At 34.1% G+C, this 144,179-nt stretch overlaps 7 protein-coding genes and 1 pseudogene across 7 annotated transcripts; 3 read left to right on the top strand and 5 right to left on the bottom strand.

Annotated features, from left to right (window-relative positions):
• LOC131851360 (uncharacterized) overlaps positions 1 to 523 on the top strand; it is an 805-nt pseudogene extending 282 nt beyond the window's left edge.
• A 9,571-nt stretch (positions 524 to 10,094) lies between these two features.
• Positions 10,095 to 25,204, bottom strand: LOC131851306 (serine protease 30-like). Its single transcript, XM_059201792.1, has 6 exons — positions 24,926 to 25,204; positions 16,288 to 16,395; positions 15,220 to 15,340; positions 13,673 to 13,828; positions 12,755 to 12,883; positions 10,095 to 10,303 (listed from the first exon to the last, which is right to left on the bottom strand). The coding sequence occupies exons 1-6, from the start codon at positions 25,202 to 25,204 to the stop codon at positions 10,095 to 10,097; spliced, it is 1,002 nt and encodes a 333-aa protein (XP_059057775.1).
• A 20,225-nt stretch (positions 25,205 to 45,429) lies between these two features.
• Positions 45,430 to 63,086, bottom strand: LOC131851290 (D-altritol 5-dehydrogenase-like). Its single transcript, XM_059201773.1, has 10 exons — positions 63,044 to 63,086; positions 53,948 to 54,097; positions 53,117 to 53,241; positions 52,246 to 52,409; positions 51,292 to 51,393; positions 50,375 to 50,470; positions 48,119 to 48,196; positions 47,193 to 47,286; positions 46,489 to 46,596; positions 45,430 to 45,622 (listed from the first exon to the last, which is right to left on the bottom strand). The coding sequence occupies exons 2-10, from the start codon at positions 54,089 to 54,091 to the stop codon at positions 45,505 to 45,507; spliced, it is 1,029 nt and encodes a 342-aa protein (XP_059057756.1). The 5' UTR covers positions 54,092 to 54,097; positions 63,044 to 63,086; the 3' UTR covers positions 45,430 to 45,504.
• A 4,500-nt stretch (positions 63,087 to 67,586) lies between these two features.
• On the top strand, positions 67,587 to 81,292 carry LOC131851359 (lachesin). The gene is made up of 10 exons (XM_059201850.1): positions 67,587 to 67,779; positions 69,866 to 69,984; positions 72,130 to 72,249; positions 72,615 to 72,771; positions 74,097 to 74,196; positions 74,645 to 74,801; positions 75,626 to 75,732; positions 76,469 to 76,608; positions 78,455 to 78,581; positions 79,770 to 81,292. The coding sequence occupies exons 1-10, from the start codon at positions 67,587 to 67,589 to the stop codon at positions 79,789 to 79,791; spliced, it is 1,242 nt and encodes a 413-aa protein (XP_059057833.1). The 3' UTR covers positions 79,792 to 81,292.
• A 4,761-nt stretch (positions 81,293 to 86,053) lies between these two features.
• On the bottom strand, positions 86,054 to 89,022 carry LOC131851280 (vacuolar protein sorting-associated protein 37A-like). The gene is made up of 3 exons (XM_059201763.1): positions 88,311 to 89,022; positions 86,918 to 87,224; positions 86,054 to 86,207 (listed from the first exon to the last, which is right to left on the bottom strand). The coding sequence occupies exons 1-3, from the start codon at positions 88,782 to 88,784 to the stop codon at positions 86,083 to 86,085; spliced, it is 906 nt and encodes a 301-aa protein (XP_059057746.1). The 5' UTR covers positions 88,785 to 89,022; the 3' UTR covers positions 86,054 to 86,082.
• Positions 89,023 to 89,999: 977 nt separating this feature from the next.
• Positions 90,000 to 101,348, bottom strand: LOC131851298 (D-altritol 5-dehydrogenase-like). The gene is made up of 9 exons (XM_059201783.1): positions 101,200 to 101,348; positions 100,026 to 100,150; positions 99,202 to 99,368; positions 96,281 to 96,382; positions 91,995 to 92,090; positions 91,398 to 91,475; positions 91,142 to 91,235; positions 90,440 to 90,547; positions 90,000 to 90,114 (listed from the first exon to the last, which is right to left on the bottom strand). Exons 1-9 carry the CDS (start codon positions 101,341 to 101,343, stop codon positions 90,000 to 90,002), a joined length of 1,029 nt encoding a protein of 342 aa, XP_059057766.1. The 5' UTR covers positions 101,344 to 101,348.
• A 19,758-nt stretch (positions 101,349 to 121,106) lies between these two features.
• On the top strand, positions 121,107 to 137,105 carry LOC131851242 (fatty acyl-CoA reductase wat-like). Its single transcript, XM_059201706.1, has 12 exons — positions 121,107 to 121,320; positions 123,045 to 123,175; positions 126,211 to 126,333; positions 128,271 to 128,396; positions 129,632 to 129,777; positions 130,285 to 130,394; positions 131,009 to 131,086; positions 131,975 to 132,098; positions 134,425 to 134,550; positions 135,358 to 135,477; positions 136,005 to 136,134; positions 136,974 to 137,105. The coding sequence occupies exons 1-12, from the start codon at positions 121,107 to 121,109 to the stop codon at positions 137,103 to 137,105; spliced, it is 1,560 nt and encodes a 519-aa protein (XP_059057689.1).
• A 600-nt stretch (positions 137,106 to 137,705) lies between these two features.
• LOC131851243 (uncharacterized) lies at positions 137,706 to 138,119 on the bottom strand (the record flags this gene model as incomplete). Its single annotated transcript, XM_059201707.1, has 1 exon — positions 137,706 to 138,119. A coding segment is annotated over exon 1 (414 nt), but the record flags the coding sequence as incomplete, so codon positions are not given.
• Between the last annotated feature and the right edge of the window lie 6,060 nt (positions 138,120 to 144,179).

Below are 144,179 nucleotides of genomic sequence, written 5' to 3'. Positions count from 1 at the left end.
TATTCGTTAATGGAATTAAATCGGACATAGGAACTATGTTAAGGACAAAAATCTTTTACAATCTCTCAGAAGCAGGTCGTTTCGCATTACAAGAAGATAAGATATTCGAGCCATGTACAATGCTATGTCAGGGTACCAGCCGTCGGTCAAACTGTCAACGGTCTTAGACCACAAGTTAAATCTACAATTAATAACCGATCTATGACGCGACTCCCTAATATATCCCCACGGTATGTGTCACAAACATCATCACATCAAACCGTCACTTGCAATTACTGTAAGAAACCAGGTCACCTTTTAGCCGATTGTAGGAAACGAGAATATAATAATATCATTAGAAACTTAAACATACCACCCCAAAAACTCCGTACATTACCTCCCGCTAAGGTAAATAATTTAAACCACTTAGCAGCTAGCGAAGCGAGCAGTTAGATGGAAAACGCTTTGATCCCTTTGTCGCCTCTCCAGACACAGACATTGAACCAGGAATTAACACCTGGAAGACATACAAATGAACTCTTAAAAAAATCATCTAATCTCAAGAAAGTTCAACGCTTACAAGCCGAATTCAGTCCATCGGAGACCGGCTAGTACTATCTCCATAGTTCAAAATAAACAGGTACTGAATGGATCTCGCTATCAAAAACAGTTTCGCAACGTTCGCAAAGTGTACTAGACACTGCTGCTGCAATGCTCAAACTAGTGAACTTTCTAAAAATCCGAATTCTAAATCTTCTATATCAGCTCAAACTCTCAAATCCAGATAATTTTCCAAGACTAAAAATCTGAAATCTTCCAGTATCGAAAATCCTAACTCCACAGCATCTTCTGAATCCAGTCTCCAATCAAAATCAAAATCAAAATCAAAAATCAAATACTCGAAAGAAAAATCTCGCGTCAAATCATTTTCAATCTCCGCATGATGTGCCACCGAAAAACCTATTATATAGCACCTTTCTTATTAAAGAAACATCCGTTACGCTCTTAATAGATACTGGAGCAGGATTCTCAGTTATCAGAGATGACAAAATAGGTTCAATTCCTTTAGATAAATCTAACATCGAATCAATTGTAGGTATTTCTAGCACTCAAACTTCGACCACTACTTCAGGTACTGCCAATATATCTCTAGATGGTTTACCTGAATTTAAATTCTATATTGCTAACCTTAATATAAAAGCAGACGGTATTCTAGGAAACGACTTTATGATCAAATTTAATTGTAATATCTTCGTTCAATCAAAAACAACGAGAATAGGTAATAAATCGTGCAAACTTCATTATTATTGATGAACGTACCGAAAATAGAATTATGAGAGATAAACAAATAATTAATAGCCGAACGGAAACCGTAATTATGTGTAATGCATTAAATCCGGTACGGCGATAGTTGAAAAACAAACTATAAATAATGGTGTTATTATTCCCCACGATATAGTCAACGTTCAAAACAATACGTTTTCAATTACTTGTATAAATACTAATAATTCCGTTAAAGTCATTAGAATGCCAAACACCGAAGTCAAACCCATTAACATCGATGAGCTAACGGAAGATAACGGTAGTCAAAAAATTAATAGTTTTAACACGATATCACAAATCAACAGATAAAAGAAAGTACTGTCTCTGGTTAGACGAAACCATTTAAACAAAAAAGAGTCAACATCATTAGATAAAACCATTTCCGAATACAGTGATATATTTTTCGTAGAAGGCGACCCATTGTCGTTTAGTAATCATAAAAAACATCAAATCCCTACTACCACTAATGTACCCATTCATACCAAAACATATCGCTTTCCTCAAATTCATGAAAACGATGTAAAGAAACAAATACAAAACATGCTAGACCAAGATATTATTAGACCTAGCAATTCCTCTTGGAGTAGCCCTATTTGGGCAATACCTAAGAAACTAGATGCTTTCGGAAAGCAAAAATGGTATTTAGTCATAGACTATCCCAAATTAAATGAAGTCACAGTAGGTGATAGTTATCTTCTTCCTAACATTACTGACAAACTAGACAAATTAGAACACTCCCAATACTTCACCACGTAAGACCTTGCATCAGGAATCCACCAAAACCGGTAACATTCAATACCCCTTACGGTCATTATGAATATAAGCGAATGCCTTTCAGGTTGAAAAACGCACCAGCCACGTTCCAACGCGTAATGGACTCTGTCTTATGCGGATTGCATGCGCAAGAAAAAAGATGTTTCGTACTCGATCGAGGTACGATGATATCGTGATCTTTACCTCTAGTCTCCAAGAACATGAATAAAAACTTCAAGAAGTATTCTCTCGACTCCGAAAATACCATCAAAAAGTACAACCTGACAAATGTGAATTCCTTAGATGCGAAGTTGCCTATCTAGGCCATATCATATCCAACGAAGGTATTTGCAAAACCACATCCAGATAAAGTACGGGCTGTTCAAGATATACCTATTCCTAAGTTCTGCAAAGATATTAAAGCATTTCTAGGCCATACGGGATATTACCGTCGATTCATATCTAATTTCAGCAATCTAATAAAGCCTTTGACAAGCCTATTAAAAAAGGAAGTCCCTTTCGTGTGGGGTACAACCTAACAAATTGCATTTGATGAATGTAAACGTCTCTTTATTAATCCTCCTATATTACAATATACCGATTTTGCTAAGGAATTTATTCTGACCACAGATGCTTCGATAAACGCAATAGGTACCGTTCTATTTCAAGGAGAGATAGGTAAAGACTTACCTATTGTATACGCCTCGCGTACTCTCAATAAAGCCGAAAGTAACTATTCAACAATCGAACGCGAGTTACTAGCCATTGTCTGGGCCGTTAAACATTTTAGACCTTATCTATTTGGCCGAAAGTTTAAAATCGTCACAGACCATAAGCCTCTACATGGCTTTTTTGTATTAAAGACCCGGGCAGTCGTTCAGTTCGCTGGCATCTCAAACTTGAGGAATATGAGTACGAAGTTATATATAAAATAAGTAAAAATAATACCAACGTTGACACACTCTCACGGCCCCCTATTCTTAATGCCCACGTTATTGATCTCACTGAAAATGAACCTCTCAACACATGCGAAAACGCTTCTGATGATTATTTACAAATTAATTATGAACACTTCTTACAAAATTCTTTGTATAGCTTCGATACTCCAAACCTTCATATTTTACCTCTTAAACGACCATCACAAAAACATTCTTATACCCACTTCATGTGAATTATCATACAAAAATGACCTTTTCAATGAAGCTATCTCTATGTTTTCCCAAGTAGATCCATATTTAAATAAAGCTAAAGATCTTTATGACGTTGATTTATTAGTCTCATACAGCCAAATATAATGTTTTGGTTCTACACAATTTGATGCATGGGATTCCGAAAGCTATTTCAAAATCCTCCTTAACTGCTTACACAATCACGACTTAAAAATACTTCACATTCCTGAGCTAAAAACGATCCTGCTTGTAAACTTAAAGGTAATGAACAACAATTAACTCCATATCAGCTTATCTCGCCGACGTGTACGAGTGTAAGATCACTATATGTGACAATAAAGTTAAATATCCTAAATCAGAAGATATTCCCGAAATACCTAAAACTTTTCACCACGATCCCTTAGTGGGTCACCGAGGCATAGTAGAAACTACGCGGAAAATTAGATCGGAATATTTCTGGAAAGGAATGTCTGAAACTATTAAAAACTATGTAGAAAATTGACAAATTTGCCAACGAAATAAAATCCAACGAAAAACCTACAAAGCCCCTATGATCATCACTTTCTCTTCCAACGAACCATTCGAACGCGTAACGATTGACTCCAAAGGAAGTCCAAGTACCAATGAATCAAATAAATACATACGCACGCTACAAGACAATCTGACTAGATTTGTTCAAGCTTACTCCATAATCGACAAGCAAGCAACGACAATAGCTAAAACCTTATTAATCTTCTGTCAACACTACGGCATACCGAAAAGATTTCATTCCGACCAAGGCACCGAGTATGTTAACAGTGTTATTAAACAATTAATGAAACGGATCCAGTCACACTGTCAGTACTGCATACCCTCCGCAGACGAATGGTGCTCTCGAACATTTCCACGCTACTCTGCATGACCATATATGAATGTACCACAAACGAAATCAAGCAAACTGGGATCAAATCATACCCTTTAATGTTATGTGCCATAATGCATCGGTTAATCAATCAACCAATCTCACACCTCACCAACTACTATTCGGTTACAAACCTCGATCATTATATTCATTCAAAGAAAATAACAACTACACATATACATAACTATTTGCTCGATCTTAACTAACGACTTAAGGTGTCGCGAGTCATTGCCCGTCGTAACGTACAAAATATGAAAGAACACTAAAGAACGTTATGATGACATAAGAAATATAGCCAAGTTCGATGTAGGCGACAAAGTTATGTTGAAAGTACCAAATCCAAACAATTGACGAAACGACCTTAAATGGGAAGGACCCTTTGCAGTTATACGAGTTGGTTTTAACCATAACTATTTAATTAAGAAATCGAATCGCAACCAATTAGTGCACGCAAATAGGCTTAGACCATGTCATGTGCATGAAACATTAGTTTAAGGCCAGAACATTTACAATCATTTTAGCTTTACTTTTTATAAAAAAATGTATTTTACAGGGTCAGTTCTACAATGGCTCATCCTACTAATCCTTATAATCTTTATAACCTTATGCAAACCCCATATATTAGTTTTATTATTTGTTCAATTTTGAAATTACTTTTCTTTATTTTCATGTACCAACTTTACTTTTAGGTATATTAGAAATAAATGCAAATTCAGTTAGGCAACCGCAGGAATCGTTGCCAATTTAACCAAGCGTCTAGCAACTCACTCAGGATTGTTTTATAAAGAAGAAGGCTCCATTTTTATATCCGATGACTCGTGGAAACTCATAATATATCACGACCTGAAACCCCTATTTATAGCTCACGAATCATTACTACGCTTAGCAAATAGATTGGAATAATTGTATTCAAAGTATCCATCCTTTCCCAATGTTCTCTCTACCAAAGCATATTTAAAAGTTAGCCCCGATAAAATTGATGATAAACTTTCTTAATTAAATACATATCTAGGTAAGAACTCAGAGAACTACTGGACGGGTTCAGCTCATTATTAAAATATCTTATCGGTACACCTGATGTCAGAGATATTATTTAGGGTATACATTAGAAGGATCGTGTCCTGATCTGAAGTAGCAAATTAAAATGCATAATTGCAAGATCGAACAAATCTATATTACTGATTATTTTCTCTGGTGTCGAATGAGCCATCAGCCTTCTTTTCGATTTTGATTTCTAGTGACATTAGAAGGAATTTAGAGAGGGGTAAAATATATATATATATATGAAAATATTAAGGCAGATTTGGTTTTAGAGGATTTATAGAGCAAACAAGTTCAAACCACTCACCATAACAATATGATAATAAGACTTGCATGTTCGGCGAAGCATGTTAAAAGCCTGTGGCTACCGCGCGTTGTATTGCTGGGCGATGCTCTCCCGATGATCAACTGCAGGTTATATTTCGTCTTACACAGTATCCTACCAACTGCGCCAAATTGTTACGTTGCGAATGAATAAACTTGCTTTTTAAAAACTAATTTTTATATTATCTACACAGCAACGGTACAAGTATGTGATTACGATGAATTCGGAATTATGACTGCGCCGGAGGAAGGGAGGATGCCTTTAAATAACCAGGGGTTGTTATTTGCTATTCTCACAACATTAGGTTTACAAACAAACAACAAAATAGATAACATTATAAACTAAAAGACTTATTAACTAATGATGTTTTATAACATTAAACATTACTTAAGACTAATCAACTAATTGTGTCGTAACATAACACACAGCTTGGGAGCAGATGGCGCTGTGCGAGTTGTCGTGAGATATTATTAATACTCAAAGAATTTATAAGCAAAAGTATGCTATTTATAAATAACAAACTGAGGTAGAAAAGATATCATACATATATTACTTAATCCAGTTTATAAGATTGAAGTTATGATAATCTGTTGTAATTTTATACGAATATACATTACTCATAACTGGAACTAGATAATAAACATAAATGGATGTAATAAATAGAATTAACATAAACACAACATATTACAAACACTTTATTGCACCAATATACAAAACTGATTAAGTATAATAATACAACAATAATAGAAATACAAAAGGCGGTGTTATATGCAATCTCTTATAGAAACTATAATTAAACATGCCGTGCAGAGTCCAAACACTGTACGGCCACTCACAATCTCGGGGTACAAAAGTGTATGATTATATAAATAAAAAACAATATGATACAAACATGCTCATTTCTGATGTACAGTGTCGAAGGAAAGTTATTTTAATTAGGTACATTTAAATATACTAACAATATACTACTATATTACGTAACATAATTGCTAAGTATTCTCATTTGATGTTGATTAAAATCTACTAGATTAGTCATAAAATATATACTACAAGTCAGTGATAGTTTTCATTGAACTGTATGTAAGAATTTTTATAGATAGATAGGCAGAATCTTTATTCATATAAACTGAGACCATACTTCAAATATGTATAAGAAAATTAAAATAATTGGCACACAAATAATACTTAACATAATATAATATAATTTATTTTGACACAATTAAAATATCTTAGATATATTTTGTATTACAAATGTGGAAAAGTGAAAATAATTTTTAAAAGTTTGTGTGAAACGAAAACTCCGTGGTTTCATAAGAACTTTTAAATTATTTGTGAAAAGTTCAGAATTTATTTTCAGATACTACTTTTGTTAAGTAGTTCAAGTGGTGTTGGTTTCATGTATAATACCTGACTTTTCTATAACCTTTGCGCCTAATCTTTGTACCAAAATTATAATTAAAATATTACAATATAATTTATTTGTTTCAATCTGACATAAACTATTATTTGACAACAAATTATAATTAAAATAATATATAATAATTTTAAAATAAATTACAATAATTTTATAGAAATGTTAACGGTGAAATATAAACATGTATAAAATATGGCAGATATAAACTAACTTCGTATTTTAAACAATGAAATAGTATGTCGAATATTACTAAATCAATTTTTTTTGTAATTAAAATGGCAAACGTAAGAACGCTCCATTCAATGGTAAACTGCATCCATCACATATGCAAGGATGATGGGTTGTGGAATAGCACTATAAAGATCATGTCATATGTCGCCTGAGGTATACATGTGTTGCCATTCTGAAAGATTAAGATGTCATGCCTCTTATCCTGTAATTTCACTAACTTATATGCATCCTACAACCGAAATAATTTACAAAACAAGCTGTTTGGCGGTTGTATTAGATGATATTGAGGTACGAACGCAAACGACTTTTTACAAAATTAATGTACATTAAAATTAACTTAAAAATTTACAATCTTATCAACAATTTAGCGATTTATCCAAATACAATCTCAAATATATAAGTTTATATCATATATATGATATAATGTATGTAGTTTGTTTTACGGCAGTCTATATCAAAATAACCGACGATCCACCTAATACTATATATATGTAAGTGGTGCAGACTTCACGTCATCAGAAATATATGTTTTTTTATACTACGATGGTGGCAAGCATATTTCTCATTTGATGGTGAACGGTTACCGTAGCCTATGGACGCCTGAAACATCAGGTGTCACATGCTTATTGTCCGTCCCTTAAAACCAATATATTTCATGCTTCAGTAGTCTGTAATTTCACTGTAAGCTCTGAAACACATCTTATAAAGCAAGCTGCCTGCCTGTGAGACTGATGTGATCAGTCGCAGACGACTTTTACAAAAAGTCTACTTATGTTTACTTGGATATATATCATCTGGTTGTAATATCAATTTATATTTTCAGTAAATACGTTAGTACCATAAAGTTAAGCTATATTTATATATTATCTAAGTATAGTATATATAATTAATCTTTGGCATTAAAACTTAATATAATCTATTTACTAGCGGTCTCTCCCGAAATCGTTCGGGTGAACAGTATAATAATTACAGTATTTTATTATTTATTCTACCTATTTATTACGTAATAATTAACTAATTATTAATAATTAATTATAATTAAATGTTCATTTATATACATATATTATAAAAATGTAATCGGTCTATGGGAGATATATAAAAAAAATATTATTAGAGGACTTTGTCGACGTAATAGAATCCAAAACAATCAATGATATAATTTTTATCTGTTTGTTTTAAATAATTAAAGCTGCATCAAGAATTCGTATAATATGTTAGGAATTGTATTGTCATCTATGCTCGTAGTTAGTAACAGTATAGTCATCTATGCTCGTAATTAGTGAGAGTATAGTCATCTATGCTCGTAGTTAGTAACAATATAGTCATCTATGCTCGTAATTAGTGAGAGTATAGTAATCTATGCTAGTATAGTAAAATATGCTCGTAGTTAGTAACAATATAGCTATCTATTCTCGTAGTCAGTAATTACTAATTAGTATAATTATCGCCTGCAATAGTGCCTACCTGTCTATAGGTGTCGCAGAGAACACACTGGTCATGTGTGTTATCGAGCGATAGTTTTAGTTGCCCCCTGAACTAAGATAAAAACATTATAAATATTATGTACATCACGTATCAACGAGTTAGTGCTATTGTACCTAATTAATTGCGAACTAACGATTTTATTATTAAATGGACAAAAAAGTTGAGGAAACTATAACAAAAAAATAATTACATATTAAATGTTTACGGTTTCCGTAGTCTAGAGGCTAAAGCCTTACTTAGACGCATATAGCCTTACTTCCGATGACCACGGAGGAAATTCTTCCCAATATATCTTCCCCGTACCATTAGTTTTTGGTTTAGTATACCATTCTTCGCAGGATACAAATATTTGTATTATTTGATTATGTGTTTTGGTCTGGGTATTTTCTATATATTTTATTTATTTATTTACGAAAATATTAGTATAATATTATTACGAAAAGTATTCAAGTATATTTATCAGTCGTCTAGTACCCATAACACAATAACAACAGGCAAGTTCCTTAATCGTTCTTCTTTTGATGAGACAGTTTTTCAAATATGTAAGTGGTAGTTTAAAAAAATAAGTGATGACTATTCAAAAGTGCTTTAATGAAAGGTTTTTTGAATAAATGATTTTATATTCTGTCCTGCATGGAACTAGATGGCGTTGTGTAAATTGTCAAGGGCTATAATTATTATTATATTTTAATACAGTATATACTATTGCAGGCAAAAGAGAGCTGTGTAAAATACCCACCAAAGGAGATTAATTAACTCAGTAATTATTTTCAATACTCTACGTATAATTTCTTTTTGTTTGATTTATCATCAATTACAATTCTTTGAATTTCTCAGCCCGTACTATGTTATAACATGCGTATATTATACATATAAACCTTCCTGAATCATCCTATCTATTGCTGAAAACCGCATTAATATATGTTGCATAATTTAAAAGATATAAGTGAACAGACAACGGCCGGGACTTTTTTAATACTATGTAGAGAATACATATTTGTCGAGATACGTGAAATATAAAAATTTTAAAAATGTTACTCGTTACTTTATTTTTTATGGGACAACCAGCGCTATTCTATATATATGTTGAAACAAACTTTATAAGACACGGACAGGCCTTCACAATACAAAAATATTATTTAGAAAAGAAAGATAAATTTTAACATAAAAGGTATCTTGCTTGTTACTAACGAAGCTTGATGGCTCTATAAAATATATCTTATATCCTCTACCATGTATATATATTTATATATATAATAGAGGTAAGAGATTATTAGTTACGGAGGTTACTGCGTTATGGTCAACAATATACCATGTTTGGTCGATCACACGGTTCTCCCCAGAAACCTGTAATTCCTGGTGACTTCACCACTATGTGCTAACTGACCTGACCTCATGCTTCACTGTTGCTCCGCCATACCGTCAGCACACGGGTGCACTATTCCATTATCATCCATTAAAACTGTCCAATATTTAAGCGATCTTATGTCCCAGGGATGCTGCAGTGTATCTGATCCAGTCGACGTAAGATGCGACCCTGGTGTAGACTCCAGGTCGTGACCTCCTGGCGCAACCAGAGCCCCAGGATACGACCCCGTGGAGCTGCCATTTGTTCGAAGACATACACGCTAGAGGACCTCCAGAGTCACCGCGGCATGCGTCAACGCCCCCCGCCAGGATCCCTGGATGAACATTGTGGTAATTACTTCAGGTATTAGATGTTATTTTTAAACTTATATATCTAATATACATAACTAACGTACCGCGCAACTTCGTATGCATCATAATTATTTGACATTTATTTTATTTATTTAACTTCAATGCACATAATATACAAAATATAGTACAGTACATTTGGCGGACTTAACACCATGCGGCATTTTCCATCAGACAACCATAGGTTACGTGCCGCAACACCGACCACGGCAATGTTACCTATCCCGCCTACACTACGCTACCAAGGAACAGGATTGTTGACTACATCCGGACTAAAAGCAACCTGACATTGAGGGTGACGCAGTTGGAATCGAGCCACAACGCGAGCTTCAAAGCGTTCGTGGCCCTGGTCCCCACCAACATGCTGCCCACCTTCATGAAGGAGGACTACTGGCCGAAGGGGGTGGTCTACCGTGGCAGATTACCGTCGTCAGTGCCGTGACCATAGAGACAATTTTATTTACATATTTTATTATTATTTCTTATGTATGTTAGTCTATAAGGTATTTATAATATGGGCCATGTAGCCTGAATTAAATAAATAAATAAAAATAAAATAAATAGGTGATGCAGAGAATAAATGTTGGCGGTGCAAATACAATAAATGATAAATAAAATGCAACAAAATATAAACAGAACGATAAATACAATATAAGGAATAATATATATCTAAGGAATACAATCATAAATTACATAAATATATACAAATATTATATTATACATATATACCAATAAATATATACACACGCATCATCATTGCCTTGCCTTTATCCCATTATTTGGGGTCGGCGCAGTATGTCATTCTCTTCCACTGCTCTCTATCGGTCGTCATATCTAAACATACTCTTCTTTTATTCATATCATCTTTCACACAATCCATCCATCTTTTCTTAGGACGTCCCCTCCCTTTACATCCATCCACATTCATATTATACACTTTCCATAAGACATGGTCCTCATTCCCCCGCATAACATGCCCATACCAGCTCAATCTGTTACCTCGCAACTTTTCTATAACCGGCGCAACTTTCAAACTTCCTCGTATATACACATTCCTTATTATATCATTCCTGGTAACCCCACACATCCATCTTAACATTCGCATTTCCGCCACATGCACACGCTTTTCGTCCATCCCCTTTACGGCCCAACATTCAGATCCATATAAAATGACAGGTCTTATGATAGATATATAAAATAAATATATACTAGATACTCAATAGTCTGACAGTCACAGAACTAAAGAGAGTAGAATAAAAAAAATGAAAGAAAGAGAAATGGAAGAGAGCAGTAACAAGTTACAAATTGAGATAAAGTTCCCGTAGTTTACATTTAAAAGAAATTTTATTCGTAGCGGTTTTATCATTATATTTCGCCCAATTTACATAATATTTTAAATTATAGACAATGTATTATTGTGATATATAAGCTTCATCGTTGTAAACTTTTAATCAAAATGCGGTCAGTAGTTTTTGCTTGAAAGAGTTGTTACTCTTTCAGATCCATTCTTCCTTTTTTTGCGTTTATAACTTTTGTTTCTACAATTTTATTAAGATTTATGTTGTTATGAATATTTTTATGGTAAATAAAGATATTTATCTCTCTTGACGTTACGAAGGTTGCACTAGTCGCGGTCTCGAACAGGGATGTCAGGGAGCTCCGTAACCGTATCCGAAACGGATATCCGATATAAAAAGTATTCGTAATCGTAACCGAATACAAAATAAAAGTTTACAAGATAATATCGGATAGCCTAATTGAGATATGTTATGTAACTATTTTATTAGCTATTTGTATTTTACTTTTGAAATTCTTTAAAAAATTAATATCCGTAACAGAAAGTAACGGATAATCCGAAATAATTTCATATCCGCATCCGTATCCGGTATAATAATCATTTCTATATCCGAAACCTATCCGTATCCGAATGTCGTATTATCATCCCCAGTCTCGATAGAAATAATGTATAAGTCCATTTTATTACTTAATAGATTTATATTATTTTCTCTAAATTCGCTACCATAAGCTGTCGCAGTTTAGTCTCTGAACATTCAACACTAGGCTTCCAGGCTATATCAGAAATCTCTTCAATGCCTGAGATGACGCTTCGTTCAGAGGCGACACATGTGTCGCTATATGGGTGTAGACTCAACAATGGTCGGAATTTGTCACCAATAGAAAAGTAAACAAATCGTAACGCTTCCAGTAGCTATTATAATGCCCCTGGAAACCATCGTGTCTAATTCCTGATGAATTGCCACAATGCGCCAACTGACTCGACTCGACCGAGCATGGTCTCATCTTATCACCACTGATGGTTCACCAGCGTATACCGGCACACAGGCGGGTGCACCATTCTATCATAATTTATACAAAATAATTGTACAAGTATCTGCTCCAGACAATTCTGTACTCACCGGCACATAACATTGAGTCTAATATTGCTTGTTGTCGGCCACCTAGTACCTGGTTGGCCCTGCAAGTTGCCAGATCTAATACTGGCACGGAGGCCGCTCTGAGGACAGGAGCGAAGCTCTCTGTACTTTCTGGAAGAAATAGTTAATTGTTATGTAGGACGATTGTTTGCCATCAGGCGGGACGCATGGTCTATTTATATAAAAAGTACTCACTTTGGTACCTACAAAGGGTTAAGTATTATCATATTCTCTAGAAATTAAACAATAATTCACTTGCTAGCAATATTGCAATGTTATATATTGCTATGTTAATTTGAAAGGCGTTTAACGGTACAATATTGCTACATTACTTTTAAAGGCGTTAAGGGATCAATGGTCTATCAGTTTAGCGCACCGCTTTACTTGTGATGACCACGGATTAGATTCTACGCACGATCCCATTATTTCTATTGATGAGTAGATATATATATATTTACAAAAAAGAAAACAATATTTTCTATTTATAAAAAATGTATTTAAGCATTTCTCTCAGTGTTTAGTACCCCCATGTAGCATAACAAATTCTCTGCTTAGTTTAGGACTAAATAACTCTGTGTGAATTATCCAGTTATTCTCACCTTGTCATTTAACATGATAGAATGATGCGAGAATTTCCACCGTAACACCGTAGTATTACGGTGTAAATCCCCGTAAAGATGACTTTATATAAAATCTTCTTCTTAAGAAAATAAGAAGAAATAGAAATAGAAATAATCTTTATTCTAATAGACATTACAAGCACTTTTGAATAGTCATATTTTGATTTTACCACTCATTCGTAAGGCAGATTCATTACAAGAAGAATGAAATGAAGAATGAAGTAAAGAGTATTCTTCAGAGGGAGACTTTGTACACTTCTTTACCATCTTTGCACCTTACCTGTCTGGTATCCCCAGCCGCTGACAGCACACCATTGTCCGGTGGTCTCGTCCCCGCTGTCCGGCAGACATATCGGCCGGACGTGGCTATTGAACTGCATCCCTGATCCGGACCGCGAGACTAGTACCACCGCTATATCGTTGCTATGGGGACCATCTGTGATCAATAAAAAACTATATATTAACATATTGTGAGCGGGGCAGGTACTAGAACTCTTTCCGCGCATTGCCGTTTAGAAGCTGGGAAGGTATTTTATAATAAAATAATTTTAAGTGACACAAGGAAAAAATAATGTTTTGATATATTTGATATATAGGACTACTTGTAAAAGAACGTAAAGTGAGATAGAAAAAATTATCCTGAGCTAGCCGCTCATAATGTGTTAATATGGTAAGTAAAAACTTTGTACCCCTTTTTATGAAAATTAGTCGCACAAAGGAGCATAAAATTTCGGACACTTATCTTACTAATATTATAAACGCGATAGTTTGAGTATGGATGTATATTTGTTAATCTTGCATGCAAAAACTACTGAACGGATTTTGATAAAACGTCACAGTAATATAGCTTATATATCAGAATAAATTATAGGCTATATTTTAGAAAGATATTATGTAAATTGGGCGAAATATAACAATAAATGTCAGTAAGTGTGATGCAGAGAAAGTTGCAGCTAGTAGTTTACATAGATAAGTCAAAAAGCTAGTATGTTATACATAAATTTATTTATTTAAAAAATGTTACACGTAAAAATGGCTCTTCTTATACAAACATAATACTGAAGGTACGCATAATTTTTAAACAGTACCAAAAAAATAAAACTATTTCTCGTGCTAGTAAAAACTGTATGTTTTTTTATAATTATGCATAATAAATGTATTTTATTATGCATAATTAAATTATAAAAAAACACAGTTTTTGATTTAATACATTTATTATGCATAATTATACAAAAAAAATAAAACTACTTCTCGTGCTAGTAAAGACTGTATGTTTTTTTTTATAATTATGCATTCATTCATTCATAATTTAAGAGCTGTGCTCTTGTCGGTGGAGCTCCCGCCACCTTTCACGATCTTCTATCAGTCCCTTTAGCTGTTGCTACGACACGACTCCAACTTTTTCTTTTAACTTGCTTGATATAGCTGTGTCTTGGTCTTCCCCTTCCTCTCTTTCCATCTATTTTTCCTTCTATAATGTTGTTAATTAGTTCGTCGTGTCGTATCAAGTGCCCCAACATTTCTCCCCGTCTATTATGCATAATTATAAAAAAAATGAAATCAATAAAAAAAAACATTACACATAGTACCAGGATTGACACGCATTGTTGCTGGCAGCTTGTCTACCATTCTTTTTATAAATTTATATTTTTGATATCTGTTTTTTTATATGTCACTTTAGACTGTTGTTACTCTTAGTCACAGCTAAGAGTAACAACAGTCTAAAGCTCACAGCTCTTTTGGGAAATATACCCATTTATTACAATTATTAAAGGTTTTCATTAATAGTCGTGTGTTCCCGCTCCAGTCACACGTATATATACTTACCTTTCCGGAATTCCGGATGTAGCACCACCTTCTCAGCCAGGAACCTGTTCTCGTGTTTGTCCTGGAACTTCAGCCTGTGTTCTCCCACCACCAGCCTGATGTGATCCAGTTGTAGGGGCTGCTGTAATTGATAATAGAAATAAGAAAAACCCTGAGGGTATGGGGTTTGTAGTCAACTGAACTTTTGACCCCATTGTAGCAAGGTACCATGTCAGGTTAATCTTCACGCGATTCTCTCTGGAAACCATCGTGATAAATACCTAGTGAATTTGTCATGATGGGTTAACTGACCTGACCTCATGCTCATCTTATCATGCTTCACTGGTGCCCCGCCAGCGCAGGCGGGTGCACTAAATCATTATCATCCATAAAAACCTTGGGCAACTAATACAGCATAAAGTAGAAAACTACTGATTGTTGACTCGTAGAAAACATTGCATGATCTTAAGTCTGCCAAATGTATGATTTCATTTTGTACAGAGTGCATTAAAGTTATATAAATAAAAATAAATAGATAAAAAGTGAATAATAAAAAGTAAAACAAATGTGTTTAACAATTTCTGTCATAACATGTATATTAATAGTCAAACCTAAGAATAGTTTATGTTATGAGTACTAGACAACTGTAAGATATATTTAAATATATACGTAAATATATAGAAACCCCCGATTCCGATAAAAACCATCATACTTATTAATAGCAATGTTTGAACGGTGCGAGGAATAGAAATAATTTATAATACGAGTAAAGTATTTTCTGAGTCTGTTCATTTTGACTTTATCAATCACATATCTAATTAAAAAATATTTTGCATGCGTTTAATTCATAAAAATAATATACATGTATTTAAAAAATATTTGTAAAATTAACATGTATTGTAAGTAGCTAAAGTTTAAATTAATTTAGCAGTATGTATACATATACAAAACAAAAATTTTGTTTTTGTTTTAATATAGTGAATGCGATTGTACGGGGCTCCTTAAAGCGCAAGGCTCTGAGCATTTGTTACTCTTTATACTAGAGTAATCCATTACTGATGATTGGTGTTTAAAGAACTAAATACCAACTTTATCAAAACAATGTGCAGCTGATAGCACTAGACGCTCCCCGATGACAGCGCCCCCGCAGTGGTGCTCGAACTCCAACTTATCGTGGTCCAACATTTGAATCTCGACCTGGAAATATAAAAACATTTTCTGTTATGTTTAATAAACTAAGAAAAATTGGATTAAAGAAAGAATTAAATAATTTATTCAAATCATAAATAAAATTATATATTACTAGCTACCCGGCTTCGCACGGGTGTACATGTATTATATATATAAACCTTCCTCTGGAATCACTCATCCATTGTGTAGTTTTAAAGATTTAAGCATACATACGGACGGACAGACAGCGACAGCGACTTTGTTTTATACAATGTAATGATACTTTTTTATACGTTATTACATGTTAAACAAAGATGTAGTTGACATTAGTTTATAAAAACTGTGTTGCAGCTATTTGCGTCCATCTCCAGAGTATACAATTAAAATAAAGATAAATGAAAATTAATACTATAGAAACATTATTTCAAATTATCAAAATAAGTAATCATGTCAGCCCTATGCAATCCTGCGCTGGACATAAGCCTCTCCCAAGGCACGCCACTGGACATTATCTTCAGCACTTCTCTTCCAGTTACTACCCGCAACCCTACGTATGTCGTTGCTCCACCTAGCTGAGGGGCGTCTTACACTACGTTTACGAAATAACTAGTATTAAAAAACTCTTTAATGTTGATTTTTAGAAAAAAATATTTATTTATTCAAGAGTCTTTACTGTGAACATAGAAATCAATTTTCTTTTTTCTTTATATTTTTTCCTAGAAATGCCTATATGTTATATAAGTTCACTCAGTCACTAATATGACCTATATAAAGTTGTAAGCGGAAGATACTTAGAATTATTATCTGTAGCCTAGATATTATTATAAATTGGTTACTTAATTGGTTACAGAAAAATCATGCAAAGAAATCTTGCGAAAACACCTAAGAATAAGTTTAAAAAAAACTCTTTCACTTCATCTAACCAAACATGATGATCACTAATAATTCCACATTAATAAGTATTTCCAACTAACCAAATAACCCTAGACTATTAACACAGCACAGATGGCTCTACGGTAAGTAGAGCTTGTGTTATGGGTACTAGACAATTGATATAAATACTTAGATTTTTTTTATTGTATATACATTCATAATACATATAGAAAACACTCACACCGATACCAACAATCATACTCATGAATACAAATGTATGCACCGCGCGAGGAATAAAACTCGCGATCATCGGAAGTAAAACGGTGTGCAAAACCACTAGACCACTGAGCACTGACCATCAAACTGCATTATAACTGCGTAACCATAATTAAATAAAAAAAAAATCAGTAATCGAACTAGTGACTTACAAAGAGACAAACTAATTGGTAACAGGATTATGTCAGTCGAAACAAATAACTCTACAACGTACAATTGGTACAATGTAGTACTCAAAACGGTGTCAGTGCACTCAAAACTCCATTATTCATTTCAAGTTACCTAATAATACGCCATTTTGAAAACAAAAAGTGCGCGCCAAAACACAAAAGCCCGCCAACAGCGGCTGTCAACTTGACAGCTGGCCATGTTCAACGTTCGGAAATTAAAGCTCATTGTAAGTACACTTTCACTTGGACTCCTGCGAAATCAATTTTCTTTTGTTTCTATTTTTTATGCAATGTAACCTCGATGTAATAAGCCTACTTCTGGGGATCGGCATACGATCAATAAGAGTAATAAATAATTATTAATTTTGTTTTTTTTTAAATCTATATTTATTTTATTATGACATCGATAAATTTTAAAATAGTGGTTTATGATAATTAATTTTACTATATTTTACTATGTAAATAACCTAAGAATATTAAAAATAAAATGTATTTGTTAGGTTAGGTTCGCTATTCGGAAGTTATTGAGTGACGTTTTAATGTATGTAAGTTCATTGTACAAATAATTATTATTAAATCCATCAAAATTTACAAAAGCCGCATGCAAAACTGCTATACCACCGATATATCATAGGTACCAATAAGTACTACATAATTATATTAATACAATCTATTTTAATTCCTAAAAGCGTGTCTAATTTTATTCATTGTCGTTTTCATCCATTACCATAAAAATAGTTGTTTAAAAACCAAATACATTTCGCCTACGTATTAAACGCACATTAATACGAAATCTTGCGCATTAAAGACAGTAATAATGTAATTTACGAACTTCGTTTGATCGGATATGGTAGAAAATTACGATTACCAATGAAATTGGTCAATTTTAATCACGGCTTTATAGATCAACTCCATGATTGTAGGCAACTAATTTAAAATGCTTAGAAGACTTGAACTATTTTGAGACAGTAGTTTTTAGCGCGAATTCATCCGCGTTACCTATGTGTATAGATTTAATAATAATTGGTTTAATCAGAAGCAGTAAAAATGAATAAAATTACTTTTTTCTTACGACGTGTAAAAATTAAAACTGGAATTTATAAACACTTACGCTTTTGTATCACACTTCCGTTGTTATTTTTAAATAATCTAATAAATACCTATTACCTAAGCTGTTGTGTGAATTCCCACGGAATTGAACCGACTTCACTACATAGAATACCTAATTACACTGAATTGCAAAAGTGCTTTCATTTTCAATAATGTTATACTACTCCATGTGATTAATTTATGGATATTTTACGTTTTTTAAACTATCTAAACTATGGTTTAGTTAAGATAGTTTAAGAAACGTAAACTTCGTACCGTGTTACAGTACTCATGTTTCCAGTATATTACAAATGCCATTACATCTGTAAGGAAAATTAAAATGACTAAAAATGAAACATGAGAAGAATTTTAATAATATGAAGAAAGAATGTTTGTGACATTGCTTATGATTCTTGATAAGCAATGACACGACATTGCCTTGCCTTTATCCCATTATTTGGGGTCGGCGCAGTATGTCATTCTCTTCCACTGCTCTCTATCGGTCGTCATATCTGAACATACTCTTCTTTTATTCATATCATCTTACACACAATCCATCCATCTTTTCTTAGGGCGTTCCCTCCCTTTACATCCATCCAACGCAAAGCAAGGACACGACACGACATATAAACATTGCGAAGGAAATTCTTGAAAACCATAAAAATCCGCTGCCAGGTTAGAATATGTGAACTGAGGAACAGAGTGCCGTAAACAGACACTTTAAATTTTACTAATCATCGCCCGAAAAGATGTAGCCGCAAATGGTGATTGGTAGAGTGGATAGGAAAAGTCCGATTATAGGGCCTAGCCCCAAAAGATGAACTGACCAAATTCGCTCATCTATTTTACTATTCATCGCCCGAAAAGAAGGTTTGACCTGGAGCAGTCAATGGTGATTCGCAGGGTGGATGGGAAACGTCGGATGATAGAACGTAGCCCCACAAGATGATCTGACTAAATTCACTCATCTATTTTACTATTCGTCGCCCGAAACGAAGGTTTTGACCTGGAGCAGTCAATGGAGATTCGCAGGGTGGATGGGAAACGTCGGATGATAGAACGTAGCCCCACAAGATGATCTGACTAAATTCACTCATCTATTTTACTATTCGTCGCCCGAAACGAAGGTTTTGACCTGGAGCAGTCAATGGAGATTCGCAGGGTGGATGGGAAACGTCGGATGATAGAACGTAGCCCCACAAGATGATCTGACTAAATTCACTCATCTATTTTACTATTCGTCGCCCGAAACGAAGGTTTTGACTTGGAGCAGTCAATGGAGATTCGCAGGGTGGATGGGAAACGTCGGATGACAGAACGTAGCCCCACAAGATGATCTGACTAAATTCACTCATCTATTTTACTATTCATCGCCCGAAAAGAAGGTTTTAGACCTGGAGCAGTCAATGATGATTCGCAGGGTGGATGGGAAACGTCCTAGAGGGCGTCACAAGACAGCCTTAACAAAATTGCTCATCTCTGGACACCAAGTTCCTCGATGCCTTCCATTATGCAAAAGACCGACACAGATGGAGGGGTGTAAACAGAGATAAATTAATTCTGTGGGGCTGTCACGACCCTTAGGAATGAGGAACATGACTCAAGGAATTTATTTTTAATTATCAATATTTTTTCAATCAGTTTCCTGTATCCTTAATAATAATAATATCTCACAATAATTCACACAGCGCTATTTTGTCCCAAGGCAAGCAGAGTTTGTGATATGAGTAGGTATTATACAATTGATAGATTTTTTCTGTAACTACGTACATAATACACTTGTAAAATATATGTACAGGCACAAACACTCATATTTATCAATACAAATGTCTGTACAATGCGAGAAAATGAACTCGCGACCAACGCAAGTAGTGAACTATACCGGTAGACCACTGAGGCTGGATGTCATGGTAAACGCAACAGTTGACATGTTCACTTTTCGTTAGATATACATATTTGCTCCTTAAATAAATATAGAGCGCTATATAAATAAATAAATAACCTAGACAAATTAACACAGCGTCATTTAGTCCCATGGTAAGCAGAGCTTGTGTTATGTGTACTAGACAACTGATATAAATACTTATATATTTTTTTTGTAAATACATACATAATATATATATAGAAAACACCCAGACCGATACAAACAATCGTACTCATGAATTCAAACTATTTTTTTTACCGTGCGAGGAATCGAACTTGTAACTATCGGAAGTAAAGCGGTGTACTAAACCGCTAGACCACCGAGGCATATTATAAATAACTTTAAGCTACTTTTATAAATAATTGAACTGCTCAAAGAAAGCGAATGCCAATATTTATCTAAACTATAAATTTATTGACATAATAACAATAAATCGATTATAATCTATGCATATAAATAAAATTGGAGTTGAATTGTCTGTTTGTAATATTAAAATAACCGTTTTTTACTATGTGCTTATGAATATAAATACGGTACATACACCGAAGTAACATTTTTTACAAATTTTGTCTGTCTGTCTGTCTGTATATTTGTTCCGGCTAATCTCTGAAATGGTTGGACCGATTTTGACGGGACTTTTTTTGGCAGGTAGCTGATGTAATAAGGAGTAACTTAGACTACTTTAATTTATGAAAAATAATGTTTTTTCCATGTGGAAGAAGTCGCGATAACAGCTAGTGCGAAATATAATCATCGTCCATTGATTAATCGATTAATTGTGTCGTGAATCGGTTACAATCGAATTCAATATGTCGTCGTGACTAATGAATCATTACGTTCTCTAATTCAGTGGAGACCTTTTAGAGATAACATTGTTTGAATTGCATTAGCTAGGTATATATGTACATAATTTTAAATATAATAATAGTAAACAAGCCACAATTCTGAATATCTGTCACATTACTAGAAAATTTCTGACTTCCTTAGTAATAACTTCTTCATATAGCGCAATCTCTCCCACAGTAATGACTTCTTCATATAAAAGGGAAAACAAAAGAAAAATAATAATAATACTAAATTAGATAAATTCTGACTTCTCATCTTCACATAGTGCACCCACTTGGCTAGGGCCCGTGTGGGTGAGTATTACCTTCTTTTAAACTAGATAAAAGTGAAAACAAAAGAAAAATAATAATAATACTAAATTAGATAAATTCTGACTTCCTTAGTAATAACATCTTCACATAGTGCAACCTCTCCCACACTTGGCTAGGGCCCGTGTGGGTGAGTATTACCTTCTTTTAAACTAGATAAAAGAGAAAACAAAAGAAAAATAATAATAATACTAAATTAGATAAATTCTGACTTCCTTAGTAATAACATCTTCACATAGTGCAACCTCTCCCATACTTGGCTAGGGCCCGTGTGGGTAAGTTTTACCTTCTTTTAAACTAGATAAAAGGGAAAACAAAAGAAAAATAATAATAATACTAAATTAGATAAATTCTGACTTCCTTAGTAATAACATCTTCACATAGTGCAACCTCTCCCACACTTGGCTAGGGCCCGTGTGGGTGAGTATTAAACTAGATAAAAGAGAAAACAAAAGAAAAATTAATAATACTTTAGATAAACTAGATAAAAAATACTTGAGAAAACAAAAGAAAACAAAATAATAATAATACTAAATTAGATAAATTCTGACTTCCTTAGTAATAACATCTTCACATAGTGCAACCTCTCCCACACTTGGCTAGGGCCCGTGTGGGTGAGTTTTACCTTCTTTTAAACTAGATAAAAGAAGAGAAAACAAAAGAAAAATAATAATAATACTAAATTAGATAAATTCTGACTTCCTTAGTAACAACATCTTCATATAGAAAAAAGAGAAAACAAAAGAAAAATAATAATAATAATACTAAATTCGATAAATTCTGACTTCCTTAGTAATAACATCTTCACATAGCGCAACCTCTCCCACACTTGGCTAGGGCCCGTGTGGGTGAGTATTACCTTCTTTTAAACTAGATAAAAGAAGAGAAAACAAAAGAAAAATAATAATAATACTAAATTAGATAAATTCTGACTTCCTTAGTAATAACATCTTCACATAGCGCAACCTCTCCCACACTTGGCTAGGGCCCGTGTGGGTGAGTATAATAATAATACTAAATTAGATAAATTCTGACTTCCTTAGTAATAACATCTTCACATAGTGCAACCTCTCCCATACTTGGCTATTACCTTCTTTTAAACTAGATAAAAAAACAAAAGAAAAAAATAATAATACTAAATTAGATAAATTCTGACTTCCTAGTAATAACATCTTCACATAAAGGGCCCGTATGGGTGAGTATTACCTTCTTTTAAACTAGATAAAAGAAGAGAAAACAAAAGAAAAATAATAATAATACTAAATTAGATAAATTCTGACTTCCTCAGTAATAACTTCTTCATATAGCGCGACCTCTCCCACACTTGGCTAGGGCCCGTGTGATAACATACTCACTGTATGGTATCTGTGTTAAAAGAAGGTAATACACCTTCTTTTGAACTAGATGAAAGAAGAGAAAAGAAAAGAAACATAATAATAATAATAATAATACATTTATTAAGCCACAGTCATATACAGGTCTTAAATCATTTTTATAAACAAATTGTGATTGTATGAGCCTGGGAACGAGGCACGAAGACTGTATCTCAGTAGACCAGAACTCATCCCTCGGTTGTGCGATTGTACATAAGTTTAAGAAAGTATAGTAAATATATATATGTATGTGTGTGTGTGTGTGTGTGTGTGTGTGTGTGTGTGTGTGTGTGTGTGTCTGTGTGTGGGTTCTTTACCTACTACATATACTAGGTGCCTACTATTTATTATTTTTAAATATAGATAAATTTATTTGATTCTTATTTAGTAACATATTACAAAATGATAATGTATATATTTAAAAATACTATATATTTTAAACGGCCTTGGTGGTCTAGCGGTTTAGCACACCGCTTTACTTCCCATTGTCGCGGGTTCGATTCTTCGCAAACATTTGTATTCATGAGTATGATTGTGTGTATCGGTCTGTGTGTATTCTATGTATGTATGTTATATAAGTGTTTACAAAAAAATCTAAGTATTTGTATCAGTTGTTTAGTACCCATAACACAAGCTCTTAAATTGGGACTAGATGAATCACGCTGTATGGATTGTTTAAGGTTAATATGTATATATTTTATACCTAGAGCGAAGTGGCAGTTTTCCATTATTAGGTAATTACGGAATCTAAGTCGGTGCAATAAAATTACGACGTAGATATTCTTCAGACCTCGCGTCTTCCCTCACCGAAGATCGATAGCAATACTTTTAATCGAAGTATTGCCGTAAAAAATTACGTCCCACTCTACTTGGCTTACTCTATTATTACAGTACATATACATACATGCATTTTTAGTTATTCTAAAACTTCGATATAATTTCAATGTTTGTATATTTTTTAATTTAAAAAAAAAGGATATTTTAATTATGGCTGTATATTTTTGGTGCAAGTTACAAAGACATTGTAATGACTTTCTTTACCAAGAAAGAACAACAACATCGATTGTTGGAAAATTATAAATTTTAAAAATAATAACGGATTATGTAAATTTTATAACGTCTTTGTAAATTGCACCAAAAATAAAACAATAGTTAGGGAAGAATATCATTTTTTTAAACGCTAATATTTTATATTTAATTGATGTAATTAATAAGTTTTGAGAATTAGAAACTGATTTCGATAATTGTTGTTGATATATTTAACGACATTTGCACTGTACTTAAAACCTAAACATTTATGTTAGAATAGAAAATTATTTATTCGAATAAACTTAAATTTAGGCACTTTTAAATAGTAATACTTACTTTTTAATTTACCTTTCATTCAGAAACCTGCCTACAAGAAGATAAGAGGAAGAAACTTGGGTGATGCTCTTTTCAATAACTATTGTAACTTTACATGTTTCAGTTAAAATATTTGAATAGAAAGTACCAAATACATAAATAATTATTTTTTATTAATATTCATTTTATTGTATTTTTGGCAAACCTGAAAACTATGTAGAATAAAAGATTGTTAGGTTTCCGCTGTGTGAGTTATTTTGGATTAAATCTATTAAGATTTAAGTGTTATGTTTTATACGTGTGAAATTATAGTGAACATTTGTTTGTTTTTTAAATAATTAATTTAAAAATTACCTGCCAAGGAAAAGCTCCATACGGCGTTTCAGTCCCGCCAACAATCTTCCCTGTTCTTCTCGGATTGAAATCAACAGTTCTAGTACCACATTGCACCCTCTCCGATTTCCCCGGCTTCGACACCAAGTTCTGATTGAAATAGTTCGTTGAAAAACTATGAAAGGCTTTGGAAGGCCTCGTTCTGTTCCTGTAGTACTCCATGTGATTGATACGATTGAAGAATACGTTTCCTTTTACTATTGTCATGATTGTTAATAAACAAATAATAAAACCGTACATCATGGCACTTAGCACTTTAAAAAAAATCACGGATAATGTTTTCTTTTTTTATTTACTCACACTTATTGTAGTGTCTATGGTGTTATGTTTTTTAATTTATCATGCCATACGACGACAACGCGGCGCGACCACCAAAATCGGAATGAAGTTTTTAAGTGATGGACGGATTTTTTTTTAAATCGCCGAGGCAGAGGCGACACAATGCCACATGTTGTGCACGATAATCTGTGTCACGAGATTTGTCTGAAGATGCATCTTGACAATAAACGATTGTGAACATAATGATGCTTTCTAAATGGCAATAGGGAAATAGGGTAAGTTTTGTTGGTACGTATGTGTTACGGTCAAGGTGAAAAATGTGTGTTTTTATGCATTGGTGCATTGTAAACAATGTTTATTTATACTAGTGATAAAAGCTTTTATGGGAAGTGAAAGGACTTCTTTGTATTGGGTTTAAAATAGATTCCTTTTACTATATATCTAGTTTAAGTTTGTTTTTCTATCTGTAAGTTCCAAAATAGTACTTGATATCCTCTATATGAGATACAGACCATACGTATAATTATATATACTTTATTTTCATTTTTTTAATTTATTGTTTCTCCGTCTATATAAATAAGATTATTATTATTACCTATATATTACCACCTTATGTCATTCCAGAATAATATAACAACTGCCTAGGTGAACAAATAACAACAATCATGAGTGTTAGCGTTGGAATACTTAACTGCTTAACAGACCCCTTTCAATATATGAAAAATGGAAACATAAATCCTGAGACACATTCTCATAACAAATCTCATGTGTTGTATTTAACAATATATCGTACAATGTCGTCCCCAGCTTATTACCATAATGTATATGTTCTATATTATTATTTTTATTCATTGTCACAACCGTTTGTATTTATTACTCGTAGTACCTAACCATGATTCTCGGAATTCACACGAGGTTATTTATTAAATTCACATTATGTACTAATTAAAAAATATATATTCACAACTGTATTCTTAGAGACGGTAGATAGAGATATTCTCGACTACGTCACATTGAAAGCAGTACTAGACCTGCCTACAATACGCTGAGTTTGGAATTCCTTCTAAACTGGGTTTACTATATAGTTGTTAGAATCATAACAGATATACTCGATAAAAAGAACTATGCTGCAATATTCGAAGATAATGTGGCAGCAGAGACTCGAGACGTATTAATAATTCGTTTGTTATAATGTCTCCATCATTGGAGTATTAGAGAAAGTTTCCGTGTTTGTCAGATTTTTTGACATGTTTAAGTTCTGAGCTCTGAAACCTATACCACTCGAGCGTACAGGAGTATTAAACAGTATAATACACAGGATACTGGACCAAATTCTTCAGAAAACAAAGTTTAAATCTGAAAATACACACTTTATACTTTTCATACTAGGTAATTGTAACCACGCAATTTTAAAACGAACGTATCAAAAATGATTACCAATTAAATTACCCTTTACGATGCTCTCAATTCTTCCTCAAGACTTCCACTTGCCATTTTCTATTCAATATGGAGAATACAAAATGGCAAATGAAGAATGTAAGTGAGTTATATTGCAATACAGCAATACTTCAATTCTACCAAAAATCTATCTTTCACTACTTGTACATTAATTGACGTATCGAGCAAGCTTATAAATTCATTAAAATGATTTAAATGAAAATCATAACCAAAAACTCTGGATGTGTGAAGAAGAGGCCTTTGCCCAGCAAAGTGACATTTATGCTTTAAAAAAATAATCAAAAAGGTTTTCTTTGTCTTGATGTGTTCTTAATTTAAAAGTAGACTAGGGTTTACGATCTTCGTCTGTTTCATCTTTGAAAAGAAGATGGACGAATCATCATTGTCTTGCCTTTATTCCATTATTTGGGGTCGGCGCGGTATGTCATTTTCTTCCACTGCTCTCTATCGGTCGTCATATCTGAACATACTCTTCTTTTATTCATATCATTTTTCACACTATCCATCCATCTTTTCTTAGGGCGTATATGAATGTGGATGGATGTAAAGGGAGGGGCCCTTTACATCCATCCACATTGATATTACACACTTTCCATAAGACATGATCCTCGTTCCTCCGCATAACATGCCTATACCAGCTCAATCTGTTACCTTTATCTAGGGCCCTTTCCTTCCATCCACGTATGAGGGAAGAAAATTGATGTGATTTTTTTGTGATGATAATTTATATGCATATTCTGTTAAATGAGAGTGACAGTGCTTATCCAAAACTGTGCAATTTATTGCGTAACGCCGGCACGAACTGGATTGAACCGGTTAATTGCCGCCTTAAACATTGTTCTACTTTACAGTTATTTATGAAAATTTACATATTATCTTATTGTGTGACTTTGACCTATTATTGCTGTAGAGGACGAACACTTACAGGTGTCTGTTATATCGTAGCGTCAGTATATTAGTTATTATCATTAGAATTTATTTGAAATACGCAGAAAATCTTTATTAATTATTATATTATTCGCAGGCTATCAATTAATCACTTTGAACTTGAGGGACATATTGTAATATTGATTGACAAGGGATGCTGAAGGTCTTAAAATTCAAAATCTTATTCCCGTCCATAATTAGATATTTCCAATTACAAATCTAAGGTATCAGCGGAAAAAAGATCGCTAGTAATGTAGATTAATAACCCCAATTGATAATATCAGGTTATCCTCCACGCGGTTTCCTCTGGAAACCATCGTGTTAAATTTCTAGTGAACTTGCCACTGACCAGACCTCAAACTCATTTTATCATCCTTCACTCTTGTCCGCAGCACAGGTAAGTCCATCATTCCTTTATCATGCCTTAAAAAATCTAAGATATCTAAGAAAGAGAGCAATATAACTAAATTATTTTAATATACCTATAAAATACGTTAAATTTTAAATCTGTTCTATACCACAGACATTAATATGCAAAACAAAAATTAAAGTAGGTATATATTTTCATTATCTTATATCTATCTAATCCATCGGTTATTCTATGGTAGACATTATTTCGCTAAAATATGTATATAAACATGATATTACAATACGAAGATGTTGACCTCACATAATGCTTGATTTTGGTTATAAAGTGTTTACATTTGCATATACAATATCATTATCCATCATTAGAATTTATTGTTACCTCACCACATTCTTGCTTTTTTTTTATTACTGTATATGGCAAAGGAAAAATTATGGGCTGTTCAGAAAAGTGACAACGACTGAGTAAATAAATACTACGTTTGTGAGTTGGCGCTAGCTCTTGTGAGAACGTAACATATATGTAAGTAATGAATCTATGTATATACTCGTACATGTTAAATCCAAATTTATTAAAATTAATACCAATGTTAAAAATATTTTGTTCGTAAGTGGTCTTGATTAAAATAACTTTTCGAAATTAATCTGTGCAACCAAATATATTTTAATTATGCATTATTAAAACGAACATTTTCACACAGAAGTTATTTTGGTCCGATCAAATTATCTTATCTGTGGTCTGAGTGAAGCGAGCCTGACATGGCAAAAAACGCGCGCAAAAGTTCGCGCCTTTTTTATATTCAACTTGCACTTGGCAAAGACCCTTATTTATTACGTAATGCAGTCTGTGAATTATTTTATTACGAAGACGAGATTATGAAATGAATGTTCATGATGTAATGGTACATTTTTTGAATTAAGCATTTGTTGTCATTATACGCCCAAACCGTTTTTAATGGAAGTTTAATAACGAAAATAATTTTATAAGTTCAGGGTTGATATTTTCCGTATTTGATAGCAATCTATAAAATAATAATAATAATAATGAATAAACAAATAACCCCTAGACAAATCACATAACGACATTTAGTCTCAGAGTAAGCAGAGCTTGTGTTATGGATATTACGGAACGGTTCTTCGCACATTGCAAGCATTTGGGTGTTTTCTGTGTATATTATGTATATATTTATAAATATATATATATATATCTAAGTATTTATATCTGTTGTACAGTAACCATAACAAGCTTTGCTTACCTTGGGACTAGATGGCGTTGTGTGAATTGTCCGGGAAGTCATTTATTTAATTCTGTTCGTAAAAAGAAAATTTGTTTTATGTTTTAATAAAATACACATTTTTTAGTGTAAATTCAATTTATAATCAAGTTAAAGACATTGCCTTCCTTGTTGGCACGTATCGTAATCGCTGAAATGTGGGCAACCGAGAATGGAATTTAGTACCTAAAAATATTTACCATGTTTGGAGATTCAACCGGTCGCTCGTGGTCAATACACCCTCTTCAGTGTAAAGTAAAAAATATATTTATATGTATATTTCCGTATTTTCTTTTTGTAAAAAAATCTACTTAAGCGTGAACTAGATTACAATGTTACAGGTTCTATATATTATTATTTCGACTACTATACTAACTTCTCAGTTAATTATTACTATTTGCACTATTTAAGAATTTTATTAATGACTAGCTGTTCACGCGACTTCGTCCGCGTGAAATTTAACTTTATTTTTCTAAAATAAAAGTAGTCTAAGTTACTCCTTATTACATCAGCTACCTGCCAAAAAAGCCCCGTCAAAATCGGTCCATCTATTTCAGAGATTAGCCGGAACAAACAGACAGACAGGCAAAAATTGTAAAAAATGTTATTTTGGTTTATGTACCGTATTTATATTCATATGCATGCACGTAAGATCTAGTGGGGGAACCTGGTGACCTGTGAAAGGTTCTTCGGATACCTAGTACAGGTACCAGTTCTCCACAAATTACACTAGTTTAGTATAGAATAGAATAGAAAATCATTTATTCAAATAAACTTAATTTAAGCACTAGAATAGTATTAACAAAATATTTTTTTAATTTACCGCTCATTTGGAAAGCTGTCTCATCAGAAGAAAAACGAGCAAGAAACATTTTAGAAGTCGAAACGTGTGAATACAAACTACCAACCAGCACTTATTGTGTCAAATATAAAAACACAATAAGATTAAATCAGTCGTAGTGATAAGAGCAGACCAGTCCCCACAAGGAGCACTCGTTCACGAGTATGACGGGTGAGCCAGCCATCACTATAGTAGTATTAATTTTTACATGTCCCAATGGCTCTGTTTCACTTTATATTATATCTACGTTTTTATGGAGTAAATAAATATATTATTATTTTAATATAAAATTCATTCAATTTGACAAAGTTTGCAGAGTCTGATAATACCATCATTACATAGTATAAAACAAAGTCGCTGTCGCTGTCTGTCCGTCCCTATGTATGCTTAAATCTTTAAAACTACGCAACGGATTTTGAAGAAGTTCTTTTTAATAGATAGAGTGATTCAAGAGGAAGGTTTATATATGTATATATATAATACATGTACACCCGAGCGAAGCCGGGGCGAGTAGCTAGTTACCTATATAATGTAGAGTAGGTACAGGTGAAGAATCGGATATCTCGTAACATATCGATTCCAAGAAACCGCAATTTAAAATTTTCAATTTGTTTATTTTGTCGTTTAGATAAATACAAAATAATTTATACAGGTTTACTTATCAATAACATTTTCCTCATTTTAGTCCCTTTCAGACCCTTGATACACGGAACCCTAGGTTTAGAGGTGCGCCTAAAAACACTCAGAGAACTGGTTTAATCTGGAATATGTGATCTTATTTACATTTTTAGCATTTGTTGCGTATAGTTTTGTTGACCTCAGAATAAAATATTAATATCATAAAATATCCGAGTTTAATTTGTTTATCAAATTATATATATAACTAACTGTACACGCGACTTCGTCCGCGTGGACTTAACTTTATTTTCTAAAATAAAATATTTTTTCTAAAGTAAAGGTAGCCTAAGTTACTCCTTATTACATCAACTACTTGCCAATAAAAGTCCCGTCAAAATCGGTCCAGCCATTTCAGAGATTAGCCGGAACAAACAAACAGACAGACAGACAGACAGAGAAACAAAAATTGTAAAAATATTTCATTTTGGCGTATGCATTGCATATTGCATATGCATTTCAACATTACAAACCGACATTCCAATTTTATTTATATGTATAGATGTATAGATAAAAGTATTTTAATATTACGGTTTATGTTATTTTAAAGGGAAACAATAAAATCACTTACTATCTAATAACGTTTCTTATGATGTTCTTTAGGGTAAACAAACCCGTTGGACTAAAACGGTGCAGTGTCTGGATACCATCAAATCGAATCAAAATATCTTTAATCATATACTCTTATGATATGTGAAATCTGCCGTCAGTTCGGAATGCTTTCGAGATGAGAAGAACTGACAAGATTGTAAATTCTTTAACTGGTGCTTTTACCACGATGGGGAAACTGACCTGACTTCAGTCCAATCAAATTCAAATTAAAAAACGGACTTTGATGAAACTTTATAGTAATATAGCTTACTAGATACCCACTCCGGCTTCGCACGGGTGTACACTGTACATGTATTATACATACAAGCTGTACACACGACTTCGTCCGCGTAGAATTTGACTTTATTTTTCTAAAATGATAGTAGCCTAAGTTACTCCTTATTACATCAGAATTTCAAAATCTGTCCAGCCATTTCAGAGCTCAGCCGGAACAAATAAACAGACAGACAGATAGACAAAAATTGTATAAAAAATTAATTTGGTGTATGTACCGTATGTATGTAGTAAAATACGAGTATTTATATGTATAGAAAAACCTTCCTCTTGAATTACTCTATCTATTAAACCACTTCAAAATCCGTTGCGTAGTTTTAAAGATTTTTATGATGATTTTATACTATGTAATAATCAGGGATGTTAGGGAGCTCTGTAACCGTAACCGAAACTATCGGATATCCGATATAAAAAATATCCGTAACCGTATCCGAATCCGAAATAAAAGTTACGGATAATATCGGATAGGGACGGAGCCTAATTGGGACACGTTATGTAATCATTTTATTAGTTATATGTATTTTACTTTTGAAATTCCTTAAAAAATTAATATCCGTAACCGAAATTATCCGAAACTAACGGATAATCCGAAATAATTTTATATCCGAAACCTATCCGTATCCGAAATTTTATATCCATAACATCCCTGGTAATGATGATGCACCAGAATAACACATAGCCAATAATATAAAAAGATATTATGCAAATATCTTTTTATATTATAGGCTAGTAATGATTTACAAATTAATTGAAGGTGTCGCTGGTCAGAAGGTAGCGCAAAACCTTACTTTCTACGGTCGCGGTTTCGATTCCTCGCACGGTGCAAACATCTGTATTCATGACTATAATTGTTTGTATCGGTCTGGGTATTTTATGTATTTCTGGCTGCTCGGAATAGGGTCAGAAGTAACTGATATTGTGGTGCTCCCAGAGATGAGAACAGTATTCCATATGCGGCAGAATCTACGCTTCAAGCAGCGTGTGTGAACGCTAAGTTTTTCCTTAATAATGTAAACAAATAGTAAATTTTAATAAGCTTATCTTTGTGTGAATGAGGCCATACGAGTAATATTTTATATATTTGTATATGTATGTATATGTTACGGCGTCTAACGTACTAATGCGGGTTACGTTATCATTATTTATGTGTCTAGCTCTTATCAGTTTTTGGGAATGAATTCCCCCACTCTTGGACCATTTGTTTTATAGATGACAATGGAATGCACCCGCCCGCGCTAACGATTTACGCTGGCACCAGTGGAGGATGATAGGATGAACTTGAAGTCAGCTCATTGTGACAAATTCACAGGGAATTTATTTTCAGGGGGAACCGCGTGGAGGTCAACCTGAGATGGTACATTGCTGGCAATAAGATCATCAATCTATATTCCTAACACTCCCCTTTCCCCTTTCTTAGACCATTTACAATAATACAAGATAGTAGATTACACTTCAGATTTCATTCCTAATAATTACCTACCTAAGAAAAGGGATTATTAGTAATGGGCATAGATATCCCATTGCTGTTAATATATCTGTTAGCTTGATCTCCACGTCCTAATGAATTTCATAACTAACCTGACCTCATACTCACCTTCCTCTAGTGCCCCACTATAGCATATCGTTCGTACTTCCGGGACAAAATTTTAACATCACCCATACAAACTGTCCTATCTCTTTCATGCCTGAGATTTAGTGAAATTACTCATCCTCGAACCTTGAGAAGCATAGACTAGAAATGTTTCTTAATTTTTTTCTCGCTGATACTTTATTAGAAGTCGATTGCATCAGAAAGTAGCTAATTGTTCACAGATAAATAAATATTAGCAATTTTCTGATGCAACTGACCTCGTATAGAGAAAATGTGTGGTACATATTAATAACTGCACATGTACTGTTAGCATATAAAGCCTTTTTGACTGAATTTCATATTATAATTAGTAATATGAAGTATGAGATTTGTGATTTCGGATTTTCTGATCTATACATACACATAAATAAAATTAGAGTGTCTGTTTGTAATGTAGAAATAACCGTTTTTTACTACATGCATATATATACGGTATATATATAATATAAATACGGTATAGATACCAAAATAACATTTTTTATAATTTTTGTCTGTCTGTCTGTTTGTTCCGCTAATAATAATATCTAATATGGAAATAATCTGTAATATCTGAAATGGCTGGACCGATTTTGACGGGACTTTTATTGGCAGGTAGCTGATGTAATAAGGAGTTACTTAGGATACTTTTAATAAAACACTGGTATACATATACTGACCATTATACCGTTGATATATGTATTAACATCATGAACATGTTCATTGGCGTTTTAGTATCTCTTTATCCGAATAATATATCCTTTAATATTCTCAAACAGATAAAATTGCCATAAAAAGTTTAAATGCTTCTTAAATATCAAGTGAACTCTTAATCGGATATAAACGAAATTCAATACATAAAGAATAATGAAAACCATAATGTTTTATGGATGTTTTACCTTATAATAATTACTCAGGTCAATTCATATAGCGCCATCTAGTCCTAAGCTAAGTAGAGCTTGTGTTATGGGTACTAGACAACTGATAGAAATATTTAAATAATGACATAATTTACATAGAAAATATCCAGACACATACAAATAATCATACTCATGACTACAAATGTTTGCACCGTGCGAGGAATCGAACACGCGACCACTTCAATGGTTCGAATAAAGCGATTGCAAAACCACTGGACGACAAAGACCGTCAAATTATATTTTTGTCGAAGTAATGAGGAAACTCAATAAGGAGTATGAATTTCAAACCTTTAAAATATACCTTCACAACTAGTTCATCCCAGAAGGGGTAGACAGAGGCACTATTAACTGTTACACTCCAAACATGACCATGAACGTAACAGTTTAGAATCGAAGCCTGGCCGACATAATAAGCTTTGAAAATTTCCATTGTTTTCGATGTTTTCCTCGCCGGAGAGTCGGTCTTAAATTTGGTTTTCAATTGGTTTTTGATGTTAGCGATATCATACATTTACATCTACATCAAACAAATTGAGGACAAAATGGGAGTCGTGTCGTATCAAGAATTAAAGAGCATGATGGAAGATCGCGGAAAGTGGCAAGAGCTCCACCGACAAGAGCGTAGCTCTTAAATTATGAATGAATGAATGAGTTCGATTTTAGAACAGTCAATTTGAAAGACGCTTTCCTAAAAATATATGAATACATTTATAATGCAATAATGCATATAAATGCAATTTAAATCTGCCTTTTGTATTCTATACAGACCTAACTCCATTCAAGGCTGCATGTGTTTAATATCTTTGCCATCCCTTGACATAGAAATCTATAAAAGAAAAATGTCAATGTTAACCATCCATATTTGTTTATATATTTTTTTTAATAATGCATATAATAAAATTATGATAATATAACTATCTACAACAATAAGAAGCCAATACGTAAAAAATCTTGTTTTTTTAAATTTCGATTTGAGTTGTTTTAATTGTGATGTTTCTTCGTTATATATCTTAGAACTCTACATAATTCTAATTTCAATACCTTTCTAAAATTTCTTTAGATTTTTTTAATAATGGATGATAGTGTAATAGTTTTCCTGCCTGCGGTAACGGTATATGCTGAGCACGGGGAGTATGATAAGATGAGTATGAGGTCAGGTCAGTTAGGCCAATAAGGCAAATTCAGCAGGAATTTAACAGGGTTTCCAGGGAAACTGCGTGGAGGCCTATTATTAAAAATACCCTCACCCTACATTTCAATATACGTTTGGGTGAAATAAGAACAGCTTCTTTAAAGTATTTTTATTAAATCCGTTATGGTCTGACTTAAGTTCTTGGTCATTCTTGAATTCTATTCCACTATCACCTATTAAAATATATATCGATATCACCTCAATCAAAATAAAACGATTGGGAACTAAATAAAAATAAAACATCTTAAGATCCGGTGATTTTTACTAATTATACGTATAAGTTATTTGGATGCAGGTGAGATAGCGGGCCGCAACCAGTATACGATATCAGAGCGACTTTTGTTATGCATAAAATATGATTCAGATTCCGTTTAAATTTGTGCAATAATACATTGTGACATATTATTATGGAAGTTGAATTTCTTTCAATGACATGAAGAGGAAAACATATAGGTGGTTTTGTGGCGATGGTGTCGCAAACATTTTTCAACTTTATTTTATGAAAATATTGGTTATGTCTGCGGGTTCACTTGCGTGAAATTTATAGCCTGTGTGTTACTATGATGTATAAGCTATATTACTGTCAAGTTTCATTAAAATCTGTTCAGTAGTTTTTGAAAGAGTAACAAACATCCATCCATTCATTTATCAATTTGTACTCCCAAACTTTCGCGATTATAATATTAGTAAATAGAACTGACGACTCTCCTGTTGGAAAGTAAGCCTTACTTTTTATACATATAGGTACAGCATGACTACTAGTGTCAATTAACTGTCAAATCGCAACTCTATGTACACCTCATTATTATCATTTCTACATAGTTTTAGTCAAATTTCTTTCCAACTCTTTTAAAATCATAATATTATTTATAAAACATTATAATCTATAACATTGACGACTTCGGTGGTCTAGCGGTGTAGCACACCGCTTTACGACGGATGGTCGCGGGTTCGATTCCTCGCACGGCACAAACATTTGTATTCATGAGTATGATTGTTTGTATCGCTCTGGATGTTTTCTATGTATAATATGTATGTATTAAAAAAAATCGATGTATATGTATCAGTTATTTAGTACCCATAACACAAGCTTTAGGTAGCGTAGCTTAATTTGGGTCTGGATGGCGCTGTGTGAATTGTCCTGAGATTATTAATATATTTATTTGTCAGAATATGGTATGCACAATTGTGGTAATTATATATATAATATATGTTTCATCATATTCTGCTGTTTCCAGCGTATAAATATTAATTCTGTAATCCATGCATTATAAATAGAAACGTTGATGTACTAAATTAATAATAATAATTTCTGAATATCAATTTACTATCATTTAGTTAATTTTAAACTTTCGTGTTTAATATACATTATTTAAATTATTAACCGGGTCTTAACACGAATAATTTTATGGCAAATAAAGGTTTACCTCTCTCGACGTTTCGACTAGGTTGCACTAGCCGTGGTCACGAGCTGACTGGAGTAACAGCGATGTCAATGTAGAGGTAAATACCTTTATTTGCCATAAAATTATTCGTGTTAAGACCCGGTTAATAATTTAAATACTATTATTTAATTTAATTAAAATTATTAAACACAACTTAACGACTTCAGTTTTGACGACACACGTTAATAGGTTTCGTTTTGGACAGTTCGGCTTAGGAGGAGCTTCCTCCCGCGTATGGAGTTTCTTAAAATAACGAATTTGATATGATTTTTTTTACACCTTTGTTACCTGGTACCTGCCAAAGGAACCACGATCCAGGTTTCATGTTTGGGGATAGTTCTTACCTGTGTTGGGGACACACATACAAGAACTTTCACCTTTACTAAAATGACGTATGTCTGGCCGTCGTGGGCTCTTGCTCTATTACATTGTGGAATGCCGAGGTTCTCTCGAGAGATTGCAGCATGGAATTTTTCATGAAGAGTATATTAAGGTTTTTTCTTTATTTTATTAGGTATGATATTGGAATGGTGTATCAGTGGTGGATGATAAGATGAGCATGAGGTCAGGTCAGTTGGCCCATCGTGACAAATTCACCAAGAATTTATCACGATGGTTTCCAGGGGGAACCGCGTGGAGGTCAACCTGACATGGTACATTACTAGCAATATGATCAGTTCAGATTACTAACAATCCCCTGTCTCAGGTATTATTTGATAACCATTTACCATTAGATGTATGGTTGTTTGACACCATAAAAGTAGTATAAAAAAGGTTTAAACGCGAACCCATATGTTGCGTACCCCTGGCCCATTGTATGCAATCAAGGAGATGTATCTGAGGTACAGTTAAAGCGGCACCCGCGGAATGTCACACAATACGTGATTCATCAATTGAACCGACGAAAGTGGGACACAATGCACGTCCCATAGAGATGCAGTTAAAGGACATCATTTGTCTAGACTGAATATATTAATTTAATACAGATTATATATACAATAGACCGTAAGATCGCATCTCATTAACGCCACAATCAATCACTTACCAACTAACTTTCCGGTGATGGGTAACACCGTTAACAAAAAAAAGAACCGTAGTGGTAACGTGAGTGTCTCATGAGGTGTCCGCAGTGCTGTTTACATATTTACATAGGCGATGGTGATGCCACTTGCTTGTGATTCTAATTAGGTACATGAGAGCGTCGTCTATTGTATCGTCGAACATACACATATACTATAGAGGCGGAAGGAGAAATAACCCTATTGCTAGCAATGTATCATCTCAGGTTGACCTCCACGTGGTTCTCCCTGAAAACCAGAGAAATTCATAGTGAATTTACCACGAGAGGGTAACCGACTGGCATAATGCTCATCTTATCATCCTCAAAAAGTGTATTCAAGTATTTCTAACAGTTGTCATATGAGTACCACTCATAATACAAGCTCTGCTAAAGTTGGGGCTGGAGGGTGCTGTGTGAATTGTCCAGGGTCACCTATACATCTATACATATAAATAAAATTGGTGTGTCTGTTTGTGATATTGAAATAACCGTTTTACACCAAATAACCGTTTACTACATGCATGTGAATCTAAATACGGTACATACACATTTTTTACAATTTTTGTCTGTCTGTCTGTTTGTTCCGGCTAATTTCTAAAATGGTTGGACCGATTTTGATGGGACTTTTATTGGCAGGTAGCTGATGTAATAAGGAGTAACTTAGGCTACTTGTATTTTAAAAATAAAGTTAAATTCCACGCGGACGAAGTCGCTGGTGCAGCTAGTGCTAAATAAATAACAGCGGAACCCTAAACCTATTTTCCTCTAAGAAAGTCATCATTGTATTAAATCGATAGGTCCGTACAGTCGTCCCACACAGAGCAGTTCACGGAAATCGAACCTAATGAACCTGTACTAAGAACGGCCTACTCGCTAACAACAATGGGCATTATCTCCGTACAGATGGCATTGAGTCCTACTGACCCAAAATTTCGATTAACATGTTTTCGAGTCGATGCTTTATTTTGTAGACTCGGAGACATGATTCACCGGACATTTTATCGTGGGCTATGAAATTATTAATCAAGAAAAGTTATTTATATTATATTACACCCCTCCGATCGATCCCCCGTCCAATTCAAACGAGGATCGATATTACGACGAACCCCCAGTGGTGCCCTCAGACTAAAGTCGTATCCGTCAGGCAGGAGTTGGCCTTCAGCCGCTCCATAAGTCCTTCCGCGGGTTTGGAATGCCATCTGCACTCGCCCCCTAACATCCGGTGAAACTGTAAAGGCCAGCTGCGGCCAACAGCATTAGAGTAGTCCGAAAAATTATAATATAGCCTTATTAAGATCAACTTGTACATTATTTTAAAAGAAACATAAAAATTTAAAAACTAAAAAGAGTTATTCTAGTATTAGGATCTTTTAATGCAGATCTGTTTGCCTAAGGGGCTGTTCAAGTATTACGTAAGCAGATTTATCTGTTTCAGCAAAAGTAAGCAAAGCTCTTAATCTTACGTAAACATCTCTCAATTAATGTATTGTTTTTTTTAGCAAAGACAATGTGAGGGTTGCCATAAAAAAGTAAATTATTGACGTAATCATCATACAGGCAAAGAAAAGACCCCCCGCCCCCCTTATTACGTAATACTTGAACGGCCCCTAATCAAGAAAAGTACCTAATAATTATTTTGTTGATTTATTACCAGCGGCCTGACCCGGATATTTTTCGCACGGATATTTTTAATTTCTGATCTTCTAGCAAACCTCTCTCGGTAAGCGGTTTGTAAGTTTCTTTAACAATTCCATCAACTGTTTTTAAGTCCTGAAACGATGTTGGATCAAGACCAACAACGTTTAGTACCAGTATGTTACTCAGGGTGAATGTAACTTTCTAATGGTGAAAGAATTTTTAGAATCGGCGAAATAGTTTTTGTGTTTTTTTTTTTATTTTACATGTTTCTTGTTATATAAAATTGTCGTATGCCAATTAATAATCTTCGCCAATAGTGTTACCAGATTAAATTTTTCATTAGCCAATTTTAATATATTGAAGTAATCACATGACAGTGTTTCAGTTGTAGTTATACAGTACAAGTAAATAGACCAACATACCCACAAGTAGCGATGTATCCACAGAATACACAAATAAAGTACGGCTATGTACCGTTAAAGAATTGGTTACATATGAGTTTCCTAACTGAGGCAGTGCTGGAACAAAACAGGTCAATATCATGTGGTAATTGGTTAAAGGATTTACATGCTCGTTAAACGAAAGTGTTCTCTCTGTATCTGGTTTACTCATTACAAACATGCATACACCCAAAAATACATATCTTTCCTCTTTATAATATTAGTATAGACTGTCTGTCTGTTCGTTTGTTTCAGCTAATCTCTAAAATGGCATAATAAATAATTAGGTCGTAGGGTCTAATGTTCTAATGTTTGACGACCTCGGTGGTCTAGCGGTCTAGCACACCGCTTTACGACCGATGGTCGCGGGTACGATTCCTTGCACGGCACAAGCATTTCTATTCATGAGTATGATTATTTGTATCGGTCTGGGTGTTTTCTATGTATATTATGTATGTATTTACAAAAAAAATCTATGTATATGTATCAGTTGTGTAGTACCCATAATACAAACTTTAGTTTGTTTAACTTGGGTCTAGATGGCGCTGTGTGAATTGTTTTGAGATGAAGATTATTATTATTATTATTCCTAACTTTAAAAAAAAATCTCATTTCCCATCTTAAGGAGAGGAGATGGCAACTTATTATTATTAATGTAGCCAACATTGAAATATAAGTTATTTTGTATTTCTGACTAACTCTCCGGTGCTTTACATTGTAACACCGATATCTAACCAAAAATTAATACGAGAGACGACGGTAGGCTCGCTCCTGATGTTTTATTTCTAAATCTATACATTAAAATTGGAATGTCTGTTTGTAATATTGTAATAACCGGTTTTTACTACATGCATATGAATATAAATACGATACATGTTTCAGTCTATCATGAATATAAAAATAAATATAAAACGTGGTACATAAATACGATACAAACACTAAAATATAATTATTTACAAATTTTGTCTGTCTGTTTATGTTGGCTGTACCGATTTTGACGGGACATTTATTGGCAGGTAGCTGATGTAATAAGGAGTAACTTAGGCTACTTTTATTTTAGAAAAATAAAATAAAATTCCACGCGAACAGCTAGTTTAGATATTTATTTCGGCGGCCTCGTTGGTGTACCGATTTAGCACATATTAGTTCCGATGGTCGCGGGTTCAATCCTCGCAGGATGCAAACATTAGTTCCTGAGTATTATTGTTTGGAATAAAAACATATACATAGAAAACACCCAGACACTCTGGGTGTTTTCTATGTATTTTTTTTATTAATAAATGTTAATAATGCACCAGTTTGCGCTAACGGTTTACGCTGGAGGGATATCAGTGGAGGATGATAAAAAGAGCATTAAGTCAGGTCATTTTGCACATCTTCGCAAGTCGCATACTGTTGGCCGCAGCTGACCTTTACAGCTTCCCTGGAGCAGAGAGGCAAGGGGCGAGTGCACATGAACACTCCTGTACCCTCCAAACCAGTAGAAGGGCTTATAGAGCGTGTGAAGGCCAACTCTCGCCCGACGGATAAGACTCTAGTCTAAGGACACTGCTAGGAGTTCGAAATCTAAACCTAAGGGATTCGAAATTTCGATCCCCGTTTGAATTGGATGAGGGATCGATCGATGGAAAAAAAATAAAATGCACTACAATGTTTTAAACTAGAAAGGGTTGGCAGAAACTTATTGCAATAATTTAGATCACATCTCTAAGTCTATTATCGATGATTGATGATCTATTAACAACGACTAATCAATCGGATAAACCAGGGGTGAGCAACCTTTTTAATCAACGGGCCAATTAAATTAAATTTTTTTAGGCGGGCCGCACATAAAGTCATACCTATATATAAATTACAAAACTTTTTTATAATAAACATTAGAATAAAAATATATAATATTTTAGATAATTTACTTATCTAAAATATTATATATTTTCCTATATTAGTTTTAATGTAAACGTTCGTATTGCATGTTTGAACAAATTGCAGACAAGTAAGTAACTCGTCATAAAAGATCGTTTCGGATTAGTATGGCCTACTACTTTATTATAATTAATTTTATAACAATATTATGATGGCAGAAAGTAGAAAAAATAAATTCAATAACAGAAATGCTTAGAGGGGTGCATAAATATGTTTAACGGGCCGCAATCGGTCCGCAGGCCGCGTGTTGATCATGTTTAACGAGCCGTAAGCAGACCGCGGGCCGCGTGTTGCTCATCCCTGGGATAAACGATTATCCACTTATTTTATGCAATAATAACATCACAGCAAATAATTGTTATACTGATCGATTAGGCTTGTAACACTGTGTAACGGTTATATAAAACGGTAACTTTTAATCTGTTACCGATACTGAGGCATTGTTATTCAGTGATTTATGCTGTAGTTATTTTCGCATGAAAAATGTTTAGTACTCATGCAAGTTTAATGTCTTATATATAAAATTCTCGTGTCACAATGTTAGTAGTCATACTTCTCCGAAACAGCTTAGCTGATTTTGACTTTATATGTATACACGGTAGGTCTGAGAATAGGTTGTTGTCTACTTTTATACGCCTAAGTGTTAAGGGTGGTCCAAGGTGACAATATTTTAATTTTATGATGAGGCATTAAAATATACTTTTGTGGCATTAACGTTAATAATCTAATAATAATAATAATCTCAGGATAATTCACACAGCGCCATCTAGACCCATGTTAAGCTAGCTAAAGCTTGTGTTATGTGTACTAGATAACTGATACATATTCATAGATTTTTTTTATAAATAAATACATATTATACATAGGTAAGTTAACTTGACATTAAGTTGTATTTGAATTAAGAATATTTCTATTTACAATGTCTTTCTATTGCTTAATATACGCTAGTACGTAATTAAAAACAGAAAGGGAAAATGATTCAAATATTTTTTAATATATAGAGCCTCTTCTGAACAGATTATGATGATTCATTTATTTATCAATTCAGTATTCATTCTATCTCTATTCAGAGACATACATGCATGCATTCATTTCTTTGACGGCCTCGGTGGTCTAGCGGTTTAGCACACCGATTTACTTTCGATGGTCGCGGGTTCGATTCCTCGCAATAAGCAAACATTTGTATTCATGAGTATAATTATTTGTATCGGTCTGGGTGTTTTCTATGTCTATTATGTATGTATTTACAAAAAATCTAAGTATTTACATTAGTTGTATAATCCCTATAACATAAGCTCTGCTTACCATGGGACTAGATGGCGCTGTGTCAATTGTCCAGGATTATTTATTTATTTAAATGTAGTTCGGGATGCCACCGTAATATGTAATAAAAAAAAACCATCATGGCGGCTGAAATAGGTGAGAGTATAGTACCGCAGAAGACTTGCAAAGTGTAAGATCCTATGCAGAAACCAGTGCAGCACTGGGGCGTTTATTTATAAGCATTAAATGAAATGTCACTGTGTCAGATGGTAATCAGTCAGTGTTGTAACGCATGGTGGGCGGTACACTGTTCGACGTACATAACCGGGCCACCGGCTAACTGCGCTGGGTAAAGGTTACAGTAACTAGTTTTGGTAAGTGATCATAGCTAAATATACCTACTTCATAACAATAATTATAATTTGTGTAGGGACGTGAAGAATTTATCGATTATGAATAAAATCGATATTTTTTCCTATATGATTGTTTTTTACATTTTTGACCCCTTTGTTGCTGTCGCGGATAGCTAACAGCTAAGTATACCTACTTATTAAGAATAATTATAATATGTAAGAATAATTGTAATATGTGTAGGGACGTGAAGAACATATCGATTATGTAAAAATCGATATTTTTAATAAGCGATAGTTTTTTTTTTACTTTTTTGTCTAATTGCTGATTTTGGGTGTCGTTATTATCACTCAAAATACAAAATTAAAAATTTGGGGAAGAGCTTCGTCAGTAATATGAATTGTTGATCCCATTCCTAGCAATGTACCATGGCAGGTTGACTTCCCCTGGAAACCATGATAAATTCCTGGTGAATTTGTCACGATGGGCTAACTGACTTAACTTCATGCTCATGTTATCATCCTCACTGGTGCCCTGCCAGCCTATACCGCTAGGGCAGGCGGATGCACCATTCCATTCTCATAGTAATTGTTTATTAAAAATAATGCATTAAAAGGAGCATGGCCGCGCAATAAAATTACGTAGATCATCATCATCATCATCATCGAAGCCCGTTAGACGTCCACTGCTGGACATAGGCCTCCCCCAACGATGTCCACGACGGTCGGTCCTGCGCTGCTCGCTACGATGGAGATATTTCTTAGTATTCTATCTTTATTCAGAGACTTTGCGTCTCTACTACAGAACAAAATACTTCTGTGTTCTTTAGTCTCGCCTCACCCAAGCGCGATAGCAATATTTGCGATCGAAATTTTGCCGTAAATATTTAGGCTTCGCTCTACACGGCTTACTGTATTATTACAGTAAATGTACTATATATTTTCCGTTATTGTGAAATGCAATTATAATTTCTGTCTTGTACTTTTTTTGTAATTTTCATACTGTTTCAGATTGTTCATACGCCTTCAGTGGAAATGAATTTGAAAGGCTGCAGTGACTGTTTACCATCAGATGGGCCGTATGCTTGTTTACCACTATAGTATAAAAAATAAAATATATTATTAAACGATGTTATTGGAATGTTTTGGCGACCACTTTCCTGAAATTTCGCGATATCACGTATGTAACTTACCTACCTTAAACTGATATATTTTCTATAACTAATAACAACAAACAAACACTGATAATAATTTGACAAATAGAGATAACAAATCTTGAGACGTTTAGAGTGGTTAAGCTTTAGTTATGCTACAATCTAATCTTATTAATATTAAAAACTCGAAAGTTTGTGAGTATGTTTGTTACTCTTTCACGCAAAAACTAGGTACTGATTGGATTTTGATGAAACTTTGCAGTAATATAGCTTATACATGAGAGTAACATATAGGCTATAAATTTCATGAGGATAAAACCGCGTGCACAGCTAGTATATGTATAAAATAGCGTTTGTAACAAAACTTCTCCGAAATGGCTTCACCGATTGTTATGAAATTTTGTGTGTCCATGAGTATGATTGTTAGTATTGGACTGGGTGTTTTCTATATATATATATTTGTATTTACCTCTCTCGACGTTTCGACTAGGTTGCACTAGCCGTGGTCGCAAGCTGACTGGTGTAACAGCGATGTTAATGTATAATGTTATAGATAGGTGACAGCAGTTTTTTCATCTACCGTCACTAGCTTGTTTAACGAAAGTTCGCACTCACAGTATACGTATCGTTGTTGATGCTACTGAACTTTGCCTGAATTTATTTATGACTGTATTCCAAGCAGAATGAAAAAAAAAACCTTTATTTTCCATAAATTTATTCGTGCTAAGACCCGGTTAATAATATAAATAATGTATATTAAACACGACAGTTTAGAAATAAATATTTTTTCCAAAAAAACTATTATAGTTTGTTTTTAGAACTTCTTTGTCTGTTTTAGTTTTTTTTATGAATTTATTTTGAATACAGCCTTTGATATATTTCCAGCTTTCAGATCTTTGAGAGCGTCCTGATATTGCGATAGGCTGTATGTTTTAACTCCCAGCTTATGGTAGTCAATATACCTGAAATTATACAATTCAAAACTGTATATATATATATAACTGTATATGGGGGGGTAGAGGAGGGGGGTAGATGATGATTACGTCATCGGTAGTTATTTACTTTTTTACACGAATGGCAACCCTCACATTGTCTTTGCTAAAAAACAATACATTAATTGAAAAATGTCTACGTAAGCATGGGGGGAGGGGGGAGGATTTAAGTTATATATCCTTACTTATATTATAAATGTTTTTTTTTTATAACACAGGGGACAAACGAGCATGCGGCTCACCTGATGGTAAGTGATTACCGCCGCCCATGAGCACCCGCAACACCAGGGGAATTGCAAGTACGTTGTGGGCCTTTTAAAAAGGAATAAGCTCTTTTCTTGAAGGTTTCAATATCGTATCGGTTCGGAAATACCATTGCTGGAAGGTGATTCCACAATGTGGTTGTGGGAGGCAAAAAGTTTCTAGAAAACCGCACTGTGGAAGACCGCCATTCATCCAGATGATCAGGATGATATTTCAGTTTCTGGCGGGTGGTACGGTGGTGAAACTTTTGTACACATGTTCTTGGAGCTATTAGAATGAACATAGGATATTTGTTATTTTAAAAAATACAAATATTTTTATAAAAACAAAAATATAAAAAAGCCACTAATGAAGTTATAAAACATATATTTGCCTATTGTTATTTTCTTTTGTCACTCACAGACACGATGATTCGATCGAGCGAATCCGCTGGTAAAATACTAGTACTTTTATATATATTAATATTTATAAACTTATTTCCAATTCCAAATTTCCTCCTTCTTTCGTGGAGTGGAGGTATTCGGCATTCTAAATGTGGCTCTAAATATAAATAATATAAAGTTTCTTATTACCTGTCACCCATCGCACTGAGCCATTTGATCGCCTTCGGGAAACTGAACGGGTTAACCTTTACACCGATGATGGTCAGCTCCTTATTGTATATCTGGAATGGATTCACCCTGGGAACAAATCAAGTAATAGTTTTTATAACATAACCTTCATATATATATATTAAGAATGGGCCTCGTCATTATTATTACATAGTATATAATAAAGTCGCTATCGTTGTCTGTCCCTATGTATGCTTAAATCTGTAAAACTACGCAACGGATTTTAATGCGGTTTTTTTTAATAGATAGAATGATTCAAGAGGAAGGTTTACATGTATAATACATGTACGGCTGTACGGGCGAAGCCGAAGCGAGTAGCTAGTAAATTTATATTTTTACTAGCTGTGCCAACGGTAACCGCGATAAATTTCAGAAAAAAAATTAGCATATGTCATATTTCGATGCATAAGTTATATTACTGTAAAGTTTCATCAAAATTTATTCATTTTTTGTCATTATTTGTCAAAAACTATTTAGAAGTAATTATATGTACAGAATAGCTAGAAATCAATAATAATTATTATTATTAAAAGCATTCTGTTTCCATTCTATTATTATATTTAATTCCATTTAATTACATTCTTGTCCCCTCTGTTTTATTCTATTCTACTCTCTATACCAACTTGTTTCATTATCTTCTATTCTTAAATAATGACGGCACTTACTGAGCTTTGGCGTTGGGTGAGCAGCATCCGAACAGTACATATTTACCTCCTGGATTAAGATAATTGAAAGTACTCTCCATTACTTTAGCCACGCCTGTTGATAACAAAATTACTGAAGGTATAATAATTAATATACAGAATGTTTCAAAATTTGATGATAAACCTGAAGCAGGAGTTACAAGTCATCAGAACTATCAGAAAAATATTTAAAAAATCTTGACTGTGGTTTTAAATGTGCCTACAGGCACAGATAAACTAATATTACATACAGGCATTTAAAAAAAAACTAAAAAAACAACAGGCGGCGATGATCATTTCAACATTGTTGCTACAGTTTTATTCGTTCTTTTTAAACTTAATTTAGCGTTCATAATGTTTTTATCAATGTATACTTTTGTTACATCTCTAACTGATACATTTTTTTATACCACGTAGGTGGCAAACAAGCATACGGCCCATCTACGGTAAACGGTTACCGTAGCCTATGGACGCCTGAAACACCAAGGGTGTCACGTGCGCGTTGCCGACCCTTAAACCTTAATATACCCTTCTTGAAAAACCCCATGCTGTAGTCTCTCGAGACAACCTCGGCAGTAGTTCATTCCACAATCTAAGTGTACGCGGGAGGAAGCTCCTCTGAAAGCGCATTGTCCGAGACCACTTAGGCTCCGGCGTGTGGGGATGAATTCCCTATCGATGGCTAGCGGTGTGATGGTAAAAGGTAGCCGTAGACATCAAGTCAAACAATTCTACAGAACACAGTCTGTTGTGTATTCGGTAGAACACACAAAGCGATGCGAAGTTTCGCATATTTTTGGAATATGTTCCTGAGAAATGCTTCTATCAATTGTTTGCTTACGCTCGTTTTTTTGTTATTATTTACCAATATTTTGTCAATTATTCAAGTATTTACTAATATAGTTTACCTGTACAATCAATAATAACATCATACTGTATTGTTTCTGCAGATAAAACATCAGGCGAAATAAGGCGATATCCGGTGTCTGAAAAAAATGTTTATGAAATAGTATTCCTACTAAATTGGTAGTATTATCTGACGACCTCGGTAGTCTGACGGTTTAGCACACTGCCTTACCTACAATGGTTGCGGGTTCGATCCTGGCACGGTACAAACATTTATAATCATGATTATTATTATTTGTAATCATCTGGATATTCTATATATTTATAATTCTGGGTGTTTTGAGTGTACATTATGTATATATTTTCAAAAAAGTATATCTATTGTTGTCTAATAGTCATAATACAAGTTCTGCTTAGCTTGGGACTAGATGTCGATGGGCGAATAGACCACTGTTATTATTATATATTAAATATATATATATATATATATTATAATTGGGATAATTAATGAGAATTGATGAATATATATGTTTCTTATTATTTTATTACTCTTTCATACAACATTTACTGAATGGATTTGATTGATAGTTGGTACATACAGATATGTTTAGATTAACGTCGTATGTGTGTTAGTATATATAGAACATAAATATATATATAAATGTATATTATGTATATATATTTATTAAAACTTTCACACACAAATAAACGTGCACACGCTTAACAGATCCCAATCAACCATAGATAAAACAGATATTTGGACAGTATATTTTAAAAAATTATTGTAAAAAACTATCAATCAGATTAAAAATACATAAATATTATACGTGACCATAATCACATATATATTTAATATACTATATACATAACATGTATACATGTAAGATACTTGAATCTGTCGGACATGTAACTTTATCTTTTTGTAATATTGATTTATTGATGTTTGTAATCTCCAATACTATTGATCGGATTTTTAAAATTCCTATAGTATTGAATAGGTTATTATCGAGGAACACTATGTCACATCACGCTACCACTAATAGAAGAGTAGCTGCATTGAAATATATAGCAAGAACGGTAAAAATGTTACATATACTTTAAAAAGTTATGGTAACTATTTAATAAGCTATTTATTATTATATACGACCTGATTTTAAAAATAAGGTTATTTTTAAAATCATAAAAATACACGGATTTATACGGACCTCCATAGCAAACCCATTCTCACTATCAACCAACGTAAAACATGTTTTGAAATAGAAATAGAAATAATCTTTATTCAAATAAACTCATTACAAGCACTTTTGAATAGTCATATTTTGATTCTAGGGAATGCAGATTCATAAACTTGTGTGTTGCTCTTTTTAAAGATGTTTTTTTTTATATAAATAATTACAGTATAACAAGTAAGAGGCATGCGATAATCAACATAGAAATCGCTACACACTCATTATTAGTGTAATTAGATAATATTGTCAGTGCTATGGATTTAAAGTTCTTCTATAAAAACATTATTATCGTTAACGTTATGTTTTTGTATGTTTGTATTGTGACATAGGGATGGAGGATAAACACAAAAACATTGGATCAACTTCAGAAATTCTTTACTTATAAATAGGTATACCTATTATATTGTCAACGTATAACATGGCCTTTATACCATGCGACGACAAGCCCAGAACACACTTAGTAATAAACAGATTTCACAGCCTCGGTGGTCTAGTGGTTTAGTGGTATAGCATGTCGCTTTACTATCCGATGGTAGCGAGTTTGATTCCTCATGAGTATGATTGTTTATATCGGTCTGGGTGTATTCTATGTATATTATGTATGTATTTACAAAAGAAAAAATTAAGCGTTAATATCATTTGTCCCATAATACAAACTCTGTTTACCGTGGGACTAGATGGCGTTGTGTTAATTGTTCAGGGTTATTTATTTATTTATTAATAAAAAAAAGTTGTACTAGTCTCATAACCTTTTTTTATGGTGTAGAATCTTCAAAAGACCTAATAGTGCTTCCCCCGTTAGAGAGGTGACGAGAGGGTCTTTTGAAGATGACGAGGAGGTGTGTGGGATTCTTACCCACTAAAAAAACCACACTGTTCTTCGTCATGAGGTCTCGTTAGCGGTGGTCTTGTCCCTAATATTTTACTACCCCAAAATAGGCAGTCAAAAGCCGAAAGTATTTCATCAGGCTGTACGGTATTAAAAAAAAATACAAACTCTTAAAACAAAAGTAATAGCTACTACTACTTTTGTACCAGGGTGGATCATTAGAGAAAAATAAATTTAATAACGAAACATAATGTACTGACCTAGTCTCTCTACAATTTTCAGTCTGTTTTGATTCATCTCAGACACGGTCACATCTCTGTGTCCGTGATGGTGCAGAGTTGTCACCCATAGATTTCCTGAAACAAATATATATTTATAGAATTACAAGGTTGCTTTAATTATTTTACTTGTAAATCGGTTGCATTATCTGTTGGAAACATCAACAAAAATAGTTATTAAAATCTCCTTAATTATTTATTTCATAATATTTAAATAAATAACGCTGTGTTCTCTAGATTACGATTGTTATTTGTTTTTCTGTTCTTCAGTATTTTGTTACGCAGCTGATTATATCGACATTTTAATAAACATATATAATTACGATTTAATTACAAATTTAGTGTTTTATAATTAATTACAACGATTACATCCACGCACCTCGTTGAGATTCACACAAATACATTAGAATGAAAGTGGACATCGGTCGTGGGTTAGATTCCTGGCACAGTACAGTCATTGGTATATATTAGTACGACTGATTGTATCAGTCTCGGTGTGTCCTATGAAAGGTTTACAAAAAAAGCATTTAAAATATTTTTATCTGTTATCTAGTACCCATAACACAAGGTCTGCTTAGCTTGGGACTAGATGGTTCTGTTTGTCCTGAGTTATTATTGTTATTAACGTATATGATACACTCGTTTGTGTGTTTGTTTGACATATATAGTAAGTATATGCATCCGAGGCACCAGTAAAGGAAGATGGGATGAGGGTGAAATCTGGTCAGTAGCTTGGCAAATTTATCAGCACATAACTAATGTCTCTAGAATTACCTACTCTCAGATACACTGAAATAATATATAGTTGGCAATAAAATAAACATTACATTATATGATCTATGCTATTACTAACAATCTCTTCCCCCCGAATCAAATGGATAGAGGCTGCATATACTCACCAATAATACCAGCACCAACAATTAGTATCTTCTGTCCAACAGACAAAGGCGCAGCGCGGTCGAAGCCGTGGGACACGCAAGAATACGGCTCGCACAGACCAGCTGCAAGCAGATAGAATAATGCCACGAACTGGCCTAATATTTATGAACAGTGGCGGAGCCCTCGGTAGAGACTGTTCCCCCTTTCTTTTTTCTTAGGGAAAATCCTCATTCAGACTCGCCGGCCCCGGGGGAAGTAGATGGGCACTGCCTGACTCTTACAGGCTAAAACCCCCAAGGTGTTCCTTCTCTTGACCTTCTGTCAGAGTTACGGGAATGCGTAAGCAATCTTCCGTAATCCTGACGGCAGAGACTGTTCCCCCTAGCAAAAGGAGGTGACGTTTTCTCATTGATTTTATTGCAATTATCAATTATTAAAATATAAACTAAAAAATAATTTTCAATACCAACACAATAATTTAAAATGGGCACGTGTTACATTTGAATAAATCTGGCATTGCGTCGGCGTCCATCCAGTCGCCGTTTGGTCTTCGAACAGTCAATACTAGGCTTCACAAGCTATATCCGAACGCTATGTAATGCCTGATAATGCCTCCTTCACAGTTTGTATGGGTATCGTATCGCGTATCGTAATATAGGTGAAGCCTTAGTAACGGTCTGAATTTTATCACAAATAGAAAAGGTAGTAATGCTTCCAGTAGTGATAGTCAAGTTTTCGCACTGAATATTTGTGGTCTCGCACATGCTAATGGTGGAATGACAGAATTAATCAAAGTAAATTTAAATCCGTTAAGTGATGTGTATAATCCAGCGTAGCAGGGGGAGGCCCTACTACTCGCGCATTGAATTCTCATCGGCATCACGGTAGAGTCAGTCAGGAATATATGATTTAAAAAACTTTTTTGAATTCGGGGCGATGCAAAATTATGGGGTCTTAGTCGTCCAAATTCTTACCTTGTTCTAATGTGATATCCGCCGGTAATGCAAAGACCTGATCTTGTGGAGCTCGGACATATTGCGCCCAACCTCCGTCTTGCCAAATTCCAATAGTATACTTACTGCTACCAGTACAAAACTGATAGTTACGGTCCCGACAGTAATCACAGAGACTACACGCTCTGCAGACAATGAAATATCATATGAGGTATAGATAGGTTAGTTATAGTTTATTATATTTTAGTGACAGTATAAGTTAAGGCGCAGCCATAGCTAGTTAAATATAAATATAAAGTAAGCCGTTGATAATTTAGAAACTCAGATGTAATGTTTTCAAACATGTGTAATAAAATTCCCATCTAATCTTAAGTGTTAATCATTGCACATGAATAATACCTATCACAAACATCACGTCATTATTTGTGAAGCCCGTATTACCACATATGTCTTGCCACTGCAAAAGACTAAATATCATAGCCCAGTACCTTATTATTTCACAAAACCCATTTACTAAAATACATATCATTCTGATCATCTGGATGAATGGCGGTCCTCCACCGTATTTTTTCCGAAACTTTTTGGAACGCACAACCACATTGTGGAATCAACAGCCTATTCCTTCTTAAAAGCTGGCTACGCACTCACTCTTGGTGTTGCGGGTGCTCTTAGACAGCGATAATCACTTACCATCAGTGGAGCCTCGTTTGTGCAAGAGCAAGCTCGTTTGTCCCTTATTTCAAAACAAATCTTTGCCAAAAGACAGCTTACATTACAAACATCGGGAGGCAGAAATACGCGAGTTAGAAGTACCCCGCAGACGACTTTGTGCAAATTTCCCTAAAATTTCGTATTTGGACACCAAATAACAGACAGCAAATATTGAAAATACCTGTTAGGGTCAACCACAACCTTCTGTCCTTTCTTGAAGATAGATGCCTTGCCTGCCTCATAGATTTCACCGCTGAACTCATGGCCCAGTGGCAGTGAATTCTCTTCGGAAACTGGGAACTTGCCCTAAAGATATGAATTTGCATTTTCAATTAACTTTAAAAGTTAGGTAGAGGTATTGAAGTAAATGATGTCACCAACTGAATCAATCGAGTTAATTTTGATGTCTATTTTTCCGCAACGGTGGTATTAGTTTTGTATTAATTTGTCCAACTAAGTTTTATAAATTATTATTATTGTAGTCATTTAATTTAAACACAAGTTCTACACAAATGTAACCCGTAGTTCACGGCCGCTCTTCTATCCCTGCCCAAAGCGGCAGTCATGATAATGATAGAGTATGGGGTGCTAAGAATCCCCAGGCCGCCAAGGTCCACTGACTAGATTGAGCTGTATGAATTGTCCAGGATTATCATTATTATGAATACATACATATAATAATACTAGTAACCCTGGACAATTCACAGCAGCACCATCTAGTTCCAATCTAAAGATAAGCTCTGCTTGCTTATCTTATGGGTACTAGACAACAGATATAAATGCTTAGATACCTACATTTTTGCCGTAAATACATACATAATATACATAGAAAACACCTAGACCGAAAACAGTCATCAATCATACTCAGGAATACAAATGATTGCACCTTGCATGGAATCGAACACGAGACCATCGGAAAACCACTAGACCACCGGAGCATGTATGCGCACCGGATGTAGTTATACATGAATAAAGATGCATATTTTGATTTAAAAATTAAATTATATCTCACCTGAATGATATGAAGATCTGTACCACAGACTCCTGAGTACGCCACCTTGACAATAACATCTGTGTCATTGATTAACGTAGGTACAGGGTAGTCGGACACATAACTGATAGTTTGAGATACACCATCGTATACTAATGCCTCCATTTTGATCTGCAAGATAAATATGTCGCTTCAGAGAGAACATCTTGATCCGTTAATGTAAATAACAATGAAGATAAAATAATAGAGGCTAGAAATATAAATTAGCCTTTTTTTCAGTTATCAATAATCAATTATAACAAATAATATATATATATATATATATATATATATATATATATATATATATATATATATATATATAATATATCCCCTTGGGCACTTTGTGGCTCAGACGTGCCGTATAGGTAGTTTTTTGTTGATCCTTTTTCACTTGTTGATCCGGAGGCCTTTTGTTGATCTAATGCCAGCTGACGATATATAAATGTTGATCCTTTTTGAGCCACAACTGTCACGACGAGTAATAATAATAATTAAGCGATTTATACACGATTTTATACAAATCCACCTTTTTGGCATTCGACCACTTCTTGATCCAATTCAAACGGGCCAATCAGGGTGCAGCATTTGCCAAGGGCTTCCTCATTGGCACGTTTGGACTACTAGCTTATGGCTACAGTAACTTAATAATGTCTAGCTAGTATTTCAAGAATAATAGTCTATCTAATCTAAATATTTATAGAAATCAGTCTAGAGGAACGTGACTCCAGATCAAACCTCAATACTTGTTATTTTTTGGACGGGAATTTTTCCTTTAGTAACAACGTTACTGAGCGAATGAAGAGAAGACGTAACGGCGGATCCAGGGGGGAGCGTCATGGAGGTCTTGGGAGTCATGGGGGCGTCATGACTCTCCCCCCCCTTACCCCAGGACTTAGGTAGACCACTAATTGAACTAAAAAAATAATGAAACAGCAAATTTTTTTGCACGATCGGAGTGTTGGTGCAGTAGTATTAATTATAATTAAACATTGTTACTTAAAATATAACAGTTAAAGTACTATAACACTAAAAGCAAAATAGGTATTTTCAAAATACTTTTTCAAAATAAATTACCCTTTGAGTTTTTGTCCAAACCTCAGATATTTTATTTATTTTAGGTATATCAATCATTACATAGTATAGTATAGTATAAAACAAAGTCGCTGTCGCATCTAACAAGTACATAAATAAAGAAAGAAGACTTTTTGGCTCTGAATATATTTCAAAAATCAATTACTTGTGTTAATCAATTTATATACTCTTTCTTATTTCATAGTACTTGTTTTGATCCGAGTATATACAGATACCGTAACGGTCTATTAATTATGAATTTATTATACCTAACCTAGATATTCTATTTTGACGAAACTCCGTGTAGTAGTAGTATCCGATAAGGGTATGCGAACCCTAAGTATTATTTCAAAATGACCAGTAACTTTGAATTTTGAATTTTGATTTTAATAAGCCTTTGAATCAACTTATCAAACGGACGCTCAAGGTTCGATTCCCGCCACCGATTTTTTTTGTTATTTTTTTTTTGTCTTTATTCTAATTTTAAATTAACTATTTTAATAATTAAATGAATTTAATCGAACAAAACGTTGTTAAGTATTCAATTAATTTTAATTTACATTACCTATTGTACTTTCTAAATTGTAAAGCAGCTAACAATTATAGTAAGATCTTATAAATAACTAACACAACAAGTAAAATATTTTAAATGTATTTTCTTTATTATTACAAATATTTTTTATGCATAATATAATAGTTAATATCACTTACAATTAATTTAATACTTAACAACGATTTTATCGATTAAATTCATTTAAATATAACCCATAAATGTATAAATATTATATATAAATAAATACATAATGATCTGATAATCAAATTATAAGTACAGTCTCAAATTGAAAGTAAGAAAAACAGAAAATATAGAGAGAACTATAGGGATATAACAGAAAGATGTGAAAAATGGAGAAGGACAGTAAAAAAGTTACAAATTTAAATAATGTTGCCGCAATTTCTGTTTAAATGAATTTATTACATTATTATATATATTAGGCATACGACTAGCCTTATGACTGTTACTTTTTTTTTAATCTATACATCTATACATGTAAATAAAATTGGAGTGTCTGTTTGCAATATTGAAATAACCGTTTTTACTACTTGCATATGAATATAAATACGGTACATACACCAAAATAACATATTTTACAAGTTTTGTCTGTCTGTCTGTCTGTTTGTTCCGGCTAATCTCTGAAATAGCTGGACCGATTTTGACGGGACTTTTTTTGGCAAGTAGCTGATGTAATAAGGAGTAACTTACGCTACTGTTATTTTCGAAAAATAAAATAAAATTTCACGCGGACGAAGTCGCTGGGGCCAGCTAGTCTATAGATATACCGAGATTTAATATTTAAGTTGCTATTATGTTGTTGACAAAATTTTACTGTAATGTTACTATTACGTTATCCTACACAATTTGTATTATTTTGGATGAAAAAATAAATAAATAAATAATAATCTATACATATAAATAAAATTGGAGTGTCTGTTTGTAATATTGAAATAACCGTTTTTTACTACATGCATATGAATATATATAAGGTACATATACCAAAATAACAATTTTTATAATTTTTGTCTGTCTGTCTGTCGGTCTGTTTGTTCCGGCTAATCTCTGAAATGGCTGGACCGATTTTGACGGTACTTTTTTTTGGCAGGTAGCTGATTTATAAGGAGTAACTTAGGTTACTTTTATTTTAGAAAAATAAAGTTTAATTCCACGCGGACGAAGTCGCGGGAACAGCTTGTTTTTAATAAAAACGGTTTATTTCATAGAAAAAACATCTTTTTTGTGGTACTTGAGAATGTTGAAGCCTGTTGTTTGTATTATTGAAATAACCGTTTTTTACTACTTGCATATGAATATAAATACGGTACATACACCAAAATAACATATTTTACAATTTTTGTCCGTCTGTCTGTTTGTTCCAGCTAATCTCTGAAATGGCTGGACCGATTTTGACGGGACTTTTTTTGGCAGGTAGCCGATGTAATAAGGAGTAACTTAGGCTACTTTTATTTTAGAAAAATAAAGTTAAAAACCACGTGGACGAAGTCGCGGGAACAGCTACTGTATAATATATTAGAGATACCAACGTGTTTTTTTTTATTGATGACTAGCTGTACACGGGATTTCGTCCGTGTGGAATTTCACTTTATTTTTATAAAATATAAGAAGTTAAATTCCACGCGGACGAAGTCGCGTGTACAGCTAGTTGTCGGTAGTCTAGCGATTTAGCTAGCACACCGCTTTGATTCCTGCTTGGTGGTCGAGGGTTCGATTCCTCGCACGCTGCAAACATTTGTATTCATGAGTATGATTGTTTGTAACGGTCTGGGTGTTTTCTATGTATAGATAATATATATGTATTTACGACAAAAAATCTTTGTATTTATATCAGTTGTCTAGTACCCATAACATAATCTTCAGCTAGCTTAACTTGGGTCTAGATGAAGCTGTGTGAATTGTCCTGAGATTACTATTATTACTATAATAAATCTTTTCAAATCAGCCGATGTTTATTTTTGCCATAATACGTGCTGTTACCATGTGATAATATTACGTACTTACTGTTTGAAAATGTGATAATATTACGTACTTATTACTGTTTTAAATGTGATGCGTTCATTATTTGTATTTCCTTTGAATTAAAGACAAATGTATATATATATATATATATACATTTATATAAACTTGCACACTTAGTTGATCCAGCCACGATCCGTAGATATTGCTGATTCCACTGTCTCTCTCTTTCTACCACTATAACGGTAGCGTGGCGGAACGGCAACATGTTGCCGTTCCGCGTTCTACCACTATCTTTGTATTCTAGTATGCGATGTTGCCGTTCCGGCCGAGACCATGCGTTGTTGCCAAATGTATTCATCGATAGTAGTAGATACTCGATATATATTTTTTCAACAATTTCTTGCAATAGTGAATCCGTATCGGCAAAATTTTTTAAATGCACAAAGATTTTTTGGCTCTGAATATATTTAAAAATCATTTACTTGTGTGTTGATGAATTTATATACTAGTAAATGAAGTACCTAATACTTGTTTTGATTTGAATAGGTAGCGATATTATGAATTTATTATACGTAATCTAAAGATTTTGACGAAATAAAAGTAATTAGTTATCTGTTAACCTTGACTTCATGCTGGCACCAGTATTATCAGATGATGAACATACTCTTCGAAAACTTACAGCAGAAATATCGTGTTTGGACTCATTAGATAGGTCTCGATGAATAGAGTTTAAAAAACTTAAAATAAATGGTAAATTAGAAATAATGTATAAATACCACTTACGTAAAATTCAACCACTTTAAACTTAATAATAATAATAATTAGGAAAAGAGAAAAGCTATACATGCACTGAAAGTAATTGATGCCTTCCACACAATATTTTCAGTATTAAACAACTCTGTTTGTTCAGTAAAAGTGTAAATACACTGGTAACCTTTAATCATATTTTATATGCAAACATTACATATAAAATATGATTAAAGGTAATAAAACTTTAGGGTTTGTAACCCTAAAGTTTTATTTCAGAATAGCCAGCAGTTTTCAAGAAATAAGTCTTTGAAATTGTACGTGTAACTTATATATATACTAGTTTTTTCACCATAACAAACAACACCAATATGGCCTAGTTAGTAGTTTACCTGTGTACCAATTAATAATAATAGTAATCTCAGGACAATTCACACAGCTTCATCTAGACCCAAGTTAAGCTAGCTGAAGATTATGTTATGGGTACCAGACAACTGATATAAATACAAAGATTTTTTCGTAAATACATATATATTATCTATACATAGAAAACACCCAGACCGTTACAAACAATCCTACTCATGAATACAAATGTTTGCAGCGTGCGAGGAATCGAACCCTCGACCACCAAGCAGGAATCAAAGCAGTGTGCTAAATCGCTAGACTACCGACAACTAGCTGTACACGCGACTTCGTCCGCGTGGAAATTAACTTCTTATATTTTAGAAAAATAAAGTGAAATTCCACACGGACGAAATCCCGTGTACAGCTAGTCATCAATAAAAAAACACGTTGGTATCTCTAATATATTATACAGTAGCTGTTCCCGCGACTTCGTCCACGTGGTTTTTAACTTTATTTTTCTAAAATAAAAGTAGCCTAAGTTACTCCTTATTACATCAGCTACCTGCCAAAAAAAGTCCCGTCAAAATCGGTCCAGCCATTACAGAGATTAGCTGGAACAAACAGACAGACGGACAAAAATTGTAAAATATGTTATTTTGGTGTATGTACCGTATTTATATTCATATGCAAGTAGTAAAAAACGGTTATTTCAATATTACAAACAACAGGCTTCAACATTCTCAAGTACCACAAAAAAGATGTTTTTTCTATCAAATAAACCGTTTTTATTAAAAACAAGCTGTTCCCGCGACTTCGTCCGCGTGGAATTTAACTTTATTTTTCTAAAATAAAAGTAACCTAAGTTACTCCTTATAAATCAGCTACCTGCCAAAAAAAGTACCGTCAAAATCGGTCCAGCCATTTCAGAGATTAGCCGGAACAAACAGACCGACAGACAGACAGACAAAAATTATAAAAATTGTTATTTTGGTATATGTACCTTATATATATTCATATGCATGTAGTAAAAAACGGTTATTTCAGTATTACAAACAGACACTCCAATTTTATTTATATGTATAGATGTATAGATTATTATTTATTTATTTATTCATCCAAAATAATACAAATTGTGTAGGATAACGTAATAGTAACATTACAGTAAAATTTTGTCAACAACATAATAGCAACTTAAATATTAAATCTCGGTATATCTATAGACTAGCTGGCCCCAGCGACTTCGTCCGCGTGAAATTTTATTTTATTTTTCTAAAATAACAGTAGCGTAAGTTACTCCTTATTACATCAGCTACTTGCCAAAAAGTCCCGTCAAAATCGGTCCAGCTATTTCAGAGATTAGCCGGAACAAACAGACAGACAGACAAAACTTGTAAAATATGTTATTTTGGTGTATGTACCGTATTTATATTCATATGCAGGTAGTAAAAAACGGTTATTTCAATATTACAAACAGACACTCCAATTTTATTTACATGTATAGATGTATAGATTAAAAAAAAAGTAACAGCATAAGGCTAGTCGTATGCCTAATATATATAATAATGTAATAAATTCATTTAAACAGAAATTGCGGGAACATTATTTAAATTTGTAACTTTTTTACTGTCCTCCTTTTTTCACATCTTTCTGTTATATCCCTATAGTTCTCTCTATATTTTCTGTTTTTCTTACTTTCAATTTGAGACTGTACTTATAATTTGATTATCGGATCATTATGTATTTATTTATACATTTATGGGTTATATATTTATGTATGTATATTGTTATTTTTTTATAGAAATGTATATTTTGCTTATCTTTATTATCTTTATAAATCTTTTTTTGACATTTCTTATTTATATTAGTGCACCGCCAATAATCTTTCGCTGCACCACTCATGGTTGCCTGGTAAATAACGCGGCAAGATATTAAGTCCGCCACATGTACAATTTTTTTTGTGCATTAAAGTTAAATAAATAAAAAAAATATAATACTGTTTAATGAAAATGCGTATTGTCTAGTGCTTTGAGATGTATCAAAATAAGGTCAACAAAAAAGTCCGTGATGGTATATGTCTATCTCTCAAGGATAACCAACAATAACCATTTTTTATCTTTTACATTTTACGGGAATTTTTTTATCGTATGTTTCCCTTAAAATCATGTAAACTATGCTATTATGTCATAATCTAAAGAAATAATAATATTTTATAGTGAAATATCCACTATAAAATACCAAAAAGTAGCAATGTAATTTGTTACGCGCGAATCAGGTGTTATAAGGTCAAAGGTCGGTGCACCCCGCGTATTTGATAAATCTAAAGCTTCTCTGGATGTCTTTAAGAGAAAATGGCAGTATGTACGTGTATATGTCACACAAGTCCTTAAGTGATAAGTTTTTCAAATGTACAATATAGAATAAATATTTTTAAGTACAGTACTTACGTACATTAATATAATACCTACTTTTTACTTGTATCTATTGTTATCAAAATTAAATTATAAGTTCTTAACTTGACCACGACTATGTGACCCTCTCTTGGCGCCAAAACGAGTGAAAAAATGAACAGCATACGACGACGACGCAGTACCTATAGAGTGGAGCAACTGCTTATTCAGTTTTATTCAACTATTTAGTCCCTCCACCGTTACAATGAATGGAGGCGGATATTACAATGTACGTAGCATTGCGAATATAAAATATCTAGATTAGGTATAATAAATTCATAATTCATAGGCCGTTACGGTATCAGAGCCAAAAAAGTCTTCTTTCTTTGTTTATGTACTGTTAGATGCGACAGCGACTTTGTTTTTATATTACTATGTAATGATTGATATACCTAAAATAAATAAAATATCTGAGGTTTGGACAAAAATTCAAAAGGTACTTTATTTTGAAAAAGTATTTTGAAAATACCTATTTTGCATTTAGTATTTGAAATACAAAAACAAAACTATTATTGTTTTTAGAGTGACATTTCTATGAATTCACTGTCGATAGCGAGCGGTGGGATGGAAAAAGATAACCGTTTATAAATATATAATAAATAGCCCTGGACAATTAACACAGACTGATACTGAACTGATATAGATATTTTTATTTTGTAAATACATATATAATATACATATAAAACACCCAGACCGATGAAAACAATCGATGACCGATGAGTACAATTGTTTGCACCGTGCGAGAAATCGAACCCGCGACCATCGGATGTAAAGCGGTGTGACCACCGAGGCAGTCGAAATATATAAATAATCTTATGAATTTAATTTATTCTAATTTGTTTGTGTGCGCGGGGTGCGGTGTACGGTGCTCCCCCTTGCCTCCAACGTTGCTGGAGCTTGCATGTATGGAGCATTGCGAATATAAAATATCTAGATTAGTAAATTCATAATTGATAGACCGTTACGGTATCTATATATATTCGGATTAAAATAAGTATCGCAGTAAGGACCAGTATATAAAGTGATCAACATAATTAATTGATTTTTGAAATATATATACAGAGCCAAAAAGTCTTTGTGTATTCAAAAAATATCTAATTTGTTTGTGTGCGCGGGGTGCGGTGTACGGTGCAGGGGGGACCCTGCCTCCACCGTTGCTGGAGCTTGCATGTATGGAGCATTGCGAATATAAAATATCTACATTAGTAAATTAATAAATTCATAATTGATAGACCGTTACGGTATCTATATATATTCGGATGTAAATAAGTATCGCAGTAAGGACGAGTATATAAAGTGATCAACATAATTAATTGATTTTTGGAATATATTCAGAGCCAAAAAGTCTTTGTGTATACCAAAAATTTAGCCGTTCGGAGCCATTCAGTCACGAATTATTAGTAAAAAAAGTGTCGAGTATATCGTACTATCGACGAATATATATGGCCACATCGCAAAACAGAATGCGACGTTGCCATACCGCCTGAGATATACGCGATAGAGGTCAAGTTATTCAGTGCAAAAGGTGGAATCGGCAAGTGTTTAGGTTGTGGCGTGATCAACAAAGTGCCCAAAGAGGTGTTTATATATATATATATATATATATATATTATTTGTTTATATATTTTATTTTGTTAAGATAAATAAAGTCTCTAAAATAAAAGTAACCTAAGTCCGGTTAAAACCGGTACTGTATTTTAGAGACTAGCAAGAACAAACAGACAGACAGATAAACGTTTTAATTTTCTTTTATTTAAGTACTGTATCTACTACATGCATTTAGTGATATAGTAAAATGCTGTTAATTGCTAAAATTATAAAAGGACACATCAATTTTATGTATTTCTATAAATTGAATGGAGTAACATTAAGAGAAGATAAATAAAATTTTAACTATATAAATATGTTTTATGTTTAACTAATGTTAGCACTAACCTCGTCTATCACCTGACTGTAAGCCGTTAAGCTATAAAATATCAAATGGATAAAGTGTCCTCAGTTTTGCTATACCTAATGCAACGATAATACTTTGATGTTCTATAATTATGATGATTTACATCAAACGGTGTAACTCCGTGCGCTTATTTTATATATATACATATATTTGTAACAATAGAAATAAAAATAATCTTTGTTTTTATACAAACTGATTTTACTTTGGGATAGTTAATATTTTTTTTATTCTACCACTCACTGACTCATGACTCATCACAAGAAGAAACTATTACTATTAAGTATAAATGAGCGTTGTTCAGAATAATGTGAAATTGTAAATTATCACATTTATCACTCACAAAATCTTCGTCTTCAATCAATCGATACAAAAATGGTCGTTACAAAATATCCACAATATAAGGGACATATTAGCCGCTTATCAAAGTCAACTTTTATGTATTAATATATTTTTTCCTACCGTCCATAGATTAAATTGAGAAAATCTGGCAAGTGACTGAACTGAATTTCTTTTTTAATCATCGACGCCTGGTCGCTTTTGAGACTGAGAAGTATACCATCATGTTATACATGTAACCGATAAGAGATCGGCAGTATTTGCTCCTTTAAGGAGCCGTTCAAGTATTACGTAAGCACTATGGGGAGCGGGGGATCTTTGCTTTGATTATTTTGGGTGACATGGGGGATTGGGGAGTCATAGGTAGTTATTTACTTTTTTACGAATGGCAACCCTCACATTGTGTTTGCTAAAAAACAATACATTAATTGAAAAGTTTACTTAAGGAGGGGGTAAGAGCTTTCCTTACTTTTGCTGACAAGGGGGATGGGGGAGTAAATAATTGTAATAAATCTGTTTACGTAATACTCGAACCTATGGCGAATGAGTTTAACAAATTTCCGTAATATTGTGGTAATATTAAAAAAAATAAAGACTATATATTCAACGCGCATTTAGTCGTGCCGTTTCGTCTAAATCTTCCCACCATCGTATCAATGAGTCATAAAATTTATCTTATCGTAAACAAAGTTGTTATATTGGACGGCCTCTGTGATCTAGCGATATACCACACCGCTTTTCTTCTGATGGTCGCGGGTTCGAGTCCTCGCAATTGCAAACTTTTGTATTCATGAGTATAAGTGTTTGTCCAGTACAAAAATTCTCGGTGTATTATATGTGCATTAACAAAATAATATATATCAGTATTTTAGTTGTTAGTGCCTATAATACAAGCTTTGCTTAACTTGGGACAACATGGCGCTGTGTGAATTATCCATTCTAACAAAAATGACCAAAGCCTCAAATACATATAATAAAAACAATAACAACATGTTATCATTTGTACTTCTTTTGTGAAGAAACTATTGTTATGTAATATTATGTTATCTATGCTAATGTCATTAATAAAGCTAATAATAAAATTCATAGTTGTCTGTCTGTATTATTATATTTTAATGACTTTGATAATTTTTCTTAGAATGCAGTTTTATTTTTAACCTGTAAATAATAATAACGATAACAAAGATAATAAAGTTTATTTACAATTCAGCAAAACAAACAATGACATATTTGTTAACTCGTATGATTGATATAGCCTTAATACTTTCTGCCACATAGTACCTACCTAGGTGGATTAATAACTCCATTGCTAGCAATGTACTATGTCAGGTTGACAAGCAGTACCCCCTTAGAATCATCATAATAAATTTCAAATGAATTTGCCACGATGATTGACAAGCAGTAGGTACCCCCTTAGAATCATCATAATAAATTTCTAATGAAAATTTGCCACGATGAGCTAACTGCCCTGACCTCATACTCAACCTATCATCCTCCACTGATGCCCTGCCTATACGCTGGCGGGGCACTGGTGGAGGATATTATTAGGTTGTATTTTTTGCACTCAACATAATAATTTTTATATGCTTTGAGAGCTCATATAGCAAGGGTTGTGTGTGAAAAATTCCAATTAATTCTACGCAGTAGTTTTTGGTTGGTACCCTTTTAAATATGGAGAGGAATAAGCAGCATTTTCGACATATCTTACTGTTTTACTACAGAAAGGGCAAAAATGCTGTTCAAGCCAGAAAGAAATAGACCGAAGTGTGTGGAGAAGGTGTGTTAACAGTAGAGTCACGTGGGGCAAGTGTACGCACTTAAGGTTTGAAGTATCATATAATAAAATATTTGAAGTTAACTGGAACAAAACAAGGTTTATTATATAAAATATTTAATAATCAACAACTTAAACGCAAAATAAATCATTATCATTTACACAAATTCTTTGGAAATCAACAAAATCAAAACTGTTTAAATGCGCACACTTACCCAAGTATATGTAGGGGTAAGTGTGCGCAGTAGTGCGGGTAAGAGTACGCAACATGTAACATACAGTAAATAGAGTCAGACTCTTACGACAAACCAGAAAATAGACATCCTCAACCTAATAATACATCAGTTCAAATATTTCCTTTTCAAAGTTATTGCATTGTTCATGATGCTGTATTGGATCCAGTTTTCATTCGGTGGAAATATGTATTTTTCTGCACACAGTGGGCAAAATAATTCCTGCTCATCATTTTATTTATTTTCAGATCAAGTCGTATCTTCTTTTTTGGCAATTTATTCTTCCTCTTGTTTTTTCTTTTTTCCAATTCTACTTTATAAGGACTTACAGTATCAATGATTGACTTTTTGCCTTTCTTTCGCCGATTTTGAATCACAGTCATCCCTCCAAGAAATGCCTAAGGCCAACTTCGGCATTTCTTGGATGGATGACAGTCGTACATATTCATTCCTAGACGAAGGTACACTCATTATTGCGGGTGCCACACTGTCGTTTGCTACCAACCTCCGAAATTAATCTTTTAACAGCTTCTAGCTGTTCCTCTGTGACAACACTTCTATCCGGTATATTTCTTTTATAATCGAGGCATTTTTTATGTATAATTAAACTCTGAAATAACAAATTGCATCATAAATACAAAGCCAAAGCGGAGCGGGGTAAGTATTCGCATGCGCACACTTACCCGACATGCGTATGCGCACACTTGCCCCAATACATCAAAATAAAATTTAACCAGAACTGAGCAATATTACGTAATCGTCATCACCAAAAGATTAAACACGGCTTATATTACATAAAATGTACTGTTCGATGGTATAAAGCATAATTTCAAAATATAAATATATTACAAAGGAATGAGTCTCTCATTTAAGACAAAAATCGCAATAATTCAAGCAAAAAACAATACTCACTTACGGAACAAAATGGTTCACCGGCGGACAGTGAAAAAGTTGCACTATGTATAGCCTTTTGTGCGCTAATGAGGAGGGGTGTTATCAGTTCGTACCTATAAACCGTTTTTGAAATACTTCGAGTGCGCACACTTACTCGCTGCGCACACTTGCCCCACGTGACTCTACGCCAATGCCAGAACTGGTTCGCTAAATTTCGATCTGGCAATTTTGATGTAAAGATGCACCACCCTCGGGAAGTCCGGTTGAAGCTGATAAAGGCACTGGTTGATGCGAACCGGCGAATTATGAGCTCTCAAAGCATATAAAAATTATACGGCTTAAGTGTGAAGTTGAGTGCAAAAAATACAATTAAATCCTTAGTTAGGAAAAAACGAAATTACTTTCCGAACAACCTAATAGCTCAGGCGGGAGCGTTCTATTATCATGCATCTTAAAAATATTATAAACGAAGCGCCTTTTCTGAAATGTGTTCACTTTGTTTATCAATAGTCAACCTCTAGTACAATTGCTGGTCAAGGAATAGATGGAACGAGCGGACTAAAGTCTAGGCAATCTAGGCACGTGGCTTGGACTAATTTTTTAAATTACCAAATGTAAAGTATTTGTCATGACTAAAAAATACGGCCGGAATTAAAATATTACCTAGGGTCCTCTTTAGCATTAGTCCGTCGCTGTGTAGGTTTTTAATAAACATAACAAACATATAACTGGCTAAAATAAAAATTTAAAGAAATTAAATGTTCTTAGAAAAGAGAGAAGAGAAATAAATTAAATAACTTTAATAAATGCACTACTAAATGTCAAACCTAGTAAAGCTGCCATCTACCGGAAAATTAGGTAAATATTAAGATTACTATTAACCACACCTTGCTATTTTAGGAACGAATCATTCAAAGTGTTACCAATTTAATATTTACTAACATTGTAGGCAACAATTAAAAAAGAATGTCTGTAATTTATTTGGGAAATTACTTAGATATTATTAATAATTTTGCTGTGTATATTCAATACAGAAACATTAAATAACTTAAACCGATAAAGCTATAACTGGAAATAGAACATACTGTTTAAAATTAAACATTATAAAAAATATATACACTGATTGTTGTCTACATATGAACATGGACAGTTTCAAATTGAGTAACAAATCCGCCTAACATATTACAAAGTATTATCGTATTACGTTTTACATTAATAGAAATTGTCTTGGAAATAGTAAATTTTACATAATAGCTAGCAACACTGAAAGCGTCACCTCTTCACTCAATGTCATTCATTATATTGTTTGAGTGCCGTCACGCTATTCATTTCATTCATTTTTCGTTCGTTCAATTCAATTCAAACGAAACGAAACCGCAATATAAACGTGATTTGTGTTGTGAACTTAATCTTAATATCACTATGGTTTTAATAAAAATTACTTCGCTATTCGCGCTATTATTAAGTTTTATTACTGTTGGTGAGTAAAAGTTGTTAATTTCTTCATCTCCAGTAACTAGTTTTCATGCTGTTCATTTTGTTATTCACGCATTACGATCAACGGCATAATTTCGTAGATTTATTTAGTTTGCGGGCTAAGGAGACACACCCAAACTGTTTTCTTTATTTCTTTTGTGGAGACGCGCAAAGGAAAATCTTGATACATTATAAAATATCTTCAGAATGTACTTGCCTACAAAGATTATAGTGTAATATAGTTACATGGTTATTTCTGTAGGGTCTTCAAAATATTGCTTAAAATGTTTAAAGAAAGGTTAAAATTGGATTCAAAGTTATTTAATATTTTTAACAAAACAGTATAGTTTTATTACAAAATTCTAAAATCAAGGGTGCCATACATCGACTTCAACCCTTTGTAATCGATCTCTTTTTCCGCGTCAATGGTTTAAAACAGGATGGAGGGTTGATTCTGCGATAGCGGCACGATCATTATAAATTATTACCCGTCTTTATACTGTAATTGTTATTGTCAACCGGTTTCTGTCGATTTAAATTGCAAATTAGTTGAAGTAGTTAACGTTTATATAATTTAACATCTTGATCCCCGGTAATTTTATTGTAAAACTTTGTTTTGTTATAACTCCTCTAAATAAAAGTTATGTTTCAAGTCAGTTAGAACTATGTTAGTATTGAACAGAATAAAAGTAAGGTTTAAAAGTCTATGCTCTCTATGTAACAGTAATTTCTCTAAGAGAGAAAGAGTGTTCATTTCATTATAAGAAAAAATAACCTAACAAAAACAATATTCACCTAAGATAAAAAAAAAATAGAGGACTGAAAAGAGAATATACATGGGACAGTGAAAGTACTGGGCTTTAGAGACCTAAAAAATAGATAATTGAAAAGAGAACTTGGTATAACCTAGAATAATCCAAATAATAAGTAGCAGAATATAGACAGCCTGGCAATAGGAGAGTATGCCTACTTATGAAGCAACTGCAAATGAACCTTCTCTGTTATTCAATACATATAAATAAAGCATATAAATTATGTACTATAACTAATTGTTTTTTTTTATGCAAGTATCTGTTTATATACTTTTGTTATATGATGCCAATTTGGCAAATTTGCTATTTTGCTATTTGGCAATTTCCATTCACATAAAATCTTAAAAATGTAAGTGGTAGATAAAGAAGCCTTTATTCTGCACTTGTCATTACATATTGTTGTTTCAAATCTTAGCTGTTCCAATTTATTAGACTACAGTATAGATTTTTGTTATTATGGTAATTTACACAATTGTTCATTGTTTTGATATTGTGTATTTTATTAATTACTAGCTACTCGCCCCGGCTTCGCCCGGACGTACATGTATTATACATATAAACCTTCCACTTAAATCACTCTATCTATTAAAAAGACCACTTCAAAATCTGTTGCATAATTTTAAAGATTTAAGCAGAAAGGGATGAACAAACAGCAACAGCAACTTTGTTTTATAATATGTAGTGATTTTACTAATTCTTTTAATTACAACTAATTCTTTTAATTACAACTAATTCTTTTAATACAGAGTGCCTTGTATTAAAGGCCTGTAATTCTTTCCAATATACTCTATTTTCGACTGTTCTCCAGTAGGGGCCAACAGTTAACTTTGTTTCACATTCCTATGACTGTTAAACTTGCTTTGACTTCTACAATATAGTCATAGCCTAGTGTGGAGGCATAGATAAAATGTTACTTAATTTTTCTGAAATAACTGTTATTCTTATTCTTTGTGTATAATATGGTTAGGTATTAAGAAATAAAATGTGCTATGTAGCTTGTATTGCTTTTATGAAAGAACATATTGTACCTGCCAACATTAATACACTTTATTAATAAACAAAGTATAAAAGAAAGTACCCACATCTATATATGACAATGTATAAACAATATTATGTTTGTATTTATGGTTTGTAGTCTGTGGTTAGTTAATAAGAAAAATCTCTCTTATCAGAGTTTATAAATAATAAATTTCTGATATAATTCATCATTCATTGTAATAAAAATATTAAATGCATTTCACCATTGAAAGAAATATCTTACAATATGTGTATTTCTAGGTCTTGGTCAACGGACACCAACTATATCACACATCACACAAGAACAGATTCGAGACATAGGAGGACAGGTTGATTTGGATTGTTCAGTGCATTATGCCAAAGAATATCCCGTCATTTGGGTAAGTTAGAACAATTCATTTTTATTATAATATGTACTCTCTCCTCTAGATGATTCATTTACTATTGTTTTTGTGTTCATCCCTATTGGGTAATGGAAACAACGTTATAATTTTATTGTCTGGCTCACTGGTGAGCGTCCTTTGAAATCTAAGATGAGAGTCCTTTGTTAATCTTTAAGAAGCTTGTAACAATAGCACAATAATAATAATATTACAATACAATTCACAAGGGGAAAGGGATTGTTAGTAATGTCACATTGACCTCCACACGATTCCCCCTGGAAACCATCGTGATAAATTTCTGGTGAATTTATCAGGATGGGCTAACTGACCTGACCTCATGTTTTTCTTATCAACCTCCACTGGTGCTAGCTTAAACCGTTAGCGCAGGGGGGTCCTCCATTCCATTATCATAGATAAAAAAAATACATTTCACATGGCGACATTTGCTCGAAAACTAAATAGAGCTTGTACTATGGTTTTTAAACAATTGGAAGAAATAATTTTATTAAAATAATCTGGGATATTTTCTATGTACCTATATTATATAGGTACATAGAAAATATCCCAGACCAATGCAAGCAATCACACTCATAGATTCATTCAAGTATCTCTACACATTGCTAAGGTTGACTGGGAGAGAATGTTATAGCGCATTAAGTCCTTTTGTACCAATTTTAGTAGTCAATAAATCGAATAAATTAATATAAGAAATAAATAAATACAAATAATAATAACAATGGTAATAAATACATTTAGTATTTTGGATAATATAATGCATAAATTCATATTTGTTGATTGGATTTGAAATCTACTTTTACAATCATTTGTTATGAGAAGCTAGTGTCTGAAATATATAACATATAATACAGATCACCAGGCCTCAAAGGGAATGTTACATGTGATAAAAATGTTTCTAACAACCCAGAATGGACAGTGCGACCTTCGAATATAAAGCGGTACAAACTACTAATCAACCGAGCCCTTAAAAATTGTAAACCGCTGTATTTTTCCGGGAATCGAACCGGCGACCATCGCAAGACGGTGTCCTGAACGGCTAGACTACTGAGGGCGTCATTCGAAGTTGTAAAATTGGACCCTCTGTAAGGCACGAGATACGCCCATGTAACGACTTAAATTGTATCCTGTTACCCAAACTATTCATGCATTACACACATAATAGCCATAGGGGCATTGTCAGTGCTATCAAATACCATTTTATTGACTTTCTTTGTCCGTCCATTGCGACGTTTAAGCTTAGTTTTTAAGTCATTGGATGATTCGTCATCTTAATAATATTATAAACTCGAAAGTTTGGAAGTATTGATGTTTGTTACTCTTTCAAGCTAAACTACTGAACGGATTTTTATAAAACTTTACAGTAATATAGCTTATGCATCATAATGACACATAGGCTATATTTTATATTGAAATCTAATGCGGGTGAAACCACGTGTTTTCTATGTATAATATGTACCTATTTATAGGTACTAGACAACTGATAGAAATAATTGTAAATATTTATTTTTTTGGCTAAGATATCGTATTATACATACAAAAAATATAGCTAAATTGAGAACCTGTTGTTAAAAAAAAAAAAGATCGATCCTTTTTTAAATAAAAGCTTGAGGATTATAAAAAAAAGTCGATGAATTTATTTGAATTTGAATTCATTATTATTCATTCATTATTTTCTTTCTTTCAACGCACCAAATTGAATATACTGTGTTCTGACTTCCATGTTCAGGCAATCATATAATACCTATTTAGAAATGTTTATCGATGAAATATGAAACATTCGCATAATTAATACTCCACGACCTTTTTTTTCCTCATATTCATCCTCCCTTTTTCAATGATGGAACAGGCAAAGATCCTTAGACAGCCACGTCGGTACGACAGGCTGGTCTACTTTTAAATTCCTTCATATTTGTATAGGAAATAAGACCAAAGACCAATTATTATGTAAAATAATTCATTATTGCTTTCATACGTGTATTCGACAACAATAATAATTGAATTTTTTTAGCAAATATATGACAGGCAAAAGACCGACTCCGTACTGCTATCGACGTATAAATTGAATTTAGAGAAACATTCGTATTTTGAAATGTGTAATAATAGTCTTGATGTTATTTTTTTTAGCAAAAATATGACAGGCAAAAGACCGAGTCCGTACCGCTATCGACCAACGCTGGCCTCATAGTTAAGGATTCTAGATTCTCTCTCAGATACGATGAAGCCACTGCGACCTACACTCTGTCGGTGAGTAATATTCAAGAGACAATTTTTTTTCTTATTATATATATATTTTTTTGTATTATAATTATAGTTCACATATAATTTCTTTTTCAACTCCGAAATCGTTTGAATGTTTTAATAGCAACAATCTGGCTACCTAATTGTAAGTGGTGCCTGTTGCTTTTATACCTGAACAGCACTACGGACATCACGTTATCATATAACCTTATCTTGATTATTCATGCGTTGCTATTTCAGAGGACAAAGATGTGATGGACAGCATATCCTGTATATATAACACTACCTTCTCACAACCTTTATCTGAAACATCTTACGCTTACGATGACTTACTAATTCTACTTCTGTTTAATGTATTATTTAATTAACAGATAAAGGATATCCAAGAGATAGATGCTGGTTGGTATCAGTGCCAAGTACAGATCTCAGTGGCTAATAAGATATCGGCGGAAGTAGAGCTACAAGTACGCCGGCCACCCATCATTTCGGACAACTCGACTAGATCCATCGTAGCTAGTGAAGGAGAGAGTGAGTATAAGAATGATTTTTGTTTTTACTATAAAAAGACAAAGAGTTTTTACGTAAAAGCAAAGACAGTAATCCTTTTTTTAAGTTAGTAGAGATTTTTTTAAGGTGTTCTTTTTTTATACTATGGTATGGTGGCAATAAGCCGGCCCATCTGATGGTAAACAGTTACCGTAGTCTATGGACGACTTATAATACTATGATGATGGCGGCTTGGATTCATAGGACATCCATTTGTATTCATGAGTATGATTGTTTGTCTCAGTCTGGGCGTTTTAAATGGATTTACAAAAAAAAAATGGTGCATTTATATCAGTTGTCTAGTACTCACAACATGTACTTTGGTGCTATGTTAATTATCTGTAATGATAATTTCCCTTTAAATTAATGATAATTAACCTTGCAAAAGGTTTAATTTACACATAAATAGATAGATATTTACATCAACATATACACACACACATACACATTTTACAACGTAGTATAAACTACAAAAAAGCAGAGTCTATAAAAAAAGAAGAAACAAGAAGTATACAAAAAAAGGATGTATGAAATGATTATACATATTGTATCTCAATATATATAATCTATCATCTATAGATATATAAAAAGAGAGTTGCTGTTCGTTAGTCTCGCTAAAACTCGAGAACGGCTCAACCGATTTATATTTTCCTATACAAACGACTGATACGTGTCAAACGCACCCTGCGTTCAGAAATTTATTGCGTAACTTAAAAAAAAACCTTTGACATATTTAATTTTGAGGCGGAACAGAGTTTGCGGGTTCAGCTGTTAATTTCATATATCCTTTTAATTGTTAGCTGTCAAAATGACATAAACCCCCCATCTGGGAGACCTATTTACAGGACTTCTCACAGATGGGGCTACAGTGCCCGAGTGCAATAATTAGCTCCTTCGCAGATGAGAGGATATGACCGTCCCTGCCTCTCTCATTATGTGTACCACAGTGAAGTAAATTGGTGCATTGTTTGGTCTGGGAGACAAACTAGAGAAACTAGGGAGCAAAGGATATGTTGTTAGTAATGAGGATAGTAGCCCTATTGTCAGGTCGACCTCCAAGCGGTCCCGCCTATAAACCATAGTAGTCTATTTCTGGTGAACTCGCCACGATGGGCAACTCATCTGATTTCACGCTCATCCTATAATCCTTCACTGCTCCGCCCGCGTATGCCGTTACCGCAGGCGGGTGCACCATTCCATTATCATCTCTGAAAAAAGTGCTACTGATTTTCAGTTATTACCTACCTAAACTAAATGTAAAGGTGCTCGCATATATATACTAAGTTATTGGTGTACTATGTCATCAGGTGCCCAGCTGGAGTGCTATTCTGGTGGGTTTCCAGTTCCGAAGATATCGTGGAGACGTGAGAACAACGCCATACTACCCACCGGTGGCTCCATCTATAGGTACTGACTTATTTTCTATACTTATATAATTGTAATTAATTCTATAATCACTAGAATATCAAGTACATAGAATAATATCATTCATCATAAGGGGGGGGGGGGGGGTCCATAAATTACGTGAGGTGTTTTTTTTTAATTTTCTGTCCCTCCCTCTTCCCTGGTGAGATTTTATTGAACCGTAGGTTTTACAAAATGTGGGTTTCTTACATAAACGCGTTAGATTGTTAGTGGAATAGAAAAAAAGGCTTCGTGCTTTTATTAATCTTAATCGTATTACGATTACGCTTACAATCTGGATTAAATGGACCAAAATAGTATATATTGTTTTTGTTTCAATCAGAAAAAAATTACGTGATATTTGCCAACCCCCCCCGCCCTCTCCAACGTAAGATTGAGATGAGATTTGAATAATAAATAGTCTTCAATCATGAAAAATAATATTTTTTAGAGGCAACATCCTGAAAATCGCCCATGTGCACAAAGAGGACCGCGGCACGTACTATTGCGTAGCTGAAAACGGTGTCGGCAAGGGAGCTCGCAGGAATGTCAACTTGGAAGTGGAGTTTGCACCTATCGTCACCGTTCCGAGACCTAGGCTTGGGCAGGTACTATATACACCACCATCTACCTTTTTACTTAGTTTTTTTTATTATTACAGCAGAAATTATGTATATCGACTTCGCTTATAACGACTAACCGATTTTAACGACGTTATTGTTTAATCATGTTAAGGTTTCAAAGTCAGGTGCAAGAAAATTCAACCGTTTAGTGCGACTCCGGTTTAAGCGATCAACTGCTTATAGCAACCATATATATATATAATAAATATCATCATGTATGATCATATGTCTGCTTAAAAAGGACGCGTAATGTTTTGTTTACACAACCTACGCACTTATACCTCGTCTTCTTGACCCCTCGTATAAATCGCACGAGTAAGTCACAGTTAGTGTCTGCCACTTGTTATGACAAATTCAGCAAAATAAGTTTTGTGAAGCGAAAGTGTTTTACAATTAACGAAAAAATGCAATATTACAACGATTAGAAGCCGCGACACATGCGACCCTCGCAAAGAACTATTAAAATAAAATATCTCATCATAATTACTATAAATTGTGCTATTTACTTAAGTGGGAAAATCTAACCACATTTATATATATATGTACACGTATTCGTAAGTTAAGTACATATGTATATATGTACTTAAGAAATAATCCTGCCGTTTTGTGCGTCATCCGGTACGACATAGTGTCGCGCACTATGTCGTACCGGATGATGCACATGTCTCGATGTTCGTTCGTTATTGTATTGATGGTCGTTATATCCGGATTCTACATAAATTAATATCTACTGTCGATGTTTACAATGTCTTTGATTATTATTTCAATTTAAAATTCTATTTCTTAAGTTTATCTTTGTACTTTCACAGGCACTACAATATGACATGGATTTGGAATGTCACGTGGAAGCGTATCCTCCGCCAGCCATCATATGGCTGAAAGATGAAATCCAACTGTCCAATAATCAACACTATAAGTCAGTATCTATCAGTATTTACCTTTTAATTATGTTTTTAGATATATAGATAGATGGAATGTGCCCTATTTGCATTGTACCATAATAGAAGATATGTACAAATAATTAGTAAAGTAAACATGTGCGTATAAATACAACAAGGCAAGGCATTGCTGAAAGGAAGTGCCGTAAAAAAGCAAAAAGTAATATACCGAAAACCGCTAAAATAGATCCACTTTAGGAGCAAGTGTGTTGAAAAATAACCATGCGGTAACGGTTTACGCTGGTGGGACACCTGCGGAAGATAAGATGAGCATGAGGTCAGGTCAGTTAGGCCTATCATGAAATATTCAAGAACTAATAACAATGGTTTCCAGCTGGAACCGTCGTCAAGTTAGCCTGATATGATACATTGCTAAGGGGTTCAAGTACAAGTATTACGTTAGCAGATTTTTTACAATCATTTATCCCCCCTCTCCATCACCCTTGCAAGCAAAAGTAAGTTACCCCCTCCCCCATGCTTACGTAAACATTTTTCAGTGAATGTATTGGTTTTTAGCAAAGACAATGTGAGGGTTGCCATTCGTGTAAAAAAGTAAATAACTACCGATGACGTAATCATCATCTAGAGTCCCCTACCCCCCATGTCATCCAAAATAAGCAAAGCAAAGACGGGGGGGTCATTGCTTTGCTCCCCCCATAGTGATTAGATAATACTTGAACGCCCCCTAAGGTGCTCATTTTTTTTACATTACAGAATATCGCATTTCGCAACCGCAGACGAATTCACAGACACAACAATCCGCGTGATCACCATCGAGAAGAGACAGTACGGCATGTTCACTTGCAAGGCACAGAACAAACTCGGTTCTGATGAAGGAAAGGTGGAATTGTTCGGTGAGTCATTAAGCAGTAGCTAAGGAACGACGCCGCGCCGCATTCACAATGATGGACTATCTCGAATTGCATGCGTTATATTTTAAACGGATGGCTTTTGTCAATTTGTGTCTTTGACCTTTAAGAAATTAATTGTGCTTAAATGCAAAATTAATTTCTTAATTTAATTAATAAATTATTATTCTTAACTTAATTAATAAATACATAAGTATGATAAATAAAATAGGCCACAATATAGTTTTTTTTAAGGTAGTTTACATTTTATGTTGATTATTTGAGACAAATATAAATAATAGTTAATTATTATTGATAAATTATAGTAAATAATTTATAATTGTCTCAAATAATAAACTGTTTTAAGTTTTTGTTTATATATGTTTAACTCTAATAAATTAGTGCTAGATGGTAGTTTGTATTCACACGTTTCGATTTAAAAATGTAAACTTACAAAGACTATTTAAAAGAGCAACACACAAGTTTCTTGTGATGAGACAGCTCCGAATGAGCGTTAGATTATAAAAATGTGATGATTATTCAAAAGTGCTTAAATTAAGTTTATTTCAATAAAGGATTTTCTATTCTATTCTATAATAAAATGAAAATATGTCAACGGACACGAAACGGTCTATTGGAGTCAGTGAGGTCCACCCACACTGCTATTCTATACGACAATGACAGCATTTGTTTTTAAAACTGTCTTCTACGGACAAACTATTACTACAATATTTTCACGCAAAGTATATAATAAAGGTACAATAGGAACATAAGTAAATTCACAAATGCTAGCAAAGGCTACGGTAATAAATTTCTTAATATATATATATATACATATATAGACGTGCTTCATTTGTGAAATATTGGCGCGGTGTTATATGTATTTTTTTTTAAATATGTGATATACTTTAAGACAAATTAGTGATTTGTAATTCGCATCTTTTTTGTATGTAGTTAATTTTTTTCCATACAATTTCTTAGACTGTTTTTTTTTTAATTGTATGGTGTTAATATTATATACATGACGCCAGTGTTATATTGTTTATTTGAATATTCAGGTCAGAAATAAGCATGGCCAGATTTAATTTATATATGTTTTTTACAGAAACTAGTTTATTTCTTAAATTATTTTAAATAATGGAGAATATCTGCAGATTCAGACATTTTAAATTTTGTATCAAAAGCACTCGAATAAAAAAAATCTTGGGTCACAAAAGAATTAAAATAGATAAATGTTGAGAAATATATGATATTTATTGAAATTGCATTGTACTAATACTGATGTAGAGTGCATTGCCAGTTACTGAAGTCACTAGTTTTATATTTTTTCAGAGATAAACTTTAAAAGTTATCTGATATAATAGGTCAGTGACACCTTGCACCTATTACGCCTACTAGAGATCTCTAAATAGGAAGGTGAGATACACGATAAAATTCCTGGGTACAAAGGTAGCATCTTAGTCCTCTGATAACATATCAGGGGTCACATGATTACCTGATGTCTGCTGTTACGATATAGTCACTTAACATCAAGGGGGACAATTTTTTTGCCATAACAAATACAAATTAAAGTGTACGACCTTTGTCAATGCGATTTTGTTTATTGATCTGTGGACCTAATAATAATAATAATTTATTTAATTTTTGCTACATGGTTCAGTTTTGGATCTTGCTGTATGATAAAAGTACATGCAGGCTATGGAAATATTGAATGTCATAATTATTTTAATACAATGTCATTGAATTGAAATTCTTTAAATATATTATAGCTCTGATATTCTCCATGTTACAATAGCATGCTATTCGGCCGCATGCTAAGCGTATCGCATGCTTACAATATTTGTTTACGTAGAAACGATAATACCGGTGTGCCCGCCTGCTTGTGGTCAAACTCGCTACGGCCGCGGCGCTTCGCTCGCGCCCTCTAGCGCCGTGGTAGCTACAGCGCTCGCTCCGTACGCTGCGTACACTCTACAAAGGTGCGTATTACATTTATAACACAGTTTAACTGTTAGAGTGCCGCAGAGCTTTTTTCGTATCTTATTTTCTCTCCTCCCTCTGAAGTTGAGCCCCCGCAAGTGTGTGAGGCTATAGCGAAACCAAGTTGCTCAAGTATTTATGTAAGTGTCATACTTGGAGGTACAAAAACATATACAAAAATAAAAACACAAAAAACTACTTCTTTAATTGTATTCTGTTAGTTTTTAAATAACCCGTCCTAAGAGGCTTAAATCCAGCTACCCGGGCGTTGTTCCCCCCAGAGTTAATGCCGGGTTAGGCAAAGCTTACGCCTCGAGATCCCATCTTTTACGTCCCCTACGGGGGTGCGGATAAACAGTGTCAGTCACTGCCGACGAGACGTACTAAGGCACGCCGTCTAACTGTTTAGTACGCTGACGAGCAGGTTACTACACCGACGAGCGCCTTAGTACGCAAGGGAGCGTCTTAGAGTACTCCGACGAGCGGCTTAATACACTGACGAGCGCCTTAGTACGCAAGGAAGCGTCTTAGTACGCCCTCGTGCGCCTCAGTACGCGCACAAACATTGTCGCGTTCGTGACCACTCTGACAGTTAATCGTAATTGTGCCGATGCGAGCATAAACACAGGATGTTCTCGTTATTACCGCATGCTTTTTATGTATTACAATTAAAAATAGAAAACATAGTATTTGTAGCCTTTTGCAAGTTGTAAGTTTAATGTTTTTTTTAACCGTATCCTCCAGTTTGATTAGTAGATTTGAAAAGAACTGGTAAGAAATTACTGGTCTGTTTACACTACTAAAATACATTTGAGGGATAACCCTCAAAATTCTATTGATATAATAAATGCTTAACAGGATGGTAAAAATTGTTATCTTATTTTATAATTAAACTTATTTAAACAGCATGTTTAAAAAAGTTTAAGAGTTTCATTTTGAGTAGTTTAGTGGTAGTTTTTTATTTAAAATATGCGATGTACTTTAAACAAATTTTAACAATTTTTTAATGTAATGGGATAAATTTCAAGCTTTAATTTTCTTTTCTATAGTCCCATTTGACCATTAGATATATCATTTATATGTGGGTGAAAATATTTCAGTTTCATATATATATTATCTATGGTTATCAGGTTTGTATACTGTTTAAGACTAGTCTTGTATACTTACACGATTGTTTTTATCTACAGAATCGCCAGTACCCGACATTAACTACCAAGGTCTACGGCTGGACCCCCTCGTTTACGGCGAGCCAAATAGCGCTGAAACACCAACCATATCCTACACATATCTATTTTATATATTTATATTACTACAATATATATATTAATTCATAATTGACACAGGTCATTATGACTGTGTTTTGACGAAAGAATAACTCTTGCATGCAAACGCACAAGAAAATTGAACCTAATGATTTTTGTATTAAAGTTGTTGTTGCAAAAGAGACAATGTTGTGACATTTACATTTCAATCTTATTGTAAGGACAATTCAGTTTATTTTAAAAAGATTTATAGCTGAGAAAGTAATGAGTTTTGTACACATTATCGTATGTATATCTCGGTTTTTTAACATGAATTAATTAATGATATTTATAATATACACTTTACGGAATTAAAATCGTCCCTTTTTCTCTCCGGGGGCAATTCTCATTGGTATCAGCTCGTCCCTGAGGGAGATAGATGGGTAGTACCGGGCCTTACCCGTCGAAAAACCCTAGGGTTACCCACCCGTCCCTGAGGGAGGTAGACGAGTACTACCGGACCCTAACTGGATAAAAACACCAGCGTATCATTCACTGTCTATTGCTCGACTTGAAATAGCCCCAATTTGTTAGAGAATGATAATTTTTAAAACAGTTTTAACAACTTAGTCGAAATGTTAAGTAATTTCTGTTAAGATCCGACTCAAATACATCGATAAATAATATAGATTTTGTAATTCTTACTGTACGTAATAGAATAATACACGCTGTCTTCTTCAAAAGTATAAAGAGAGAAAAGGACAGCATACATGACAAATTAGGTAGTACGTAATCTAAAGTGTAAGCCTAACTTTTATACAAATAAAGTAATAATTCAAATTTTTGTACGAATGAAATTAATATCTATGTGTAGGTTCATAAGTGTATGTTTATTTTAAAAGCGAATTGCCAAAATGAATTTTGACTCCTTGTGAGAAGAGTCAAAATAGTATAAATTGTAATTTCTTTGTGTGTAAGAAATTGCTTTTAGCAAATAAGGGCGTTTTTTGTTAAACATATTCTTGCATTGTTTCTTTAACATGTCTAGTTGTATTATAAACTCGACCAAGAAAATTGTCTTATTAGTATTGTGGAAGGTCTAAACCCCCATTCTTGAAAACCCCGCTAAACTTATTTATTATTTTTGACGGCTTCGGTGGTCTAGCGGTTTAGGACACCGCTCTACTTCGAATGGTCGAGGGTTCGATTCCTTATACGGTACAAATGTATCTTTTAAAACCAGCGGTATCACCCGTATGAAATTTATTGCCTATGTGTTATTCTGAGCTATAATATCACTGTAAAGTTTCATGAAAGTCCAAACAATAGTTTTTGCGTTAAAGAGGAACGATAATACGACCGTCCATCCATACATCTATAATCAGAAACTTTCGCGTCTATATTATTAGTGAAATGCAATTTTTTTTATTATTTGTTCGTCATGATTTTAATGCATTTATGAAAGGTTGTGTCGAAACAAAACTGTTTCTAATAGTTTCTACCCCTTAACATCACTCTTAATTTTTATTCTTTATTTTCTGTTCTATTTTAAGTATCTGATATAGAAAAATAGATTAAAAACGCGGCAGTTAAGCCGAAACATGAATCTCCTTAAAACAAATCAAGCTTTAAAGATTTGACATTTACATATAAGTTTATATAAAAGTTAATAAAAAAACAACATATTACTGTTTATTACAGAACATCAACAATGAATGCTTGGTTGGCACCATTGTGATATAAAAAATATGTTTAGAAATATAGGTACCTGTCAATGTGTAAAGGTGAATCTACTCGATGGATTTACCGTTATTGACTCTACACCCATATCCCGACACGTGTTTCGGCGACCAAACCGCGACTGCCGATGAGTCAACACTAGGCTTCCGAGCTGTATCCAAACTCTAATTAACGCCTGATGATGCCTCGTTCAGAGGTGAAACACGTGTCGCGATATGGGTGTAGACTCAATAACGGTCGGAATCTGATCGCCACTGGAGAAGTAGCGCTGGTCAGGTTTCCACACCGAATATTCGTAGTCTCACACATGTTAATTGTAGCGGAATTAAACAAAATGATATAAATCCATCGAGTAGTCAAATGGACTTCCGCAAAATAACACCTAATTCGATTAAAAAAGTGAATCTTTTATACACCCAACAAGTTTGTCTTGACTGGGTTAATGTATGAAATTTAATAATATAATATAAATTTGACATAATTTAAGCTACTTATATAACTTACTTTACATTTTTAAAAGCTTTAGTTCACAATTATTAATTTTAATTCAAAATATTTTTATTCATTTAGGTCTATTACAAACACTTATGATATGTGAAATGTAACGTCGGTTCGGAATTAGTTGGTGATGAGAACTGACAAGAAACGCAGCTCGTATTTTAATAGTGATTATATGTTGTGAATCAATTAATGATTTTACAGTATAATGATTGTGAATCTCATGTATTTATGTACACAGTATGGTTTTTAAGATATGGACAAGAGACTGAAATGCTTGTAGCAGCGTCGAAATATCGGCAGTTTCCAAAAACAAATGTTCAGTCATTTATTTTTGTATTTTTTATAATGTATTTAATTGTATAATTAATGAATCTCCCATTCCAAATTGAAAGTGCCCAGTAGATAAAATATATTTTATAAATATTAGAATTGTTTGAATCATTCCGCCGACTCCAAATTAATGGTATAATGAATAATCAGATTATTATAATTGTATAAAACTCGTATAATTAAATATTTTTATTTAATATTATCGTCTCGAAAGAAATAAACTATTTTAAAACAAAGAGACAGAGCTGAAAATTGTGTGTCAAAGTTTCCCATTATTATAAATTAATTTATCCTAATTTACAATCGTTACAATAGTTAAAACTGTAGGAAGGTGATTTGGAATATGTTTATTTAAATAATGTTTATTTTTGTATGAGCGTACCCAGGAGGTGGGACCAGAGAAGGACAGCTGCCCCCTCCTGGAAATTGCACGATTTAAATATGCGTTAACTTTTGAAAAGTATATACAAAATGAAAAATAAATAAACCTCAGCGGACCTGCCCTACAGAACTCTGACTTGCCTCCCTCCTTATACCATGTACTGGGCACGTTCATGTACGTAGGTATCTATATGTATAGGGAATTTTAAAAATTTCAACTCGACAACACCAAGCATAACAATAATAAAGAGTCGCGGTAGTGACTAGTATTATATAAAAAATGGCTTTAAATTAACAATTGGCAACTGGGCGCATCTCTCGTAGACTGTATGATTCCATCCATTTTGTATTGTAGTTTGTATTTAGTTTTATCGTTTAAGTGTGTGATCTTAGTTTTGTAATTCAGCTTTTTTAATGTATCACATTATATAAACTATATGTTACACGCGTGAATATCGAAATCATTTGTATAAGTGCATACATTTATATATGAAATAATTAAAGTTATTAAAAAAAAACAAATATACTTAATATTATATCTGGCAGGAGCTTGACTTCTAGAGCTACTCTAGTAGCCTAGGTTCTACACGCATAATAGTCCAAATCAAAGCCTAAATGTGTATAACATTGTCCAATATATATATATACAAGTACTTATTACAGAGTTTTCTAACTAATAAATAATGACAGTAGCTTTAAACGAAAGATCAGTTTTTGCTGTTGAACTAATAGCAAAAACTGGATTTTCAGCCATTTGATATTTTTATAAATAAGGGAGTAAGGCAACAGTTTAGCGTTCACCAGAGTTTTTCAAACTAGATGGGGATTCAATTGGTGGGGTCACGAATCTTTACTCTAATGAAATATAGTTCATTTTAATATATGATCAAATTGGCCATCAAATTATATTGTGTTTAAACCTGTTTATACTCATATTTAACGTTTTGGACTGTATATTATGTGCGATGTATTATGTTAGTATTCTCACGCTATATATTATTTATTTTTGTACAACTTTATAATTATGTATCTTATACTTATATCCGTAATGTTTGTAGATTTTTGTTCCAATAAAAAAGTAATAAAATGTTTTTGTTTCATTGATACTGACTAGACCAGTGTTTGCCAACCTTTTACCCACTTTTTTTAGTACCCACCTTAACTTTTCTAAAATTAATTTCAATTTTGGTACTGTAACAGGGTTTATTAGTAGGGGGAGGGCTAAGGGATTAGTGATAAGAACAATATACACTCAGAATTGATTAGTGTTAAAGTAGATTTTTATGATTTTACTAGCCTAGTGGAACTAAACTTGTTATTAAAATAAAAGTTACTTAAAACTTCTAGGTTTTTCCTTACAAAATTTGCTATCTGCGAGTGAAAGTACCGTCAAAATTGGGACAGCAGTTTCAGACATTAGAAAGATCAGAGAGACAGACAATTTTTTAATGTACTGTTGTATACACTTTTATATACATTTAATGACAAGCTGTTAATTTGAAGTCATAAACAGGCACATGAATTTTATTTATTCGTACATATTTAGGGTTTTTTTTTTATGGATGATAATGGAATGGTGCACCCGCCTGCGCTAACGGTTTACGCTGGCGGGGCACCAGTGGAGGATGATAAGATGAACATGAGGTCAGAAATCGTGACAAATTCACCAGGCATTTATCACGATGGTTTCCAATGGAGGTCAACCTGACATGGTACATTGCTAGTAATGGGGTCATGAGTCCACATTACTAACAATCCCTTTCCCCCCCATATTTAGGGTTTATGAGAATAGAAAATTAACAATACAATTATAATTGAAAAAGTCTTTAATAGTAATATGGTAATAAGTTACAAAAATTACGGCTAAGTAACAACGATATTCATGAGACGGTGAGTATATATTATTTCAATAACAATATATATTTAACAATAACACGCCAGGTTTCTCGATTCTTACATCTCTAATTTTATAAATTTATACTACTTTCATAGGATAGTAGTTGCCCGCCCCCGATTTCGTTCGGGCTCGAACTTTGTGAGTTTTATATATGTTAACACGTCTACGAACTACGGGATATCTCAATAGTGTGTTTCCAATTTATTATGCAGCTACGATTAAACTGTGTTAATGTCTATAGGTGACTTTTGGAAAAATAAAAAATCAAAGCAATCATGCAGGCTTGCATGGACAGGAAATTTATTAAAAAACTAAAAAATATAATTCTTAATATTATAATAGTCCAAATTCAAGACACAACAATAATTTAATGTTAGTGGAAAGTTTTACAAACATTTTTTATGCTTTTTAACTATTGAGTAGAATAGATTTTTTTAAATAATATAATGTGATTAAATCAAATTATGATGTTGGCTCGATTTCTCAAAATTAGCGTGGCTATCAATGTGTTAACATAATATATAGTCTACATCATTCTGGGATGATGTACCTTTCAAACAGAGAAGAATTTCTTAAATGGGTGCAGTGTCCCAAAGCTTTATAATCTCATAACGAAATCAGCTTTTTTTAGTAGTATATCTTTTTAATATTAGAATATATTTAATTCGTACAATTACTGAATAGATAAATAACCTTCGACATATCATTTCATCGAATAACTTTTATTTTACTTGAAGGTTTTGTATTTGATAGATTCCGCTACCATTACCATGTGTGAGACCACAAATATATTGCGCGGAAACCTGACCACCACCATTGGAAGAGTTTTCCCATTAGTGTCCCAATTTTCGATGGTTATACGATGCTACACATTGTGACGCGTTTGGCCTCTAAATGACACATCATCAGGCAATGAATAGAGTTTGAATATAGGAAGCCTAGTGTTGACTGTTCGGTGTGATAGTTTGGTCGCTAGTAGCGGCGGTCAGGTTTGCCCACTGAATATTTGTGTTCTCACGCATACTAATGATAACGGAATTCATTAAGTCATTTAGACATATAACACAGATCCATTAGATCACAAGCAAAGTACAACTCGTACTATGAGTATAACTATTAAATATATTTAAATACTTTTTGGTAAGTACATATACAATATAAATAGAAAAACGTCCACACCAATACAAACACTCATGAATACATAATAGTTGTATTCGATTACAAAGATCGTAATTGTGCCATTGCGAATTTATACAATATGAAAATTCGTACACTAAACTAATATCTTGGTACAAAGTTTTTTCGTACAGTGTTGTACTATATCAAATTATGAATCGATTCCCGCTCCGTATTACAAAATTATTTTGTTACGCTTTTAATCTTTTAATTTAAACAGCTTTTAATGAGTGTTTATGTCGTAGCCTTGTCAAGCTGTGCAAGCTGGTGAGCTAGTCTCTCCTCCCTGGTCCTCCTTGCTTGTCCTAAGACTCTTTTCTCAGAAAATTTGGTGATAAATGTTTCAACTGGCATTTTACCTAAAAGAGATGATAATATTAGTTTTTTTTTATAAAGATATATTAAACTCTAATATATTTAGACATATATATATTACGTACGATATTTCTGATCTACAAAAAAAATAAAATTTTTAGATGGGCAGACTCATTAAAACATGATGCAGGAACACACAACAAAGCATCTTTCCAACTTCCAGATTATAATAATATCTTAGAACAATTCATACAGCGGCATCTAGTCCGAAGTTAAGCTTGTATTATGGGTACTAGATAACTGATATAAATACATAGATACATTATTTTGTAAATTGGTCATATTTACAATAATACTGTTTCATTTAAATTCAAATTTGTGAGAATAGAGTGACCACCAGCATATGCTATATAGAAAAAAATTTAAAAAATCTAATCAGTGTTCGCAACCTGAACAGACCAGTCCCCACAAGCAGACCAGACCGAGCCATCATTGCACTCAACAAGTATACTTATATACGTTTGTAACGAGCAATATGTCATTACTAAATTTAGAAATCTTTAACCTATGTCAATGAGAAAGTTATATACCTCAACCTTTGGAATAACTAAGGGGGTGTGCTACTTATATACGTAAATACAACCTTTAGACCACTGAGCATATATTAATAGTAAGCTTGTAGATATTTTTATGTGCAATGATTATTGGAAATTAAGTTATTTTCCTAATAATTAAGGTATAATGTTAAAAATACCTAAAATGAAATCTTCTGCTATATTCTCAGCATCCTCATCTGCTTGCAATGCAGCAACCTTCAAGCAATCCCTGATGCGATGAGGGTCGTACATGTCTGCCAGCTTCTGATATTTGCGATGCAACTCCTCACAGTTCATCTTCATCTGAACAATTGTTGAGATTCGGTCAATCACTTCCGTCTTCAAATCATCCAAAGACTGTTGTTTTGCGATGTTGTCCTGTGCGATGTGTTCAATGCTATTCATAATTTCCTCAGTCTCCAACTCCAATTGTATTAATTGTGGATTATTTTCTAATAATTTGTCCTGAAAAATATGTAAATAAATAATTATTTAAGCTTTATTTTCCATACAATTATTTTGGTTTCTTTATCCTCTCATCTGCAATTATTGGAGTTAGATACTAAAGCCCCATCTGTGGAGCATTTGAAACTGTGGTTATAAAAATATTGGATACTCCACCGATAGGCCCAAACCACCATCTGTGAGAAGTCCTCTAATTGTTCTCACAAATGGACCTTAATGTCATTTTGACAGCTAACAGTTGAAATGTTATATATAGTGCCATGTGGGTAACAGCCTCCCTCAACTTGCTTAATTATTGTCCATTTTTGGGTATTAGACATTTATTCCCATTATGAATTACAAATAATTCACTTAACATGAGAACTAAAAATATAAACAAACAAAATAAATATTAGTGGAAACATAAAAAAAGGTATATACATATAATGAAGACATTTGCAGCTACACTCATCCAGTTTTAAATAAATTTAATCATATTTTTCTTCTCCAGTATAGGTTGTCTGGAAGGACTACTTATGTGACAAAATCTCCTTTTGTACTACATTACTCTGATTTATGTTCTTTGTAATTCATTTCTGGTCCAATAAAGAGTTAATAAACAAACAAATATTGTATGCTGGGGGAATTACAAATACCCTCATCATATTATCCATTTATATTCATATGTACCCATAGTATGTATGTTGACATTATCACATTAAACTAAACCTGTATTAGCACTGATTTAATTAATTTTGTTTTCCATATTTTGTTTATTTTTTACTCTTACCTTAAATATAGTGTACAATTGACTATAATAATGACTAACAATATCCTAGTGCTAACGTACATGCATACATCAATGCATTGAAATTGAAAAATAGTCATAACACAGGAAGTTAAATAATATTATATTGACATGTATTTACAATAAGAACCTAGTAGAATATAGAAGTATATATATATACTTATATAGTATCTATAACACAAGCTCTACTTAGCTTGTGACTAGATTGGACAATTCACACATCATCTAGTCCCAAGCTAAGTGCATGGGATTAGATGATGTGTGATTTGTCCAGGGGTATTATTATTATATGAAATTACCTGTAAATCTGGATTCTCTAATATTTCCTGCAATTCATCAATATTAAACTCCTCTAATTCTGGAAACATCAACGATTGGACACTAACTTGTGATTGTGGACTTGTATCATTACATTTATCATCATTTGGTAATTTTGGCAACGACCTTTGAAACTCACGTATAATAGCTTGAACTACACGTCCTAAATCAGAATGCAAGCTGTAATTAACAAGGCCAGGAGCTCCGACAATTTGATTCGAGTTCTCTGCAATCCATGGATGTAGTACAGCGGGATTCACATATATAGAAGGGTTCTCATTGGGAAATTCGGGGCTTAGTACAACGTTTAAGCTCATATTTTTGCCATCTGCAGTAAATTCCACACTGTACTCGGAATTCTCATCGATTTCTATTACGTGGTCGTTGAAGATTTTCAATGTATCTATTTGCCGTTTTCTTAGATCCTGCTCGTTATAATACGATCTTGGAAGCATTTTATATCACTTTGTTAACAATTTTATTCAACAAAAAAAAACAGGACAAGAAAAATTACAAAGGTTTTCTGATTACTGGCAGAGCACTTAATTGAAGCAAACTATAGCGCAAAGTTTAAAGTGTATAGAATAACCTATAATTTTTGATACACTTTCTATATATAAACTGTTTAAATTAAGTTTAATTAATAGCAACTTTTTGTTAAAAAATCAATAAACACGAAACAATAACAGTAAAGAAGTGAAGAGATAAGTAATTTTTGAATTAACAATTTTGACATTGACACATTCATTGACTTTGACATTTCTCCTTGCAATTTTTCGTGGAACAGTAAGACCTTGATATTGTAATAACTAAATGACTAAATATGTCATTTAGTTATTACAATATCAAGGGTCTTACTGTTTTTAGACTGTTAATTATATAAATTAAAACGACGTGAAGAAGTATTTCCTAATTTGCGATTACCCATATTAACTCATTTATGAACAATTTAATTATGTTTAAATCAGCAATTATCTAATATTTTAAAGAGATTATTATTGACATTTTGCGATTATGCCTGATCTTTTTGAAATTGCGAAGTTTGCAGATACAATACAAGGTGCAAAGTTTTCAGATACAATACAAGGTGCACAGTTTGCTATTGCAGGCATAAAGTAAATAGATATGTTTTTGATTTTCCGTAACGAATGAAAGAAACTTTTCTACAGAGGAGAGTATTCATTATAATAAGTCTGATCTGCGATATTACCCGGGTTAATCAGTTCTCGAGACGCAAAAACGTGTATAAAAGTTCTACTAATACATTTTCTAATAATTACGAAACTATATTGATTTAAACTGTCGATGGGTCCATATACCCATCTTAAAATATGGACTGGTAATTGCTTTTACACCCACAAAACTGAACGGTCAACTTTATGCCGAACAAACTGGGTGTATCTAATTAAGACTGAAGATAACTGAAACGAACATAGTAATTAGTTATGCTATTTGTAAAGATGACATATTTACAAATAGCGAGGGGGCAGGTGGTCACGAGAGCCTCGTTTTGGTCGGTTTATTATTACAGTGGTAACATTGTTATAGGGATTGTCACAATTTAGTTATTCTTTTAACACATTAGGGACATGTAGAAAGGATAAACAATAAAACACACAAGTAGGTATTTGGCAGAAAAAAGGTAAGTAAATATTTATTATAAAAGTAAATTAATTGATTTTGAACACAGCCTTAGCAATATTTCCTACTTTCAGATCGTCCAAAGCATTTTGGTATTGAGACAGAGCGTATGTTTTCACTCCTAGCTTGTGGTAGTCCAGATACCTGAAAAAAAAAAACGATTTAATCCATAGAGTAATCAAAAATAATTACAAATTTTGTAATTCTTCTTTTTTTATTATCTCTTTAACTAAAAACCAATATTTTATTTTCTTCTTGATCTTGCAGATACTTCAAAATAAATGAATGAATTGTTTGCAAATATTATTACACTATTTATTTACTTAACCTTAATGCACACAATAAAAGAGGTACATTTGGAGGACTTAACGCCTACCATACAAAAAAAAAGAAATGTCCTGTAAATTAGCAACTTATACATAACTTATACAAATCGTATAACCTTATAGATATAACAATATTAAGTTACCTTCCACCCATCGCATTGAGCCATCCAATCGCCTTCGGGAAACTGAATGGGTTAATCTTTACACCGATCAGAGTCAGTTCCTTATTGTATATCTGGAACGGATTCACTCTGAAAACAAATGAAAACAGATAACCATGAAATTTACGGGTACAAACAGATGTATTTATGAGTATAATTTTTTGCATCTGGATTTTTTAATGTACCTGTATTATATCTGTATTTACAAAAAAAAAAGTATCTAAGTATTTATATCAGGTGTATGGTACCCATAACACAAGTTCTGCTTAGCTTGGGGCTAGATGACGCTGTGTGAATTGTCCAGGGATATTATTATTGTTATTATGAACAACTGTATAAAGTCGTAGTATAAACCTCTGTATAATTTATTTCTGCCATAAAACCGTTTCCTTTGTAAGCAATGAATCCGTTTTAAAGGTAATGGTATTGAAATTTGAAATTGAAATAACATCCTAGTTAAAGTAAGAGCCGATGGGACTGTCGTGAAGACATGATATCTTGAAAGCTGCTCATTTGTACAACAGACGGTTGCTAATTTCAATTTAGTATGATTATTTCTAGTATATGTACAATGAAATATCATCAAGGAATACCTTCTTTTTAATTTTGTCAAACAAGTTATTTCAGGCCACGCGAATAAAGTCGCAGGTAAAATTGAATGTTTAAAATAAGGATTATACTCACGAAGCCTGGTGAGCTGGCGGGCAGCATCCAAACAGCACATATTTACCTCCTGGAGTAAGGTAATTGAAGGAGATCTCCATCACTTTACCCACGCCTGTTAATGAAAAAAGGCACCTTTATAATTCATAGCATATTAGAAGCCCCACGGCCTTAAAAATGGCAAGGGAATCTATAGGACGTGAGATAGAAGAGATGGTAATGACTATGATAAGGATGGTAAGATGATGATGGCAATAAAAAAAAAATAGGTACTTACCAGTACAATCAATAATGACATCGTATTGTATCGTTTCCGAAGCCAACACATCGGGCGTGACGAGTCTGTAACCGGTTTCTGAAAAAATATAATTTATTTATTTACAAAAAAATATTTCAATGAATTTATTTCAAGGGCGATACACGCCCATCGTTTAGTAACATAAAAAAATCAACATCAAACCGGACCATTGCTGCACAACTCCACCAGATATGGTGCAGCAATGGATTGTCTTCCACGCTGTCCCTGGAAATCATCCTGGTTAATTCCTAGCTTCCTTTCCTGGCTCATCCTATCATCTTTCACTGGAGCCCTACTAGCGAATACCGTTAGCGCAGGCGGGTCGATCATTCTATATTGTTCCATCAAAAAAATACCTTTATAATGGTACATGGTACTGATTTTCTGCATCTATTGCAAATAGTAAATAACCGACCATGGTGTTGATGTGTCATGGTAAGATTTTTTACCACCATCATAGTATAAAAAAAATCAATTGCGACTATAGAATAGTGACTACAATTAAAATATTGATATTTTGTATTTAGATCCCAAAAGCTATCTATTGTAATTTTGTATTGTTTGTTGTATGCTGACCTAATCTCTTCACTATTTCTAATCTGGACTTATTCATCTCGGATACTGTGACGTCTCTGTGGCCGTGATGGTGGAGTGTTGTCACCCATAGATTTCCTGTAACAAATACAATACCGTGAGTATCATTTCCAAGTGGTTAGCAATACGATTTAGCATCATTATATGTCTTTTAATATTTATATATACATATTGTCTTTATTTAACTTGTCTTGTTTATTATTCATTTCTTTTGCCGATATTATCCTATCACCTGTCTTTTAGCAACAACTAGCTTGTACCTTGTTACTATGTTATTATTCTTGTAATATATGTATGTCTGGTGCAAAAGAGTATATAAATAAAAAAAAAAATATTCCGATGGATGGCGGGTTAAGACGACTGAACTCAGCTCAAAAAAATCACCTAATAAAATATCGTAATATAGGGCAAGTGCAGAAGGTACTGAAATCTGTTGAAGTCGAAATTATTCCGATCGATTGAGTTTTAAGTCGACCGAACTCAGCTCTAGAGATTCACCCATTAAAATGTCATAATCCAAGGCAAGTGTAGAAGGCACTACAATTCTGCTGAAGTCTTTATGACGCAGCTGACAGTAAATTCCTGTCTTCAGACAGGATACAATTTCAGTGTACGTGCGATTCGAACCTCAGCTCTGGCTGTCCTAATTGTGATCCCCGGTTGAATAGGACATATGGGAGGGAAAACTTTGCATATATAGAGAATAGAAATTATGACTACTGTTTTATGTTTAGCGTGATATGAGCGACTTAGGGCCATTTCACTGTAGAAGACCAGTTGTTACAAAATAAATATAAAATATATGTATGTCAGAGATTACAATGCTATTATGTAAATTTTATCTTTTTTTTAATGTAATAAAAACATAAGTATGTTTATAAAAGCGCATCTGTTATTATATTTATGATGTTATTACAATTACTTAGTTAAGGTAAAACATTAATGAGTGTGCGTTTACATTTATCTGTTGTTTTGGAGGAGTATGGCAACTAACACTTTAACATATATGTGGAGATTTTATATATATGTTCCCACATATTTTTGTGTACTTTTGAATAAATTCCGGTAGCTCGTTCTTCGTCTTTTTATTAACACAAAATATTTTTTAATAGTAACACGTCGTTTCCTCTTTTTAACATGTTCTTGATAATAGTCCATTCTCTCAATCACTCCTTTTCACTCAACACTCTTATGACATTCACTCATTCTTTCATACTTAACTAAGTTAATACTACAATTAATTTAATGGTGTTATGGATGCATTTCCTAATATTTTAAACTATCCTTCATATATATATAGATATAAATTAAATATTTTTTCTGATGGAGACTTAATTATCCTAAAATATTGGAGAAAATTATAAGATTTTACCAGTTCTTCTCAACTGACGTAAGCCAGCGAGACGGTAGGTAAGTGATAAAAAAATTATGACGTACAATTGAGGTCGGAAGGTGATTTATGAATAAATATTTTTTGTTTTGATTTGGGATTTTGTTTATAAAAATGAAATGGCAAACAAGCTAAGGATCTATGATATGATATCTCTATATGAACTTCTCATGCCTTGCCTTCCTGAGGACTTGTAGAGGTACAGCACAGTCTTCAAGAAGGCCCGAAATTTATCCTAATTTTATTCCTGAATTCAAATTGATAATGATTACGAATATACTGTTTTAAATTTGACACTGTCGTTATACGTATCTTTAGTAAAAATCACGGGATCTTACCACGTTTTTTTTATTCAGTTCCCGATATTTCGGCAGTGTGTCAACCGCCATGATCACGTGTGAACTGAATTTTTCTTTAATTTTCTTAATTTTTTCTTCAATCAAAATAAACTGTGGTAAGATCCCGTGTGTTTTATTAACTATAAGTATAAATATTTACGAAATTTCAAATTTTAATGTTCTGAGTTACCCAGCAACATATAGACATGTTAAGCGTGTTGACATGCCATTGTATCTGTGCGTTTGGAACACTTAAATTGTTTAAAAGGGCGATTACATACTTCCTCAGTGTTTCATGTGTTTAAATAATATTATATCATATGTCATAACACTACATAATAATAAAGTTGTTATCGTGAAACATGACATACAGTAATAAACATATAATAATCCAATGATAAGGCACAATTATTATATCTTTATACTTATATAACACTAGTTGATGCTCCTTGCTTTACACGATGCTTTTTATGGCTACTGTGGAATTATCAGAAATTTTCCTTTACGTTTCATATGGAACTCTATGGAAATGATGTGATAAGTAGAGGGGATTAATAATTGGACTTTGGTATTAGTAGATCCATTTTTAGAGCAAAATAAAAACTATCCCCCCCCCCCCCCTATTTAAATTTTTATATTTATGTATTACGTGTACCGTAATAATTCATATCTTTTAATAAATAGTAGTTATTTTTTTACTTTGCACGAATGCATTACAAATCTTTGAAATACATGTATTGTACATGTTTATTTGTATTTATTCCTCTTGAATCACTCCATCTATTGCTGCATTAAAACTGAATCAAATCCATTACGTAATTTAAAATATATAAGCGAATAGACAGCGGGGGCCACTTTTTTTTATACTATGTAAGTTAGTTGCTACTGACTTAATAATAATACCATTATTAATTATTTTAATTTTAATATGTATTATTATTTATTCTCGGTAGTATCGATTATAATAATACATTTATTTATTTAATGTATATTTATAATAATACCTACACTACTTCCATAGGTACATAGTTAGTTTGTTACATGTTTTTCACTAAACTACAAGTGTATGGTGTTCATATTTCTTGTTATGTTATTATTCTCAATGATGACCTGAGCTCTTGATAGCCTGATAAATGGGTGGCACCATAGATAAGATACAATAACTATTATTAGGGAAAACAGGTTGCTACTAACGGGTTATCTGTATGGAAATTAAGAGTCTGTGGTTTTAATATGTTATTTTATTATTGTTACCATGTAATATTATTACAAAATAACTATACTAGAAGACAGTTCAAAGTCATTTTTAAACTTTTGTGTTTAATATACATTATTTATATTATTATCCGGATCTTAACACGAACTTGTAATTTTATGGCAAATAAAGATTTTTACCTCTTTCGACGTTTCGACTAGGTTGCACTAGCCATGGACACGAGCTGATAGCAACTCGTGTACAATACTGTACAAAGTCGTTTCGAAATGAAATGAAATTATTTATTTTGTAAGGAATGTGGTGTGGTGGTTATAAAATGGGTGTATATATAAGGATATATATGTATGGTTCCATACAATACTCCTTATGTGAAGTCACGCAAAATTATGTTACATTTTAACTTCTGTCTTAGTGGATAATATTCTGCCGTCAGCTACTTGCTTAACAAATCTTCTGCTTGGTGAGATATGTCAGAGAAATTGATGGGTACGGAGGCATAAGAATTGGCAACGTATTGGGTACTACGGAGAATATTTTGTGATGTCTGTTGTAATATAGTAAAATAGTTACCGTCGACTATAGACATGTATAGGTAGGTCTATAGTCGATCTTAACAAGTAGATCACCAACTTGTTTGCTATTATAGTTGCATAAAACAAATGCGATTAAGTTGTTTTTTCATTAATTTTTCCAGAATGTACCATGAAACTCTCTATTACTGCGTCAATAAGGCTATCTCCCAAAATATACTTTTGGGAGATAGCCTTTCAGTATAGCTGGATCTAGGTATTTCGTGATTTCTAAGGTACATAAAGGTATGACAATATTGTATTTATATAAAAATCTTACTGAATAAACAATTTCATATTATTACGTTGATAAAATACTTTTTAAAGTTGTTATTTTCTACTATGAGTTCGCAAGAAAAGTCAAAAGGCACAAACTCGATGAGGTATATTTCTGAGGTACGTTTCTGATATTACTTTATTATAATTTTTTTTTTAATAAATAAAAGTTGTAATAATCTTGCTGGTAGGTACGGTGGTTCATCACTGCTTTACTCCCTAATATAACGGGTTTAATTCCCGCACAATGCAGATAGTTGTATTAATGAGTATGGATTGTATTGCTTTGTCGTATTTACAAAAATGTATTCAAGTATTTCTATCAGTATTATAATACCCATAGTTCAAGTTGCGCTATCTTGTCTCAAAATAACCAGAACTTGAACTATGGGTATTTTGAGACAAGATAGCGCAGTGTGAATTGTAAAGGGATTTTATTTAGTATTTTTAATACGATCTGTAATTTAGCTAACACTCACCAATAATACCGGCTCCAACAATTAGTATCTTCTGTCCAACAGACAAAGGTGCAGCGCGGTCGAAGCCGTGGGACACGCACGAGTACGGCTCGCACAGACCAGCTGCAAGCAGAGAGGGAGTTAAAGAGTGTTAAAAAACGACATCAAAGTCTATTAAACAATAAGGTTTATATTTGATGCGTTACTTAAAATAAATCTTATTATTAATCCTCCAAAAAAGATAAAAACGGGTGCTGCTTGTGGGGACTGGTCTGTTCAGGTTGTGAACACTGATTAAATTTTTTGTTCTTTGCGATAGCATATGCTGGTGGTTACTCTATTCTCCCAAATTTGAATTTTAATGACTGTGTATTATAATAAATATGTCCCACTATTATTTGAAAAAAATACGAGCTGTATTTCTTGTCAGTTCTTCTCATCTTGAAATCATTCCGAACTGACGGTAGATTTGACATATCATAAGAGTCTGTAATAGATCTACATGAATCAAGATATTTTGAATTTGAATTTGAATTTGATATCTTTAATCTCCGGATTTATGTATCGGACGATTGTGTTTTGTTTTGTTTGGTTTATTTTTCTCACTAAACAAATCTTATCCTAATATAATATAGGGTACTGGCACCAGTAGTCAGCCTTTTAGTGGTAAGTCTGGGTTCAAACTTATATAAGAAAATATTAGAAAGATTAAATTGAAAGTCTTTTGTATAATTTAACTTACTAATTTATTAAACTTTGTTACAAAATTAACAAAAATTACAAATTTATCCTTTAATAAAGTGAAAAATACTTTTTAACAAAATAAGGCACTTTTCACCAGTGCTTAGCCGCCAAAAACTAGTACTCAGCCATATTGCCACCAGTGGTCAGCCTCTCTTAAGATCAATAGTTTCAAGCTTAAAGATTAAGAACATTAATAAATAATTAGTCCGGTCATAGAAACTAAAAGGACTTAACTGTGCCCTAACAATCACAACAATCAAATACCTATCTAACTTATATTTAAATCAGTCGGAAACTTCTTTAGTAACATCAGTATTTAAAAAGATTTCAAGTTCTTCTTTTTCTTTCTAAAAGTCGCCGATTAACAATTTTTTAGGAGCTTATCTTCCTTACAGGTTTCTGTGTCAGGAGTTTCAGGATATAGAAGTATATTACTGAGAATTTTAATTTTATTTTGTTTTGATTTCCACTAAATCACAGCCTGTCTTTGTGTATTTTACGCTCAATTCCTTATCATAATCATAATTTTTCTTCTTTGTAGTCTCCTTCACTTTACTTTTGGTAGAATCTAGAGCTGCTTTTTTTCTTTTTTTGTATAAAAAACTATATAAAAAAAAATTTAAATATGGACGATTGAACACTGGGTCTACTGTCACCAGTACTCAGCCATGTAACAAACTCTAACTATTTAAGTGGCCGACTATTGGGTTTTTGACAAACAGCGTTAAAACCAGTAGTCAGCCAAGGGTGGTTGAGTACTAGATAATGTATATAAAAATGGGACCCAGTAGTCGGCCACTTCATTATTTAATAATTCTTAAGAAAAACATGATACTTTTCATTGATTACAATGCCAAAAGTCTTAATTAATGTAAATTTTAATACAATGTGGCCTAAAATTAACAAAAAAATGAAATAAATTACCATTTCTGTGAACGCTTCTCACTAATAAAAAAATGGCGCGCACGCCGCATGTCGCCTCGTCAGCCGATGACGTCGAAATAGATTCATATTTAATGTACTTCGCAGCCACGTAGCTATTATGTTTGGATTTAATTCTAGCAATGAGAAGTCATAGAAGCTATTTAAAATAATTTGGTTAGGTATTTTCTGTTATAGCGCTATTCCTATTGGTTTTAAACCGAAAAAGGCTGAGTACTGGTGCGGGGCCGACTACTAGTGCCAGTACCCTAATGTTATAAATGCAAAAGTTTGTAAGAATGGATATTTGTTACTCTTTCACGCAAAAACTACTGAACGGATTTTGATGAAACTTTACAGTATTATAGCTTATAAATTAGAATAACATATAGACTATAATTAATTTTAAACTTTCGTGTTTAATACACATTATTTAAATTATTAACCGGGTCAAATTTATAGCCTATAAATTTGACCCGGGTCAAGCCGCGGGTACAGCTAGTAATTGTATAATATAGTAGATGTATTATTACAATTATTTATTATAACAATATATTTTTCTTAATTCACATCCAGGGTTGGTCGTAATAGTTTATAGAACCTGGACAAAATTTCACCAGAAGTGATCCATAAAATTATAATTTTGTTAACATATTTTCAATTTGTCATTTTGCTTTCTTGAATAAAGTGATTTAGTATTCTGAGTATTCTTTCTGGTTGTTGGTTTGGTATATTATTATCTTGTGTATAATGTAATAACATATCTATTTGTCCTATGATTTGTACAAAAAGAATGTTGTTATTATCAAACGCGTTTTTATATTTTCGTAGAAAATAACATTAACGAAAAATTGCTATGTGGTTAATTTGTATGCGTTCGAGGTGGGAACGAGAGCTATACTAGCGTAATCTCTCCAGAATCTTCTATATGATCGACGTACGTCAAAACTCACCGTCACCGCTCGTGTATGTCTCCGTGTCCAGTCAAATCTGGTAGGAGTCTGCTAGTTACTGCTTTAGACGTTTTTTTTCCTTTCTTTTCTTCCCGGATGTCAATTTCCAGGCTCTCTACTTATTTAGGGACTATTCTAATATATATATATATAGTTTCTGTTAGACTCAGTATTGTGCTGGTATAGTTCTCGCAAAGTTCCCCTTAAATCTACATCCGGGCCACAAGTCCCAACTTACAACTTGGAGTTTCCCTCTCTGTGACACGATGGAGCTGGCTCCCGGACGTTGAATGGAATGCTAAGAAGTTCGTCTCATAAACTTACCCTGTTCCAATGTGATGCCACTAGGTAACGCAAAGACCTGGTCTTGCGGTGCGAGCACATACTGCGCCCAGCCTCCATTCCGCCATATTCCAATAGTACTGTTGATGCCGGCCGTCAGACAGTACTGGTAGTTAGCGCCCCGACAGAACTCACAGAGACCACAAGCCCTGCAGACAAATATATTCCATACACAATACTAGAAACTATTATTTCAATTTTTTATTTTTTTATAATGTCGCATCATTACATAGTATATAAAGTCGCTGTCGCTGTCTGTCTGTCCCTATGTATGCTTAAATCTTTAAAACTACGCAACGGATTTTGAAGCGGTGTTTTTAATAGATTGGTTTATATATATAATATATGTACACCCTTCAGAAGCCGGGGCGAGTAGCTAGTTAAAATATATATAAAAATAAATGCAATCCTAAATTTTCACCTATCTGTCATCAACCCCTATTTTTTAAAAGCTATTTTAATTTACATAGCAAAACAACGTTTGTGGGTCTGTTAGTATATATAATCCCATCAAAAACATAAATGTGAAATGATAGCCGAGTTTAATATTATAATATATGCCTTGATTTTTGACTTCTACGACAAAAGAGATGAGATCTAAATGGGTGCCAAGTTCAATGGTCTGTCCTGAAATGTATTTATAACAATATAAAATATCATTTCTTCTTAAAACTTAGGATAATATACTGTAGCCTAAGGTCTAACTTGGCCAGTTCTCATATACCAATTTTTACTTTCGATTGCTAGTTACTATTAATATTAAAATAGGAACCGACAAGTAACATGTTTAGAATAGTTTAAAGTACCTGTTAGGGTCAACCACGACCTTCTGTCCTTTCTTGAAGATGGATGCCTTGCCTGCCTCGTAGATTTCACCGCTGAACTCGTGACCAAGTGGAAGTGGTCGCTCTTTGGAAGCTGGGAACTCGCCCTAAACATAAAATATCACCGTCAAAATGGAATTACAGCTTCAAAATGGAAAGCTTACAGACCAAGTTAATGTCAGCAGAACTAGATGAGATTGAGTTAGCTACGAAGATGATTTCGTACAGTTCTCAACAGGTAACGTTTCACGACCATTTTGTACAGAAGAGAGTTAGTAATGTACACTAATATTATTGATAGTTAACTACTATGTAGGATGACTGGAACACTTGGTTTCCTTGGTTGGTTGTCCTGGAAATCATCGTGATAAATTCCTTGTGAATTTGACTCGACAGGCTACCTGACCTGATCTCATACTCATCTTATCATTCTCCACTGGTACCCTACCAGCGTATACCTACAGTTAGCGCAAGCGAATGCACCACTTCCATATCATTAATTTAAAATCTCTTTTGTATAGTTTTTTACACTTAAAATAGAGATAAGGTAGCACAAATATAATCATAGTTAACAACTAAATATTTATACAAGAAGATTAGAAATAATTTTAATCAGTAAATTTACTACGTAAACTAAATAAATTAGTTAATTGAATCATATAAACACAGAAGGTATCTTAGTCGATATAGACTTTCATAAAATTGTCTTTGCTTTACAAAATTGAAATAAAAAAAGAAAAGAATATATATTTATATGATACACATATGCAATGTAAAAACACAAAAAATAATATGAAAACAGAAGAAATCTTCTTCTTAATGTATAAAATTTTCGTGTCACGTTGTTTGAAATACTGAACAGATATTTGTGTGACAAATATTTGTATGTATTAAGTATACATACAAATTTTAGTACAAAATTTAGTAAATAGTAGATCTGAGAATATCAATATATCATAACCATAAGTAATAAGGGTAGCACTCCCTAAATTTTATCCTTTATTTTCTTTTTATAATTCGGCATTAAAAATAGATATATATCAAAATATATACCCATCTACCTTAAAAAGACGTTTTTAATAGCAATATTAATTTTTATGTCAAAACAAAGTATGTCTGGATAGCTAGTTTTTATTATATAATTCTGAGATCTCACCTGAATGATATGAAGATCTGTACCACAGACTCCCGAGTACGCCACCTTCACAATGACATCTGTGTCGTTAACCAACTTGGGTATAGGGAACTTGTTCTCATACTTAAGAGTTAGACTTTTACCGTCAAACACTACTGCTTCCATTTTGATTTATGCTACAAGAAATAAAAATTCCAGATATAAGTATAAAAAATAACATAAATGAAACATTACCAATATACAATACAATATTGACAGCCCCGGTGGTCAAGCGGTTTAACACACCGCTTTACTTTCGATGGTCGTGGGTTTGATTTCTCGCACGGTGCAAACATTTGTATTCAATTACAATGTTTCTTGAATTTAAATGAAATTCAGATAGAGTCTATAATAATACTTACGTTATTTACCATCATAATCACCATATGATAAATATTATATTTAAACAACTAATACCATGCATTTGAAGTTAGGGATAGTTATAGAAAACCTACTTATATATGAAATAGTAGTATGTAATTGAAAACAGTTACTTAAATATATTAAAATAAAAAAAAGTTGTTTATATTATTTATATAGATTTTTTTGGCTCATGTCTATGGTTCACTTTATTTTATTTCTAATTAGTTCTAGTTAACTTAGGTATAAGAAATAAATACAGATTTATAATATTTATATAGAATTTTTTTCGTGTCTATGGTTCACTTTATTTTAATGTCAAATAATTGTAGAATAAATTGTTCACTTACTAACTACACAGTAAAGCGTCCCGTTCAACTGGAAGTTATCAAATGGTTAAATCCTCAACGTGTTTATAATGTATGTAACATCATCACAAAAGGGTATCAGCAATATAAGATTTATCTTATCTACGAATAAAGTCGTTTACTGCCGTTTCGTTCGCATAGATACTATTTTTTTAGAGCATTAATTAATATAACAGGGAAAAACTCATTTTTTGTGTGTTTAGGTAAATACCTGATATTTTATACAACCTTGTTGCTAAATAACATATACTATTGTCTACACTGATATTATAGAGATATATTTTTTTTATATTATTGGAATGGGAAACAAACTGACGGCCTATCTGATAGTAATAATAATAATATCGCTGGACAATTCACACAGCGCCATCTAGTTCCAAGCTAAGCAAAGCTTGTGTTATAGTAATAGACAACTGATATAAATACTAACATTTTTTTATGTTTACATAATATACATAGAAAACATCCAAATAGATACAAACAATCATACTCATGAATTTTAAGGTTTACATAATATACATAGAAAACATCCAAATAGATACAAACAATCATATTCATGAATACAAATTATTGTACCATGCGAGGAATCGAACTCGCAATCATTGAAAGTAAAGAGGCTAAACTGTTAAACCACCGAGGCCGTCAAGTGACAATCCATAATTCCATGTAAATTAAGCGCCACGGAGTTGACGTGGTTGTATGACGTCCCTTGTATGTATGCGTTACCATTGTCTATAGGCTACGGCAACCGTTTACCATCAGATGGGCCGTATGCTTGTTTGCCACGTACATGGTATAAAAAAAATCTAGAGGACTAAGTTGCAAAGTACAGAAGCATCTACTCTATCTCAAAGCAAGCTGTTTACCAGCTGAAGTAGGTAAGGTGCTCACGCAGCACGATTTAGTAAAAATTCTACCTTGCTACACTATATACAAAGTTGTCTTTTGAACGTCGCGTATTTTGTTAATTTATTCATCTATATGCAAGGATAATCTCCATATCCACTGTACCTAGTTTATTTCTAGTATTGTCTCGTAACAGTTAATAAGTTAATGGGAGTAAGTGTGGGATGAGGAAGGGATATGAATGTACTTCAAATGTTGTGGAATCGTGGAATAGAATGTCTCTATTGCCTCATTGAAATGTTTGACCCACTGATGTATGATGACAAAACATCGTTTTTATGGGAACTAACGTGATATTAAATAAACACATAATACAGATAAAATTCTATTTTCAATTCAATACAATTCAATTTATTTTAATCTAACACAAACAAAACAAAACACAACACATAACGGTTTTGAAATTATAATTATTCCAAATATGCCGTGTATTTTGACCGACCTCGGTGGTGTAGCGTATCTATCGTATGTATCTAGCACCCGCTTTACGACCGATGGTCGCAGGTTCGATTCCTCGCACGGCACAAACATTTGTATTCATGAGTATGATTGTTTGTATTGGTCTGGATGTTTTCTATGTATAATATGTATGTATTTACGAAAAAAAAAATTTATGTATTTGTATCAGTTATCTAGTACCCATAACACAAGCTTTAGTTAGCTTAACTTGGGTCTAGATGGCGCTGTGTGAATTATCCTGAGATCAGATATTATTATTATTATTTTGGCGTGTAAATTACAAGAATATTTTGTAAATGTCAAGATTTAAATTGTCATTTCAAATTACATTATTAGTATAAAAATTAAAAAAATAAATACATTGTGATTCTAAAAAAAAATAACATTTATTATTATTATCTATGACATAAATACACAATGTTTAAATAATACTTGTATATATGGAATAGCATTTATTTAATCACTGTGTAAATAGTTTAATTTTAATGTCTTAAATAAACAATCTGGTAGAGCTCACTGTACCATGGGAAATAAATATACTTACTTAAAGACCATGCAATAAAAAAAACATATATTAGGTACGAACTAATATTTTTGACGACAAATGGCTATGTGGTTTATTTATATGCGGACGAAATGGAAGCGAGAGGTATCAGAAAAATCACTTTACAATCTTCTAAAAGATCTTGTTCTGTCTAAAACTACAGTAAGTAATACTGGAACGTGTATCTGATAGAACGTGTATCTAAAGCTAGAACTAGTAGGTTTCTACCAGATTTGACTAGGCAAAGAAGCACGAGCGGTGAAGGCGAGTGTTGATGACCCCTTAAACCAACACCCGGGTCACAAGTCCCGGGACCTGCTCGGAGTTTCCTTCTCTGCCACACGATGGAGCCGGCACCCGCACGGTGAATCCATGGAATATGGGGAAAAGGGGATTGTTAGCAATGTAGACTCATGTACTCATTACTAGCAATGTACTATGTCAGGTTGATCTCCACGCGGTTCCCCCTTGGTGAATTTGTCACGTTCTGCTAACTGACCTGACCTCATGCTCATCTTATAATCCTCCACTGGTGCCCCGCCAGCTTAAACCGTTAGCGCAGGCGGGTACTCTTTTCCATTCAATAAAAAAAAATCCATGGAATCGTAGGAAGTTTGTCTCATAATAAAATAAAATTTTACTAATATTCGTTGATGTACATACGGCTACATTAATAAATATAGCTAATACATATTAGAGATCAACCTTATCTAAAAAAATGCCTTGAACTTAATTATTATTTGGTTTGTAATCATTTGTACTCGTTTATTGTTATTATCTATTGTGTATATATTATATTGTCATTGATTATGTAAGCAATTTACCATAGATTATTAGTTACTAAGGTTATACCATCATCGTGACGCAGTGGTATTGGTATGCTGTTTTACATAACGTAGCTCAGGTTTCGATTCTCAGTCGAGTATATTTTGGTAACGAAATTTACTATATTCTTTAAATGATCTAACTACTATATATAATTGCATATCCCTTGTATTTCTGTGATAAGAACAAAATCTTAAGTAAAGTTTAATCATTTAAATTAAAGATAATGTACGTAAATACTTCGACATATTTTTTTTAAGTACTTACTAACTTAACTAGTCAGGACTAAATGCGAAAGTATGCGATGCGATTTTGAAGTGAACTACATATACAATCATAATATAAATTTAATTAAAAAATATTATATAAGTTTTTTTTTATATTTGCTGCAATACCTTATTATAAAAATAATTAATCCATACATTCATACATACTACAATAAAAGTGAAAGGGTATCTGTATATTTTTTTTATTTATTCACGACTAAATATCGGAATGGGTCATAATGAAATTTGACATAAAAATAAGTAATATACTCGTATTAAGTACAGCAAGTTGCCGGTAATACTATAAAAAAAACATAGGAGTACTAACAGTGACCCGCGATTTAGTCTGAACAAACTTTAATCCTCTATTTCACTCATTTCCAATTTTTTTTAACATAAAACAGAGCCTAAATCCTTACTCGTAATACAATCAAGTTTCATATTAAACTTAATTAAGATACGTTCAATAATTTCGTCATATAAAGATAACAAATACAAACAGACATATTTTCCCACTTATAACATACGTATGGAGTAGTTGTGCAATAAACAGATGATATTGTAATCCAAGAAGTTCCCTTACTGACTTCCGTTCACTCGTGTTACGTCGTCGATTAATGAATTGCATCGCCAGATCCTCGCATGTTCGAACTTCAATACGTATTCGAGGATAGCCCGCCAAAATGACCTACTGTCCACCCCACTCACAGTGGGAGGGATACCTGGACATCCAGTCAACAACAATATCAGGAATTCATTCATAACAGTGCCTACTTTCTATCGAAACGGCGGCGTCTAAATGGACACAAAGCTGCAGAGGTCGCATCGAATAACCTAAAAATCCGAACTTTGCATAATATACAGCCGAGTGCTAGCGGCGATTTTTATGTAATATGCTGTAATAAAGTTATGCAACTATCATTTTGACCTCATATTTTGGCGGGTTGCGATAGTCTGTAGTGCGCCATGGCGGTAGTCGTTCGCGCGCTTTCATTTGACATTTGAGTGCGTTCTGAATTCGAATCGCCGCCAACCGGACAGTGTGTTTTGTGCTGTATCTTGATGTGATTATATAGTGTGTGACTTTTTTTTTAAAAGACCAAGGAATCGATTTTGGGTGAGTTACCTAATTTTGTGGTTTTATGTAAAAATCATTCCTTGGTGTCGTGATTTAATGTATGCGATATTTCGAAAGGTTTTTATCTGGGTTTTATAAACACGACATGTGAAAGTTGCGGCTTCGCGACGGAAATGCGTTAGTGTTATACATTAACAGTTTTTTATGGAGTGCGTGAACGTGTATTACGAATCGAATGCTAATGAGTACGATGATAAAATAGCATGACCTAGAAGGAAATTATATTCCATTTTTCCTTTTTATTCCATCAGTTTTCCGAGTGTGAGAGTGAACATTTTTGCCACTGGCTGAATATAAAAAAATCTAAGTAAACGATATAAAAGACGGTATCTACATTATTTCACTAATGTAGTGCAAGTGGTTCTCTATTATTAAGCGAAACGGTTTTCAACTATGGTAATACACATTTTTACTGTTATTTTTCTCATTACGCGACCAAGCGAAACTGGAACGAACGGAGTGTAAGGAAACTGTTTATAATTTCAAACTGTCTTGAACCTTACCCGAAGTTGTAAAAAGTTCTTTAGTGATTCGAGTGGAAACATGCCCTTCTCTCTCAACTCACCAAATTTGTTAAGTTTTAATTGCGGTGGAGCGTGTAGGACTAAGGTAAAGTCATAGAGCGAAGAATCCAAATATAATCACATCTAAAAGTGAAAAGTTAAATTTTTATCGTGGTGGTAGAAAGAATATACATTTCTACCACCACGATAAAAGTTGAAATTTAATGCCCAGTTAATTATTAAATATTAAAAAGAGCAACACACAAGTTTCTTGCTCATTCTTCTTGTGATGAATCTGCATTCCGAATGAGTGGTTGAATCAAAATATGACTATTAAAAAGTGCTTGTAATGAGTTTATTTGAATAAAGATTATTTCTATTTTCTATTTTAGTTAATGTTTACAGTCTAGTACCGAATATGTATATATAAGTACTATCCTGATTTTTGTTAAAAACATTGAATTTTGGTTCAATTCTTATAAGGACTTATCGCCAACTCTTATAAAACGTATAAAATGGCTCTACGATGGACCTATCTTAGTTGTAGTTGATTTTCTGTTTGCAATATAAGTATCTAAGTTAAGACCATACGGGCAGTATAGCCTACAAACCTTTATGACCCTTTACCTACTTATATTGCAAGTGTATTGGTATCCTCCTAATTTGTTTATTGCATTATTTTGACTTCTCTTGCAAGTTAAATTCTCATTTTAAAAGGAAGTGGTAAAGAGTTTTTTTATATACCACAGTGGTGGCATATTTGGTTTTGTCAAGTTTGTATTCACACGAAATCTTAAAAATGTGATGCTGAATATCATTTATTAAAAAGAACAGCAGGGAAGTTTCAATATCGTTCTTCTTGTAATTTCTATGTTTGCTTTCCAAAGTGGAATTAAACAATTACGCCTATTCAATAGTGCAATACTACAGTCTGTAAAGAATATTTGTAACTATCCCGTAAACATTAAAAATCAGTTTAAGTAAGTCACTTTACTCTATATAAAAACTATTTAAAAATGAGAAGTAGAATAAAAAATACGAATATTCAAAAGTGAAGAATATTTCTAACCCTCCCGTGATATAAACACCGCTAACAAACATTGAAAAACTGTTTAAGTAAGTTAATTTTACAATTAAACGATGTGGCATAATTCGCAAAAACTTACGTGTTATACTCTAATTAGACTAAGCATATTTTGAGAGCGTACCTACGTCACGTTTTGTCACATTGCAGTAGTGTACCTACGTCACGTTTTGTCACATCGGATTTAGGTATTTCGTGATGTTTGAGATACGCGATGGTCATGTGAAAATACCTACTTGCAAAAATCTTACAACATAAACAATAAATGGGATTTTGTAATATTATATTGATAATGTTTGCGGAATGCATAGGTAAGTCATCGGACAGGTAGGGCCGATATGTAGAGCCTAGTAGTATTAGGTCAATCGGTCGTTATGACGATGATTATCTATTACTGTTTAGTAATTAAACAACTTCTGGTAAAAATATCAGCGTAAATCTGACATTAAAAAAAATACATGTAAATAAAATTGGAGTGTCTGTTTTTAATATTGAAATAACCGTTTTTTACTACATGCATATGAATATAAATACGGTTATGTACCGTATTTATATTCATATGCATGTAGTAAAATTTTTACTATTTATGTCTGTCTGTCTGTTTATTCCGGCTAATCTCTGAAATGGCTGAACCGATTTTGGCGGGATTTTTTTTGGCAAGTAGCTGATGTAATAAGTAGTAACTTAGGCTACTTTTATTTTTAAAAAAACTTTTAAGTTAATAAAATAAAGTTATTTTTCCACGCGGATAAAGTCGCGGCTGCAGTTAGTTAAAATATATATAACGTTTACAATTAACACTGTGCTAATTGGGACTAGATGAGTCCTAAGCTAAGCAGAGCTTGTGTTATGGGTACTAGACAACTCATAGATATACTTAGACACATTTTTTTGTAAATAATTAACTTAATATACGTAGAAAACACGAAGACCGTATAAACAATTATATTAATGAATACAAATGTTTGTACCATGTGAGGAATCGAACCCGCGACCATCAGAAGTAAAGCGTTGTGCAAACACTAGACCATTGAGAATATTAAAATGATTATGATGATTCTTTTAACTGACTGAATTATATGGTTAACTCCTTTTGGGTGTAAATAATGTGTTGTAGTTCCCATTATTTAACCTCCAAAAGGATATCAGCAAGCAATGTACCTTGTTAGACCGACTTCCAAGTGTACTACTTGTATATTACACATGTATTTATAAAAGAATATGTGTCTAAATATATATGACGACCTCGGTGGTCTAGCGGTCTAGCACACCGCTTTACGTCCGATGGTCGCGGGTTCGATTCCTCGCACGGCACAAACATTTATATTCATGAGTATGATTGATTGTGTCGGTCTGGATGTTTTCTATGTATAATATGTATGTATTTACGAAAAAAAAACTATGTATTTTGTATCAGTTGTCCACCTTAACTTGGGTCTAGATGGCGCTGTGTGAATTGTCCTGAGATTATTATTATTATTATGTATATCAGTTGTCTAGTACCCGCAACACAAGCTGTGCATAGCTTCGGATTAGATGGCGTTGTGTAAATTGTCCTGAAAAAAAAATAATTCTCACAAACATGGATGGCAACAAATACATGTAGTATTTTTGATAATACACTGCATAAATTGTCCGTACATATGTTAAATATGATACATGTTGTCCTATATAATGTATAAGTTGACGACCTCGGTGGTCTAGTGGTTTAACACACCGCTGCGAGATGCGGGTTCGATTCCTCGCAAGGTGCAAACATTTGTATTCATGAGTACGATTATTTGTATCAGTCTGGGTGTTTTCTATGCATATTATGTATATAGGTATTTACAAAAAATCTAAGCATTTATATCAGTTGTCTAGTACCCGTAACACAAGCTGTGCTTAGCTTGGGATTAGATGGCGCTGTGCTTGTCCTAACATACTATCTAATATATAAAATTCTCTTGTCACATTTTTAGTTACCATACTCCTCCGAAACGGCTTTTTTATGAAATTTTATTTGCATATTCAGTAGGTTTGAGAATCGTCTATCTATTTTTCATACTTCTAAATGATAAGGGTTGTCCACCCCTAATATTTTTTTATTATTCGCACGTATATTTTTTTATAATGTGGCATTAAAAAATACATACCTATATAAATACAATATTTACTTTACAAAAGAGGGCCATTCGCTCCATTTATGGTATGGGTTCCAGGGAGTCATTGCGAGAGTGTTTTAAGGAATCAAATATCCTCACCGTTGCTTCTCAATACATTTATGAAAATATCATCTATGCCAGAAGGAATATAGACAGTTTCAAAAGAGTTAGTGATTGCACTAATAAAAGCTTACGTAACAATAACAAACTGATTTTACCTAAATGTCGTTTGGCTAAAGTTAGTAATTCGTTTTAAGGCAATTGCGTAAGGTTTTACAATAAAATACCAGAGTCTGTTATAAATCTGCCAGAAAAAATACTTAAATGTCTAATAAAACACTTCCTTTGTAAAAAAGCTTACTATAAAATTGAAGAATTCGTTAACGATAATAATATTTTTATAGAAAAACTTTAAATCCATAGCACTGACAATATTATCTGATTACATTAATAATGAGTGCGTAGCGACTTCTATGTTGATTATCGCATGCCTCTTACTTGTTATACTGTAATTATTTATATAAAAAAAAACATCTATTAAAAAGAGCAACACAGAAGTTTCTTGCTCATTCTTCTTGTGATGAATCTGCATTCCGAATGAGTGGTAGAATCAAAATATGACTATTCAAAAGTGCTTGTAATGAGTTTATTTGAATAAAGATTATTTCTATTTCTATTTCTATTTCATACAACCCTAAATTTTCAGCATCTTTCGCCACCCCTATTTTTTAGTAGCGATTATCATTTATCTGACAACGTTTGTGGGGTCCGCTAGTTATTGTTATAAATAGCTTTCAATTAAGAATCAATAGGATGTATGTTAAAACGGTATTGTCGTATAAGTGTTTCAGGAAATGTAGAGCACAAATAATGTAAAGGCCACAGATTCAAACACACTACTCGTTGCGACCCATTTCACTAACCTTGTAAAGCGACCGTGCGACCTGCATACTGTATTGGATACAATGACTTTAGACTTGGGGCAATTTGTAGTATGTAATTGTTGTGTTTGTATGTCTCATTGTTTATGTTGTATGGTTTGGTTTATGTGTCATATATATACACGTTTGAACTTAGTATATTCCTTTTGAGTTCTTGTAAGGTTGTAAGGGCTAGTAAAAGAGAATTTAAAGATCTAAAACTATGGATGGGATAATTGTCTAAAATATTTTTTTTTTAATTCTACCTTTGTTGTCTTAGTTCTCAGGAGCTTTATATATTGCCGATATGATATTGAAACCTATAAAAACCTTTAAAAGAGGAACTTATGCCTTCTTAAAACCCGGCAACACACTTGCAGCATCAAGTGATCCGCAAACTAGTCGGTTCTCTATGCTATAAAAATAAATTTACTTATTAGAGCTATTTCTTTATATTACGATGGTTGCAAACAAGCATACGGATCATCTAATGGTAAATGGTTACCGCAGCCTATAGTTCTTTAGAAGTGTCTAAGTTTATACATTGTATTATGTGATGTCTATTACCATATGAACCCGCGACCATAGGAAGTAAAGGTGTGCTAAACCGCTAGACCATCGAGGCCGTCGACGTCATATTTACGAGTACAATCTTTACCAATCACATTTCTAAACGACTGCAGTGTACAAACAATTTCATTACCCGTTACAATGAATACACAGAATATATTAAATTTAATTATTACAATGCTATTTTACTTGGCTTTGAACTCGTAATTTTCATAACAATTTATAATTACATTGCAACTTCGGCATCTTACAACAATTTAGAATGCGTTTCTCAATTTAACTCAACTTATGTAATAATGAAATTATGTAACGTAACTTAAAATAGGCGTGTGAAGTATGGATATGAGTTTTCATTCATTGTGGATAGACGACCTGGATAACCAGTCATGTTACAGTAAAAGATGACATAAAGTTTGATAAAATAAAATCTCGTATTTGGTATTGACCTAATTTGACTCTATAATCTGTACGAGATTATAGAGTCAAATTCACCATCATGGTATTTTGAGATTTTTTCATAGGTGAAAATCTCGTTCATCCATCCTCGTAAATGTTCGAGGATGAAAATGTCTCGTATCGTCGTACTCGTAATGACTCTCTTATCTTGTATATTACGAATCTTCATAGGTCAGAATTTCGTACAAATCTGTACGAGGATGAAATTGTCTCGTACCAAAGACCAAAAACACGTATTCTGTGAGGATCTTCATACAACACTAAAGACGATTTAATAGAAATTGCTGTCTTAAAATTTGATAACATTAAAGTTTAAAATAGCAAAGTTAAAGCTATTTAAATATTATAGTTGAATTATGAAGTCATAATACACTAATGGATGGTGTACAAATGGGGCTACCATATTATACTTCAGGTAGTTTCGAACGAGGTTCGAATCCTTTTGGTGCCATCAGACTAAAGACAGGCAGGAGTTGGTCTTTAGCCGCTCCATAAGTCCTTTCAAGGGTTTAGAGAGTCATCTGTACTCGCCCCTATCCTTCGGCGATGATATAAGGTGCACAACAAGCTGCGGCCAACAGTATTTGAATAATTCGAAAAAAACTAGTTTTAAGTGTTCACCAGTTTTCAACCCGGTTAATAATCGGGAGTATATTATAACTAACTTTTAATTAAATTTATCCTCACTCTAATTGACGTGATTAATTTGGATCTAACTTGATCCTATTAAATAAATTCTAAATGGTTAAAGGTGAAGCTAAAAAAGAGCCAAAGCATGTGGTAATATATCTATTTCCATCTGATTTCACTATTCTTAGTTTAATTAGATTTATGACTCATGTAATTATAAAATTATTTCGGATGAAATGTAATGATTTATTTGCATGATTTGGGTGTCAAAATTGTAAATAGCATGCAAAAATTTTATTCCATAATATAATACTATAGTATTATATTATAATATAAGTTATACATAAATTATTATTGGTATTAAATAATAAGCGTGATTGTGTTATAAAATGTTAACTTGAATGTTAGAAAGCAAGTATGTAGGTAATACTCATTTAAATATGTGGCTCAAGTTCATAGTCATAGAGTTCGTACTTCGTACTAAGCGGATTTCACATTGCATGGCGTAATAAGATTCGTGTTTAACAAGAATTTGCAATGTTCACAGTTCATCTTTTATATTATGTACATGATAATTCGAAAGTGAGTGTGTTTATTTATTACACCTATATTCAAAATTATGTCATATTTATCAACTGATTTGTATCGTGTGTGATTATGTTTCGAGTTCATGTGGAAGACTTTTTCAGGGTTATTACTCGCTTCAGGGTTGCCAACTTCAGAAAGTTTTATTACCTCCTATAAAATAGTTACGCACATTTTTAGATATATTTATATAATTATTACATAGTATAAAACAAAGTCGCTGTCGTTATCTGGTATATAATGGTTGTCTTTTTAGTTATAAATAATTCAATTATTCTTTAATATTCTATGAAATTAATGAATGGCGTTTTTAAAGTATTTAACAAAAAATAAAAAAATGCACACACTTGTATTTATTTATGTACTAGCTATCCACCCCTGCTTCGCACGGGTATCCATGAATTATGTATAATATATATAAATCTTCCTCTTGAATCACTCTATCCATTAAAAAATACCGCTTCCGTCGCGTAGTTTCGAAGATTTAAGCGTACATAGGGACGGATAGACAACGACAGCAACCTTGTTTTATACTATGTAATAATAGTGTATTATACCTTTAAAATAATACACACAAAGTTGTGTTACAAACATCTTATATATAAAATTCTCGAGTCACAATGTTAGTTACCACACTCCACCCAAACGGCTTGATCGATTTTTATGAAATTTTATATGCATATTCAGTAGGTCTGAGAATCGGCTACTATGTATTTTCCATACACCTAAGTAGCAAGGGAAATCCACCCCTAAATATATATTTTTTATATTTTCGACATAATATTTTATTTTCATTTTATTATTATTTAGGATTGAAAAATACATACAACCCTAAATTTTCGCCCTTCTAGCATCAACTCTTATTTTGTAATAGCGATTTTAATTTATATGGCAAAACAACGTTTGCCGGGACAGCTAGTATTATTGTGAAGAACTATCTCTGCTATATTCAAATGCAAAATATATACACCAAACACTAAACGACAACCATATAGACCTGTTTTTGTTGTCTGAAATGGTAATCAAACGATATAACGATTGCTAGAACGTACCATGGACCATAAAGGACTAGTTCATGTTTATAGAACGCAATGAATGAACGGATGAATAATTAAATTTATAATGCTATTGAGTTCGTTTGGTACTGCATAATATTATTATTAACTACATACATTAACTAATTTTTATATCTCAACCTGACACAGTCTAATCACTCCTCTCCACCTTGAGGTTGCCTGGAAGAAATCGCTATTTAGCGATAAGGCCGCCCATTGTTACCTCTACATTGTAATTATGTTGTTTTTCTTTTTATATTTAATGTACATATTAATTTATGTAATTGACTTTCTGTGAGAGGAACAATTAAGTGTTTTTTATTCATTCATTTATACATTATATTCGTAACATTCATCTCTAGTTAGGTTAAATTTATAATCTAACTAGCAGTCCCGGCAAACGTTGTTTTGCCTTAAAATAAAAAAAAAATTTAGGGGTGGACTATATAACATTTAGGGATGAAAAATAGATGTTGGCCGATTCTCAGACCTACTCAAACGCTCACAAAATTTCATGAGAATCGGTCAAGCCGTTTCGGAGGAGTATGGAAACGAAAACTGTGACACGAGAATTTTATATATAAGATATAATAATAATATTTCTGGACTATTCACACAGCGCCATCTAGTCCCAAGCTAAGTAGAGCTTGTGTTATGGATAGACAACTTAGATAATTATTTGCATGTAAATAGTAAATATAGTAAACACCCAGATTAATACAAACAATCATACTTATAAATACAAATATTTGTACAGTGCTAGGAATCGAACTCGAGACCGAGGACGCGAGGCCGTCGTATATAGGAATATATCTGGTCTGGATGATGAAATCTGCGTAAAGATGACGATACTTTGTACTGATGTTATTGTGAATAAAGATTATTATTATTACTGTCCCGGCAAACGCTATAAAAAAATAGGGGTTGGTGATAGAAGGGTGAAAATTTAAGGTTCTATGTATTTATCAATATTCAATAATAATAAAATGAAAATAAATTATGTCGAAAAAATAAAAAAATATATTTAGTGGTGGATCTCCCTTATCACTTAGGGGTATGAAAAATAGATAGTAGCTGATTCTCCGATCTACTGAATATGCATATAAAATTTCATAAAAATCGATCAAACCGTTTGGGACGAGTATGGTAACTAACATTGTGACACGAGAATTTTATATATAAGATTAGCTATTCCCGCGGATTCGTCCGCGTGGAATATAACTTTTCTAAAATAAAAGTAGCCTAATAAGGAGTAACCCTTATTACATCAGTTATCTGCCAAAAAAAGTCCCGTTAAAATCGGTGCAGCCATTTCAGAGATTAGCCGGAACAAACAGACCGACAGACGGACAGACAAAAATTGTAAAAAGTGGTTTTTTGGTGTATGTACCGCATTTAACCGTTTTTTACTACATGCCTATGAATGTACATGTAGTAAAAAACGGTTATTTCAATATTACAAAGAGACACTCCAATTTTATTTATCTTATAAATAACATTCTCTTGTCACAGTTTTCGTTCCCATACTCCTCCGAAACGGCTTGACCGATTCTCATGAAATTTTGTATAGCGTATTGAGTAGGTCTGAGAATCGGCCAACATCTATTTTTCATCCCCCTAAATGTTAGGGGTAGTCCACTCCTAAATTTTATTTTTTATTTTTTAGACAAAATTTTTAGTTTCTTTTTTTCTATGATACAACATACAAAAATACATACAATCCTAAATTTTCACGCTTCTATCATCAGCCCATATTTTTTTATAGCGTTATTAATTTATATGGCAAAACAACGTTTCCCGGGACAGCTAGTATATATATATTATTAAATTAGTCTTCTAATATGCGTATGTGACAGCATTATGGAAATAGTACTATAAGATTTAGTAGGAGCAATGCAACTGGAGCATTGTACCCATAAAGAATTCTAGTCACTTAACTTGTTACGTATAAAATCATTGACCTACATTCAGCTCACTGCAGTGATGTAACACGGCTTTCTTTCGACGTGGACCTTGAAAAATAGCGATGCCTCAACTGTGGTCAGGTAATCTCAGATTGGACGTCGGACATTTTTGAGATTCCGCAACGAAACGGAATTATTAAGATTTCGTCATTGAATGGGACATTCGGCTGTGTACGATGCGTAGTATAAATGTGAAAGTTTCCGAATAAAATAATAGACTAAATTGTATTACAAACATCTTGTATATAAAATGCTCGTGTTAGAATGTTAGTTACCATACTCCTCCCAGACGGCTTGATCGATTTTTATGAAATTTTATATACATATTCAGTAGGTTTTGAGAATCCGCTACTATCTATTTTTTATATCCCTAAGTGGTAAGGGTTACCCACCCTTACATATATATTTTTTATTTTTTCGACATTTTATTATTATTTAGGATTGAAAAATATATACAACTCTAAATTTTTACCCTTCTATCGCCAACCCCTATTTTTAACATTATCAGGTTCGGTGATGTTTGTGACTTAATCTATATAGACCGTTTTGTCTCCTTCATTACTTTTAAATTTTATTATTGTATGGGCAACAATGGTATTAGTTTTTGTTTAGGACAAATAAAGATTATTATTATTATTATATAGACGGCCTCAGTGGTTTAGCGGTCATCGGAAGTAAAGCGGTGTAGCACACCGGGTTCGATACCTCGCGCGGCACAGACGTTTGTATTCATGAGTATTATTGTTTCTATCGGTCTGGGTGTTTTCTATGCATAATATGTATGTATTTATGAAAAAAATAAACATATCTTTGTATTTATATCATTTATCTAGTCTAGTACCCATAACACAAGCTGCTTTTTAGCTGCTTAACTTGGGTCTAGATGGCGTTGTGTGAATTGTCCTTAGATTATATTTTTATTATTATAATGAACTTAACGACTAATGAACTACCTACTGTGAATAGAATACAAAGATAATAAATAAAATAATTTAAATAATATATAAGACAACTAGCCACCCACCCCAGCGTCGCACGGGTGTGCATGTATTATACATATAAACCTTCCTCTTGAATTCCTATCTATTAAAAAACCTGCTTCAAAATCCTTTGCGTAGGTTTAAAGATTTAAGCATACATAGGGACGGACAGACAGCGACAGCGACTTTGTTTTATACTATGTAATGATAATAAGACATAATCCAGCTCAAATGGTTGTACCAATTTGAATTATATTTAGTACATAAATAAATTAAGAGTGTCTCTAAATACTACACAGAATTTATAACAATAATAACCCTGCACAACTCATACAGCGCCATCTAGTCCCAATCTAAGCAGAGCTTGTATCATGTCATACTAACCATTCCCTTCTGTATCTACACAGATATCAACAAGAGTAGAATCTATGCGTATGATAGTGTAATTTTATCTCCATCAATCAATAATGATTGATATTATGTAACACGCTATTATATTATTGCAAAGGAATGCTATGCTGATACACCTGTGTACATCCAAATGCAATTCGAGTTGCACATCGTAATGATACAATTAGAATGCAATCGCTTTAGAAAACTGTTTTATGAGCAGCCAAACGGACGAATATTTTAGTTCAGTAAAATTTTAAATTAAAACATGATGTGATTAGTTTTGGCGCAAGCTTTAGTTGTAGTTTTTGTGTTTCGTTTTAGTTGTAGTTTTTAATTTTTAATGCTAAACAGCAGCAGATAATGAAAAAATGAAGAGGACCTGTTTTGTGCAGAATTTTTCCTCTACAACTTTAGTTTAAAACACCTTTTCATATTTCTTATCGTTATCACAGATAACATAATATTACATACCGTTACCGAGTTATTTTAAAAAAAAGGTGATTTTCAATTCTTTTTTAATTTTTACGTTTTCACGCGGTCTTATATTTATATATTGCGCTAAACTGGTCACATGGTTTAATTTAATATTTTACTGATATAATTGTGACTTATTGCAAATCGAAATTGATTTAAATTATTATATAATTTATTTAATAAAATAATATTTATTTGATAATGAACATATTCGTATGAACTATTGCAAATATCCACGTAGATCTAATTTCATATATTTATTTCGGAACTAGCTCTGCCCGTTTCATCTGCATGAAATTTTGTAGGCTAGGTTTTATTTTGTTGCATAAGCTATATTGCTAAATTATCCATACATCCATTTATACTCACCAGCTTTGGATCTTCATTTTTTTCGTGGCGGGGCAAAAACTAAAAAGTATCCATCCATCCATCCATACTCACCAGCCCTGACACTTCATTTTTTTCGTGGTGTCATAAAAACTAAAAAATGCTGAAAAAATAAATATTTTTCGCATTGTCAAAACATTGACGGGTTCGGTGGGTTTGATCCACGTATGGTACAAACATTTGCATTGAATTTGTTTGTTTGACTGTGACATTTGTCCAGGATTTTAATAATTTATGAACGTTTTCCAATATTTGTAATTTATCGATTATAATTACAGCAGAATTCATATTGTCATGCAAATAACATCCGTATTTCTATAGTGTCTTTTCATACTGACGCAAAACTGATTCTAATATATATTTTTTAGGATGATGTATGTATGGCAAATATGCTGTAATGCGTAGAAATAATAACAATATAATAAATAATAATATAATTTTCCTGGGATTATATAGTCCAGGGGAACCGCGTGAAGGTCAACCTGACATGGTACATTGCTAGCAATAAGATCATCAGTCCACGTCATTAACAATCCTCTTTCCTCCTTCCCTGGTGTTATGGGTGCTCATGGGCGGCGGTAATCACTTACCATCACCTAAGCCGTAAGCTCGTTTGTCCTCTATACTATAAAAAAACCGTGCCATTATGATTACTGCCTTATTTGCGTTTACATCGATATGGAAAATTACGTATGTTAATTTTATGAACTGTATGCAATTAGCGTGGTAAGCATCCCACAAAATACACATGATTTCATTAAACAAAGCGCAAAGGTTCATACATCTTGTATGACGAGGTACCATTATAATAAGTGTAATGTAGTATAAAAATTATAATTATTAAAAACCATATTTTCATTAAAAACTAAAAGTTTTAAGAATTTAATGAGAAAATTAATAGTTTCATTAATAAATTAAATATTGTCGGAGTTACACCTCTTACCTTCGGTTCACGTGTGATAAAGTAAGTGCAGTATATTAATTTTTTATGTCACTCATTAATTAGCTAAGAAACAGGTTGATATATATTTTTTTTTTATATACATATAATTAAACTGGCAAACAGATAAAAAAATCAAATATATAATAGTTTTTGGTAATAGAACTAAAAATTATTATATTTGATTTTTTGGCACATGTTCTAACAACATTACACAATTTTTTATAGCTGTATATCACTACATAGTATAAATATATGCTTAAATCTTTAAAACTACGCAAGGGATTTTGATGCAGTTTTTTTAATAGATAGAGTGATTCAAGAGGAAGGTTTATATGTATAATAGGGAGTAGCTAGTATTATAATAGTTGTATAAATTAAGTTGTTATTACAATATTTTTATTTGTAATTCTCACAATTTTTTTTCATTAACCAATTAATAAAAAAAAAAAACAATATATAAAAGTACTTATAATACAATAATAATTAATTTTAAACAATTAACATTATTAGCCGAAATGTATGAATTTTGATAAAAAATTAACGTGCACAAGAGGCCGAAAGGTCCTTTGTGTAATTTTGAGTTTGTGTTTTGTTTTTTAATTCATAAAACGTTGAAAATGTGTCGACACCTTGATCATACTCATACACACAGATCTACATCATATTCGTATGTATGTACATATTTGTATTATGTATTCGGCAGTCGCTATATTAATACTACACATTTTGCACAATTTCGCACAGTGCTCACTCAACCATACTCACAGTAAGTTACAATATTATATACGTAGATATAAGTTCCTTTAATTCCGTAACGACATTTAAACTAGTGTTCGAAATTGAAACCATAGATAATTTTAATTTGGTTATTATTAATGTTCTATGTTCAAAACTTAAAAATGTCGTAAAAGTATATCTATACATATTTATATGTGTGGCTAACGTATGACAGTGTGTATTTTTTTTAATAGTTTACTATAATTATTTTCCTAAACATGAGCTTACTGCACTCTTAAATTTTCTACTTGTCCGTCTGTAATTATTATAAAAAGGGTATTAGTGCTCTTTCTCTATTAATATAATGATAATAATATTTTTTATAGTGTCTTAGTTTTGTGATTTTTCATTGACCTTTAAGGTGGAAATACTTGTGGAATAAATTTATCAATTTATATTTAGAGGAATTGCAGCTTATCAGAAATTAATGCGCAATACTATTAGATTCTTGATATTTATTTAAATAGTAATATACATTATTAATAATAGTCTTTATTTACATACACAGGTCTTAAAGTTATCCATACTAACGTAAGCAATTTGTGATTGTATAAGCTTGTGAATTGTAAGGCACGAAGAAGGTATTTCAGTAGAACAGAACTCACCCCTCGTTTGTAAAAAAAATCAAAGTATATCTATCAGTTGTCCAGTACCCATAACACCAGCTCCGCTTAGCTTGAGACTAGTTGACGTTGCGTGGGTTGTCTAGGGATATTATAGATATTACTAGCTACGTTCGCGACTTTACCCGCGAAATTTATGTCCTATTTGTTATTCTAATGTATAAGCTTGATGTTTAAGATTGTAAAATTTCATTAAAATTCATTCACTAGTTTTTGCGCGTAAGATTAAACCATTCGCGTTTATAATATTGTAGCACTAGGCGAGCCCGCGGTTTCACTGAAATTTATAGCCTATGTATTATTCTGATGCATAAACTATATTATTGTAAAGTTTCATCAAAATCCGTTCTGAAGATTTTGCGTGAAAGAGTAACAAACATCAATTCATCCTTACTCACAGACTTTCGCGTTTATAATATTAATTGAGAATAAGATAGTATTAATATAGAGTAAGAGTAAAATATTATATTATAATAGATAATAATGTATATAAATTGTTTTGTCCACAGAAAAATGCTAGTGAAGTACTGACAACATGGCTCCATCATTGGAAACCCTGACACAACACACGACCCATAATGATCGTTTGACACGAATACAGGACATGGAGAATATCGATGATGTATCGAATAGAATCGATACGATACCGATTATCGATACTCGCGATGTCAATATGAACGAAGTGGAGAGACTGTCTGAAGTCCAGGAGTTCTATAAAGGGAAGAATATATTAATAACAGGAGCTACAGGTAATTTGTTCACTGATACACTTAACTAACAAATAATCTCGGTCAAAATCAAAATAGAAAACAAAATTTCATTCATGTATTATTCATGTACTTAGATCTATTACAGGCTGTTATAATATCCTAAATCTACTGTCAGTTCGGAGTGCTTTCGAGCTGAGAAGAGCTGACAAGAATTTCAGCTCGTATTATTTTCAAATAAAGTTGTAAATGTTTAAAATAATACAGATTTATTGTTAAATTCAAATTTTGTACAATCGGGTGTCCATCAGCATATGCTTGGAGAACCTACCGAAACATAGGATGCACCTCCCATCCTCCCATTTCTGCTCCTATTGTGTGCCAGACATACTACAAAAGCCAAGCAAATTGACTGATGAGCTGCATTTTAATTAGAACAGCCCTATACGGCAGTGACATAATGATTGTTCAGGATTGTGTATGACATGACATCATAGACCTGTGGCTATGGCAATACCTGATGGTTAGTTATGACAAGCGTCAAATCGTAATAATAATAATAATCCCAGGACAGTTGACATAGTTGATCTAAATTAAGCTTTAGCTAGCTATAGTTAACTGATACAAATACATAGATATATATTTGCATATAACTACTTACATATTACCAGCTACTTGCCCCGGCATCGCATGTACATGTATTATATGTAGAAACCTTCCTTAAGAATCACTCTATGTTTTAAATAAAACCGCTTCAAAATTCGTTACGTAGTTTTAAAGATTTAAGCATACATAGGGACGGACAGACAGCGACAGCGACTTTGTTTTATACTATGTAATGATACATAGAAAACACCTAGGCCGATTCAAGCACCTGACAACCCAATAAAATAAACCTTCAAAAGTGAGCCTTCAGCTTGCTCAGTATTCCAGTTATATAAAAATAATAGGATTTGGCGGGAACCCAAAGTATCTGTTAGCATTGTTAGTCCAATTCTGGAACTGCTAAATATGTACTAGGTAATAGGTGACGTGTTTCCGTATTTTCCTAACGTACCTAGAACCTTGACTAATTTTCAGCATCTTAATCACCATAAATGTATGTAATAATTAAAAGAAATATATAAATTAAGCATAGGTATATTTCTTTTTCCCCCTTAATAATAATAAAATTGTAATAGTATGTATTTATAAAAAGGTAAAGGCTAAATTGTTTGCAAAAAGATTTGTCAAAATCCACTCCATTTTTGCAAAGATAGCGTATTATTCTAGTACAAATAGAAAATCCTTCAGTAGAAAGAGAAGAAGTCATATATTAATTTTTTTGTGTTCCATATAATACTATTGTATCATTAAAATTAAGATCAAACTCTTTCTATAGAATTACTTAAAAAAAAATCAATTTGTCTACAACTATATACACTAATTAAAATTATAGCATTATATTGTTCTACCTTTGGTGCACTTTTAATAATTACTTACCAAAAAAATAATCTTTCAATTTGTTTTCCCACCATTTCGGATAAATTTTTTCGTTCGTTTCTTTTGCTTACGTAATTGGTTGTTATGGAGCATGTATGTATTTAAGAAAACAAACAGTGATTTAATAATATTTTTTTACACCTGTATAATTGCGCAAAATATTTAGGTAGTAATAAAAATGGATAATCGTTCTACTTTAACGCATTTTACATATTGTTATCTATTAATACGCTTTACGTACGTGTGTTAACTTAATTGTATTATAAAAAAGAACTTTATTTTAGGTTTCCTTGGAAAGATCTTGGTGGAGAAACTTCTCAGATCATGCCCGGGAGTGGAGAATTTATATCTACTGGTGAGGCAAAAGAGGGGGAAGGACATCTTCACAAGAATAGATGAGATCTTTGATGATCCTGTAAGTACATTTTTACTACATATTTACCTTCGTTTGAGTGTACTATTATTATCAACAACTAGCCACAAATGTTAATTTTAATACCACGTGATAGTTTTATGTCTACTCGATAAATTTTATTGTTTGTGGTTAAAGATTTTTACCTTGTAAGGCGTCTAGAAAAGGTGCTATAATTGACTTAACGGTCTCATATCAGTATGAAACTAGGAAACCTTCTCAACTTTAACTTCGCCGAAGCCAAAGCAATTTATTAAGTCTTTTAACTATTTGTCGACATCATTAAATATACTTCTTTAAATTTTTTTTTGGTTCGGTTTTCCCGTTTCAGTGAAAGGCAAAAGGACTCAGTCTATACAGCCATTGTTTTCGGTAGTGTATTCCTTTCAATAGCAATTACAGAACTTGTACATAAACAAATATTTTATAATGAAAAATATCATGAAGCCACTATCTAAATGAAAACAGTAACACATTTAGTTGAATCTTGACGGTATTTAGCTACATTATATCGTGTGTTATCAAGTTGTCTATGTGAATATCTCCTTTTTACCTATTTAAGCCGCCATGTTGCTTTTTCTTAACCTATTTATTTTCTCTGCTGAAGTGTGTGATATAGCACCGCGTCACATGATTACGTGTCCATGATGCCTTTCATGTATATAGGCGAAGGTTACCATTTACAATAAGATGGGCCGTCAGTTTGTTTATCATTTCAATAACATAAAAAAATTGTTTGTTTGTATTTATTCTTACCATATTTATATATACATTTCGGTCAACAAAGTAATATAAATAATCTGTAACCGTGACCATTGAGTTAAGGAGACCTTACATGTTCAACTCTTGACACCAATAATGTAAATATGAGTGAAAAGGAAACTAGGTACTTGTTGACTTAAAGTATTTGCGGACGTGGATCGAGGTAAGGACGAGTGAGTAGGTTACATGGTATAAGTGCATGTAATAAAAAAAGTAATACATATGATGTAAGATATATGAGAAAAACTATTGTTGGAGGACATGACCAATATACTTTAACCCAAAACAATGATTGTTAGAATTGTTGTCTGTGCGTTTGTGTCCTCATCTCAGAGAGGATTTAGCCGAATTGGATGCGATTTTCACTATTGTATTGTAATAAACTTCAATTAAAATTTGTGTTTGATTTTATTGAGATTGGTTTACAAATAAAGAAGTTATATCTATATTATGATAGAGCTAAAATTATAAATTCATAAACAAACATGAAAATCGTAGTTGACTTTGTTATTATTTTATATTATTCGAGATTATTTCACTATATTTTTTTATATTTTGTATATTCTAAAATTTGTCGTAAGTACTTATGGTTTACAGCAGGCTTTTAGCTGCTTACTATTTTTTTTAATTCTCTTGTTCCGAAATTTGTCGTAGGTTTAACCAGGGCTTTTACCTTCTTAACACTTTATTTATTATTGTAGTCTTTCATGGTGACTAGTCCTTTACGCTGACTAAACATAGATGCCTTTTTTATTACTGTATTTTTTTAATGGATGGTAATAGTGTACACGCCTGCATTCGTGCATAGTATACTGAATGAGCATGAAGTCAGGTTAGTTAATCCATCGTTGAGATTTTAAAAAATAGTTATTTACCACGATGGTAATTGTATACCAATATATGAGTGTTTCAGTATGATAGTATTAGATGAACATTATTAAATTTTATGTATAAACAAGTGTTACATATTGAAACATAACAAAATTATTTTTATAACAAATTAGTACATAACAATTCTGTTAAGTTTGCGTATATTAACAGGCTCCATACAGATGTATATGTAACAATTCTAAACACATATAAACATTATAGATTCCAATAAAATATTGTGTTAAAGTTACATTATTCCAGAATGATATATTATGTATATAATATTCAAATACTCATGAAAACTGCTAAGTTGTGAGTATCCAGGCCAAGCCAGGGCGGGCCACTAGTCCCCAATAATCTTAATGTAGTTTCGTTCTCGTTCGATCAATATTCAATTCTTGACCATGCAGATGACCTTGTACCGTGACTCACAATGTATACAACAAATAAAATAATGCATAATCAAATATTTATCGCTTTCGAGTAACGAGAAAACGTCAAATGGCTTGTAAACAATGATGAGCAAACCTCCATAATGTTCTAACGATACCATAAGGACCTAGTGTATAATCTTGGAAAATATTTACTTGATCTTTATTACAGTAGTGTAAACTTGTGAATATATTTTATTAACGGGTTTCAAAAGATGCCGGAAATCTTCTCGAGAATGCATGAGAATATAAATAGATAATTCAAATGAACGTTATTTAAAGCACATTTCATTCACATATTCTACCTAGGTAGTTTACTAACTACCTAGGTAACTACCTAGGTAGAATACCGTACCTAGGTACTTGTAACAACTTATTTGCATGGGTATCATAGCCTCACCTTTTTCAGCTGCTAAAGAACTTGCTTTGCAAGCTGTGTTTTGGTTTAGATAAGGCAGTGAAATTACAGAATAATCTTAAAACATCTTAGTCCTAGGCTGAAATGATAATACGTTAGTGGTACCATGGGAGTCACATGATAACGTGATGCTCCAAGTGATTCCCGTTCTTGTCTATAGAATATAGGTTATCACTTACCATAAGATGGGCATTTAATTCGTTTGCTTTTCCAATTATTTAAACATGAAATAGACATAATTTTAAGCACTTTAAAATGCTTATGTTTTGTATAACCACATTTAGACTGCTAAAAATAATGAAACTTGATTGGTGATGTTTTGTACAAAACTTATAACTTAACGTTTCGATTTTATCTGAGTACGGACAGCATAAAAAATCAAGAGGTAAAATTTTATTAAGAAAAAGATTAATTTAATTTTGCTGTGTCATGTGTAGAATCATTTATTTACTAATTGGTCTGTTATTGTAAGAACTATTTCGTCTATCAAATGTAACTTAGTCGCCCATAAGTTATTTTCTTTCTTCTTTTGTCAATTCTTTTTTCTTTCATTTCAGGTGTTCGACCGCTTGAAAAAGGAAGTACCAAAGTTTAGACACAAACTCGTCGCGATTCCTGGCGACTGTGAAGCTGCAGGTCTTGGTCTCACTCTTATGGACAGACAGATGCTCACGGAAAAGGTGAGTGTGCATCAGCTCATAATTGTTGAAGTTGTTTTTAGGGTCAATTCTTCTTCTTTTTCTTCTTTTGTTTCAATGGCAAGTGCATTTAGCGCTTACCTAAGAATGTTGCGACGACTTTAGCGCATTCGATCGAATTTTTTAGATCTTCCTATGTGCTGAATGATGGGTTAATAATAATAATAATAATCCACATAACGATATCAAGTCACAAGGTAATCAGAGCTTGTATTATGGGTACTAACAAACTGATTGAAATACTTAATATTTCACAAATACAACACACAGAAAAAACCCCAGATAGATACAAACAATCATGTTCATGAATACATATATGTTTGTACCGTTCGAGGAATCATACCATTACCATCGACAGTAAAGCGGTGTACTAAACCGTTAACCACTAAAGTTGATTTAATATGACATTATAATTTAACTTGCGTATATTTACCGCCAACAAGAACGCGGCTCTTAAATTATGAATGAATATTGTCAACAAACTGGTTTGTATGATCTGAATTAAATAATGATTGTTATATAAAAAAATATTACAAAGTGGAAAAAACTCGATTTTTTGTTAGCAGAGGATGCACTCAAAAAACATTCAATGGATTAATAAGAATATTCTGTTATAAGTCCGCCATTGTAAATTTTATTTATTTTCTAAGATCATTGTATTCTGTCATTTTAAATGTTATTACTGTACAATACAGTGTTACAAAAAAACAAACATGCTACCGATTTAAACATTCTTTTACCTATTCATGGCTACAACATGAGAGAGACTTTTTAGAAATGGTTAACAACCAAATATTTATATAAGAATATTAGAAATAAAATTAATTGTAACAGTAAGATTTCATAGTAAACTAAATAAATTATTGAATGAAATTATACGTATGTTATAAACGTACGATTTAATTAAAACTGTATTAAAATTCGTTGCGTAGTTTAAAAGACAGCGAACAGATAGCGGGGGACACTTTGTTTTAAACTATGTAAATATATATATACTGTATATAATAAAACAATACAATACATGTAGTCAATAATATAGATTTTAAAGTAATGTTAGTTATGATAACGCTGACAGTTATCATTGCTAATGTACAGACGGATGTTTTCCAATATAACTCCAAGTCACTGCTCTACCTCATACCTCACTTTCAACGTCAAGTCACGCGTGCCAACCAGGCGTTGTAGGGTATGCATTATTCAATATACTTTCAAGTGAGAATCGAGGAGCATTGCAATAGAAAGATTTATTGAAAATTGTAAACAGCTCTGAGCGCGATATAGTCTAGTGGGTTAATACCCTGGTTTTCAGCTTAAAATATCGTGAGATTAAATCTAGCCGATACGAGAAAACATAATAAGGGCCAATATTGTTACAATATTGGCTCTTATTATATATACTTTAAGGACTAAGATATGTATGAAATAATCTTATATATAAAATTATCGTGGCACAATGTTAGTTACCATGAGACATGAGCCGTTTCGTAGGAGGGTTTGACCGATTTTTATGAAATTTCGTATTCATTAGGTCTGAGAATTGGCTACTATCTATTTTTCGTACCCCATGTATACGTTGTCCTAGTCATCATATATACGTTGTTTTTACTCAGTAGCAGTAGTCTATTGGAGTATTTGTTCGAGTAGCCCGATATTAGGGCTTTTGAATGTGTTAATCCTGGTATTTCTTGCCATGGGTTTTTTCAAGAACGTGAAGCACGTGACATCCCTGGTGTTTCAGGCGTCGCTCTCGCTATCTATTCGCTTAGATCTTTTAAACTACGTAACGGATTTTAATACAGTTTTTAGCAATAGATATATTCCATGTATTATATGTATAATATATGTACACCCGTGCGAAGACGGGCGGGTAACTAGTAATATAAACATGAAATGTTAACTATTTGAATGTAATGTTACAGGTCAACATAATATTCCATTCGGCTGCAACCGTGAAGTTCGACGAACATCTCCGCGCTGCACTCAATACAAACGTTCGAGCACCGTTACATTTACTCCGCCTGGCGAGGGATATGAAGGGACTGGATGTAAGAGAAATGATCTTCTTATTTTTCATTTAAGTGTGAAAATAATAATATAGTACAGTATAATGATAGTGGCTGCCCAGTGTATGAAATTCGATTGTAATTCATTTAAATTATAATTTGAACATTGTCAAATACTATCTCAATACTTATAACCGCCAAAGTTAGTGAATATGGATGTTGATTTTCATGAAACTTTACAGTAAAATAGCTTATGCATCAAAACTAATATTATATATGCGAAAGTAACCCTGTCTGTCTCGCTTTCATGCCAAAACTACTGAACCGATTTAAATGAAATTTGGTACGCAGATAGTCTAGACCCTGAGAAAGAACATAGGTTACTTTTTAATGCGGATAAAGGGTTGTAAGGGGTTGAAAGGGGAGATTAAGGTTTCTATGGAAGTATCGTCATTTTTAAAACTAGAAATTGAAACTTATTCTTAAACTGTCTATTAAATATAAATTAATATGACTGTGTAATATAATGTCATCAGTGATATGACTAAGTTTGTAAAATAGTTACCCTTAAGGGGTTAAAAAAATAGGGGATGTAAGGTTTGTTAAGAAAATTGTCTTTTTTGAAACTATAACGCAGAATCTTTTATTTATATTTGGTCAAGGTCACTATAACACGCGGACGAAGTCGCGGGCACAGCTAGTACATAATATAAAAGACAAACAGTATTAATGTATTCTCAATTTGACCACAGATTTTAACAATAAAATGTGTGTGTACGATATATAAATGATGAATAAATACACACACCACTTGTTTAAGTTTTTTTTTATGTAATGTATTTTTTATGTATAGTTTAAAAAAATATATTAGCATTCTGCACTACTTCTCTATAAAGAAGTGAGCGAAATTTCATTCCTTTGTCTAGGCAATTTTCGTAAAAATATGTAGAAATTTTTTATTCACGTATAATGATGGTCTTAATACATTAATAGAAATTAAATCTAACTCTACGATAGTCTCCCTCCCTCAGCTAGTATAAAGTATACTTTGCACGGGTGTATATGTATTATATATATAGACCTTCCTCTTGAATCACTCTACCTACCAAAAAATACCTTAAAAATCCGTTGCGTAGTTTTAAAGATTTAAGCATACATAAGACAGACAGACAGCGATGGCGACTTACTTTTATACTTAATAATATATATTAGTACCTGCATAATACATTGGTCAGCACGACAGTTCTTATTACTATACATTTAATATCATTCTGCAGGTGTTAATGCATATATCGACTGCATACTCCAATTCCCATCTTTCCCACATAGAGGAGAGGTTCTACCCATGCGAGGCCGACTGTGAACAGTTACATCAGATGATCGAGAAACTAACGGACAGACAAATAAACGATTTACTGCCCACGTAAGTAATCATATATACATATATACTTAGAAAGAAACTTTAAACGCGCCTTTTGTTGGGACGATTTTTTTTATTGGATGATAATGGAATGGTGCATCAATAAATAAATAAATAAAAAATATTAAAATTTACATTTTGCAATCTTACTAATCCATGAATTAATTTATAATATGTCATGACAATTCAAACAGCGCCATGTAGTTCCAATACAGCAAAGCTTATAATTACTAGACAACTTGTACAAATATATAGATATATTTTTTTGTAAACATATATATATTTTATAACGCCATCTACTCCCAATCGAAGCAGATCTTGTATTACTTTAACTGATATAAATACTTGACAGTTTTTTTATGTAAATACATAAAAAATACACAGATTCAAACAACCATCATACTCACCGTGTACCGTGTGTATGTAGGAATCGTAAGTACATAAGTCGATATCCTATATAACTACTCCACACAATCGTCTATTCATTATCTTGTTTACGTTACATTTCAGGATATTAGGCGCATGGCCAAACACGTATACATTTACGAAGGCACTAGCTGAGAAAGAACTGCGAGTGAATGCGGGGGGCATGCCTATTGGTATATTTAGACCAGCTATAGGTGAGTCATGATGATCCGATTACGTTATGTACTCTGATACATCGTTCATTACGGAGTTATTATAGACTATAATTCAAGACTCCCAGTATCCTATAATTTACAGGATACTGGTACTACATCATCCTATATAATAGTATTGGTAGTTACAGTATGCCCAGTATTCTGTTATTAATAGGATACAGGTACTATATAATACTACTGGTAGTTACAGCATGCCCAATATCTTGTAATTAACAGGATACTAAGTATCACTTCTTCCAATAAACGATATAAGAATTTATAAAACGTATAAGACTAGCATTGATATTATATTTCCGAATAATTCATTTATATTTATTGTCGCAATAGAGTAAATATTTTGTATGAAAAAAATATGGTGCATGTGCATGGTTAATTAAACAATTAAATTAGGAATATATATATATTTATTTAATATTATATTAATTAATTAATTAATAAAATAAAATAATATAAATCCATTAAATAGTACAATAGAGTAAGCCGAATAGACCGGAACGTACCTTTCCTATAGATTGTAAGTTTTGGGAACAATAAATGTACCACAGTATATGAATAATATAAATTTTAATTCTAGATTTATTGCATGTTCTCAGTGATATCGACAGTAAATGAGCCATTGAAGTGTTGGCTGGACAACATGTACGGACCCACCGGTATAGCAGTCGGCAGTGGTGTGTATTCTTATTTATATGCTTTTTGACCAATAAAATAAAATGATTTGACACGGTTATTATTTTATACGAAAAATTGATAAAAATCGTTTCTTACCATGTTTTATTTATTTTTTATTGAGTTGTCGACTGAATTTAGGTAATAGCATGATCACTAAATGTTTAATTTAACTTGTAATTTAAAATAGTATATGATATTGAAAAATAAAGCCACTTCTAAATGTACTGGGTGCAATGATGTTCAGTGCCTCTGGAGTGAATAATTCGACACATAATATAATGGTTAAAAGAGTTTAACCCTAAATAAACTGATAACACTCGAAAGTTTAAAAAAAACTTTGTAATCACAATACAATATCAATACAAGAATATTTACATTTACATTGTCTTTTAATTGATAATTTAGTTTAAGTACCACGACTTAAACTAAATTATAAATTAAAAAACTTAAAATTAAGCTATAATTAAAGACTATTAAACTAGTCTTTTGCAAAAATTAAAACATAATAACAGTAGTTGATGTTTTAAAAACAATTTAGTACTTGTCTATAGAGAGTACGCAGACTACAATACGTAAGAGGCCTTCCATTAATCACGTGATTTTTTAAGCATTTTACCCCCCTTCCTATTGATACGTGGTGAAGTCAAAACTACCCTCCCCCACTCAACATCACATGTATTTTTAGTACCTACAAAGAATCTTAAAATTTTTAGAATATTATCTTTAAATACAGGTATAAAGTATAATCATATTTTATTCTGAAAAATGAAGGACCATGATTGTTTTTGATTGGCATAAAATAAATATATGCGATGTCTTACTAGACTCTTCCTCTAGCCCCCCACGTAATTAATGGATGACCCCTGAAGTACTGTTTTTTTTTACAGTATCAGGTATAGTAAGAACGTTGCAGTGCGACGAGAATGTGACAGCGGATCTGGTGCCAGTGGACAGCGCTGTCAATTGCCTGATGGTTGCGGCCGCTAATGTTAGCGCAGCGTACAAACAAAGGTCACATTTATATAGACCCTTAATTTTGTTATAGCATAGAGGACAAACGAACTTTTGCTCACCTTATGATAAGTGATTATTGTCGTCCAGGACATCAGGGGAATTGCAAATGCAGGCCTTTTAAAAAGGAAGCTCTTTTCTTGAAAGTTTCAATATCGTAACGGTTCGCAAACACCTTTTCTTTGAAATGTTATTCCACAATGGTGTTGTGTGTGCAAAAAGTTTCTGAAAAAAAATCTTGATTCCGTTATTTCATTTAAACGTAATTACGATAATCTAAACTTAGGTTCGAACTCCTCTGACCCCTGACCCTCAGACTGCAATCATATCCGTCAGGCAGAAACTGCTGCACTAACGCGGTACATCTGTACCATATGTGTGTATGCAAATGGATAGACATACAATAAACAAATTTATTCTAAAATTTTCTGCACTCGCTCCTTGTGAGGTAAAGATGTAAAGGGCAGCAACGACCAACATCATTAGAATTGTTCGAAAACAACCTATGACTTCGTCATCTAACGATTTTTTTTACAGCCCTATCTATTTTTTTTATTATAATGCAGATTATGTTATTCGCTGAACATCAATAGAAAAAATATCTTTACTTATGTAAATCAATTAGGTACGAACATTTATGACTAACAATTAACCGTCAGTTCGCAATTTAGTTCAAGTCGAGAACAACTGACAAGAAACTCTACTCGCACTCTTTACAAATATCATGTTGCCGTCTGTAGTTGAAAGAATTTGTAAAATAATTTTGATATAAATTAGTAACTTGCAAATCTAACATAAACTGAGGTACAGCATTGTATGAATTCGCCGGTCCTTTAGTCTCTCGAAAATCTTTTGTGAACCTGCAGAAGAAGCATGACGTTTTAGTTCTCCTTAATGACAAATGATACGTCAGGTGTCACGTGATGACCTGATGTCCATGGTATTATACCTACATGAATATAGACGACGACGTAGATTAAATGATGGGCCGCCATTTTAAAATAACTAGTTTTTTCTTGATTGTTAAGCAACTTGCACTATTGCTTGCATCATTGGTCAAGGGTCGTTCGGTGATGGCGGTGCATGTAAACAATTGTTACGAGAAGCTAAAGTCACCTTTCTTAATCTCTTAAAGATAATCACAGCAAACAATTATGTTATTTATTCTTGAAATATTGTTTACTTTCATTATATATAAATAAAATTGGAGTGTCTGTTTGTAATATTGAAATAACCGTTTTTTATTACATGCATTTGAATATAAATGTCAAAAAATCACTTTTAAAATTTTTTGTCTGTCTGTCTGTCGGTCTGTTTGTTCCGGCTAATCTCTGAAATAGCAGGACCGATTTTGACGGGACCTTTTTTGGCAAGTAGCTGATGTAATAAGGAGCAACTTAGGCTACTTTTATTGTAGAAAAATAAAGTTAAATTCCACGCGGACGAAGTCGCGAGTGCAGCTAGTACTCTATATAAACTACCTTTGCACGGCACGTTCTTTTAAGCGCGATTAAGAGCGCTCGCTATCGTGAGGAATAGAATATAAAATAATTTATTCAAATAAATTTAATTTAAGCACTTTTGAATAGTCATAACAGTTTTTTCATAATCTACCGCTCGTTCGAAAAGCTGTCTCATCACAAGAAGAACGAGCAAGAAACTTGTGTGTTGCTATTTTAAATAATAATCCTTGTAAGTTCACATTTTACAATTCGAATCGTGTGAAAACAAACTACCAACCAGCACTAATTTATCTATTTTTGGGTCCACTCTTTCGCTCGTCGTTATGCGCATCATTCATATCAATTCACTTTCTTTTAAATTTGGTTTTTTATTCCATATATTATATTTTCCAAATACACATTTAATAATGTAATTATTAAATCATCAAAACTCTATAATTATTTATTTATTCTTTTGCACACACTTAATTGGCGGACTTAATTCCCGATTTCATTCTCTACCAGTCAACCGTCGCGTTGATCAGAGATAGTATGGCGATGCAATTTTACAGAAAAAAAAAATATATATTTTTATAGGTGTATATACTCGTATATATAAACGTACAAATATACTTCTAAAATTATATAATTACATAAATAAGCTAAATATATAGCTTTAATAATTATCATACAAATTATATTATTAAACTATAATAAATATATAATACATATGATTTCATGACATATATCTTCAGACAATTATATCTCAGCTCCATCGACAGATTTTCGCCATTTTGCAATGACATTTAAAGGACTTACTTAACTTAGGATTACTTGAAATTAACGAGTCTAGTACTAGTAGTTAATAAAATAAATAATAACAGATCACCACCACAAGAACCACCGATATTCAACTACGTCAGCTCCGTGGAGAATAAAATAACATATGGCGATTTTATGGAGAAGAATATCACTAGAGTCGATCACTATCCAACGTCAAATGCTGTCTGGTAAGATATACTTTGTATGAAATATACAACGAATAAAAGGGAGATGTGAAGAGAGAATTAAAAACTTATTTTTTAAACTGGAAGAAAATCTTTTAATTAATCATTTCGTTTTTTATATAGGTAACGAAAGTTCTATTTTGATTTTGATATGTATTTACATATTAATTTTAATAAATATCAGTTATTTTTATTTAACTTTAACTTAAACAAAAGTATGAGTTACACTCGATTGCCGTGTTATAGTTAGTTACTTATTTATTTAGTACCTATTCTCATTTAAGTTAAATTGTACCTACACTGGTTAAGTTTAACTGTTATTAATTTATATATCGAATTCAAAATAGAGAATTAGACAATCTTTTTTCAAATAAACTTAGTATAAGCACTTTTGAATAGTCATATTTTTTTTTTATTTTACCACTTATTCGGAATGCAGACTCGTCATAAGAAGAACGAGCAAGAAACTTGCGTGTTGCTCAAAAAATTGTATTCTCAATTTCTTGAGAAAATGCTGATACGATTTTGTTGTTTTTATAAATTAATGTTGGTGTATGTATTATTATTGTGTATATGTATGTATGTGTACACAGATTACAAGTATTTAGTAATTACTTATATACATATGTTATGTGTGCAACCATGTAATAGGTATAAATATTTACTGTCTTTCTTTAATTCAAATGCGTCGTAGTAGTTTTGTATGTTTTTTTATAAAAGTGTTCTTAATATATTTTATTTTATGCAAGTAATTAGTACTCATTATTACAGCCGCTTAGTAAATTTTAGCTAAAATCCTTGTATTTTTAGGTACGTATCGCTAACACTCACAAAGTCGATACTAATGTACAATATTTATAAATTCTTTCTACATCTACTGCCCGGCGCGTTGTTTGATGTGCTGGCCATATGTGTGGGAAGAAAACCTAAGTGAGTATAATCATCATAATTATAACTTAACTTAATTTTCTGTCAACTATAAGAGATGCAGGTGCAAATGTGTTCATTATATTAATACGTGAAGTTAAACCTTGTAACCTTACCCATTTGTAAGAAATTTGCACGATCAGAAGCGAGTAAATTTTCACATTTATCTTACTGATATTAAATGTGAAAGTTTGTGAGTATAGACGAATGGATGTTTTTTTCTTTTTCACACAAAAACTACTGAACGAAATTTGATAAAACTTTACAGTAATATAGCTTATATAATAGAATAACATATAGGCTATAATTAAACAAAAGATATTACGTAAATTGAACGAAATATAATGATAAATGACACTGCTAATATGTTTTTATGTATATTTTTTACAAATTTAATATCTCCCATAATATAATATATATACCTGATCATAAAGTGTAAAAGATAGAATATATTAAAATTGTAAAAAATATATACCGATCAATATTATGATACTACACGATACAGAATGAATGTTTTTTTTTATTTCCAGAATGATGAAAGTGTACAAGAAAGTCCACAAGTTTTCGTCCGTGCTGACGTACTTTTGTATGCGAGAGATCAGTTTCTGCAACCGAAATACGAGGGAGCTCTGGCAGAAAACGTCCGATAGTGATAAACAGGTAGGCGCTATGTTCATAATGAAATAGAAAACATAATAATATGATCAATCCCCTTCCAATTTAAACGGGGATCGAAATTACTACGGCTTGAGCCGATGCTCGAACCCCTAGCGGTGCCCTCAGACTAAAGTCGTATCAGTCAGGCGGGAGTTGGCCTTCAGCCGCTCCATAGTTCCTTCCTTTGGTTTGGAGTGCCATTTGCACTTGCCCCCTATCATCCGGTAAAGCTGTAAAGGCCAGCTGTGGCCAACAGCAATAGAGTAATCTGATAAATAATCTGATATATATAACACAGAAGTTAGTGAGTATGGATAGATGTTTGTTACTCCTACACGCAAAAATATATACTATAAAGTTTCATCAAAATCTATTCAGTAGAATAGATTTTGATGAAACTTTATAGTAACATAACTTATACATCATTATACATATGTAACTTTGAATTAAGGTTCTATTGTCAAGGACAATACTTCTATGCGTGTCTTTATCAAATATGTATATGATAGTGTGTCAAATTTTTTTTTTACAATAAAGTAATTTTACAAAAAAAAAAAAAAAATCTGCACTACTTCTATATTTATATTTCGGAATTTCAATTTAGTCCGTCCGCGCAGTCTTCTTAAATAGAAGTATAAAGTGTTTGATTTACATATTTAATATATTGACTTCTATATCCACCTCCAATAGACTGGGTCCGCAGCAGTACAATGCCTCTGGTGTCCAATCCGACATACATTCTGTAATAATTAGGATGCTCTTTACTCCTAAATGAATATAATTCTTAATAAAAGCTAGCCTTTTTGCCTATTGTTAATACAGAGAGTGATTCCTTTTTGCAGCTGTTCCCATTCAGCATGAGGGAGATAAGTTGGGACGAATACTTCGAGGAGTACCTGGCGGGCATCAGACGGTATCTTTTCAAGGAGAACGACGATACGTTACCACGAGCCAGGTTAAAGTGGAAAAGGTAAGTGAAAACGGGTCATATTATATTACGGATGGTAAGAGTAGAATTGAATAAACAATATACAACAAAAGAAAAAGATGGAGATGGGAAAGACAAGGCTATCCCTTGCTATTATTTCCCATCTCCATCTTTTTTAGCGTTTTTATTACAAGGGACAGAGAAAGAGAAATTGGAAAGAATGAAAAGAGAGTGTTATGGCCGGTAAATAAAATCCCAGGGTTACTTCACTGGTTTTAATTTCTTGATAGTTACAACTTGCTGACCGTACTGAACTACTGAACTGAATATATAATACTGTACTACGTAGGAATATACTGAACTGGTACTGGAATAATTTTTCATATTTTTATTATTGGGTCGTCCGCTGGTCCTAACTGGACCGCTGGGTACGGGCCCCGAGCTTGCGCTCCTTGCCCGGGCATTCTGCTGGGGTGAACCACCCCAGCGTCGTTCTTTTACCGGCCGACCTGCCGGCCGGCCGGAGGGCGGCTGCTTCTCAGCAGCCGCCTGTGGGCGTTGTGTGGCAGGAATCATTATGTCGCTCGCCGAGCCGGCTTAACGCCGCCACGTCACGTAAATGACGTGATCACTCGGTGGAGAGTAGGTCGCGCGGGAGCGCGCGAGTGGCGTCCGGTGGGCGCGCGTGGAGAGGGGCGAGGTCGCGCAGGTGCGCTTCGCGCCCGCTGTCCGCGCGCGAGAACATCGCGCGCGTCAACCGGACGACGAACTGCTCCACCGATGGGACCTTGAGGTCGCGGGCGATCACGTCATTACGGACGTACCGTCCGGCATTTGTGCACAGACGGAGGGCGGCGTTCTGTTGGACCTGCAGTCTCCGCCGCTGTGAGGCCGAGCACAGTGCGTACCATGCGGGGGCGGCATATGTGAGCCGCGAACGAATGTAGGTCTTATAGATGCCTACTTTCGTCCGCAGCTGCAGCCTGGATTGTAAGACCGGTCGCAGCATAGCGCGCGCGGCCTTGGCTTGGGTGACAACCCGGTCCACCTGCGGCTTCATACGCAGCGACCGGTCGATTTCTACCCCTAGGTAACGCACTGTGCGTTCCCACTGTATGGGCTGGCCTCTAAGTAAGAGGGGCGGCGGGCATTTGCACCCGGGGCGGGTAAGCAGCGCCACCGTTTTACCCACGTTAACGGTGGTACGCCACTTATCCAGCCACTCGGGGAGCAGGTCCAACAGCCGCTGCATTTTGCGAGCGGCTGCGTAGGCTCGGCGAGACGACGTAAGGAAGGCACTGTCGTCGGCGAAAAGAGCGAGGACGACATCCCTCTCTCCCTCTTGGAGCTCATCCCTCAAGGTGGGGATGTCGTCTGTGTACGTCGCGTAGAGCGCTGGCGAAATGCAGCTGCCCTGCGGGACTCCGGCGGCAATTGGGCGTGTGGTAGAGTCACAGTTCTCGACCGAAACATAGAAGCTCCGGCCCGAGAGGAACGAGTCCACTACTCGCACGTATGCTGACGGCGTGTTGGTGTCGAGCAGCTTTGACACCAAACCGTCGTGCCACACACGGTCGAACGCCTTCTCTATATCGAGAAATACGCCGACCGTGTAGTGGCCGCGGTTGTGCTCGACAGCCATATGGTGGAGCACGCGCGTCAGCTGCAAAGTCGTCGAGTGTCCGCCTCTGAAACCGAACTGCTCGTCGCGAGGCGACAGAGTCGGTCTCAGGCGGCGGAGCAGGAGGCGCTCGAACGACTTTGCTACGTGCGAGAGCAGAGTGATGGGCCGGTAGCTTGCCGGCAGGCGCTTGTCCTTGCCGGGTTTCGGGAGGACTATGACTCTACCCAACTTCCAGTTGGTAGGGAAGTGGCCGGTCCGGAGTATGCCGTTGTAGAGCCTCGCTAGACACGCTAGGGCTCTACGGGGCAGCTGTGCGAGCGCTGCGGTGCTGATCCCGTCCGCTCCGGGCGCTTTGCGCTTCGGCAGGCGGCTGACGAGCCGCCTTACCTCGCCGGGCGAAACGAAGCTCACTTCGCTTACGTCCGGCGACGGAGCGGTACGGAAATCGCATACGCGACGTACGACTCGCTCGTGGTGCTCGACGACAGTGCTGGGTGCGTCGGCGGCGATTGGATTGGCCGTGAATTGCCCCTCCAAGTGCTGTGCCAGGATTTCTGCCCGGTCTTGGGCTGCGTAACGACGTCTGCCCGTCTCGTCAAGCAACGGGCAGACGGGGGGTCGTGCATTGGTGAGCTGTCGATTGAGTTTGTGCAGGTCGGTATCGTGTTCGCCAGCCCGGGATATGACACCATCCCAGGCGGCTCCACGCCAATCCCGCACTCCCTCCGACAGCTCTGCAGCCAAGCAGTTGAGCTCACGCTTGACCCGCGGGCAACGGGTTCGGGCCCATAGGCGACGGAGATTCTTTTTCCGGGCGAGTTTTTCGCGCAGATGGTGTGGCAATTCCTCTCGACGGCGAGAAGCCACGTTTATTGTGGTAGTTGCCGCCTCCACTGCGGTGCGGATTCGCTCCGTTATGAGTGTGGAGGCGGCTTCGACACCCGCTGGCGATGATAGTTCGCCGTCGAGGTGTAGATGCTCCAATTCTGCGCGAAAAACACGCCAATCCATCCGCCGCCTCGACGGTCTCGTCGGTGTGGTGGTGATGGAGAGGTCAAGCGTGGCTAGAACTGGGAGGTGCTGCGTGTCAAGGTCGTACAGCACCTCCAGTAAGACCGGGCAAGGCACAGCCTGCACTAGGGCAATGTCCAGAACGTCTGGGCTATGTGTGGGATTTGAGGGTACGTGGGTTGGGTGCGCTGGGCCCAACACCTCGTACCCGTGGATCTGCGAATCCTGGAGGAGTCTTCGACCTATCGGCGAGCACAGACGGGAACCCCAAGCCGTGTGCTTCGCGTTTAGGTCGCCCATGAGTAGGGTGGGACTCCTCCCATCCAGAACGTTCCGGACATCGGAGGGGCTGAAATCCAGTCCCGGGGGACGGTAAGCTGCCAGGACCTTCAGTTCCGCGCCGTCGACGTTGATGCTGACTCCTATGGAGCGCATGACGCGGAACTCGGGGCGCTCTAACTCCACGTGGACTACGTCCCGACGGACTAGTACCGCCGTACCGCGGTACGCAATGCCCGCCGGTGACGTTTCGTCGCGTCTATACACGTGGTAGTTAGGCACCCTCAACGTCTCCTTTTCTGTGAGCTTCGTTTCACCCAGGAGTATGATGTGCACATCCTGGGTGCGAGCTAGGAGACGGAGGTCCTGGACTTTATCCTTTATTCCCCGGGGTTCCAGTACACAATGCGCAGGCTAGTACCCGCCATTTGTGTACTGTTGGATTTTGGCCAATCCATTTAATGCCGCCGACTTAGTATCTGCGCCGGCCGCGAGCGTTGTTAGCAGCTCCGTCAACAGGCTAATAAGCATGTTCAGTGCTCTGTCGACGGGCGCTTGTGTGAAGGGCGCGGGCGCGGCGTGTGCCGAACGCGGCGCGGGGTATGCGGTGTATGTGGGAGGCGCGGGAGGTGCGCGTCTTACGTCCGCCAAAGGCGGCTTGAATGCCACTCTCGGCACATTGTGTGCCGGTGGCGCCGCCTGGCGGCGACGTGGCGCTGCACGCGGGCCCTGATTTGGGACGGCATACATGGGAAGGGAGGGGGGTGCGTTGTACGCAAATATTGGGGTGGGATCAGGTAGGAAGGGGATTGGGGTTGATGCCGTCACGGGCTCATCTCCGCGCCTCTTCTTGCCGCGTCTTCGGCGGCGGCGCTTTTTCGTAGCACCGGCGTCGGCGCCTCGTTGCGTCGGTTCGTTAGCCGGCGCCATTAGGTTGGCGCCAGCGGTTTCCTCGACCGTTATTACGGGAGGGGGAGCCTGGGCGACGTATGTACGAGGCGCCGCGGTGGGATTATTGCGCCGCCGTTGCTGCGCCTTGGGCGCCGTCGACGACGCAGTGGGGACGGGGGGACGGGGCTTGATTCCCCTCTGCCGGGCCTCTCTTTTATACACCGGGCACTTCCGGTCGTTGGCGGTGTGAGGTTTTGCGCAGTTGGCACATGTCGGCTTTTGGTCACGCGGCCTGTCGCAGTTCGCCGCCGGGTGCTCCCCACCACAGCGAACGCATTTTACAGGCCGGTGACAGTTGGCCGATGCATGGCCGAATGCCTGGCATCTGTGGCATTGTGGCAGCACCGATGCCGGCTTCCACGCCTCAACCACGACGCCCCGCATGTACAGGAGCTCGTCAGTCGCGTACAAGCGTGTGAGCTCGTCCCTGTCCATGGGGTCGAGTTGGGCGTGGAAAATGCAGCCGGGGCGGCCGCGACGCGCGGGTATGCCCCGCACTAGCCGCACTCCGAACCCCTTCTCCTGCAGTGCCTCCACTATCCTCTCATTGGGAGTGTCGGCGGGGAGGCCCCGTATCGCCACCTTGGTGGGCAGTTCGGAGGCCAGGCTATAAAAGTACCAACTTATTGTTGGGTCCTTTTCGCTGGCCTCTATCAAATACCTTTGGACGGCACGGAATTCTTCGTCCGTCCTAGGCAGGAATCTAACCCCAGTGCCGTAGGGTCTTGCGTTGGGTGCCTCCCCCAGTACGCGCCTGAGCTGGTCGAAGTGGCGCGTCCAGTTAGGGAGGCGTTCTACCACTATGGGGGGGTATTTGCCTCGCCCTGTGGCGGGTTCTACGCCAGTATCGGCGACTTTACCCTGTGAGGGCATTTGCGGGGCTGGAGCCGTGGTGGCGGGGGTTGGGGTGGCGGGGCCTGCCACTACTGCCGCAAAGGACGGCGGGGTTCGTCGTCGCGGCGAGGGGACGGGGGGGAGCATCGGCTCGGGCGATTGTGGCACCGATTCGAGTGCCGCATATGACGTGGCGTCATACTCGCCCCTATCTAGCGTATAGGAGCGAGGTAGCGGCGAGGGCACACGCGAGGGTGCTGGCGAAGGCTCAGGCGAGGTCGCAGGCGACGTATGTACGTCGCCGTAAAAACGCCTGTCTTCCCCTTCCTCCTCGCTCCCGCTATCCGGCGGGGGAGGGTGAGCGCGGAGGGGGTGAGGGCTTTCGCCGCACGGTACCCGACTGGGACGGTAGGGGTTGGTAGCCCTTGTCCACAAGCCGGATTCTCGGCGTCGGCGGCACCTTCACTAGGTCAAGGTCGCGGGGGGGACTCCTCTACGTCCCTCCGTTTGTCGCCTCTAGCGGGCGAGGTCGGCGACGGCGGTGCGCGTCTTTTAGATGGGCCAGGTTGCGCGCATCTTTCCCCTCTGCCTGGTTCCCGGTCGGCGGCATCATTGCCGCTTCCCGCGAGGGCAGAGGGGGTGCCCTTGGATGCCGGGCGAGCGTGGAAGGTCCCCAGCTCAGTGGCGGGGACCAGCTTGGTCGGGTTCCTTAAATCCCGACGCACAACAGTTCGGGGAGCTCCCCTGTCAGGAGGTTTCCTGGGGGCTTTGCCCCTTTGCGACATCACGACACGAAAGGGGACTGGAGGGGTGGAAGAGGGTGATGTGGGGGCTGGAACCCCACGACGAACCTACCGAAAGATAGGGAATTCCGCCCTGAAAGGGCAAGTGATCACACTGTAAGACAGTCGCAAGTGGATTGCAGCAACGAATTTGCGTCAACAAATTCGGTCTACAATCCTAGCGCGTTCTCTCTCTAAACAAAGTACACTTTGTGTAGTTGGATTACGCACTGTATCGCTCTCAACAATTTGCGCAAGTGGGCACCAGTTGCGGGGCTCACTCTGGAGACTCGACGGCGAACCGGAGTCTCACAGAGGATCACACGACCAACGGTAAACTCAACAAGCAACAAACTGGAAAGCGACCCTAATTTTTCATACAAATTTCGTTGGTTACGTATTCCGGAGGCAATACCTTATCGCGAGCTCCGTGTTTTTAGCTCGATTCTAAAGTTAATTTTCATTATGACTTTTGGAGTTTTTCGATGTTATTACCTCTGTAACACGTTTTCCCCCTTATAATTCTTATTTACATGTGAACTTCGCATAATTCCCTATCTAAAAAGTACACATACATAATCATCACAATAGTATTTCTTATAAATACAAGGTAAATTATCTCTAACTTACATCGATTTTCACATTTAACAATAGTGAAATACTACAACTATAACAGGAACATTACTTATATCTAGTTCGTTATAGTTATTTTAATCATATAGCTTATATTTACATAACTAAATACGGTTTACATACATTATTGCTCGTTTTTTCATATATCATACTGTTTGTATCATTTACATTATTTTAAACTTATCTATATGATATTATGCGTTGTATTTTAATTTTACATTATTATTGATCTTATTCTACGTTATTTCACGCTGTCCTCTACATTCTCCCCCCGGCGTAGTGACGACGTAGCCTCTTCTGGTGACAGCGAGGTTAGTCTTGCATCCTGGATTGTCTCCTGCAGCACCGCTAGCTTGGAGGTTGGTCGCCGGAACACTCCGCTCCGTGTTCGGACGTCCGCACTGCGCACCTGACCATCTGGGCCCGGATATACACGTTCCACAATCCCTCGCGGCCATGTATTGCGAGGCAGCGACGAGTCGACCACGATGACCACGTCCCCTTCAGCGATCACTCGGGGGTTCTGTGGCGTTCATCGTCGTGGCACGAGCGTCGGCAGGTATTCGTGGAGCCATCTCCTCCAAAACTCGTCTGCTAGTCCTTGAGCTGCTCTCCAGGCTCGTCTGTCAGCCAATTCGCAGGGTCCCACGTACGGCTGGCCTGTTGATGACCCGATCAAGAAGTGGTTAGGAGTTAACGCTTCAGGGTCGTCAGGATCCACCGACACGTGCGTGAGGGGTCTCGCGTTGATAGAGTATTCTGCCTCTGTCAACACGGTCTGCAGCACCTCCTCTTTCGGTGCCTTCTCGTTCAGCGTAGCGATCAAAGCGGTTTTTACTGACCGCACCATTCTCTCCCATGCTCCACCTTGGCTGGGAGCTCCAGGAGGGATGTACTTCCACTGCATCCGATAATGGAGTCCTAGTTCCTGCATGGCTGGAGTCCAATCCGCGTAGGCCTGTCGGAGCTCAGCATCTGCTCCTTTGAAGTTCGTCCCATTATCGCT

The sequence above is a fragment of the Achroia grisella genome, unplaced genomic scaffold, assembly GCF_030625045.1.
Source record: "Achroia grisella isolate CSIRO2021 unplaced genomic scaffold, CSIRO_AGI_Agris_v1 utg782, whole genome shotgun sequence".
In the NCBI taxonomy this organism is placed as follows: Eukaryota; Metazoa; Arthropoda; class Insecta; order Lepidoptera; family Pyralidae; genus Achroia; species Achroia grisella.
The sequence above is the reverse complement of the archived record's forward strand: the minus strand, read 5'-3'. Positions and strand labels throughout refer to the sequence as shown.

What these genes read in the sequence shown, in the direction of transcription:
- LOC131851280 (XM_059201763.1), bottom strand. Translation starts at nt 88,784, where the DNA reads ATGCTTCCAAGATCGTATTATAACGAGCAGGATCTAAGAAAACGGCAA. An exon ending in TAGAGAATCCAGATTTACAG is followed by an intron (nt 87,225 to 88,310) that starts GTAATTTCATAT and finishes CATATTTTTCAG; the next exon opens with GACAAATTATTAGAAAATAA. An exon ending in AGCAGAAGATTTCATTTTAG is followed by an intron (nt 86,208 to 86,917) that starts GTATTTTTAACA and finishes CATCTCTTTTAG; the next exon opens with GTAAAATGCCAGTTGAAACA.
- LOC131851242 (XM_059201706.1), top strand. Translation starts at nt 121,107, where the DNA reads ATGGCTCCATCATTGGAAACCCTGACACAACACACGACCCATAATGAT. An exon ending in GACAGATGCTCACGGAAAAG is followed by an intron (nt 126,334 to 128,270) that starts GTGAGTGTGCAT and finishes GTAATGTTACAG; the next exon opens with GTCAACATAATATTCCATTC. An exon ending in CCAACGTCAAATGCTGTCTG is followed by an intron (nt 134,551 to 135,357) that starts GTAAGATATACT and finishes TTGTATTTTTAG; the next exon opens with GTACGTATCGCTAACACTCA.
- LOC131851298 (XM_059201783.1), bottom strand. Translation starts at nt 101,343, where the DNA reads ATGGAAGCAGTAGTGTTTGACGGTAAAAGTCTAACTCTTAAGTATGAG. An exon ending in AGAAATAGTGAAGAGATTAG is followed by an intron (nt 91,476 to 91,994) that starts GTCAGCATACAA and finishes ATATTTTTTCAG; the next exon opens with AAACCGGTTACAGACTCGTC. An exon ending in CCGCCAGCTCACCAGGCTTC is followed by an intron (nt 90,548 to 91,141) that starts GTGAGTATAATC and finishes ATTTGTTTTCAG; the next exon opens with AGTGAATCCGTTCCAGATAT.
- LOC131851306 (XM_059201792.1), bottom strand. Translation starts at nt 25,204, where the DNA reads ATGTACGGTTTTATTATTTGTTTATTAACAATCATGACAATAGTAAAA. An exon ending in ACATCCGGAATTCCGGAAAG is followed by an intron (nt 13,829 to 15,219) that starts GTAAGTATATAT and finishes TATTGATCACAG; the next exon opens with ATGGTCCCCATAGCAACGAT. An exon ending in CGGCTGGGGATACCAGACAG is followed by an intron (nt 12,884 to 13,672) that starts GTAAGGTGCAAA and finishes TATTTCTTCCAG; the next exon opens with AAAGTACAGAGAGCTTCGCT.
- LOC131851359 (XM_059201850.1), top strand. Translation starts at nt 67,587, where the DNA reads ATGTCATTCATTATATTGTTTGAGTGCCGTCACGCTATTCATTTCATT. An exon ending in ATTAAGTTTTATTACTGTTG is followed by an intron (nt 67,780 to 69,865) that starts GTGAGTAAAAGT and finishes GTGTATTTCTAG; the next exon opens with GTCTTGGTCAACGGACACCA. An exon ending in CTGCGACCTACACTCTGTCG is followed by an intron (nt 72,250 to 72,614) that starts GTGAGTAATATT and finishes TTTAATTAACAG; the next exon opens with ATAAAGGATATCCAAGAGAT.
- LOC131851290 (XM_059201773.1), bottom strand. Translation starts at nt 54,091, where the DNA reads ATGGAGGCATTAGTATACGATGGTGTATCTCAAACTATCAGTTATGTG. An exon ending in GTTGTGGTTGACCCTAACAG is followed by an intron (nt 52,410 to 53,116) that starts GTATTTTCAATA and finishes CATTGTCTGCAG; the next exon opens with AGCGTGTAGTCTCTGTGATT. An exon ending in TGTTGGTGCTGGTATTATTG is followed by an intron (nt 50,471 to 51,291) that starts GTGAGTATATGC and finishes TATTTGTTTCAG; the next exon opens with GAAATCTATGGGTGACAACT.